The sequence below is a fragment of the Telmatherina bonti genome, assembly GCF_933228915.1.
Source record: "Telmatherina bonti genome assembly, chromosome: 15".
Classification (NCBI taxonomy): Eukaryota; Metazoa; Chordata; class Actinopteri; order Atheriniformes; family Telmatherinidae; genus Telmatherina; species Telmatherina bonti.
In genome coordinates this window covers 8,707,964-8,852,142 of record NC_136613.1, presented here as the reverse complement: position 1 = coordinate 8,852,142, position 144,179 = coordinate 8,707,964, and the positions used below count along the sequence as shown (strand labels likewise).

Below are 144,179 nucleotides of genomic sequence, written 5' to 3'. Positions count from 1 at the left end.
GCAAGAAATAAAATAAATTAAAAAAAACTATGCTGACTATGAATATCCCTTTTGAATGATGCAGCTTGATAAACATCAATCATACGTAAACACTTAACTTAGTTAAAGCTGATTAAGTAAACAGTGACATGGTTTATGCAACCAGCTGAATGAAAGAAATATTAATATAATATGCAAACAGAAGCATTTAGAGGTAGTTTTTTTTTTTTTTTTTTAAATGATAGGATTGATTTAAACCTTCACTTTTACATATGTGTGTTTTCCTGACTGATGAGCGCTCACCTTTAGGGTAATTCCAGCCAGATGTCTCACAGCAAGGCCCGTGCAGCTCCCGTCTCTTAGCCAGTCTGCTTTTTAAAATAATCGCATTTAAAGGATTTAATAATCCTTTTCTTCTGTCAGAGCCTCTCTCTCCATTTCTTTTGTCTGGCCTTCATTTTTCTCGTCCCCCCTGTGTGTGTTTTGCTTTTCTGTTCAATATTTCTTCTTCTGTTCCTCGCTGGCAGATGCAGCAAAACTCGCAGCCAGAAAAATGAACCTGGCATGACTCATTTTGGCTCCGGGGGAAAAAAAAAAAAGCTGTGAGCAAAACCAACCTCATGTGATTATGATGAATGTGCGGCACGGAGACGTGTAATTTACCTGTCGAGGTTATCGCAGACTGAGATTTAATGAGTTTTCCTAAGACCTGAAGAATCTCCAAATGCACCCTGGCTGCACATACTCAGATTTATGGTCCATTATCACTCCATGTGCCTTTTTATTTATATATATTTTTTATCTTTTTATCAGCCTGGAGGTTTCTCTGATAAGGTGTGTAGAAGCCTTTTTTTTCTTTTTCCCAAACAAAATGCTGCATTTGCAGCTCTTTAGCCTGCAGCGCAAAGTCTAATTTAATGCTAAATAAAACAAAAGATATGTTAGGAATTACTAGGGTTATGCAAAATAGTACTTACTTAAACATCGAATATTTCAGTGAAGTACTTGAACTGGAAAAGTGTTTTTAAAAATCCCAAACGCTCTAACCTTTTATCGAATAGATGAATGCAAATGCTTTAACACTTCCTCCATGGAGGCAGCGATCTTAACACGACAGCGAGTGGGGAGTGATGATACCTGAGGGGCCAATATAGTCCATCTGGACGGATTATCAGATGTTAAACAGCTTTGGAAAGCCACCATGTCTTTCCAAAAGTTGGAATTTATTTGCCAACTGTTTTTGTTACTTTTCTGTGAGCCTGAATCCTCACTCGTCTCCTCCTCTGAGGACCATAAATTCAAGGCCAGTGACTTTGAGAGATTTCAGCCTGAAACAAAAGCCTGGCTAAAGGTCACATTTTTATCCCATTAAACTCTGTAAATTGGAAGATAAAGTGGATTATGAGATTGTGGATGTTTTGTTATTTCCAGATGGTGCAGTTTTATCTGCTGAATGTCAAAAAAAAACAAAACTCAACATTACTGAATGAATTAACTGAAATGGAAATTGAATGTAAAACTACTTTTTTAAAATACCACCAGAGAAATTATAGTAATGTTTTCTTATTTATTAGAAATTATGAATAGTCAGAAAAATATGAGTCAGTTCTTGTGCCAAAGGGCTGCGACTGTTAGCCAGACTTTCTGCACCTTTTATTACAACAGCGGACCTGAAAAATCTTCTTCTTTGACCCTCCAAGGGTGTGAAGAATTCTCCATTATGTTTAACATTTGAGCTGTATTTTGCTTTGTCCAAGCAGCCTCAGAGGCTCTGATGCCTTGTTCTCAGATTTAGTTTCATTTTGACTCAATATTCTCTTTATGTCTCTGGATTAGCCCAAAACTGTTCGTCATTTCCTATATCACTTCATACTACTCAGGGTCATTGTGGGGCAGCATTATGGGCAGTTTGCGAGTCCATCACTGAGGCAGTTTGTGACAGACGCAAATAGATCACAAGTGCACAAGTCGAGTCCTAAAGAGCTTCTAACCTGCAACTTTTAGATCTGTTGCCTCTGCAGAACTGAATCAAATGCATATGAGAAAATTTTGCCTTTTGATGCAAACTGTAATGTGTGTCTGCAAAAATTGAAGGTATTAAAGGGAAGCAGTTCAGTAAGCTTGGATAAGCATTACTGCTGGAGACAAATCAGGTTCTCAAATCCATCTCTGAGTCAATCAGCAAGGGGATAAGCAGCAGCAGGTGCACTCAAGCCGCAAACAGTTAATTCGAGTTCTCCAAGAAGGGACAGAGACCATTGGACAGATCAAAACAGTCCATTTTGCATAATGGGTGATGGCAGTTGACCCAGAGAGGCAGCTCATATCACATAGACCTCACTAAGACCTGATGATCTTGGTCTCTGAGGCCTCAAGACAACTTTTTCTACTGGAACTATGTCTTGGGAAGGGTGAATGGAAGAGGGCAAAGTACCAGGAGCTTGTGGAGGACTGCTGTAGGAATGGCTGGAAGAGCAGTTGAATGCCAGTGGAGGTGGGCTGTCGGGGGTTTGCAGGTACACTCTCAGCAAGGCCTAGGCGTCTAAGTGTGAGAAGGAAAGGGGCCTTTAATAACAAAGTTGAGGCAGCAGAGAAGGCCTCTAGATGGCTGTGGGTGAGAAGGGGAGACCAGTAGCATCTGTAGCAGGGTCATACAAGGGCAAATGCAGAGGACTGATCCACCTTGGTCTGGCCAAAGCGTAAACCTTCTGCAGTAAAAAGTACAGCCTGTGCCGAAGTGCCTGCAGTTCACTCCTCATCCACTAGGGGTTCCAAAACAGAGCAAATACCCACAAAGTCCCATTTTAAAAAGACCAATACCACAGAAATAAACATGCTTACTGCAAGCGGCAACCTCCAGCGGTTAAAAGTGAAGTCTATGCAGAAGTGCATAAATCGGCAGTTCCCCCCGATGCACTAGGGGCTCCAAAAGAAAGGTAATCCCCATAGACTCCTATGTTAAAAAGACCAACTTCACAGCAGAAATAAACATGTTTACAGCCTGGTTCAAAAATTCATTTTCAGTTTATAGGTCAGGTTTACCTTCATGACAACTGTGGGGGGAGTGAATTTTTTTTCTAACTCGCCTGTTTAAAAGTAATTTAATCTCTAAATTTGGCATATTTAGGGGCGTGTCTTTTTGATTGACATGTACCTGATCTCCTGCTTCATGCAAGAGGAACATTGAACAATCAGTGTTTTTAGCCCGTTAACAACATGACTTAGCTTTAGCTCATTTACTTCCGTTAGCTGGTTAGCTCCTGCTATCTCTGGATTAGCTCGGTTAGCTCTTAGCAACAGGCAATTCAGAGTTTGTTCGATGGCAATCATCCATCATGACGCTCCCAGCCCCCCTCTCAGCCCCACCTCTTTGCCCATATTTGTATTTTCCGGGTGAGACGACACGCATGCCTCTGCCGAGATGGCGATGGTAGGAACCGCCCACCGAGCTTTAATTCAGCCCTTCAGAAACCTATGGGTGACGTCACAAAGTACCATTTTAAATTTAATATTCAGGTTTACCTTCATGACAACTGTGGCATAGTGAATTTCTTTAGAACCCATCCGTTTATAATCAATTTAATCTAAATATTCTGCATAATTAGGGGCTTGTCCATTTGATTGACAGGTACCCGATATTCCACTACACGAGGAGTGTAGCATTATTGAAGGTTTTAGCCAACAGTGTGAATTACCTTTAGCCTCAGTTCAGCCTACAAGTGACGTCACTGAGGCTCTATCCATCTTTTATATACAGTGCAGACTATAGTCAGGCCACTTGGTGGAGGGTGTAGGTTGTAAGATCTGAAACACCCATAGATACTAGGATACACACTCATGATGTGTTAAAGTTAGAGAAGATGTATGAAAAACAGATCAGTCCTCTGAAACTTTGGTGTTGTCATCTTCTTTTTGCCTCAAAACAAACAGAAATGTGAAACACCTTAATTCCTGTGTGGTGGTGATTGTTTCCTCCGACATGTACTCGGTGCCGACTGTTCAGGCCAGTGGAGGTGAGAGCCTTCACAGTGAATCAGTGCTGCATTCTGTCAGTCGTCCACACCAAGAAAAAGCTAAAAGCAAAAGAAACATTCGTTCCTTACAGATTACTACAAAGGACGTTTGTCATTTCCTCGTGTGACAGCTTCCCTCTGCTGCGATGTACGTCACTCCTGTGGAGTTGCAGCTGCATTATCCTGTATTGCACATTATCATCCTGTGCAATACAGGATGATAATTAAATAATTATCATCCTGTGCAATACAGGATGATAATGTGGGGACGTTTTGTTTCCTTTGCATCTCTGTTATGCAGTGTTGAAGGTGGGAGCTGATTTAGATTTAACTGTGCAAGAGAAGCATTTCTCCTGTCACCTCTGCTTTCTTGCTGTTTATCTCGCTTCTACTCTTTCACTTTTTCTGGAGAAAAGATGTAATCTTTTCCTCTTTTTCTCGTCTTGACAAGGTTCTCTTTTCCACCTTTTCCAAAAGCACATCTGAAGATATTTTCATTATCACAGATCTCAACCCGAGTTTTCCCTCTTTTATGCCTTTTTTCTTTCTCCCTTGACATTTTATGTTTAACTTCCCCTTTGGTTTTCTTGTTTTTGACGCATCACACAACAGTTTCTCAAGCTTTCCTTTATTTCCTATGACACTAAAACAGATGGAAAGGAGCTCTGAGCCCTGGTTTACAGATCCAAACATAAGCCATTATGACAAAAGCAAGACGTACAGTAACTAGATCAGATACATCTGGATGATTTCATAACATGCACATTTCATAAGTTTTAATCCCCACTCATATGCTTATATTCATAAAAATAAGTCTTGATAAATCTGTAACTTTAGGTAAAATATGCTATATATATATATATATATATATACACACATATATATATATATATATATATATATATATATATATATATATATATATATATATATATATATATATATATATATATGTGTATGTATGTATGTATGTATATGTGTATATATATATATATATATATATATATATTCATGTGTGAAGTAGAAAGGGAATCACCATTGGTGCTGACTTCTTGTTACTTTTTGTTCAAGTATACTACAACTGCTACCAGTGTTTTACCGTAACGGTAAAAATAATCTCCTGTGTGTCATCTTTTATCAGGTTTCATGTCTACATCTCATCCTCTCTTCCGGGATCATTTGTGTTTCCGCCGCCTTGTAACTTTGTGTGTGAGCAAAACAAAATCATTTTTGTTTGGAGATTTGATTTAATTTACATAATATAAAAACACTGATCATGCTTTATGCTGAGAGTGGATGGGCTTTGCAGGAAAAGGGTCAGGGGTGTCAGGATTTAAGGTTTGTTCATGTAAAATAATCCCAAAAGTATCCTGTCATAAATGAAAAATGCAGAAATGCTACAGAAAGATGGAGGAATCTGATGATTTGATTCAATCATGTTGCATATTTTCTGAGGAAGTGTATCATCCTGCCTTTTGCTTTTCAGTATTTATTAATATTAATTTATCTGCTTACTATTCTGCATTTTTAAAGTTCTCTCATGTCTTACAGTAAGTCACAGAATCCATCTACAGCTCATCTTGTTCACTTAAAATGCTTTATTTTTTAAATGGCCACCATTTTTCTACTGAAAAGTGAGTTTTTGTTGAAAATAGCCGGCATAGTTAAAAAGATACCTGAACCGACAGGCATTAAGTGGCCATTTAAAACTTCCTCGTCCCAGGATGAATGTGTTTTAGTCCACAGGGTTCTATAGAGCCATAATTCATTGGAATAAGCTCCTAGGCCCCACATGAACAACTGAAAAAGCTCTTAGTATTAAAATTCCTGCAGATGACCACATGAAAATATTGATTTAAAGTGAGACTTAATTCAGTGAGTCATTTTATCTTGTTAGAATAGCATATCAAAAGTTTAGGGTTTCATTTCAATGTAAATGGCATGAAATGCTACAGAAACCTGCAGAAATGTGTGCTAATAACAAACAACGTGATTGTACAAGCAGCACCTACAGCTATGAGAACAGGTGACCATGACTGCAGTCCAGTTCTGCTGCCTCCTTGTCATGTAATGTTGGTTAAAAGAACAAAAAATCTGAATCTTTGTGTTATCTGTTGTCGTTTTGTTCTACAGACTCTCTGTGTCTCCAGAGATTCGAACCAGGGTTGGGCCTCATCGCACCAATAAACCCCATGATGGCCGGCATCAGCCTGGTCCCACCTCCCCCCATTCCCCCTGATGTACCTCTCATCAAGGAGATTATCCACTGCAAGAGCTGCACTCTGTTCCCTCAGAACCCCAGTAAGACCTTAGGATTCGGATTAATACCAGTCATGATAAAACTCCTCGGCCTTTCTGATCACATCGTGTTTCAGATCTGCCCCCTCCCTCGACACGGGAGCGACCCCCTGGCTGTAAAACGGTGTTTGTTGGAGGTTTGCCAGAGAACGCTACAGAGGACATCATCAGGGAGGTGTTTGACCAGTGCGGGGAGATTGTCGCCCTCCGCAAGAGCAAGAAGAACTTCTGTCACATCCGCTTCTGCGAGGAGTTCATGGTAGACAAGGCTATGTACCTGTCAGGTGGGCAGGTTTAAGGCTTTCTTCATGCAGTCGTATGGGAGAAAAATCCCAACCGTTTCCTGGAAATCTTTTCTTTCTCTAATTAGAGGAAAGAAATGAGATGACTGGAGCATATTTCAGGTAGTCAGGCTGGAGACACACTGGTTGGGTTGTGAGTCCATCAGAAAACCTTGTGACAGGTTGAAATATTTGACATGCAGACGTCATCAGTGAGGTTGAACTTTGTTCACACAGCAGCTGATGAACCCGCTTGGCAGGATGGATTCTTGCTGCTTCCGTTAGTTTACAGCTGGATTGTAATCGGAACTAGTTGTTGGCCATGACATTGATTCAATATGTCCTCAATAAGATTTTTATGCTGTTTGCACTAATATTATCATCACAAAGCATATTATTGACTGATTGAAGTGAGGGTTTGTTAAATTCTAGATTACCTGGATAGGTTACTAATGCCATCTCCTCTGGTCCTTTACACAATTAGAACGGTTACCTGATGTTTTTTCATTCGTAATTAATCATTCGGAAATAAATTATTCAGAATTAACGTATTCTACTACGAGTTTACATGAAAATAATAATTCCGAATGAACGTTTACATGAAACACGTCCTCACTTAATTCCTTTTTAGAGCGGCGGGTTGCGAAGGGTTCTGATTGGACAGAGGGTGCAGGTGACGTATGACGTATACTGGAAATAAATAAAGCTCGCTCCCTGCTTCTCGTCTTTTCAGTCGTAACGTGTAAAAACTACATAATAAGTACCAGTTTCGTTGCTATTTTTGTAATAATTTTGAAGTAGCAGCTCAACACCAGCATACTACTTCACTTTTTGCAGCAACTAAGAAGGAGAATAAAGATAGACCACCGAACACGGAAGGCAAAACAACGCGCATCATCGGGACAGGACAAGGTAACGAGCATGCTCAGAACGACCAGAATTGACTTAGAGCGGAATGAAGGTTTACATGACAGAGGAATTAAAAAGTTCGGAATTAAAATGCGAATAAACCAGACACTTACATCAGAATTAAGTTTAATTCCGATTAGAAATCTGCATCAGGAATTGAGTGTTTACATGGTCGTTTTTCATCAGTTTGAAGCGAAATTAACTTTTATTGGGTATTAAACAGGAATTAAAACTCCGATGTTAACGTAGCAAACATCATTTCATCAAATAGTTTAGAAATTTGTCTGACAGTCAGACTGCTTCTGTTTGACTCTCTGTAGCCTTGATTATAATGACGATGTAAATTCTCATTCCTTCAGTAGATCTCTCAGATATGTCATAGACCAGCTTGGCAACCGGTGTAGGTACCAGGCCTCCTCAGGTGGTCAGATCTACTTGGGAAAGCACCTACCAATGACGTGACACTATGATGAGCTCCATAGGAGTGCAATAAGATGCTTGTGGTCTCTAATTTATCTATAGATATTCATATCCTACAAAAAAGAAGTACAATCCCACTTCACTGAAGAAAACAACTTCCGTAAGTTGTCCGGACCAACCACAATTGCATCCAGCTAATCATTTACTGTGACATCACATGGCCCTGAGCAGATCTGACCACCCAAGCAGATATGGGTCTCAAGAGTCTCATCAGTTTATCTGACTTTGTCTGTATGCATCTGTTGGTTCATTGGTTTGGTATATTGATTATTTTTGCTGTACTGAAGCTGTGTTAGGCCGGTAATAGACTGGCTGTCTATCCAGGTTCTACCCTCCCTCTCGCCTGGTAACTTCTGGGGTAGGCTCCAGTTTCCTGCGGCTCTGCACTGGAATAAACTGGGATAGATAATGGGTGGAAGGTCTCGTTGAATATTATTTGAACAAAAAAATTCTCTTGTTGGGACCATGTTTCTTCACTGTCAGTTGCACCAATATGGTAACTTGTTGAAGCAGACTAATTTGCATATCAAGACTTCTGGAGGTATTTGTTTTAGAAAAGCGACGAGTTTATGCAAAAAAATTTTCTTGATCTTGAAAACGTTGCATTTATTCACCCTTTTTTTTAAACGGAATGTTTACCAAGTTTTATTATTTGTTTTGTTTTAATACAAAAACATCTCTAACTGCTGCTGAAAAGTTCAGGAACTTGCCTGGAAAAATCCTGCCCAACACGATTCTTTTTCTTGGCTTCAGGATATCGGATGCGCATCGGATCCAGCACAGACAAGAAAGATTCTGGACGGATCCATGTAGACTTCGCCCAAGCTAGAGATGACTTGTATGAGTGGGAGTGTAAGCAGCGCTTAATGGCCAGAGAGGAAAGACACCGCCGCAAGATCCACGAAGACCGCCTGTGGCCGCCTTCTCCTCCCCCCATCGTTCACTACTCTGAGCACGAGGCGACGATGCTGGCAGAAAGACTGAAAGGTGAGAGGAACTCGGGTGACATCATACAGCTCATGGTCCTTGTTACAAAACAATTTATGATGTAGAGCACTTCTAATATGATTTACTATCCTGACTTTCCTCTTTGAAGATCTTTGCTCTCCACTTTTCTCCATTTTTTTGTTGCAACTCATAACATTAGCAACGTTGACATTTGTTGTAATCCGCGGTAACTGGTACAAACGTCGGGTGTGTTAAGCATCAAAAAGACAAAAGACAGCTTCAACAAGAGAACGTTCCTTTTTCCTTCTTTACTTCATTCTTCTTCTTTTTTCTTACAACACAGACAACAACTCGTCAACATCATGAATTGGTCTACAGTGCCACCTTGTGTTGTGGAGTAGCAACTGAAGACACAACAACATTGTTTTACTAAGAGGTTAGCGGGATAACGTTATTCCAAGCTGATGCTAGAACTCCCTCTGCAGGACCACAAAGCAAACTATTTCTAACAACCTGCTTGAAAGAAGCTAATGTTCAGAGATTTCCCATGGCAACCTTAGAAGTCTGAGAGCTTTCAGTTTGCAGAAATGGGAAGATATTAGACAGAAAAGCTGCAGCTTTCCAAAAGCAGCTACTCACATCTATCAAAGGATCTTTTTCCCGTTGAAACCAACTCCAAATTTTAAAAAATCTGAGCAATTTGAGCGTTTTTCTGCATTTGACAGTTGTTTACTTCAATCACAATGCTTCTCAACTGCAGAATGGTGTGTAGCATAACAACAGATTCAAATTGTTTTATATCATATGCACAGTAAGAAAGCAGGTTTCCCTGTATAATATAATTCTGACTTTGCCGTCCACATTGAATGCCATAAATTTTTAAGTAGTATAAAGACTAGATTAATGTAAGAAGAAAAGCATGCAAAGGAATAAATATAAAATATACCTATAAGTAAAAGTAATATATGTGCATAAAAGTGCACTGTGCCATAAACAGTTGTGCAACATTCAGCAGTGCATGACCATCATGAAGTATAAAGATACATTGCAATACTGAATAAAAAGTGCATAACGCAGTAAACCAGGGGTGTCCAGCTCTGGTTCTTAAGGGCCACAATCCTGGAGGTTTTCCATGGTTGTGTCCCAAATCAGGGTCTGCACACTTCAAAGTATGGGTTCGTTGGCTGCATACGTCATTGTGGTGCACCAAGTGCTGTCCCAATTAAAACGCTCCTTCAAATCCTCCCTTCAAATCTGCAATTTGTTTAGCTCCAGATTAGCTTAAAACAAAGGCTTCATGCGATGCATCCTTTATGGCCTCTTTTCTCCCAGAATTCACTGTGCACCCAATGGAAAAGAATGAGCAGCAGAGCACCGGTGTAGGTACCACACTGGTAAGGCCGTTTTTTTTTTTCCTTTTTCTTAAATGTATGTACACACACACATTTGTCCCAGCAGAGAAGCTGGGACGACAGCGGCATTGCGTCCAATAGCCACAAATGAATTTAATTACATGTGTCTAACAAAGATTATTTTTCACTGAAGTTAAAGTCAGCTTGACAGGATGAGCTGTTGTTAGAGGAGGAGAGCTCGTCTGGCCCGCCTCCTCCTCATGTTTGTAATTTAGACACACAGGTAAATGAAAGTAATTAAAATTAAAATTACTGGCACCATTTTCAGTCATTCTAAAAATCATTGTTGTGTTTTTTGTGGAACAATGGGATCAGTAAGCCGATAAACTTGGCATGTGTAGTTGCTAGGCAACTGAGAACTGGAGCACTATGGGTAATTCTCGTACACTTGGTAGGCCATCTCATTTCAGTAACAGTAAACTCACCTTGGAGTGTGCAGACAATGTAGAACACTTACTAGCCTACGCAGTCTTCATACTTTGAAGTGTGCAGACCCTGATTGGAAGAGAAGCTCGTGTATCCCTGCTCCAACACACCTGACTCAAACTAATCATTCATTGTGCAGAATTTCATTGGCTGTTGGATCCATTTAATGGAAGCTGGGTGTGTTGGAACAGGGATACATGGAAAAGCAGCAGCACCTCGAGGACCGACTCGACCGTGGTGTTGACAGTATACAGTCATTGTGTCCAAATGTGCTGTCCAGTGTTTCAGACTCCTGTCCACTGTGAGCTGTTAAGGAGGCTGATGGTAGAGCGAGTCAGAGTTTCTGAATCTGTCTGAATCAGATGTGATCTGAAGATTTTTTTTAAAGTGCTTTGAAATGATCATAATTAGATTTATTTCCCATATGCAAATAATTTGCTCATAGTAGAAGCCCCCTTTGAGTTTTTCTCCAGTAGTTAAAGATCCTTTTGATTTTCCAAGTTGAAAGCTCTGTGTCTGCTGTCTACTGCTGGAAAGCTCACCAGTCATAAGAACTAAACACAACCCCGCTTGTATTGTTTTTATGTGCAGTTTCTGTGTTTCATTTCCACAAGTCTTCTAAAATTTATAGTTTTAAAAAACGGAAGACACTAACACTAGGTGAGGGGTTTATGTTTCAGGAGGCAGAGAGAAACCTGCAGGTGTTCCCATGGAGACAACGATTTAATAAAATCACTTTTATAAAACATATTAGTCTAAAATCAGCTGTTTAAAGCAGGTATGAAGGCTCACCAAGTGATATGCGTGTGGGTCGTGCTGTTCAGATCACCCGCTACGATTTTTAATAACAACTGCAATTGAATCATTCTGGAAGCTGCATATTTACAGATGTTCATCATCTCCATTAGTGACCATGACTCATTCAAACAACTGTTTGTGTGAATCAGTGTGAATTATTCCAAACAGGACAAGCAGGATGGTTTAACAAGACATGTCCCAAAATGCCTCTAAACTTAATCTGTTCTGTCACATAAATCTCATTCAAATTTAATGTAAAGAAAACCTGTTTCAGATTTTAATGGTTGGTTATGATTTTGCTTTGGTTAGTTTTATACATAAATAAAAAAAACCATTTGTTTAGATTAAGGCAGCAATGACTGCACTAAAGATAACTCATCTTGGTGCCGTAGCGCCTGTCAAACGAAGCCACTACTGCAGTTTTAAAGCTCAGAGGTGTTCTCACTTCACACACACGCTTGTTTGTCCATTCAGACACTGCAGTAAAAGCATACGTTATTGTAGTAAAGACACTACATATCAATAGATATGCATGTTTTAATGAAACATGGACCTCTTCTGTCATTGTTTTTTGTGCACAAGCTGTGCCTTTAAAACATATATAGTCATGGTAAGAAAATCATGACAGACCTCTTAACACACCCCACTAAAATCTTTCTTTTCCAGCCGACTTGGTGACTAGTCCTGCCTCTGCAACAGGCTTTATATGACGTAAATGAAAGAAAAAAATCACATTGAAATACATTATTTTGTACTGAAAAAAGCACATTTCATGTAAAACAATAAGAATACAATTTTTATAGTTTCGTCAGTCTCTTCAATACTCCAGATTTTACACAGATAAAGGCTTGCATATTCAATTATCATTTTTCTGAAGCTTAATAGGAACTAAATTTAAATTCATTCCAATAAAATCAAATGTTAAATTCAAAATGTCATCACAATACTATGCAAGCTCTTCGGCTGTTATTCAACATTATAACTCAGGATCAGAAGTAAATAGTTGCAAAAAATAACTGCAGTTTTTGAGCTAAATGCTAAATGACAAGCTTAGCATAAGTAGGCACAAAGAGCACATCTTGGTTTAGCATATTAGCATCCCAATAATATAGAGCACAGGTGTCGAACTCCAGTCCTCAAGGGCCGGTATCCTGAAGGTTTTTGTTGTCTCCATGCTCCAACACACCTAACCAAAACTGAAAAACAGGTTGACAAGAAGCTGCTGGATCCATTTGATTCGGATCAGCTGCGTTGGTAGAGGGAAACAACAAAAATCTGCTACTAGAGTATGGAACATATGAAGTTGTTGGCCTGTCGATTAAAAGCCAGATGATTGCTAAAGTTATCAGCCCAGTATGGCTGCTACTGTTGCTGGCTGTCAGCAAGGTTTCAGGGATATATTCCATTTAGATTTGCTTGAACTTGTGAAAGATTTCCTTTGGCATTTTTCTTGTTTCGTACCCGAGTGAGAATGTTTTAGTGGGAAAAAAATGAGTCATGAGCATGAATAATTCAAGTGACATTTCAGGCAGGTAAGATCTTCTGTTTGTTCCAATAATTCTTTTTGCTCTCACCACACGTGCTTGATTTTACAGATCCTCGTGTGTCTGCTGTTTCATTTTCTTTCTTTAATTAAACACCGGGGTTTGTTTTCTTTCCTCTCCCTCCTGCTTTGAAGCTGCCTCCTCTCCACGTGAGGAGATTTGATGGAGGACAGAGAGTGGGAGTGAATTGGATGAGGTGTGGAGTGAGAAGCATGTGATGAGTGATGTTTGTGAGGAGGAGTGTGAAGGTCACTCCTCCTCCTCCTCCTTCGTGTGTCCTCCACTCCGCTGTGGCTGAATCTCATCTGGACTGAAAACGTTCCATGTTTACAGTAGAAAGCTGTTTGTGTTCACTGTTTTAAAGAAGGGAAACACACAAAAGGCTGGAATCAATTCAGTAATTTTGTACAATTTAATCCCAAACAGGACTTCTTACGAGGTTATTATGGTTATTATTATTTCCTTTGTACTTAAAGTCATCTGGAAAATTTCACATTACACGATGATGTTTTGCTGTCTTATTTTTTTTTTTTTGCTGGATTAAATGATGAATGCAGTTCTGTTCTTTGTCACCGAACAAATATCTTTAACATTTTCAGTGTTATAAAAGAGAGACAATCTATTCTCTTTTTTTTAAATCAGTTTACAAATCTATTTTCACAACAAACCTCAAACCTTGTTTAATTTTGTTATCTGATGATGGTGGAAAATGCAGTCATGTCTGATCCATTAAACATGAGCATTAGCCCAGACATTAATGCTCTCCATGAGTTAATTATAAGTCCAGTATTCTGATGTCTGAGGCACAGGCAGCCACTTTTTAAATTTTTTTTTTAATCTTTATTGCAGATTTTGTAAATAACACATTGACACTGACAGTGCCACAGAAGCCTATGACTGCCCTCTGTTTGCACGTTGCTCCTATTATTAAAGGAGCACAGTGCAGGTTATGGGACATCTAGTGGTGAAATTGTGAATTACAAGTAACTTGCTTCCCTTAAGATTTCCCTAAATGTAACACAGTGAAACCTTTAATCAAAAAGATATAATGGCTCTCATCGTCCAAAGACATGCATGTTAGGTTGATTGGTTAGCCTTATTGTCCCTATGAGTGAAAGTAAGTGTGAATGGTTGTTTGTCTCTTCGTGTGGCTCTGTGATGGTTGTACCCTCTATCTCGCCCAATGATTGCTGATAGGCTCCAGCTTCCCCGTGACCCTTAATCAGACTAAGTGGTTTGGAAAATGAATGAATAAAAGATATAACCTTAATTTGTATTTTTGGTTTATCTTTTGAATTGACATAAAGAACCAATTTAAGTTTGTGTCACATTTTAGAGCTTAAAAATAAGAAATAAACATCTCATTAATCATTTATATTTAGGGAAGGGGGTTGTGGTCCATTTAAAGAGTAACGACTTACTGAGCTAAGTCTTAATAATCTTTCAAACACCAACAAAACTGAGCTGCACAATATATTGTTTGAGCATCGTCATCACAGTGTATATATATCTACAATAGTCACATTGCAGATCTTGCAATGAAGAAAGCAAATTAACCAGTCATGTTAGTGTGTGCATCTGTCCATCTGTGACCTGCAGACATAGATCGGGAGCCGGTCATATTCATTTATCACTATTCAAATGTGGTTAACCGTAAATGAAACATGATAGAATCAAATCAAACTTTATTTATAAAGCACTTTTTCTACAATAAAATACAACACAAAGTGCTCTACATGATATAAAAACACAACAACCCTTCTCACACTCAAACGCATACACACTCATACACACACCCAAACAACATCAATTTCCAACACTACTCTTACCTACATTACACCTACCTAGTTATTTATTGCTGAGTACAGATGAGCCTGGTAAGGAACACCGTCGCAGGCGCCATCTGCACCAGGAGTCGACCAGACCACAGTACCAGGGGCACCGTTACGGTCACCAGTCAAAAGACCAAAGATATGAAAGGCGCCCCCGCAGCCATGGCCATTATGACACCCACAGAATGACAGAATGAAACATTTATTCAGGTCCAAGCACAATAAATGATACCAAGCAATAAGAGTAACTTTCAAACAGACACAAATCATACCTGTAACATTCACAAAAAGTAGTAAGATCAGTGCAGCTTCACTGTCAACAAGATGGCAGGAGTGTAGAATGATTTAAAGAGCTTTTCAAGTCATCTGCTGAAATTCCTGTATTTTTTTTAATGTAATATATATCACAATGTCATTTTTTTCCTAATATCAAGCAGCCCTGCAACAAAACCAGATTTCCCTCAAACACTGCCTCTTGTCTCTTCTTCTTGTAGAAAACCTGAGCTCCTTGCTTAGCTTCGATGTGACTGTAGCCTCGGTGCAGTTTTCCATCCATCTTTAATGCCTAACATAAACAAGCACGCTTTCTCTCTGAATAACCCTTTTCAATTCATTCTTCACCTCTAACAGCAGGGGAAATCATTTCCATTCTTCCCTCAGTCGTCCGCGTTCAGCAGCGTTTCATTGTGCTCACTGTAATGTGACTGTAATCTGCTGCTGTGCATGAATGGGGCTTTATCAGAGCTGGGGGGAAAGTGTCTTCTTACAGGTTGTGTTGCCGTGGGTATTGAGCTCATTAAATGCTCTCTAATTCACTCTGTTCTGCCGTCGTCAGCGGCTCCTTGGCACCGTTATTATTCAAATGGGTGAGAACGCGTTGAACAGAGGTCTGTGGAGACTCTCCACTTCACATGACTGAGACCAGCTCACTGTTTCACTTAGAAAGTTAAAAATCAAAAAAGGCCTTTTGTGATCCGCAGCCGTGGCGTGGCTCACAGAGCCGTGAACGTTGAGCACCCCTAGAGAAGAATTTAGTCCTCACTTGCCGTTCTGTTGTTTGTTTAGCCTGACTGAACGTTAAAGGTCCCATGAAACAGCTTTCATATCAGTCACAATTCGGTGTGATGTTGCATGAAACAGGATTTCTGGGTTGGAATTCGGCACCAGAAGGGATTTCGTTTGAGAGTTTATGAGGAATTATGCCAAATTAAAGTGGATTTAAACCAGCTATTGTGTGTCCCTTTGAAACAATATCAAAACAAGCTGATAATGAGGTTCCATGGGTTTAGTTTCGTCATGGGGTCCATTTGGTTTAAACACATATTGGAGGCTTGTACTGTTATCTGCTGTCATCAGCTGCAACGGCAGGACAAACATTTTAGAAAATACACAAAGTAAATGCAACAGAAATGGATCTTTTTTTCAATCAAATCAAACTTTATTTATAAATCACTTTTAATGCAACCTGCAACACAAAGTGCTTTACATAAAAACTATTTGTGCAAATTAAAATTTAGCCTTCACACACTGAAGTATTCATTTAAAAAGCCACATGATCCACGCCATGCCATATTTGTACGTTTAATGACTGAAGTTGGTAAGAGTTGATTCAGGAAATAAAAATTTTGTGGCTTTTTTCTGCTTTTTAGCTTTCAAGAAACAAAAAAAGATTCAATCAAAGTCTTTGGTTTGCTTTTAAATTAATATCTTTCTAAGCTTTGTTTTGTTTTTTGTTTTATTTTGCTTTGCTTTTGTTTTGTTTTAGTTTATTTTAGTCTATTTTGTAAAAACAAAAAGTGCATCAGTTCTAATTTAACTAAAATTACATTTCACATTTCAGATGGTTGGAAGCTTTATCTTAACTCTCCTGATGTTTTTATGTACGCCGACATTTACTTTTATTTAAGGAGTATTTATGAACCGACAGATGTTTCTTATTGACGATCCAACTTTCCTTCAATCCAACAGCTTCACTTTTATTTTCTAAGGAGAAATTAAATGATCTTTTACCTAAAAATTCACCTGAAGTTCATTTTTTTATCTGGAGGTAAAACTTGAGTTCATGTCTGTATGTCCTGAGTACTTTGGGAATGAATTGGCTGAAATACATTTCTGCCAGCCATAAAAACAACTTTTCATAACGGAGATGAGTTTGTCAGCAGTAAATCATTTAGAGGTCGTCATGTTGTGGGTGAGTTGTGCGACTTGAAAGAGATTTATAAAAGAATTAAATCAATCAGGTCGTGAAAATACCCAACACTCTGGTTTGACTGTTTGATCTTTTTCCTACAGATGACCATAAATTCTGTGAAGCCATTGCGGTGCTGTTCACCTGGATCGACCGGGGCGAGGTCAACCGCAGGACCGCCAATCACTTCTACTCCATGATCCAGTCAGCCAACAGCCACGTTCGCCGGCTGATGAGCGAGAAAGCTCAGCACGAGGACGAGATGGAGTACGCCAAAGAGCTCTTCAAGAATGCCCTACTGGCCATTTTAACACAGTGTAAGGATTTTATGTTTTAAGTACATACAGTCACATTGAGAGACCTCTTCAGACAGACGGAGACGTTGCATGTGGAAAACATGCACTGTAATAACTGTAAACTGTGCAGTTGTTCAGGTAAGTCGAGCTTCTGGCTTTCTGTTCACATGTTTAGTGATGTGAACGGGATGATTTAGCATGTTGGGATTTTTCTTAACAGCAAAAAACACAAAGTAGACAGTGAGATATTATTATTACTTGTAAAGAAATGAGTTATTCTGAATAAAACTTCCACTAGGAGAGTGATGTTTTGTTAAAACCACAGTTAATTTGATTTGGATGCAGCAGCTGCAAAATCAAAGATAATCAAGATATTAAACTTCATTTATTTGGATCTGATTCTGGAATTACTTTGAAATGGTGCAAAACCACATCAGACATTTAAACATCTATTCATTGTCCAAACTTCTGAGTCCAGTTCAGGTTGCCAGTCCACTGCAGAGCCAACACAGTGACACAACCAACCATTCACGCCCAGACTCACTCCTAGGGATAATTTAAAGTAACCCATTAACCTAGCATGCATGTCTTTGGATGGTGGGAGGAAGCTGGAGTACCCAGAGAGAACCCACACATACACTGTGAGAACATGTAAACTCCACACAGACAGACCACTGTTCAAACCTCCCCCACATGGGGCTTGAACCCACGACCTTCTGGCTATAAGGCCACAGTGCTGACCACTACTTCAGCCCAGTATTTAAACCAAGCCAGAGTAATTATTGCCACCCAAAAACCTGCAGATACAGAGGATAGCTGCAAATACACGGACTGTTAAACGATGAATAAACACATCAGGGATAATTTCACGTTATTTTTAATTCATGAACAATCCCATAATTTCCCCACCAAATACGTCAACATTTACAGTAGATGTTCCTAATTAACTGACCACAGAGTCTGTATTGGAATTTATTGAAGTTATTTAGTTAGTTTTTGCAGCAAAATGAAAAGTAATCTCTTACATACAGGTGGTCCTGGGTTTGCGAATGAGTTTCATTCCTATGCCGCACCATAACCTGAAATTCCGTGTATGTCCAATTTTTACCCTGTAAATACTCCCTTAATCGCTAAATAACTATCTAAATACACGTATTATACATCATATTAATGAGAAACATTAAGGCAATTAAAATAGACATTTCATAGAATAGACATTTTCCGCCTCACACGTTGTGAGACTTTATACAGAACCTCATAACTTCAAAACTTTCTCTAATTTTTTATTTACATTTATTTAATGAGTGTTTAAACAGTCAGAAGGATGTAAGTCGAGAACTGCGTGACCCGAGGACCACCTGTAAGTTGTTTTTCTGTTACATGATGAATTTATATACACACAGATCTGAGCTACAAATTAGAATGATGAAAGACTACATCAATACCGTGTGGTGAGATGGAATATAAACCTATAATAGAAAAATCCAGAATGTGACATAAAACCTGTGGTCGAGCTTTGAACGCTGGTAATGACAAGCAGCAGTGTCACCAGGTTCATCCTTTCTAAACCGATACTTACAGTCGAAAAATCCAAACACTTTCAGTCCATTTCCTTTATAATATTAAGTTATAGTTTAAAATCTGATCAATATTCATGAATAAACTCATAATTCTCTCTGTCACATCTTCATGCGGTGTGTGTGCACTCCTGATTCGTCGCTCTCGCTGCTGCAGGGTGTGGTGCAGCAGCAGATAGCTGAGGTGCAGACCATCACATCCACTTTAAAACCAGCCTCGATGCAACTCAATTACTCTGTGAGCATCTCGGCTCAGTCTCCATGACAACGCTCTCTCGTCCGTCTCACCATCAATTCCGTTATCTTCAGCTCGGTGTGCTGTGGCGATTAGGTCAGTTTCAGAGACAGTGGCGTGACAACGTCTTGACCTTTTTCTGCAAGCTGAATGCAGAAAACACAGACTCAGCTACAATACATCTCTCCTTCTGTGTAAGCGCTAACTTTCTGCATTGTTTAGCAGGAAAACAGCATCAACTACACATGTAAATAAATTCCTTTTATTGTTTGGCATCGAGACAAAATTTCACACTTTCTATGATTGTGTTTTATGGATTTTAAGACCCAAGAATTTCCTTTAAGCTTGCATTATTTTCCAACAGGGCATGTGATTTTGTCGGTTTCTAAGGCTGTTGTTGCCACTAACAACTGAAACAAACGTTCACCATTAACATCTCTGGTATGATCACTAGCTAGAGCTTTAAATCCCTTCAAAGTCTAATTCAAAATTTATTCATGAAGCCTTTTTCATTCTAAATGTGACACAAAGTGCTTTACACAATAATAACAATGTACACCAAAGTATTCAGCTGCTGTTTCTTCCCAACTCCTTCCTAACAACACCGTTAAAGAACCAAAACTAGGACCCTAAACCTCAGAACCATTTTAATGTATAACAATGACACTTGACAATGAAGAATTCACAATATTTCGTACATGACAACATGTTTGCAAGTTGTATGAGGTAAAGTGCAGGAGGGTAAGTATGGTGCAGTCATGGGTATTTCTGTTTATCAGCATATTGCATTGATTTTATTATTTGCTTATTGTTTGTGTGAAAGTCTTAATTCAGTTGATTTCCACCAGAAAGTCCTGAGCTCAGTGGCAGATGTTGAGTAAAAGCAAATGAAATATCACAGCAAGACACTGAAAGGCTTCATTTTGACACAGAATTGAAGTACAGCTTCAAACCACCTGGGAAATATTTCTATTTAGTCTTGTTGTATTTGGAGCAGACAATATAATTAAATGCCAGTTTCCAGTCACTTTAAAGCAGAACTTGGTAACAAAAAGTTATTATGTTGTACGTGTCTGAGTGAAAACAATCAATCTCTTCTCCTCTAGCATTTATATGTGTGTGTGTGTGTGTGTGTGTGTGTGTGTGTGTGTGTTTGGGATTAGGAATATACCTTTAAACTATATTTCTTAAACCTTTCAAGGTAACTTCTTCTGTCTCAAGCTTGCCAAGTTCTGTTTCTGGTACGTGACATGGAACAATTACACCTTTATTCTGTATAAATATTCTAAAAGTCACCTTCCATTCTGGAGAAATGTTGCCTTTGTCAGTCATGAAGGAAGTGAAGCTGCAGGGTATGTAAGTACAAAACACTGGCCAGGAGAGAGACCCAGTTATCACATACTGAACATCACATCTGTCCTCCTCAAAGGACCAATTTGGTTTATTTTAACCAGCTGTGTTTGACTATAAAAGACTTTTTATGTGGGTTATGTTGGCTTTGCACTTTCCACCTCTGTGTTAAAGATTTGAGGAACGGACGGAGATGTATCAGAACAAGCAGGTTTTTTCACACTGAAACTTGTTTGTTAGCATGTGTGAATGCAAATGTAATACACCGAAACATCTAAAAAACATCCTCAGCAAAAAACACAAAACATCCCACTGAAAAATACTGCACGTCCATGCCCACCAGCGATAGACTCCATTTGTAATTAGCTCTTCTGGAAACTGGCTGAAACACTTTCTCTTTATGTGTTTAATATTCAGCACGGATGTGAGTATTTATCGCTTGTGGGGCTAAAATATAATCCTGTTTTTTAATCTCTCGAAGAAATCATCACCTGATTTGGGGGAATAATAAATGGTTGCATTTGATAGTAGGATGCTACTTACATTTTTTTAGGAAATAGTTTAATCCAAGTCATTTTTTTTTCCTATTATAAGTAGATTTGGGGCCTCAAGATAATAAAACATAATCTTGTTTGACTTGTAACTCCGCTGCATTTGTCACCTTTAAATATAAAGATTGGATGTTTTATTTGTCAAAGCTAATGCTTTGTGGAAACAAATGGAAAATTCCAGACACTCAAAGTACTAAGATATGATAAAAATGCAGCTTTGATATTTAAACATATCACCAAAGTTTATCACCTTAAGTATCTTGACATTCTTGCCGGTTGTAGCTTTCATTCATGACTTTTCTCCAGACAGTTTCCTTTTAAACAAACCAGTCCAATTGGAGAGAATGATGACTGTGCTGCTTGATCTAATGTCCATTTTGTACCCAAGTTTTTCTCAAGCAGCAACCTTCAGCAGTTAAAAGTAAAGCCTGTGCAGATGTGCCAAAAAAGTACTTTTCCCTCATCAGCCACTAGGGGCTCCAAAACAGAGCTACTTCATGTTTACAGCCTTGTACAAAAAACATTTTAGGTTTAGAAGGTCAGGTTTACTTTCAGGACAACTGTGGGAGAAGTAGAGTTTTTAATTTTTGTTTATAACTAACTGTAAGCATAAGGTCTTCTGCAAGAAAGCAGAGTGTACTACTACTAGTGATTTTAGCCGGCTAACAGCGTCACTTAGCTTTAACCTACCTACCTTTGTTAGCTGGTTAGCTCCTGTTAGCTTCTGTTAGCTCCAGATTAGCTCAGTTAGCTCACAACTAAGAGTTAATATCTTTAAAAAAGGTATTAACTTTTTTTTTAGTAGTTTCTGCCGCTGAATTTGAACAGATTTTAACACATTTCCAAGTTCATGACCAGTTTTAGAGATGGGTGCATGTTAGAATACTGATTCCTTGTGTGTATTTAAAACATGAAATAGGATGAAAACAGACCAATAATGGCAGCGTATACAAATAGAACAACATTTTTAGTCACAAATAGGACAAAGCCAACCAGCCAGCATCAGCATACAATGTACAAAGCTGAATTAGGCCTGTGATAGACCTCCATGGAGGACATATTAAAAAATATTAATGCATTGTAAATATGCATCTGGAATCTAAAAGTAGCCGCAATAAATTTCTGGACTGAAATACGAGACTTGACTAAAAGAAAACAAAAGTTTGCAGTGAAAGTGGAAAATGCTCAGTCAGCTGAGACACAACTCAGCCAGGAAAGATCAGGAACCTTCTGAGTTATCAACTCAGAGCATTCACCTTCAAGCACAGCTCTCTACCAATGAGTTTCTCTGCAGTTAAACTGAATTTTTCCCGGCAACAACTAAATTACCATTATGTTTATTCACAAAAATAAGCTCGCATCTCTTCTTTAGAGAAGTATTTTTCTCTTTTTTTATTCTTGTCATCATCTGCTCAGAGAATATGAACTCTGCAAAAGTTGGAAGTTCATGAAATTTTGCTTGTATACAAGACAAAATGACCAAAAGTGATGTGATGAGTCATTTAATATGCTGCATTAAGCACCCTGTGATCAGTGCATGTCCACGGTCTCTCCTCTGTCTGCTGTTGGAGCCTCCAGTCAGTGCTACAACACTACATAAATGGCTTGTTTTGTCTTGACCCTCCCTCCTCCTCCTCCTCCTCCTCCTCCTCTTCCTCCTCCCTGTTCACCTCAAAGTCGAGCAGATCACCGCCGTTTTCACCGCAGCCACCAGACAAAAGGCATGGGACCATTTCTCAAAAGCACAGCGCAAGAACATAGACATTTGGCGCAAGCAGTGCGAGGTTGGTATACCTTCTTTTTTCTAACTGCTCTCTCCTCCCACCCCATCCTTCTGCTTTCTTCTCTGCCAGCATCTCTGAGTCCCCAGGAGAAAGCGAGACAGACAGCCCCGTATGATCTGCCGAATTCAGTGGCCCTGCTGTTGTTTTGCTGGATGCTTTGCCTTCACAGACATACAGACAGACAGACAGACAGCATTCTCTGATCTGGGCCTCCCCTTTTCCCTGCAGCCCAAACGCAAAAGATCTGACGTCTCCTCAAAAGTGTGAGGCGCTGCTATGGCAACAGTGACTTCTAGGGTTAAGTCTCTGATTAAATATTCATCCAGAGCGAAATCAAGATAACAAGTACGAACATGAGAACGCTGCATGTAAAGGAGGGAGATTTGTCCGTTTTCAGCACAGTCAGCACTCAGGGGTGGATTCAGCAGCCTGATGATGTGAAGGGCAGCTTGTTCTTATTTGTTTTTGTTTTTTATTATCATTCTGCCGGGGTGGAATGCATAAAAAAAAATAGTAGGATACAAAGTTAAAAACAAGACACTGATAGATTTAATTTCACACAAAATGCAAAACAAGAAGGTGCACACTGCAGATGACATAGTTTATTTATATATATATATATGTATATATATATTTATATATATTTATATATATATATATGTATATATATATTTATATATATATATATATATATATATATATATATATATATATATATATATATATATATGTATATATATATGTATATATATATGTATATATATATATATATATATATGTATATATATACATATATATATATATATATATATATATATATATATATGTATATATATATGTATATATATATGTATATATATATATATATATATATATGTATATATATACATATATATATATATATATATATATATATATATATATATATATATGTATATATAGATATAGATATAGATAGAGATATTTATATATATATATTTATATATATATATATATATATATATATATATATATATAGATAATATAGATATAGATATATATAGATAATATAGATATATATAGAGATATAGATATATATCTCTATATATATATAGATATAGATATATAGATTATATATATATATATATATATATATATATATATATATATATATATATATATATATATATATATATATATATATATATATATATATATATATATATATATATATATAAATAAGTTTATAGCTCTGTTGCATTACAACATTTATCACTCACTTAACTACATGTATGTTCAGCAGCCGTGACCTTTTGATTTGCTTACAGCATGAGAGCAGCCTGGTCTCATGGTAATGTGTAAAATGACCACACTTCTGATCAATACTACATGATGGAGGAACATAACATGTTGGAAGTACTTGTCTATACCACAGAAAGCAACAGGGTTCTTCTTCAGATAAATAGCACAAGGCAGATATATTGACATCTGACATGCACTTCATGCACGACCACAAAACTTAACCACAGTAGCGGCTTTTACTTAGTTAACCAAACGTGACGTGTTCTCTGTGTAGTTATGGAACCAAAATGCTACTAAAGAATGAAGTTTTGATGCAGCACTAAAATCACAAAAGTTTTTATCAGGATGTAAAAAAACAACACCTGCAATCTGCGCAGTCTATCAACCACAACAAAAACATGAATTACAGCTGGTGTTACCTTGAAGGCAGCTGCTTTCTTCCAAGCAGTGTTTCTCAAATGGGGGTAAATGTGAGAAAATGAAAGAAAAAATGGAAATAAATTCGATATTTAATATTTGTCTCCTTAAACAGATCTTGACAGGGAGTCAGGATTACTACACAGATGTGGAAGTATGCTCATACATGTAGATATAAAATAACTTTAAAAAGTTATGCTAAACAAGATTTGAAAAAGTGTTTGTTTCTGATTTCTGATGCATTGAGATCTGTTCATTATATATATATATATATATATATATATATATATATATATATATATATATATATATATATATATATATATATATATATATATATATATATATATATATATATATATATATATGGCAGCTAGCAGGCAGCTAGCGGGCAACTAGTGGGCAGCTAGCTCCGCGTCACTGTTTTCAAAAGCTCCTGCTTTCCCTCTGCTGTTTTGTAGAGGATTACAGAGAAGGTTTTGTGCAAACAACTCTAAAAAAAATCAGATTTATTCGATGTGCCAGTGTTTTATGTGACCTTTTAACTTGATCTCACAACAGAATGTGTCTCCAGTGTCAAACACTGCAGTTTTACAGGGACTATATTATCATAATTTTGGTTTTCCAGATGAGCCCTGCTGCATTTTGAATACCACACACTGTATGAAGTCAGCAGTCTCTGTGGTAAACAGCATAGAAATTCCTCAGTCAACGGTTGGACAACTTCCACATGAAGCCCTGCAGAAACCTCTGCTGGCACCACGACTTCCACATAACTCAAATAACACAAACACACACTTTTCCCTCCACTGCCTTAACTTGAAACCAGTTGGTTTTTTGTTTTTCTGTTCTTGGGATGATTGCGTCTGCTTGTTGTGATATTTCAGGAGCTGAGAAACGCCCACAGCGAGGAGATCATGGGCATCAGACGGGAGGAGGAGATGGAGATGTCAGACGAGGATGCAGATGAAATCCCTTGCAAAAGGATGCGAACTGAAGAAAATGGTATGATAAATAGAATATAATAAATGGTATGTAGAAGTTAACAATGAACAATTAATCCATTCTACAGAAACAGGTAGTCTAGAATATTCCTCATGTTGGGTTCCTAGAATCCGCACCTAATCTGTTTATTCAGTCAGAACTGTTAAAAAATGGACAATCTTGTAAAGTATAACGCATCTATAGTTATTTTTAAAGCAGGCAATAAATCACTACCCAGAAACATACAAAGAAATGTTCACATTTGGGGGAAATTCTCATCATTTTAGAGGATATTTCAAACTACCTACATTTTGAACCACCCGTAGGCGTTTTGTGTGTGTGTGTGTGTGTGTGTGTGTGTGTGTGTGTGTGTGTGTGTGTGTGTGTGTGTGTGTGTGTGTGTGTGTGTGTGTGTGTGTGTGTGTGTGTAGTGTGAAACACTGAAACAGTCTGGATATCCAACACAGACAATGCTCAAATATCAGATTTAAACTGCGACATAAACAAATTTTCTGGTTGTTTATTGTTAGTTGTTGTAGTATTTGTAGCTGGCATATAGTTATTGTTTCTATTTTTCATCTGTTTTGGTTAGTAGTGTGTATACTGTTGAGTCGATATGTGTGATCATCCATTTGTTCATTGTCCTGTTTTGAGGATTTGGGAACCAGAGTATGTTAGAATTTCATAACGTTTAATAATTGATGAGGTGGGGAATAAATACTTTTTCCTCTTCCCTTTTTTTCTAGCATTAATGATGCTTTTTTTTTTATTTTTTATTTTATTTTATTTATTTTTTTTATTGTGCCTGAATTTTTGTTGTCAGGTAATGTTGTACATTATTGTTATATCTGCTCAAAATAAAAAAAAAAAGGAAAAAAACATGCTTGTATCTTTTCAGATTCCTTTTTATTTCAGTACTTAAACTTCACTAATAAGTTGTTTTCTTTTTTTTTACTTGTAAACGCTTCTTTTTGTTTTTCTGTTATCGTTTTTAACCCTGCTCTTTGCAGCATTTTGAGGTTTCAAATGTAAAGTGCATTACAGATAAAATGCATAATTTTTATTGTAAATATCTTAACATGAAAGAAGCTTCTCCTCTCTTGCAGGAGTGTGTGACCAGACTCAGTCCTCTCTGAGGGAGGAGAACGACTCCTTGCGATGGCAGCTGGACGCCTACAGGAATGAAGTGGATCTCCTGCGGAAGGAGCAGAGCAGAGGCAACCGTCCAGATGATGATCACACACAAACACATATGCACAGTCCGGAGGCTCAGATCCAGCTGCTGCAGCAGAGCATGCACAGCATGCAGCAGGTAGGCTTTCCTGCCAGTTTATCCTCTGGACTGAAACTCACTCCGGCCCTTTTGATGAATTCCTCTAGTGCAAAAAACATCACACATCTGCACTAATGTCTGAGTGGTGTTTAAGCTGGAAGGCAGAGGTATCATGAAAGGTATCCCCATAAGTACCACTAAATAAACTGCTACTTGGATCTAGATTTAAGTGAAAACGCCAATAGTTCTACCTGTTGAAAGAAAAAATGTTGCCCCACTGTAGTGACTTTTTAAAACTCCAGAAAGACCATTTCCAGCTTCACATCAGCAGGATGAAACTGAACAACCAAACAGACTGCTGGTGAAAAGTTTCTCTGTTCCCATCATTTGACCTAAGCGTGATTCTAAAATCTGTAGCACAAGTTGACGTCTTTACTTCTGCTCAATCAGAAACTGTAGTTCGAAAGCAAATAGGCCTATCAACAAAAACTGACAAATACGATAAGAAAGAATTTAGCAGCCAAAATAGCTCAAGTTGGCTTCTTGATGAATATGCCATGCTGCGCAACCGTCAAAGACAGACGTCCAGAGCAGGAGGCTGTAATTACACACTGCTTGTGCTTTTATTTGATATTTTTAAGCAAAGAACTGGAAACTTTTTGAGACCTCAAAACTTTTTGAAACCTCAAAATGCTGCAAAGAGCAGGGTTAAAAACGACAACAAAAAGAGGAAAAAGAAGCGTTAACAAACACTTAATGTGGATCTTCCTGCTATGATAAACTATGGGTTTAAAATATATCTTTAAGAGATGTTTATGCTTCATGTGGTTACCTGTAGTTTTCAGTGAGCAAGACTCTGCTTTGATTCATGCAAACATTCATTCATTCAGCAACTTGTGAATTCCTGTAGATAAAGACACCTGGAAATGAATTATGGCTACAATATATTCCAGTACACAGAGTGCAGTTCGACCAGGTAAAAACTATACGATGTGTTGCTTTACAGGTGTTGGCACAGGAAGTAAACGTCCTTAAATTGGGGTCCTTAAAGGAAGTGATCTGACATGTTACATGGACTTTCCTGGCTAAATCAAGGGCAAATATCCATAGACTGTATGTAAAAAGATGGACGGAGCCTCTGTGACGTCATCCATTCCAATTCAATCTGTTGGTTTACTTATATAGGCTATTATGAATTGGCTTTCATTATGGTTTTTTTTTCTCTGTCGTCATGGCAATGCCGTCTTGAGATGGCATTGCCGTGATTTGACGCTATATAAATAAAGTTGAATTGAATTGAACCCGTAGGTTTCTGAAGAGCTGAACTGACTCTCAAAGAGCAGTTCCTACCATCACCATCTTGGCAGGGGCATGTGTGTCGTCTCGCCCGTAAAATACAAATATGGGCAAAGAGGTGGAGCTTAGAGGGGGGCTGTGAGCGTAATGATGGATAATTGATATCTAGCGAACTCTGTAGCTTTCTGTAGCTAAGAGCTAACTGAGCTAACATGGAGATAACGGAAGCTAACCAGCTAACGGAGGTAAGCAGGCTAAAGCTAAGTCACGTTATTTGCCGGCTAAAAACCGCGGTTGTTCTAAGTTCTTCTTACTTGAAGCGGGAGATCGGGTACCTCTCAATCAAATGGACATACCCCTAAATATGCCGAATTTTGAGATTAAATTACTTTAAAACAGGTGAGTTAGAAAAAAAATTCACTCCCCCACAGTTGTCATGAAGGTAAACCTGACCTATTAAACCTAAAATGGATTTTTGAACCAGGCTGTAAACATGTTTATTTCTACTATAAAGTTGGTCTTTTTAACATGGGGGTCTATGGGGATTCACTCTGTTTTGCAGCCCCTAGTAGATGAAGGGGGAACTGCAGTTTTATGCACTTCCACATAGGGTTCACTTTTAACCACCGGAGGTTGCCGCTTGGCAAATACGTAAATATTTACTTGCAATTTTTTTTTTTTTTTTTTTTTTTGGTGCTGAGTTCAATGTGCAGTTCCCGTATTGCAGACAAAACATAAAGGAGATGCTTCCTCCATTATTCCCAGAACTATAAAAAAGATCTATAAAGGTCCGAGCACGAGTACAGGCAGTCTTCGGGTCACATGCTTCTCGATTTTACAATGCTAATGAAATAAATGTAAAAACAAAAAAAAAAAATGGAGGAAGTTTCAAAGTTATCAGGGTCCACAAAAGCTCTTTTGATGTGTGACACTGAGAAAACGCCTCATTGCGTATTTTAATTGCCTGTACTGTTTTTCTATTAATATGATGTATAATACATGTATTTAGATAGATATTTAGTGGGCAATATGGGTTATTTAAGAATAAAAATCTGACTTATGTGGACTTATTTTGGGTTACATCGTAGCGGTAGGAACAGAACTTGTTCATAAACCGAGGATTGCCTGTTATAGTGTCGTGGTCCAGTGATGGTAGGGGATCCCCCGTGTCAAATTTAGCTTCGGGACCCAAAAAAGGTTTGCGCCAGCCCTGCTGAAAGGACAGTGGAACATAAAAACAAACTTGAAGGTGCTTAAATGACTCCACAGTTGTTTAAGGCCTCAAACAAGTTGTATAACAAAATGGGCAGCTTTATTCACTCAAACAAAAAATAAAAAACACAGTACTGCTGACTGGTGATTCAAAAGTTTCCCATATTCCCTCACTGCACTCGTTTCATAAAGCAGCTCAGAAAGCTTGTTTGGACGACAGCACTTGTTCGGCTAATTTACTTCAACTTCCTGTCTCTTTCTATCTGAAGTGACAGCACTGATAAAACGAGGGACATTAGAGACAACCTCCCACACACACTCGCTCACACACATCCTGCCTCGCTGGCTTGTTGTAAACTTGACGTCTAACCGTGTGAGCGAAAGTCACCCAGCTGTCGCATCTCATTAGTCACTTACTGCTGCTTTGCTTCCCTCCATCTAAGCGGGCTGCTGCAACAGAAAGAGAAACCTTTGCTGAAAGAAACGTTTCCTTGTCAACATTTTATGTGAAAAGTGAAGCATATTGTAAGACTGACATGACTATGTAGGACTATGTTATAAAACATATGATGTATGAAAAGATGTGTACATTCAGGACGTGCCACTGTATCTGCTGAATGAACACACCTTCTCTGGCCCATTCCACCTCACAGTGTGTGCCTCATCAGTTATTAGGTCATGTATTAAAACCGAAATGAAAATGTTTAGATGTCCTCTGTTGCCTTACCAGTTGCTGAAGGGCAGAAATCAGAAGGCTTCTGGTCTGAGTGAAAGCTGGCATGACTTATAGCTGCTGCTTTTCAGCTTTTTATGAAGTCCTTTTAACAGCAGTTTCTGCTACAGTGACATCATCCTGCTCTTTGGTGTATCCTCCATCCTGGCATCATGTTATATCAGATTATTTTACATTGATGTTGCTTCATCAGCCCACCGGTGGTCTCCTGGCTCTCAGTCCTGCACCGGGTGCCCCGGCTCTCTCTGGATCTGTCCGCTGAGCCAGAATGTGGATCAACACGTTGGCTTTATGATCCATGTTCTTCTGGACTTTGCCTGTAAAAATGTCTGCAACAAGATATGAAACATTCAGCTGTCTTCACACTGAGATGCTGGAATTCTGTTATTTCTTAATATTTATCCTCATAAAAAGATTGAAAAGTGCCGTGTTTTACTAAATCAAAGGTCAATGATAAAAAAGATGTAATACACTAAATTATATTTCTATCTAAACAATTCACTAGAATAGCTCTATTGTTTTTATTCCTATAAAATTAACCACTTACATCTTCTTGCTGTCAGTCTAGGTACACAGTAGCAGCCATGATATTGCCACTATTTTTACTACAATGTTTCTGAATGGAAAAACAACTCTGTGTGTGAAGTAGGAACTCTGAGTTTTAAAACATTGATTTGTTTGATGAGAGCTAAAGCACCATTTGGGATAAATCATGTCTTAACAGGCACATTAAAGAAGACAGTATACATGTACACAATTCTGTAATATTTACTTGTAGTGCAAGTTTCGCTGCACCTAAGGCCACTTGATCAACTCTGTGGTGAAAAATGTTTGTTTGGAACAACTTTGTCCACTCTCAGCCACCGTACATTTGTAACTTGGCGTCTTAAATGGTTGCTATACCCATCGTTACCACTAGATGTCAGTAATTCTTACAGACTGCACCTTTAAAAAGTAAATTATTACGTTTTTTTTTTTTGTTTTTTTTTTGCTGATGACTGGATTAACAACCAATGTGAGATGTATGATGTGTTTTTTCTGAAGAGTGATTTAATGCAGCCAACTAGACTTCATTACCTTGTTTTAACCCTTTCATTATTGGACTGAAATTGCAGTTCTGAACGCTTTTACTGAACTTTCACCTGTGAAAAGTAAGGGTTAGTATTTAAGAATTTGGCATGGTTTTATTTGTGTTACAATACCTCTGAAATCAGGTTGACTGAAGACAACATCCTGACCATCTCACAGTTTATAAGCCCTGCCTTGCAAGTGGAAGTGGACATTTATTTGTATTAAATGTTTTGGAGTGAGATAAATATTCAATTTGAATTCACATAACTAATAGTCTGTCTTCAAGCTAAAATTTACACTCATTTTTGTCTTTTAGCAACTCCTAAGTCTGCAGGAGAAGCTTTCAAATAAAGAAGTTGAGCTGGAGCAGGCAAGAGAGGAGCATCGCTACCTGGAGGGGGAGGTGCTGTCACTCCGAGACAAGGTGCGCAGCCTCAATCACTTTCTTTGTCTTTGGTTGTTCATAGTAACAAAAAGGCCAGAGAACCAGGTTTCTCTGTGTTTTTTGTTTGTTTTGAACAAGAGTAAACAGAATGTGTTTCAGCAAATGGTTGAGATGTTAAAAAAGAAGAAGTTAATAATAATAATGTAACAACAGTGAAATGGTTCAAATTTGAAACTGCAGTGTTAAAGCAAACACTCAGTTTTGGTTTTACATACCCAAACCAGTTGGTAGAGACGCTCAGGCAGGTTTATTTTTATAGCTTTTGAAAGAAATTCATCAAAGTCTCTGGGAATTTACCTCTGCCAAATGGTTGATCAGGACTTTAAAAGCGTTAAGGGGATATAGTGTAAGAATTAGTCCCATCTAACGTTAAACTCGTTAAACATATTGGCTTATAAACTTTGCAGTCATAAATTCCTGTGTTATTTACACCTAAAACGGCCTCACAACTTTTCAGGAATTCAGGTTGTGAAGTTAATCATCTATTTATTTTTAAAAAATGAGTAAAAGAAAATCATGTTCTTGTTATTTTCTAAACATTTTAAGCATGTTGACAAAAACTCTGAAGGCTACTTTCAGATTGTCTTTATTTTCTGCTTGTATTGTTTCTAGTAATTGTTGTGTCAGCAAGTTCCCTTTCTGGTCTGATTACACAATCATGGATGAAGAGCATCAACAGGGTGGAGATGGGAGAGGATGTGGTGTGACCGCCAGTCTGAACTGTTACAAACTCGCAGCTCACAAGAGAAATAGGGGGAGGGGCCATGCAACATTAAAGTCTACTATTAAATCTTTAGGTAAAAGGTGTTTATTTGCAGGAAAGTTTGACCGTGACTAACAGGCAGAGGGAATTCACAAACACCCAAACTTCCACAAAAACCACCCCTGTTGGGCTTACAACATATGGTTAAAGTGTTCAACCCCAGCAAACAACATTTTCTAGGTTGGCAACCAAAGCAAAGTGTGGCAAACCGAGCGATTAACACCCAGCCTGCTCCTTAAAAAGGGCTGACAAGCTGGGAAGGATGAAGTCAGCCAATCCTGTCCAGGGGATAAAACAGCCAGCCAATCACAGGAAGGAGCAGTGCAGCCAATCACAAGATGAAGTTAAAGCAGCCAGCCAATGGTCTACTGGAGATCACACAGTCAATTTGCATAGAGTGGCAACTGTCTGAATTTCGGACAATCTGTTCTCTCTGCATGATACAATCCAGCTGTGTGGATCAAAAACCATCTTATTACATTTCACATGTTTTATAAAAACTTTCTGCCAAAGCAAAGTTGCAAACATGTTCGTCAACCTGCTCCACTGTGGGGTTCAACCCCACTTTGCTCCACTCTGCAATAAGAAATATGTACAGGTGTCTCTGCTAGAGGCAGTCTCCTTTATAAAGCTTGTGTCTCCTCAAGAATCTATGACAAAAACAGCAGTTAACTTCAGTATTATCTTTCCAGCCAGTGTTTTCTCTGTAATGTTAAACAGATGCTGCTTAAAAGCCCAAACTCTGCTTTCAATCGGTGCCGATCTTTGTGTTCTTTCTCGTTTTTACTGTGTTTCTTACGCCTTCAATTGGCTCTAATAGGCAGCTGCTAATCAGAATCACTGCTGCTATTTGAAAGCTTGTGGATGAGATCATTTTCTCCCAAAGTGTGAAAACGTTTGCTTTCAGGTCCGTAATGCATCACTGACTGAAAAGCAGATTGTTTTTGTTTATCGCTTCCTTTACACTCAAGATCCAAAAACTGTTGGTGTATTTGTTTTAAAACCCCGTTGTGCTCCTTGGAGTGCATGTGAAATTTTTCTCCACATGTTAGTTTAGTGTGGTAGGTACCTAGCCAGCAGGGGATGCATGTTGGTTCAAGGCACAAAAACAAAACAAAACAAAGGTTCTTCCATTTTCTGGACTCAGAAAACATGAAAAACAGATATTTACCTTTGGAGATTGTAATATCTCCATGTATGCAACATGCTAAACTGCGTTTTATTACACAACTTGCCAACATAAAACAAGCTAAAAGGAGTAGCTTAAGAGTTTGTAATTGAAAATGTGAATTGTGGAAATGTGGTTGATGCTGGGTGATAAAAAGTAGATGGTTTCGTGCACCATGATGTTGTTTCTTCATGCAGTGAGGAGGAATATCAGTCTCACTAATCTCAGGGCCTCAACGTATTTAAGCCATGCGGACAAATTTTGCTCCATTTTTAGACATTTTGAGAAAATAAAAGCTGGAGTAGCTCACATGGATCAATAACGACACTTCTGACAGAGCTGACGGGTTTTTCAGTCTTTCTGGTTTTCTAGTTGGTAAAATAAATGAAAAAAGGGGTGGAAACACAAACACACACAGCTTTATGACGGCTGCTATGGCAACAACAGACGTGCCAGCATCTTTCTTTATTCTCCTGCTGAGAGGTGAGTTGTGTCACCTAGACAACCATATACTGGCTAGTAAAACTAATCAATTTCTCATTAGAAAGTATATTTATGATCAGAAAAAGTAAGTTTTACATAACCGGATATTCAGTCCGGGGTCTTAATGAAAAACACCATATATTTTTAGGAAAGAACTTTGAGTATTACAGTTTTCTCCTTCATCTGTTCAGTCATGGAAAAAACAAAAGTTTTACAGGATAAAATCTTTTCTATAAATGTAAAGACTTCAGTTTCACATGGTGGCAAAACTTTATTTACACGTACAAACTTCTACATACAAACACTTTAAATGTTCATAGTAGTAAAGTTAGGAAATGGGAGCAGCTAAAGCAGGGGTGTTCAGCATCTGTCCTGGACGGCCGCTGTCCTGCAGGCTTTGATGTTTTCCTGCTCCAACACACCTGACTTACATTAATTGGATCCAGGAGCCTTTGAAGTTTTCCAAAAGGACTCATTAATTTGAGTTAGGTGCGTTGGAGCAGGGATACATGGAACAACTGCAGGACCTGAGCACCCCTGAGCAATAGGTTCAAATGATTTGGCCTAAGCTCTTATCTGCTCTTCCTTCACTTTATGGGTCGATCGCTTCACTCGCAGCAACGTTTGATGCTTTGATTACAAGACAGTGAAGGTAAATATGGTCTAATCCCATTCCCGTTCACATTCTCAGACTATGTCTGCCCCATCACGATTGAAGATTAGTCTGTTTTAAATCTAAATCATAGTATTTAAATTTAATAAAGTAAACATATCAGCAAGCGATTCCTTATGGAAATCGATGTTCAGACTGTTTAGCCCATTTAAAAAGAAGTTTATATTTATAAAGAAAAAAATCACAGATGTGACTTATTTCAAACAGCTGAGTTTCCTGGATTCACATAAGATACTTTTTCATTTTATGAGGTTTTTTCTAATAAATTTAAGCGGATGGAGTTATTGTATTATGAAATATGTGACATTTGGAGAAAATTATGGAATCATGAGTCAACATAACCAGCAGAGCTGTTTTGCATCTCCAGTGGTTTTTGTAACAGCTTTAGTTGTTAGAGGTTTTGATTTCCCTAAAGAAAACCGCATTTTTCATCAGGCCAGTTCCACCTGTCTCGCATGGCAGCTTGATCAGATAAATGGATCATTTTTATCCAAATCCCACCAGGTTTTCAGCTGGACTGAGATCCAAACACTTTTGCTGATCATGTCATATTTCTAACTCTTTGGCCAGATCCAGTATCATCCTGCCAAATATTCTTTCTATTAAAATCAGAAAAGAAACATCCAAACTGTCAATGACTGCTGAACCCCCCCCTCCAGTCCTTTACCTTATACAAACCCCATGTCATCAGAGATGAGGGAAATAGCTTCTGAATAATTGTTTTCTTCGGGCGCTCATCTCCATATTCTGTTGTTCACTTGAAATATGAAGATAGACATGTTGCTGCTCATTAGTTTTTCATCTCTTCTTGTTCATTTTTCATTTTCAAAGCATGTTACTATCTCTTCTTTTTTGTGCTGCTGCTTTCCTTGGTTGAGCTGTATTTTCCTTTTACAACATTCCCATTTTGTTTGCACTTTGCTCCAAGTTGTAGATGAATTTGACTGGGAGAAATGGAGCCGGATTATCTTTTTAAAGGAGTTTAATAATCATTGTTTCAAGCAGCAGCTGTGCTGTTGGGGCCATGTTTCCTGTCAGACAGCCAGATGTAACGGCTCACTGAGCTCTGAAAGTACTCTCCTTTAACAATGCAGAGTTAGGCCCTGTTTACACCACAACACAAAGACTGAAAAGCGCAAAACTTTGGTAGTCTTCTGGCATCTTATTTACATGGTAACAGAGTTTTAGGTAGACAAAAGTGCAAAGATTTGAGTGAAATTTCCCTGCAATGCAAGGCGGGTTCTGTCTGTGTAAACTGGAATGGGAATCTCTGAGCGATGGTCACGTCTTGCACTTGTTCACTCAGACCCCATTGAACCAGCGAAAAGCACATCAACAATGGCGGAATTCCATATCATGTTTGTGGAGCTGCATGTTTTTAATTTATTTGGTCTGTTGAAGTAAAACCTGGTTGAACATTTATGCAAAGATGCAGAGGTTACATGCGCAACAAGACAGGATTGTTTAGCTTTCTGTGAAAGCCTCCTGCATTCTTTAAAGCGAGCGGGTCATGTGTGCCAGCTCACAATCAAATGGTATTTTAGATGCATATATCCAATCACTTAATCAGTCAGACAACCAAATTTTAATTATAAAGCACTTTTCATTCATAGGAGCTTTACATAATAAAATTCACAAAAAAAAAACAACAAATTTTGCAAATTAAAAAGAATATAAAATAACAATTAAAGAATAACACATCTTCTATTTTTGAATGTTTCTTTGTTCACTTCTTAAGCAAAGAAACATTTGTCTATCTCTTTTTACAGATTTTTTCTCTCATCAAATGTCCTGGGGTTTTTTTCTGTCTTTGCAGCTGCTGAGCAGTGATGGTGAAGCTGCAGAGGGAAGCAACGGAGAGCTTCATGAAAAGGTAAAAAATTGAGACAGAAGCTAAAGTTAAAGTTATTCCTCCTAAATGTTTTACCGTTCAGACAGACAGCTTATCAAAGGACTGAATTTATTCATCTTCTGTTGCACAGTTGTAGTTTTTTGGAGCTGAATGAAATATTGTCCAGAACCTGAACAAAGAAGTAATCCTTCCAAAGCAAACACTTGTACACATTTTTATTATTAGTGGTAGAATGTACACATTTAGTCTGAGGAAAAGTTGGTTGAATTGCTTATCTTTAGCACAAAACTAATTAAGCTGTCTTTTTAAATTATTATTTGTGAATTAATTTAGATTAAATCTGGATTTTTAATATTTGTAAAGACATGAATAAATGTGTGAAAAAAAATCTTTCAGTATTTAGACATGGAACTTTAAATGTTTTTTTTTTTTTTTTTTTTAAAACTTGTTTCGATTACAGCTATAAAAATACTTGAGCTTTTAAATAGAAATAGACTTTTTGAGAATTGACCAACTGAATTTTATTTTTTCAGATCAATTGGATTAATAAAATAAAATAACAAGGATTAAATGCTAAAATCAAGGACATCTAAATCTGATTTTTTTTTTTCAGTCGGTAACACATTTATTACTGTCGCTTATAATATTCATTCATTTTCTGTCACCCACCGGATTTCATGACCTTCCAAAAGTCAGATCTGTGATGCAACAGATATTTTAGGAAACTATATATATCTCTGAAATTATATATATATATATATATATATATATATATATATATATATATATATATATACAGCAATTTATTTATTTGTCCGGTGTTTCAACCTATTTTATCCTCCCATTTTGTCTGTTTGCCTTCATATACCACATAAAACACGTTTATCATACACATCGTTATTTTTGGGGGGGGTTTGCCAGCAAAACTTCTTTGCTTTGATTTCATCATAATTTTTTAAACTTTATTCAATCTAATTAAAATATAGGGCTCTGTAATTTAAAAAAAAAAAAAAAAAAAAAAAATGTTAAAAGTAATTATTTGACTACTTTTTCTAGTGACAAATACTGAAAAAATATTCATGTATTGAGAGAAATTTTCATCCCAGCCGACTTCAATATTTGGATACATTAAATGTTTTTGTTTTCCAAAATTAAACATATAATTTGTCCAATTATTTGTTCAGTTGAATGTCCCTTTCCAACAAATACAAGACGAGACTTTCAACCTTGGAGTATTTTGTTGTGTTGCTTTGAAAAGTAAAAGTGATCTGATCACTAGAGTGATCGTAGACATTTAAGGGTTAAATTAAAGTCCAATAAAGTGGAGTCATAGAAAGACAGATGGAAGGGCCTGTGATCTGTGACCAACCATTCTGAGCTTTACAGCCATTAAAATTCTGGCAAAACCTCCATGATTTCCTCTCGTTTTAACAGAGCAGAGGGTGAAAGCTCCCTCTAACACAGCCATGCTTGCACAGTTGTACAGCTTCTTCCATTATCAAACCTTCGGCTTCTCTGTTATGTATTATTTAAAAATTTTAAGCAATCTCATCCCTGTAAACGTTTCACCTTTTGTGTGTAAAATATCTAAAGAATAAATCTTGTGACAAATTAAAGTAATAATCTTATATCCCAAAGAGGTAAAAATTCATGCAAACAGAAACTTTCAGAGTTTTTTCTATAATCTTTACGTTTCTTCTTGTTCTCTGTGTTTGGAATTACTCAAACTTCTATGTCTGCAGAAAAACTCAGTACAGTATTTTCTCTTGTGTTTGACTCAGTGTTTGTATTTTCACAGGGAAAAAATGGATGCGTTCCTTCCTTGTACCTAAGCAGAGACAGGAGGAATGAGTTTCTACGAGGAGGAGTCGCATCAGAAAAAGAAGCTCTGCTTCTGGGTAAATATAGTCAGAAACACTTCATAAGTTTAAATTTCTGTATTTTAAAATCATATTTCTTGTCAACTTGTAAAAGTATAGCTGTGACAGAAACATCTCAGACTCACAGCTCATCAGGAGAGTCTCTGCACGCGTTCCACAAAGTCTGCACAGCTTCATTGCTCTGGTCGAGCAGACAATGGCGTGAAATACCAATTTTCCAGCTAAACTGGTGCTGATTCTGGACCAGTTCAACACATCTTTTGCCTCTATCAGTTTACAAAGGTTCTTCCCTCCAGCTGTGACTACAGCAGCAGGAGGCCAGGAACGTTTGAGAGGTGAATGTTTTTGGAGAACTAGCAGAGGAAAAAACTACATTTCTCATCAGTTTGAGCTTCTCTTGGACATGTTGTTGTGATTTTAAATCATCCCCGTTCAGACTGGCAGCATGAAGAGGTGTTGCCCTTCACGAAACCTCATGCAGAGCCATCATGTTAACAATAACCTGCAGAGACAAACACTGTCGCTGTTTTCCATCACTAATAAAAAACAAGTCCACTTTTAGATTAAATTAAAGCTATTTATCATATTTTATATGCAACCCCTCTACTGACTGAGCTGCAGTGTGAACAGGCGGGGATGTGGGAATACACTGAGTGTTAGGGTTAGCATTTTTGTTTCCAGCTTCTGCTTCTAACAGCCTCTTCCAGTGCGCAGCTCCAGGTGGATTATGCACATACTGGGATTGTAAGTGAATTTGACTGGAGCTTACAACGTCTGAAGCATGCATGTAACTTGAGCAGCAGTGCTGCTACATATGAGGACATCAGTGCACCGATTGTTTTCTGAGTTCACTGCCCAGCTGTTTGGTAGCAGGCCGGCTCAACATCGCTGCCGAGGCACAGTTCTGGTCAGGCTGAATTCATTTCAGCAGGGCTGAATCCGATTCTGTAGTGCAGCAGCATCGAGAGCAGCGTGGAGTGATCTGTATTGTGCTGCTCTGTCCACAGCAAACAAAACAGCAGCGCATTTATCTCTCTTAGTGTTGCCAAGAAATTCCAGATATGAAGGAGAGAGGGGGAGAGCGCTCCGTCTTCCTCCCTGGCTGCCTGCAAGCTGCAAGCAGGAGGTTCTCATCACCCAGAAGCATTTTAGAAGCAACATGCCACAACAAACACATTATACATCTTAATTTGTCCGCAAAAGATAAACAGAAACCCCCCCAAGATGGGAAGTTTTATGATATTCTGCAAATGAATGAATAAAATGAATGGGAGACGATGAAAAGACACAGATGGTGGGAGTGGATTATAGATCCCACAATTTCACAAATGTGAGTTCTGTGTGGTTGTTTGACTGTGCTGGACAGTATTTGTCTCAAAGGCAGAACCTCCAGAATGAAATAAACTAGAAATGCAGCATTTTTGTCACAGTTGTCCCTTTAAGAATTTTGCTGGCTTTAAGTCCTAAACCCTGAGAAAAGGCTCCGGTCAATGTATATAAAGGAAAAGAAGGAAAATCCTAGAAAAATAAATCATGTCATGATCTTATGATGATTTTCTCCCTTTGCTTGTCTTGATTTCCAACTCGCCACACAAACTGCTGCTCTTTTCACTGTTACCAATGATTTCTGACTGAATCCAGCTGCGCAAAGAAAAAGTAAAAGAAGTTTGAACATAGAGAAAATCACAATTAACACTCTGGGGATGCCGGCATCGTCAGCGATGCCAGAGACCATGTTGTGTTTAACCGAGCATAGCTGTCGAACCATAAAAGATAAAAACTTCCTTTTTTTCCCCTCTTAACCGGGACACTCCGGGCTTTCAGACGGTTGTCCCGGCATCACTGTAGCCCATTCATAGGTGATACAATGTTGTGTCAAAATATATGTTCCAATCAGAGCCTTTGTCTTTGGCGCATGACACGTGTTTGTCCAATCAGAGCCGATGATGCCTCAGGAAACACCTCCAAACAGTGTCAATCACTCTGCATCGGTGTCATTAGCAGTCGGATAGCTGCCTTCTGTGTTTACAAGGCCGATAAATTATGCAAACAACAGCTTTTACGTACGCATACCATGCGTAATTGCTCAAACAAACATTTTAATTACTTAAGTAATTTATTTCAACATAAACGACACGACAGCGTCGTAACAGATGTATAACTTGGTAACAGATACAGTGTATGTAGCTGACAGTGATTTCAGAAACCTGCGGTGCTTTAGTTCCCTTAAGTACCTTTAGTCATGCTTCGAAATTATAATACTCTTTATTTCAAGCAAAGGAGCCTCATTTATATAGCAGTTTATGATATTTCAATTCAAAATAAAACAAACAAAACAAGGTTTAGGACATTATGGGGCATTGAAAGGTGGTGTTTATTAGCATTTCAACTAAAAGAAAAGTCAGGTTCATTTCTCTAAAATACCCTTGGTCCCCAGAGGGTTAAAAATGATGCATCTTTATCTTCTACTGAGAGGAAAATGGGTAAGCATAGCATAGCCTTCTTCACTGTGCAGGTTTGCAGCGAATTTGTTAGCATCAAAGCTAACAGCAATGCTAACCACAAGGTACTTAGCAGTTACACATGGCTGTTGGGTTCATGCATCTAGGTCTCAGTCCTTAAAGAGGTTTGCCGTATTAAACTAGACTAACTTATTCAAGCTGAAATCAAGGAGACAGATCTAGATGCTGACTGTTTATTTATCAATCCTGGTTGTCTGGAGCCACTTCTCTGCATGCTTCAGACGTTTTCCTACAGCAACACACCTGATTCAGATGAACAGACCTCCTCATTGTGTTCTTTCCAGGTGTGTTAATGTACAGAAACATCGAAGAATATCAAGATTTTGTGTCTTGAGGACCAGAATAGAGAAACACTGGGCGAGTCACACACCCAGTAGACTGAGTTAGATGAAATTAAAGACACTAGTTAATAGCAGCCCTCCTCTCATCATCAGTGCACGTGTTGGCTGCCAAGGATATGTTCAGGAGCTTGTAAAAAAAGCTCAAAGGATGAATTCATCTATTTGGCTACACTAACCCTTAGAAACCCGCAGTTTTGATGTCGTGATTTCATCTTAAAACCCTTCACTGTCTACGAGAGGCTTCAGCTTCAGCTTATAGCTTCAGCTTATAACTAACTTAAATTTGCGTAAATCAGATTTAAACGTCTGATGCATGAAATATTGAAAAATCAGCGCCACATTTTTTTTCCACATGCAATGTTTTACTCCTACAGACATGTAGGAGTAGACACTTTCTCTGTCTTTAATATTATTTGACTTTTTATTTTATTTGTTCATATTATATATTCTATGGTAATATGGTGTAATTTTTATATCCTTAAAATATTCTATAAAAATTGAGTAGCATCATTTTCTTGTCCTGTTTATACGGATGTGTTTATATGAATTTTATACTATGATTATTCTTCAGTGAGTGGCAGTGTGTTAGGTGACTCTATAGTGTCCACTGAAGTGGCAAAATTGCAAATAAATTAGAAAGTGACTTTTAAATAGGTGTCTACTGTTGTGGACATGATGCATCAAAGGGTTAAAAGTAAAATAGCAAGGAATCAGAAGCTGGAAGAAAATAATTCTGCTTAAATAAACACATTAGTTCTATTATATTATCAAACCACAGAAAGTTAATTGTTTACATTGATGCAATCTCCGTGTTATATGCAGCATCCTGCAGCATCATCAGCTCTGTTTGAACTGTCTTAGCTTGTTATGAACACTTTATGATCCTCCGTGCCTCTGTTTGACTGTTTTGCTCAATGACTTTCACCTTTTTGGACTTTGGTTTGTGATAGAGATAGCTTTGCCTGGCTGTCAGTGCAGAACAGACAAACCCGTCAGCTGGTCACCCTCACCCCCCTCCCCTCCTCCCCCAGCAGGTGATGGATGGAAGCATAGTCACCACAGATGCTGATTGGACACACTGAGGAAGGAGCTTCCTGTTTCTGTCAGAGGGCTCTCTCAGTGCTGCGGTTTCGAATGTAACTTTCTTTTTGAGAGAGCACACACTCAGCCCACCCCCCTCTCCCCCCTCCCTCACCCTGCAGCTCTCCTCTGGTGGCATCGTTCCATGTGAGCAGGCCTGGTGGAAGGAATTAAATTAGGTCCGTCTGTAATTGCCAGCGTTTCGCCACATAAATCAAGGAAATAAATATTGGCTGTGCCGGATCCTCCAGGGAATGCTGCTCTATTCCTCTCGCCAATCTCCCCCCTCTCCCCCCTGCATGACTGCCTTCTTCTGCAGGACCTCTCAGAAGTAATCAACTTGAGAGCTGTTTCTGCTCCAGCCAGCACTTTTTTTTTTTTTTTAATGGCACTTCTCTGCCATTTGTTTATCATGCAGATTGGCTCTTCTGGAGCTGAAAGTTTGCATCTAATATCCACTCAGGTTCATCATGCAGACCTCTCTCTTACTCCGCTGGCTTTATTAGCTTGTGTTCGTACGGCATACTGATGGTAAACTTTGCTTCTATGCAGTTAAGAGGAGCTTCATTGTGATGAACCGTCATCTTAACGATGTCTACTTGTAAAACATTTGAGAAAATAAACAGAAAAAGAAAAGAAGATCCATTCTGTCCTTGCAATGTTGCATTTTGCTTCTTTTTTTTTTTTTTTTTGTCTTGTCCAGCATTTAAGCAGGCAAAATGGATTTTCTGGATGCTGTGTTCTGCAGGGCAAATTTACTTTGGCAAGGGAAGCATCAAAGATATAATGCTGCCCTCGATATTCTAAATTCTTTTTTTATTTTTTATTTTATTTTGCATAATTGTTTGAATTACAAAGTTTGTACTGCTGGACCAGAGAGGACAGAAAAGGGACAGAAAGAGAATGGAGAAGAAGAGAAAACAGAAAATACCTCGTAGAGAGAGAAAGAGAGTTGCATTTTGCTTCTATCAATAAATTTTTGTTCACGTTAGCCAAATCAGATTAAGCTTTTCAGTCTTTTCAGTGACATATGCAAGCATTAAACATATGTTTGTTTGATTTTGTGAAACACCTCTCTGACAGACGTATTTGATCTCTTTTGACCTGACATCGTCTTCTTCTTCTTCTGCAGGCGTTATATCGACCTTCCTCCACGTCCATCCATTTGGTGCTAATCTCGAGTATTTGTGGTCGTACATCCAGAGACTGGACTCAAAGGTAAAGCTGGCAACACAGCTGTGCTCTTCTACAAGACAAATCATTAAAATGAAACAATGCTGAGTTAAACTTCATGATTTAGACATAAGATCTGATGAAGAGAGTCTATGAGATACTGGCTTTTGGGGGAATTTATATTTTGATCATTTTGTTTTACATTTATCTTCACATTAATGCAGTAATTCATATTTATGGTAGGAATAAGTGTCATGTGGGAGTAGGAGCAGACAGTTAGTCCTCATATTGCATGTTCATGAAGACTCTGCAGGAACCCAGTCTGACTCAAAGGTTAGTGTCGGCTTTAGTCTTAATGAGGTGAGAGTCAGTTTTTGACTACTTTGAACTGTTGTCATGCATGCAATGTCCACGTGTTCAACACTGGCTCTGATTGGCTGAGAGGGAGGTGGGCCGAGGCCTTGAGCAGAATAAAAACGCTCTTGATGGGGGAATAAGTTGTTGAACAACTTCTGCAGACTTCTGTTTTCCTGCTACGGCCTGATAAATGACATAAAAGACAACAGGAGCTAATTGGGATTTATTTCTCACTGTTGGGTTTCATGAAGAATTTCAACGACATGGCCTGTATGTGTGAACCCATTGGCTTATAACTCTGTCTGTTTGTGCCTATTTAGGTCTGTGGGTTTATTTCACACTGAGGGAGAAATGCACTTTCATTCTGCTGTTCCTTGTTATATTGTTGTTAAAGTCGCTTTGACTTTATATTGGTGCAGAAGTTCCAACACAGGGAAGCAGTTTCCTCTGTAAGACTCCGCCAGAAAGAAAAAGCCACAGAGAGGCACTCTGCCTTTTTACTAAGGACAGACTGCCTCCAAAATAGAGATCACAAAAACAAATGGTCATCAACTTCATGGACAAGGTGACTTTTTTTTTTTTCAGTCTTCCATATCAGGCTTTGCAAGTTGATTTTCTTACCTTAGAGGATAACTGCTATTTGTGTGAGCTGCCCACATGCACTAGTTAATAATTTACAGCACATGAAGTCTGTAGACTGTGGCTTAAATCCCAATCTGAGGAAGCCACTGAACCACATAGACTCACTGTGGAGGAGAAATGCCGTTACGGATTTCACTAGAAAAGAGGAAGAGCGATCGTCTCCGTCTTTATTGAAAATACTATTGTGGAAATCAAATCACATTGTTTTGGGGCAGATGAATAAACTCCAAGAGTTCAATCATTGCATAGGAAGGTTTCTATCTGAGTGAAATGAGCTGGAAGTGGAAGCAGCCGAGATGAGAGTCGTTTGAACTCCAAATACAGAGAGCAGCTTCAGTGCTTTTTTTATTATCTGCGTTGTCCTCTTCCGTTGTTGGAGCTTTTGGACCTTTATATGATTCACCCTTAGAGAAGAGAGGATTCTGCCTCACAACAAAAACAACAAATGATTATATTTATCCCGTTTATCTTACAGTGTTTATCTGGATAAATACAGACAGATGCAGTTAACAAGGTTTTCTGCATATTTTTAATTAAACTATTTTAACAACATGTGAAATAAATATATATTCCAAATAAGCAGCAATATTTCCATGTGCTTTTCTTCCATGTGACCTTATAATTGTCTTTATCGCCAGTTTTCCATCAAATGAGCAAAAAAGAAAAAAAAACTGATTTTAACCATTCTCTTGGTTTCACTTCAAGCGGATGAAATAAAACGGGAGGAATGTGTCATAAATTTTATTTTTAAAGGTCATCTAGTCTGATATTTGCAAGAAATGAAAAACTCTGAAAGTTGTATTTGGTTTTCCTTCTTCTTCTCTGGTGATGTCCGGCAGGTATCGGCCAGCGAGCTTGAGCGCCTCATGGTGCGTCTGCCCAGCATGTTCAAGCAGGAGCTGAGCGGCGTCGGCGCCACCCTGGAGAAGCGGTGGAAGTTCTGCGGCTTCAACAGCCTCAGCTCGGCATGACGCAGGAACAGCGCACGCACGCGTTGGAGAGGCGCTCCAACACCACCGGACTCTCTCAGCGCCTCGGACCTTTAATGACGTGCGTGCGCATGTTTGCTCGTCGAAAAAGACTGTGTGACGAACCTTCGGAAGTTCCTTCAGGATGGCGGGACCAGGTGAAAACCCCCTTTTTCTCTCTGAGGTTGATTATCACAGCAAGCAGCAGCAGGACTCGCCACGTTTCAGACCCAACGCTCAGCATCAGTCTGAAGACTCGACTTCTGCTTCAGAATGAATTCCTGGTGGTCTGAAACTTCCCAGCAGAAACTCAATCCATAGAGAGAGAGTAAATCAGTGATACCAAAGTGGCTCTTTTAGATGTTTCAGCTCAGTTAATCCCAGCAAAGTCATCTCAAAGCATTTTTACAGTCCAGTTTTCTGTAGTCTAGTCATAATCCAGTTTAAATAAATCTACCATATGATCCAGATTAGTTCAGTTTATAACTGGGTTCATGTAAAACCAGTTCATCGTTTCATGCAGCGTGCAGCAGTGGGAACGGGGAAACTCCAGACCTCACCTGGTAGAAGCCTTCATGTCCCGCGATGTGGAAAAGCTGACTGGTTGGGGGGGGGGGTCTGCTGAGCTTCTGTAGCATGAAGATGACCCCACAGGTCGATCAAAATCTTGCAACCTTGAAGGGGAATGTTGTTGTTCTTCCTTACTGTGTTGGTAAGATGTTCACATATCTGTAACTTCCTCTTCCTCTAAAGTTTTTATTCATCTTTTTTATTTGTCTAAACTGAGGATCCTCAATCCTGGTCCTCAATGTCTTGCAGGTTTTCCACGTGTCCCTGCTGGAACACACCTTTCTCAGGCTCAGACAAGCTCTGCACGTCTGCGGAATACACATGATGTGAATCAGGTGTGTTGCAGCAGGAAAACCTGCAGGGCACTGGCCCTCGAGGGCCAGGATTGAGGATCCCTGGTCTAAACGATGAAGGTGTTGCTCCCTGAGGTCCTCCTGCAGACTGTTCTAACCCCAAGCACTGGTACGTTTCTGCCAACATGCTCATGTTGACTTTAACGTTAAAGTCAGAGAAGAATAACATAAAATACCTTTAAGGTCTTATTAAGTGAAATTCTCAGACATATTGAGAGCTCCACAACTACTGAGGAGAAATAAAGAAGAGGAGAAGTGCTTGTTTCTGCAACTGACAGGCTGAGATCATAAAAGTATGTGAAAGTGTGCTCACAGAAAGACATGCTGTTGTGTCTGCATCACCGTGTTAAATCTGCATTTCTTGCAGCAGAAATGCAAAGTACTCAAAGCTGCAGCTCCTTGAATGGCAATCTGAAGCTGGTTTCAATGTTAAGTCAATATTTTATTCTTCCATATTCTACAGATCAGTAGCTGTACTGGTTTGGGGCCAAAACAGGCATTTTCAAGACCTCATCTGAACTATATCCTCCTGACTACCAGGAACAAAAATGTGTAACTACAAATGTCCACTATGGAGGACATTGCTTAAACTTTGAAATATTGTGGTAAAATATGGTTATATTTATCTAAGAAATGATTTAATGTGTTTATAAGATATTCAATGAAAATATAACTACAAAATTTCAAGTAAAAATCAGCACAAAGAAAAGTATTATGCACTTTTGCTCTTCCCATAAAACATGCTTGTTGCAATGGAGGCCATTTTTCTTGAAGAGAGAAAGAAAGTCCCCCCCCCCCCCCCCCCCCCACACACACACACACACACACACACACAAATGAGGTACCATTTAAAAGCACTAAATGTCCTCTTTAAAGACCAAAAGGTGTTAGTTCAGTAGCATTCAGGGAGATGAAAATATTTAGGTTTACAAAGGTCATCCACTGAGGAGAAATTTGAACTACTGGTAGTCAGGAGGATATTTACCAAAACATGTTGTTTTGCTTCACTTAATCAGAGTCAGGCCCTGCAGAGATAAAGTTCACATATTGTATTGAAGACAAACTACAAAACTTCTGCCATTTTCCCGTCACACGCCCCCTGTCGACGGCTGATTCAGCTTCCATCTTGCGTCCCACCTGACCTGTTAGCTCTCTCCAGCCAGCAGAAGATGATCTTATGATGACTCCTGTTTTGTCTCTTTCTCTCTTTTATTCTTGCATTTCTTTGCTGAATCAGCGACGTTGCGTGTTCAGAACAGCCAGTTATTTTACCTTGAAGCAAAACGTCACGTCGCATCCCGAAAGTAAAAGTGTAAAATAGTTTCTCTGCATCGGGACGCTGCAGGACGAGCTGCGACTCTAGAAATGCTCATGATGGATGTCACTGAATCATTTAATAAGTCCGGAACGCGGAGTCAAAATGTTACAGACTGCCTCTTTAAGACTTGATAAAGGTTTAGAGTCTCAGACGCATCATTCCAAAATAATACTTATGTTCATCCTAACAGTGTTTTTGAGGCAAACCTGAAATTTTTCTCTTTTTTTTTGTGTGTGATCTTCATTTATCCATCAGTAGTAATACATATGCAGATATTTCCAGATCCTAACAAAACAGCGAGCTTCCAGAGACCCAGAAGGGCTGGGATTGGTCGAGGTATTGTCACAAATGGCTTTATTTACTTCAGACCGACCCTCTCCATAGGCTGTCAGATCAGCCTGTGGGCAAAATGAGTGGATTGAGACTCTTCCGCATTAAGCCCCGCCTCCCACCACATATAAGTTGCCACTGATTGGTCAGCTGCCACTGCACTACATCGGGAGCGCGCACCGCACCTGCTTTCGCCGTCATTGTAACATCTCATAAACAGAAGGATTAGGCTGATATGAACTTAATAAAAAAAAACAAAATACAATGTCAACACATAGCATACAGCCCTACATGTTGGAACCTGAATCAGACCCTGAAAACGAAGTGGAAAACAGCAACCCACAGCAAGGAATGCAGCAGGATGTCTCTCTTTGGTAAACTCACCAGCCATCGTTGGAAATAACTTTATCCCACGTTTTCCACCCGCCTGATGTATTTGTACATGCCCTTGTTAACCAGTAGAAGGTAACCAATCACCGAACCTTATCCCCCGGGACGTCACAAGGATTTCCAAGAAGAAAAAACTCTAAAACGACGCGTTTTTCGTCGCCATGGAAACCGAACGGCGAGAGTGCTGGAACTCAAACTCAAACTCAAACATGCGTTTAGGTGATAAAAAACAGTGCCGTTCACATGTCTGATGAGGATTCAACACTGTAACACTGTAGAAAGCTCAGATGACTCCAAATACCAGAATAGGAATACCTCTTTAAGGAAAAACTGAGCTTCATAATAGACATGAACTACCTGCAGCAGCAAAAGCTTGTATACTCTCTCATTTTGCTTTCAATGTGTTTTAGTAGTTGGCATTTGTAGACACGACCCTGCTGCTCTGCTTATTCAAACTTGCCTTTTTCAACTTACTTCATAAGCAGTAAGAGTTACAAGCACTGTCCGGCATGCACTAACACCACCAATATTATGTAACTCTATTGTAAGCTCATATTTGTAAGCTGTTGTGTGCAGTGTGAGTGGCGCATTTAAAAATCAAGAAAAACTGGAGGAAAGAGTGTAAACAAGTCCCTCTCTGCACATCTGTATGAATCATCAAACCCCAAGAGGAGGCTTAAGAGCAGTGATTATTGTAAATCGTACATCAAGCTCCAATGAAATGATTGCGTAGGTCACGGCGAGGGTAATCAGACATCACGGTTTATTTTAGCAGTTATTGCCTAAGGCATTGAATGCTGCGCAGATTCATTTATTTGTGCATACCAGTAGTGAAATTGATAGCTTTACTTTTGTGAACCAGTGTATGAGGAAGAAAATGAAAGAAAAGGGAAAAGGGAAAAAACAGCTTTAACAGCTATTGGCTAATGCAATTACACACAGACGATCTGCAGCATTTTTCTGTTATTAAAACAGCATTTCTCTGCAGGGAAAACTGTGAGCACAGCGGCGAGTAAAATCCAGTGTGAAGACACAAGTGTGCACATCCATTTGTGGCACAACCAGCCAAAATAAAGCCACGCAGCAGCGGTCTAGACACTTTTTCCCCATTTTGTTTCTCAGCGTTGTGATGTTACTCTGCTCTTCCCCTGATGGCTCTTCCTGCTCTCACCCATGTTCACACTTTACACTTCCTGCAATAGGAACACTTCCCACGAGAGGTCACAGCAAGATTTTTCCTCCGGCAAGCCTTCGGTAGCAATCCTTAACGCGATGTTGTCAGACCTAACAGCCGGAGTCCATCAGCTGTAAATACAAGCACTTTCGCTCTGATTGGCCCATGTTGCTGCAATACTTGTGTTTAATATTCCTGCTCCGTGTGTGTCTGAACGTAAGGATTTGTTTTGAAAACCTAAATATAAAAGATGATAGATAAAGATCCCAAACCCGCATCAGTGATATAATGTTAATTTATTCTTCTTGATCCAATGCCAGAGGCACATAATATTTGCACAATCAAATGCTCAGCATCAGCATCAGGCACAAAAAGAAAAAGAAAACAAAAACTTTCCACTGGTGCATTTCTTCTTTAATCCCTCCAGAGCTTCTGAGGCCTCCACTGGATGTGAAACTGCAGGAAAACATCAGTGCTCCTGAACACCACCGCATCTAGGAGGAGCTATGCTATAGTTGGCGTATAAATTGGCATATAAATGCCAACTCCACAAAATAGGACTTATTTTATCTCCCGGATGTGCTTTTTGTTGGAGGAAGGAAGGAAACACTGATGCAGAACTGTGAGGCCTGTAAACTGGAGGTACAATGTTATGAATAATAATATTTGGGGATTTTGCATGAAGAGGATGGAAGCAGAAAGACGAGAGTTTTTTTTTTTTAAAGCTTGATACGAGGAAGAGGAGTCAGTCTTTTCATTCTGCTTTATTTATTTCTTTATACTGTAAGAAGAAGCTGTTCACTGAATGTGGCAGGCTGACGAGTCTCACTGCCATGAGTTGCATACTGTTATTAAATATTATAAAATGAGGAAAAAAAAGGTGAATGATGGTCCTGTCTATTTTCTTTTCTCACAATCTCATACCTGCACATCATAACAAATGACCGTTTCTACAGAGCAGATCAGAAGGAGATTATCAGAACTGATGTTTTATAAAGATGCTCTGTCTGATTAATAAACTGTATTGTATATTTTGCACATAAAGAGTTAAAAATATCATGTTTTCCTGTTAAAAAGACTCAGCACTTCAAGGAGCACTTTAACACTTAGTATAGCTGTATTTATTGGAAAGTTGGAGAACTTAGCCCAGTTGTTTGCAACAAACTTTATAGTATTAATTCTTTGTATAATAACATCAGTGATATTATGGGGTGGGAAAGGAGTAAACAACAATTTTTAAAAAAAGAAAAAACCCTGTAGCATTTCATTGAAGGACCTGCGTCCAACTGGACAGTCCACTAGCACCTTCCTACGATGTCCTCTACTGTTTGGTTTTGTGCTTGTGTTGTTCTCACTCATATGTAAGTCACTATGGATAAAAGTGTCTGCTAAATGACTGTAGAATAGAATAGAAAAAAAATCACTTGATGCAAACCTAATCTCTTTACCAGTTAATCACATACAGCTACAATCTGAGTGGAGTTTACGTGTTATTTTTTCTATACTGGCTTCTTGCTACAGTCCAGAAACATGCACTGTAGATCCTTCATCTCTACATCAGGTCTGGGATGAATTGGCACCTTATCCCGCTGTACCACGCCTCTCACCTGACAACAGCTGGGACAGGCTTTTGGCCATTCAGCAACCTGTAACTTTGAGTATAGTGAGTCTAGAAAATGTTTGGAGTTTTTTTATCAAAAGGGACCACGAATCGTTGCACATTGTTTAGAGAAAAAACAGAGTTGTCCCAGGTTTGTCATGGTTCCTGAGGGGTGGCTCAGGAGGTAGAGCCAGTACACTGGCCTGAAAGTGGGCGGTTCGAGTCTCACACGATGAGGGCCGGTTCTGAGTCCGTATAAATGCAGGAGTTGCATCAGGAAGGTCCATTTGGTGTAAAACGTTCCAATGAAACAGTACAAACACGGCTTCTGACCTGTACATCTTTTGTTTCCAGTCTGTTAAACATTAAGTATGTTTCCATCATTGTAGCTATGTGTTTTACTTAGAATAAATGTTGGCACACTGTATGTATGTATACAGATTAATGATAAATGATGACTCTGCAAACTCATATAAACTTATCAAATTCTGGAGAATCTGTGTGCAAGATCTCCAGATGTGGTGTTTTATGTCTGATGACATGAAAATGCATACTTAAAGTGGAACTATTATGTGCATTTCAGGCTAATTTATTTTTATTAGACCAGAAGGGCTGGGATTGATGGAGTTATTGCCACAAATCACTTTATTTACTTCAGGCCGACCCTCTCCGTAGGCTGTCAGATCAGCCTGTGGGCAAACGAGTGGATTGAGACTCTTCTGCATTAAGCCCCGCCTCCTGCCACTGCACTACATCGGGAGCGCGCACCGCAACTGCTTTCGCCGTCATTGTAACATCTCATAAACAGAAGGATTAGGCTGATATGAACTCAATAAAAAAAACAAAATACAATGTCAACACAGCATACAGCCCTACATGTTGGAACCTGAATCAGACCCTGAAAACGAAGTGGAAAACAGCAACCCACAGCAACGAATGCAGCAGGATGTCTCTCTTTGGTAAACTCACCAGTCGTCGTTGGAAATAACTTTATCCCACGTTTTCCACCTGCCTGATGTATTTGTACATGCCCTTGTTAACCAGTAGAAGGTAACCAATCACCGAACCTTATCCTCCGGGACGTCACAAGGATTTCCAAGTAGAAAAAACTCTAAAACGATGCGTTTTTTGTCGCCATGGAAACCGAATGGAGAGAGCGCTGGAACTCAAACTTAAACATGTATGATAAAAAACAGTGTCGTTCACATGTCTGATGAGGATTCAACACTGTAACACTGTAGAAAGCTCAGAAAACTCCAAATACCATAAAAGAAGTGGAGCTGGTCTTTTCAAGGTCTTAAAAACCAAAACCTAGATATTATCCAGTGTTTCCAGCTTAATTTAGGATTTTATCCCCTACTAAATATCCAGTGCTACTGCTATAAATGACTGTTTTCAGCCATTACAGTGATGCTGCACATGCAGCTCAAAGGATGATGTAAAAGTAGTGAGCTACCTCTGATGCAACACAAACATAACACACACCTGCTGCACAAGCATACACAGAATATCTGATAAAAATGTAGGACAACTCCTCACTGTATCAAATACATTCTACAGTTAAATTAGACTGGATTCACAAATGCTCTCCTGCCTCCCCGTTACTTGCAAAACTTCTTCAGCAGGAGGAAGATTTAATTCCTCAGAGGATTCTCACGTAAGTTCCTGCAAAGAAATTCACACAAGCTTTCATGGAGACTGTGTTTTGCTCTGCCCTGCAGTTTTTCCTCTTTAGTTCTTCTCAAGTTGCAACCCTACTTGTGTTGTGAGAGAATCTGAAAGAACTGTTAAAAGTTAAGATGTAGCTGGGATTTCTATCAGTTAACCTTAAGAGATTCATTAAAAACCACATGATTCCTGGTGGAGATGCTTAGCAACGCTGCTGTTCGTCCATGAGTTTAAGCAGCAGCACGCTAGTTTTCACATGCTTACGTCTCTTTGCTTTGGGCCTGACAGAAGAACGAAACCAATTTCACAATTTAGGACAAAGCTTTACTATTTATACACCATCCTAAACAGGGAGCAGCACACATAATCACACAGTGGCCTGTGCAGGATAAGATGAAGAAAGGCTGGCTGCACCTTTGGTTTTGTGCACAACAGCTAGCAGCAGCATCGTTCATTGCTTTCCCATGGTGCAGTTGGTAGATAAGATAGTTAAGAAGAAGAACACAAGGATTTTGTTCGGATCTTTTTATGCAAAAATGTTTTCAGAAAACAAATCAGACATGATATTTGAAATTTATCTAACTGGGTGAAGGGCAAAAGGACTTGAGGATTTGTTGGTCTGATCTGACAAATGTTAAACATGTGTGAGTGACCGAGTATCCCATAAGGCTGCTTTTCATGTGACATCTCTGAATAAATTTCTCTTTCAGGTGTTGAATCCCAGATGCTGAGGCTTGGTTATGTGGAAGCTCATCTGAAACACCAGATAACTTGTCTGGAAACTGAACTGATGAGTATTTCTTCAATTCAAAGTTAAAAATCTTTGTTTGAAAACCGTCTATGTCATCACATAAGTCAACTTTTTTAAAGCCTTGTTATTGAATATTGGCAGATCTTTTTATTTTTGCGGCTCCAACTATAACAGACTTGCACCCTGTCTCTTCTCTGAGCTCCCTCCAGTCAGTAAAAGTCTGTCTCCTCCGACTGCAGTTTTCTAGTTTTCTTTTTTCCTCCTACAGCATTGTCCTGGGTTTCTTTGGTAAATTGACTATTGTGAGTTGGCAACCCCTATGCTGTTGAGTGTGTGTGGATATCTAGTTGCTGGTGTGTAATGCAGTGCCATAAAGCAAAACACGGCTGTTGCACAATAAGAAGCCTTGTTTTTCAGCCATAGAGCTGCAGGGCAACAAATACTCCAAAAATGGGCATTATGAATGTCTGTGCGCCAACAAAATGAGGTGTCAACATCATCAATCTCACTATTTTCAATAAGTTAACATCTACAATGCATTTTTATTTAGATAACAGTATTTTAAATAACACAATTGTTGTGTATCCATTTTATAGCTTTTCCACCTCCGACTCTTTGTGCTGTCTCTTTCTCACCATCCCTCCCCCACCATTTATCTTTCCGGCCTTCTGTCTCTGTTTCTATTGTGTCTGAAAGCAACATCAGAAACAAACCGAAAGCAGGGGATGCAGCCATCAGGCTTGGATGCTGGTGCCTCAGGCCAGTAATTACTCCCAGCTACCCTTTCTGTGCTGGATGAACAGACAATAGAATATGTAGCACACTTATGTAAACAGCACTGCAAACATTTTCCAGTAGGGGATAAAATGGAAGAGAAAAACAGGACATTATCATCTGCAGCCCGAAACATTTAGATTTGCCCCCAACCAGGACAGTTTTTTTTTTTTTTTCTGACAAAATGTTCTTGCAGCTGCAACTCATAAAACAAAGAAACAGACCTCAACCTTTGTAAAAAAAAAAAATAAAAAAAAAATAGATGTGACATGTATTTTTATTATTATTAAACTTTATTCTTTATTTTTCAGCAGAAAAAGACAAAATATTCCAGATACGTTCTGAGTAATGAGAATAGAAAAGCATCTTTTCTTTAAAAAAAAAAAAAAACCACATTTAGTATCTTTGTGGATGTGACCTTATCCACCGATTCCAGGTGGCAACTTCTCTGTATCCCCCTGGTGTATTATAAAAAAAAATACAGGTTTATTTAGTTTTTAAACCTAATCAAGCAGAAATGTAATAAAGAAGTGCAGTAAAATAAAAACAATTTGTCTAAATTTAATACAGAAAGTATAAATAATTTAACTATGAACCCTTTTCACCCTGCAAATTCAGACCTTTTTGTCATGTAAACACAATAATTCTATTTATATCTGTTTCATGAATCTTTTCATTGTAATATCACTGTATTTACACGTAATTCCAGGAAATTCATTTTTAGGCTCATGACAGTTTCATCAGTCACGTGCACGAGTGAATGTGCAATAAAGATCTTCCTTCAGGAACAAAGATGCCATTTAAACCGAAACCTGTGTGTTAAAGTGTGTGAATGTCTACAAAATAGACAAGTGTATATCTCTAATGCGTGTCTATACTTGCAGTTGATATAGATTTAATCAAAGATTCTACAATGGGCACAACCTGGAATTAAAAGCAGATTTTGTTGTTTGAAAATATTTTGGTTCCTTGTTTTAAATCATCATAATTTCAAAGATCAGCTCAGCAGCCAACAGTCCCCAGGCCAAACCAGTCTAATTGTTGAGTGGTGTGTAATGTTGGAGTGTGTGTGAGTGTGTGTCTGTTGCTGGTCTATAAATAATGTGTGCGGCAGCATTGTGAAAAGGCAGAGGGAGCAGGCGTCCATTAGCAGCGCTGTGTCTCCAGCGAAGCCTACTGACAGCAGCTGTAATTAGCAGAAGGCTTTTGTGTCTCCTTTGTCGAGCGCAGTGTTGAGACGTTCCTTCATATCCGCCACCGCTGTCGTGTCTCGTCATCTACGCCTGATGTCATTACACCTGGCAGCCACTTCTGTGCAAAATCTCTTGTGTGAAATTGTGTATAGCTCATTGTGTGGGTGCTTATAGCTGACAAGTGGTGTGTGACTGCAAATGATGGTTTCAGGTGCCGAGGCCAAAACGTGCGATCGTACTAAGCAAATATCCTGCAGGGTTTAAAGTGAGGCATTTACAGCCATGCATAACCCCCCCTAGTCATCTCTGATGTTTTGCACATATCAACACGCAATAAGAATGATCTGGTCTTTGCCCTACATTGATATAAAACAACACATGACACATTGCATCATGTCATTTGTTTATTGTGTGAAAGGTTCATCACAATGCAAAAGGTTGATTAAAAACTTGTGACATCAGAAAATTTGCTTAATGAAAAGTAATTAATCAAATTACACTTTATTAATTCCAATTTGATTCAAATGTAGATAGATATAAATACATAATGTGTCTTAAATATACTAATTTGTCAAATTTAATAGCTTAGAATGTTAAAGACCAAAGTTTTCAAGTCTGGTTGACAAACTGAACCAGCTAAAATGGAAAGAAAATATCCTAAGAATATTTTTACACAATACTGGATATGTAGATATTTGCCCCTGAACAACAAACAGTGAACCAGAAAGTAAACATGTGGCACCAATTTTGTAAGTATGCAAATTAATCCCATGAGATATTCCAGTGCATGGGTTGCCATCTCTGGTCCTGGTTATGGGTTGCAGACCTGCAAGTGTTAGAAGTTTCCCTGCTCCAACACACCTGACTCAAATATATAAATCTGTCTTGATCTGTTTTTCCTGTCGTCTCCACCCCAACCAGTCGATGCAGATGGCTGCCCTCCCTGAGCCTGGTTCTGCTGGAGGATTTAACTTCCTGTTAAAAGGGATTTTTCCTTCCCACTGTCGCCTCATGCATGCTCAGGATGGGGGATTGGATCAAAGTCAAAATCTGATGCAATCACTTGGGTTGTATTAGCTAGGCTATTTATGAATTGGCTTGAATTGATGTCTATGTCAAGTGCCCTAAGATGACATTGTTGTGAAGGTATACAAATGCACCAATCTACTTATTAGGTTTGGTGTGTTAGGTGTGTTGCAACAAGGAAACTCCTAACACTTGCAGGATTGCACTTCCCGAGGGCCGGAGCTGGTCTATTCCAGCGCAACATTCACTAACTTTATAGTGAGCAATTGAGCCGGCTGTCTGATAACAGGAAGATTGCTGATTCCCAATCCATGCATGTCCCATCATTGTGTCCAAGAGCAAGACTGTTCATGCACTTGGCCTCTAGTTGATTCAGCCATGACATTCAAATGATAAGGGGTCAGAATTTGGAAACAATGCCTTGGATTGGTGTTTCAGGCTGCTGGTGGTATAATGGTGTGAAGCATATTTTCTTGGCAGACTTTGATTCAATAAGAGTACAACTTAATGCAGGTTAATGTGTCACAAATCACGTCCAACTGCTTTCTTAAACGTGACAATGGCTACGTTTACATGGGAGTTTTTATCCCTCTTGAATTCCGAATAAAAGTTGATTCCGCTTTAAACTGACAAAAAGTGACCATGTAAACACTCAATTCCTAATACAAAAGTCTATTCAGAATTAAACCTAATTCCAAAGAGGGTACGGTTACATGATAATTTTAATTCGGAATTAAATAATTCGGAATTAACATATTCTCCTACGAGTTTACATGAAAATAATAATTCCAAATGAACGTTTACAGGAAACACATCCTCATTTAATTTCTCTTTAGAGCGGCGGGTTGGGAAGGGTCCTGATTGGACAGTGGGTGCACGTGACGTATACCGGAAATAAACAAAGTTGGCGCCCTGCTTCTCGTCTTTTTAGTCGTAACTTGTAAAAACTACATAAGTACCAGTTTCACCGCTATTTTGATTGTAATTTTGAATTACAAGCTCAACACGAGCGTACTACTTCACTTTTTGCAGTAACTTAGAAGAAGAAGAAAGATAGACCACCGAACACGGAAGGTAAAACAACGGGACAGGACAAGGTAACAAGCATGCTCAGAACGACCGGAATTAACTTAGAGTGGAATGAAGGTTTACATGACAGAGGAATTAAATAGTTCAGAATTAAAATGTGAATAAACCAGATGCTTACATCAGAATTTAGTTTAATTCTGTAAAGAAATTTGCATTAGGAATTAAGTCGTTTTTCATTAGTTTAAAGAAGGAATAAATTTTTATTCAGAATTAAACAGAAATTAAAACTCTCATGTAAATGTAGCAAGTAAGTGGCTGGATTATTCGCATTTTAATTCCGAACTATTTAATTCCTCTGTCATGTAAACTTTAATTCCACGCTAAGTTAATTCTGGTCGTTCTGTGCATGCTTGTTACCTTGTCTCGTTCCAATGACACACATATTTCGCGCATTATTTTGCCTCCCGTCTTTGGTGGTCTATCTTCCTTATCCTTCTCAGTTGCTGCAAAAAGTGAAATAGTATGCTCGTGTCAAGCTGGGGCTTCAAAATTATAATCAAAATAGCAGCAAAACTAGTACTTATGTAGTTTTTACAACTTACGACCGAAAAGACAATAAGTGCGGATCGAACTTAGTTTATTTCTGGTATACGTCACCCTCTGTCCAATCAGAACTCTTTCCAACTTTCTGTTCTAATGTGGAATTAAGTAAGGACGTGTTTCATGTAAACCTCCTTTTGGAATTATTATTTCCATGTGAACTCATTGGAGAATACTGTTGATTAGGATTTATTTAATTCAGGAATTATTTAATTCCAAATTAAAAAGTCTCATGAGCCAATGAGCTCACACTCACAGACATCAGATGTACATCCAGTAGAGGTGCTTTGCGATGTGGTGGAACTGGAGATTCTCATCATGGATGTGCTCCAACTGTGTGATGCTTCACGTGAATATGGAATCTCTGAGGAATATTTCCATCACTTTGTTGACTCTATGCCACCAGTTAAGATAGTTGTGAAGATAAAAGAGGGTCCAACCCAGTAAGAGCAACCTTGGAAGTGATCAGTGTCCAATACAGCTGTTTCATTTTTGGTGCAACTTCTTGGTTTGTCTATGTCATATATTACATACCTATGACACTAACTAATTATAACACTATTACTTCACTTAAAGGTATGAGGCTCAGTGGTTATCAGCCAATCATTTCATCCGGCAGTGTTAGAAGACATTGGCCCACCTCCACATGATCAGCTGCTTTGTGCTCGTCAACACTTGTCTTTCCTTTCTACAGCTTGATCAGGTTGAATATATTCTAATGAATTATTGTCCTCCTCGCTGCCAGATAAGTGAACACAGACCCTCACCAGTACGTTCATGCGGTTTGCTGGTGTGGACCCATAGTTTATATAGAATGGTTACTCTGACACCTGGAGGTCAGGAACTCAAACTGCATCTGTTTATAAAGTAAGCTTTATTTTATTTTCTCTGTAATTCTATTTTCAGTAATTATTTTATCATTGTTTTTTATTTTCTCAGCTAAATTAAAAATTTGATTTCAAGTTTTAAAACATAAATGAATATTCCTGCATTTAACTTCCCTTTTCTTTTGTGCACACACACACACACACACACACACACACACAAACACACAAACACACACAGACTCTTTCTAAGGCAAGTCCTGTTTAAATAAAAATCACATTTGGTTAATAACTACATAACTACATATATATATATATATATATATATATATATATATATATATATATATATATATATATATATATATATATATATATTTATACATATCTCGATAGATATCTATATGTGTACATCTAAAATATAGATATATATACAATGATAAATATGTAGAATATGATGAGAAAATCTAGATGGCTCACATCTGCTGTTTAGGCTGCTACTGCTGAGTCATTTTAGCTCAGTAACGTGCCCAACCATGTCATTTATGCATTACAGTGTTTTCCTTGAAAAATATTTCCATGTGAGCTCTAACAATTACTCCACTGGGACTCTCTAAACAGTCAGAGGAAAACTTATTTCAAGATAAAACAATAAGTAAATAACATCAAAGCATGTCTGGTCATTTATTAAATATATCAGGTTGTATTTATTCATCAGTTAATTTTAGACTTCAGAAATACAAGTTTAGGACAAAATTTGTTTCAGCATGTTCTTTTACAAAAAAAAAAACTGTACATGTCGGACACACATATCTTTAGCTGCTGAGCTCGCGACACTTGGTGTGGACATTATGGGTGTGTATTAGCCCTTCTGTCTTTCTCAGGTTAATCCTCTGCAAGGCAGATGTAGCTCAACCGATTTAACAGGAGGATTAGTGTCTTCTCTCTGTATCATTCAGCCTGACTGTCATCCACACAAACACTCAGTGGAACACAATAGAACTGATAAGACGAGCTAGCAAGGGGGTGATAAATAGTTGTAGCTGCAGCGTATCTGGTGATCTAACAGCTAACAGCTGGATTTCTTGGACCAATGTCCTGCAGGTTTAAGATGTTTCCTTACTGCAACTCACCTGACTCAAATCAATGGGGCATTAAAGGGCTTGTGCAGAACTAAACAAGCTGTTTAAGACCGATTTCCATCCAGGACACCGGCCGAAAGGGGTTCGGAGTTAGACCTGTTAGACCAGTGTCTTGGCCCAAACCTGTCATTGTGGATTTAAAGGAAATATACAGTTTATATTAAAAGTGTACACACGCTTGTTTGAAACAAAGAAATCTGTCTGAGGGGAAAATGTAAAAAACTGATCTATAAGCTGATTGCATAAGTGAGAACTAATCACAGCATTCAGTCTTCTTGGCTTCACACCAGTCGTCAATTAAAGAGGCTCTGATTAACCCCCATAAAGTTCAGTTGTCCTTGTAGGACTTTCCTGACTTTTGCTCAGTTGCCTTTGTCAGCAAAACATTCCTTACAAACCCTTACAAAGTATAAAGCTTGTTTTATTATTCATAAGTTAGGAGAAGGGTAGAAGGAGGGTGGCAGTGGTTCAGGAGGTGGAGCCGGTTGTCCACTCGTCTGAGAATCAACTCTCCCACAATACAGCCCTGAGAGAGGGCACAAGCCAGTGTTCTCTGAGAGAAAAAATGGAGGGGTTGCTTCCGGGATAAAACAAGTGCCAAAGGCAACGTGTTATTACAGCTTCTGTACCGGATCGGTAGGTGGGAGCGGATGATTCACTGTGGCGACCAGAGAGGGGCAAAGCCAAACAGGGAGGAGGAAGAGGAGAAGGGTACAAAGAAAATATAACCTCAGCACTGGATGAACTGCCTGACGTCAGAGTACAAGTTTTAGATGCTCCAACACACCTGACTCAAGTTAAATGGCTCTGATAAACACTTGTTAAGTTCTGCACAAACCTGCTGAACTGAATCAGGGGTGCTGCTGTGGGAAAGCATCCAAAACCTGCAGGACGGTAGCCTTGTAGCAGGGATTCCAGGTTTTCCAAGTGATCCTGCTGGAACACACCTGACTCAGACCCAGACAAGCTCTGCACATGTCTGCTAAATACACATAGATTTGAATCAGGTGTGTTTCAGGAGGGACTCTTGGAAAACCTGCAGGACACCGGTCCTCAAAGACCAGGGTCGAGGATCCCTGCCTTGGAGGAAAGACTTTATACACTCCTGGAGTACAGTGAAGATAGTGGTCAGAGAAAGTGTGGGAATACACACATGATCTTGCAAAGAACTGCCCATGATAAGACCTGCAGAAAACTGGTCCAGAGACATCCAGCGACGCTGGAGGAGCTGCAGGAATTTCTGGAATTTTCTGACAATCTCCTACATTTTCCTTCTGGCTGGACTCTGGGGGGGAAAACATCCAAACCTGGCTGTGATTTGCAAAAAAATTAAGTCTCCCAAAGGCATGTGTCCTGGTCTGATGAGAACAAGGTTTAGTTTGTGAGTAAACCATGGTGGTGGGCAGCGCTTTTTTTTCCAGTCCAGGTGGAGGAATAATTACCAGTTCCAGACGGCAGTCTTTTAATTTTATTTTATTGAACTTATTCTAATGTACTTATTTGTTTTCGTACATCCTTGATAAATTGTGTTACAACGTATTTTTCATACTCTTTCTCTCCATTTGCATCTAGATTTGTATATTTATTATTCTGTTGGGATATCTTTATGTTTTGTTTGCTGTTTTATTTGGTTGGTTTATTTAGTCATTGTTTGCCTCAGTTCTTGCTGCTGCAGTTATGGGATCCGTTTTTTCTCAGTTTTGGGATCAATAAAAAGTACCTACCCACCTGCCCAAAACCTTTAGGAGTCCACTAACACGCCGAAGCTGAATTTCACATTTCAGCATGACATTGACCCTAATCAGCTCAGCCAGACCTAAACCCAACAGAACATGTAAAAGTCTAACAGGGCTGCTCTTGCAATCCGAAAGAATTGGAGCGTATTTGCAAAGAAGAGTGGGTAAACATTGTCAAATCAAGGTTCCCAAGAAGACTGAATGCTGTGATCAGGGCTGGAATTACTCAGGGGGCTTGTGGGGGCGGAGCCTTTTTCAGGTGTGCACCGTGACAACTCAACTCAACTCAGCTCAACTTTATTCATAAAGCCCTTCAACAACAACTCCAGTTGAATCAAAGTGCTGTTCATAATCAGCTAAAGACAGATAAACAATACAATAAAATAATTAATCATACTTCTAACCGTTTTCAAACAATAAATAATTCTAAGGAACAAGAAATTAAAACATTAAAGACAAATAAATAGTAAATAAAACCAATAAGCTTCCGTTTGGACCAGGAGCAGCAGGTCCTGGAGAAGTAAGGACAAAGAGCAGAAAATCAAGCAGTGGGCGGCTCACAGGACACAACAAACAAACACTGTCATCCAAACCCTGTGATTAAATCAAAAGGTGCTTTTTACAAAGTATTAGTTAAACTTACTGTATGTTCTCATGCAAGCAGCTTTGTGTACTTTTTTTTTATTTGTTAGTACTTTTCACACAACAGATGTTCATTCTTCCACTGACTAGCACAGGTCAGAGGTCGCATTAAAGGTAGGAAATGTTTCATTTAGTCAACAACCCTGTTATTCTTACCAAACCCAGTGGTCTTTTTCATAATCTGACATTTATCTGGAGGCATTTCATCTTCGTGTGCAAAGTCAGTGCTCGTGTGTATGTGTGTGTGTGTTGGTGTAATTGGATTTATTCTACTGACCTGCTTTCGTGGGTTTAAACACTGGGATGTCCTGCTCACCTGATCAGGTTTTGCAGTTGTGTGTCATTTAAAGTTTTTTTCAATAAAACTCAGTGGGATTCATCCTCTTTGGACCAGTAAATGATACTTGCTTCCTCACTCCCCTTTTACAGCGCCCCTGTGATGGACTGGTGACCAGTCCAGGATGCGCCTCGTCTCTCATCAGCTGGTAGCTGGGATAGACTCCAGCCTCGCTGCAACCATAAATATGGAACCAATTAATCCCTACACCAGGAATTACCATTTCTACACCTTTTTTTTTCCAATGTACTGCAGGTTTTAGATGTTTCCCTGCTACAAGACACTTGACTTAAGAGTCTTGACTTGTGGGAGAACCATCTTATTATTACTGAAATTAATTTCCCTCTTCTGTACCAAAGCAACAAATGTTTGGTATTTTTTCACCTGATTGTGCTTGAACTACACAGTAACCAGTGATTGGAGCTGCTGGTAAAAGAGCACTTTGTAGCACTCCCAGCAGGTGACATCACATCTGATCGACCAACCACAAAGCTCCTCTCAGGCTGCCACAGCTCAGCACGTGATCCACCTGCCACTTTAAACCCTGACAGGCGTCTTAAAGCCGCATACGTTCCTCCTCTGTAAGCTTTCTACTTCTCTTTACCTCCTCATCTCTTGTTTATCTTTTATTTTGTTCACTTTTAAGAGTCAGGAAAACAGCTTTAAGGCAGTTTTGGGATCAAACACAGTCAAAATAGAGTAAAGAAGAAGGACAAGTCTTCATATTCAGGCTAAACTTTAGGACAAAGCAGCTTGATGAGATCAGACACACAGAAGGACCATCTGTAAGGTTTCATCTCCAGACACAGGTAAGACTAAACACTGCTTCCCTGCATTACATTCCCTCTAAGTACCTTTTCTAAAATGTGATCTGAACAGAAATAGCATGTTCTTATGGAACATTGAACATTAAAAGAGCTCCTTTACATGTGTCAGGTAAAAGTAAAGTTCGTTTTTGTTTTTTTGCATTATTAGATGCAAACAGCCAAGTAAATCTTTTTATGGTGGTCTTTTTATGGTGCAAAATTAGTGTATTTACTGTGTTATATTCAGTTTTTGCGTGTTAGAAAACTGGGAAAAGATGCATTACCTTTAAATTAGTTGACTTAAACCTTCTGTGTGTTTGTAAGTTGGATATAAATCTATTTTTTTTAGCCAGTTTCTTTTTCAGGTAATTTAATGAATATTCTAGCTCACTCCAAACAGCAGATGTCCATACGCTGGTGCTGCGGTTACCATTCTGACAAGATGCAATGCATAGAAACTACAGTAAAGTGTGTATATTTGAAGTATTCAGCCTTGTACATGAGGGATTGAACATTAGATGTCAAGATTAATTCATAAAGTCATATTTAAGGGGTGTTTAACTTATGCAATCCACTTGATGTGTACTGCTTGCAAAGCAAATGTCATATGTTTATAATGGTCAGCAACATGCAAACCTCTTGCTATCATATATCATTGTTAACATAACACAATCAGCTGTTTCTGAGGCTGCTCTGGGTGTTTTTCTGTCCCGAAAAATACTGTTTGTTGAGATAGTCTCTTGTCGTCTTTAAGCTCATTAGATCAGGAAACTGTTTGGTAAAATGCAGAATGAAAATATTCAGATTCAGCATAATATTCCTGAACATTAACTGTGTATTACAGGTAATATCATTAATACTTCAGTCGCACAGAAAGCGCTGCATAGCACTAAAGCATACTCGTATCGTGTAAACGTGTTGAAGGAAATTTAGCTTTTTCTGTCCTGATCTCCTTGTTGAGAGCAACGTGTGTGGCATGAGGCATACGTGCAGCCGTGTGTTTTTAAATATGTAAACATGATCTCCATTGCTAAGCATGAACAGTAAAGTTTAAAAGTAAAAAAATAGTCTGTGTTGTGACACTTTGGATCTTTCTTATTAGCAGAATGATCCTGCTGTCCTTTTATGAGCCATCTAGGTGCATTCTCAGCCAAACCAACTAAAATCAAGAGAAAAAGTTGAATACAAGCCAAGAAACGTTAACTTTATTGTATCTGTAGGAAGTAAACTTTGGATAAAAGGCTCAAAAGTGTCCGACAAATCTCCAGTAATGTAAGGTACTGGTTGTATCGCAGAAAAAAAAGATCAAAGAAGAGTGTAGTTTATGCAGAGAACTGTGCTTTCAGCATGTTTCCTGAAGATATTCTCCACCACCTGTCCTCAGAGCTCAGGATAATCCAGTTATCTCAACAAGCATCACCACCCGGCCACCTTAAGATCCCTGTTAAACAGCAGTTTACTGACCTAAATTGTTCTCATAGGGAAGGCAGCCTGGTGCACTGTCAGAGATCTTTGTGACTGACTTTAATTGCATGACAGTCACTCTGAACTTCTGGTTTTCTCTCAGAAAGACATCAACATGCCAACCGTTAAGAGCAAGAAGAAGAAAGTAAAAAAGGAAGTCAATGAAGCAGAGCAGCAGGGAGAAGGTGAGCCAGTGCCTCTTGCAGCTCCTGCAGCTCTTGCAGCTCTACGCCGTCCTCCGCTGTCTTGCATGTTTACTCGGTTCTGCTCTGCTCCGTTGCAGTTGGCCTTGAGGTGGAGATGGAGAACGTGGCTAACAGAAGCAGCTCTGATAGCAGAGACCCTCTCACGCCCGATCTGCAGGATCCAGCACCACACAAGAAAAAGAAAAAGAAGAAGGCATCTACTATTGGTAGCAAAACTTTCAGTTGCTTTTAATTAAAGATGGCACAATTATAACAAGAAAATCAATTTTAAAATTGTGAAGCAAAAAATCCAGATGCCAGATTTTTTTTATTCAATTTCCCACCCTACTTAGCATGTTGATGTTTTATAACCAATTTTCAATTTCATATGATGCAACACAATTCATGGCCAAGGTTGACCTGAATATCAGTTATGACGGTGTTGCACTGTATCTGCAAAAATACTCAACAGTCAAATATAAAGCAGATGGTGGCAAAATACTTCATTCAAATGGTTTTTTTTTATTACATTTTATTCCAGCATCAACTTTTTGGAGGAACCAACTGTATGAAAAATAGGAAAGTAAATAAAATTGAACTAAAATGCATATTTATTTATATTGGTTTCGTTTCAGTCTGCTAAAACTGAAGCATCAACTAGTGTACTGATGTTTAATTTGATAATAAATGTATACTTTATAACTTTTAGCAAATTATAAAGTTTTCTAAAACATATTGTGTCATTTTACAGTTTAATGGACCAAATCACTTGCCTTTTACACAAGGGCTGACTGCAAAACAGTTTTATCTAGCCTGTGTTTGACTATGTGAGTGTTTGCTCTTTGCTCTAGTGATGTAGGGGTACATTATTTATCCTATAAACATTCAGCACAAATCTGATCAGACAGGTCTTTCTCTGGAAGGCGCTAAAGTTAGAGTACAAAATCTCATTTCTTTCTCTGTTTTTATTTTTTTAAAAGAAATATAATAAAGGGTTAAGTCTGCACTGACTTTATAAATGACACAGTACTCTAGCTACAGTATAGGATCAAGCTGTGAACTATGAGAAAAGGTTTTGGTCTTTAAAAAAAAAAACCTTTTGTCTTGTTTTTGTACTTCAGACCAGGAAACAGAACATGTTGACGTCCCAAACGGCAACGCTGCTGAGCAAGTCCTGGACAGCGAGGAAACAACCGTGGCTGTCACCAGAAGGACGAAAAAGAAAAAGTGAGAACCAGCATCAACGCAGCTGATGCTGTCAAACCAACAAGTAGTAACTGAGGTGACATTTTGACCTCATGTTGGCACTCATGGCAAAGTCAGATGATCAAAATGAACCTGTCAGATCCAAACTGTTACACTTAAAGAGGAGAATATTGTCATTGCCAAGCAAACAACATAATTATTTTGAGCTAATTTAGAGTAAAAGGAAAAACTCCAACAAATATGTGAGAAAAAGGAATTAAAATTCAGTTGTGGATCTTAAAGCAGTTTTTAACAAACTGCAATAAAGGATCAATCAAAACATCAAGGTCTGCATAGAAGTTCCCAAAGCTGGATCAACCAACACCGTCTGACTCAGTGAATTCAGAAACTGTGGATCCTTTTCATCATTAGGCTCGACATGCAAAGTTGGATCTATATGCAAATCTTCAAACCATCACTAAACAATCCAAATATCACTCCAAATGCGTAGTAAAGCTGCTCTGATCCAATCAGAAGTGATGCTGAAAGAATGACAAGTTGGATTCATAGTTTTCAGGAATTATTTCTTTTTAAATTAATTTATTTAAATAAACGTACCCACTGACTTACCATGCTGCGTGCAGAAGCAGGCTTAAGCCAGGCCAAAGCCCCTTTCAGCACCTGCAGCCTCCCCGTGAGAAAACAGCTCCCCGGGGTTTTCCTCATATGTAAAGAGGCCATGAAGTTTTCACTCCTCCGACTTGTAATAGTCTTTATACTGTTTGCATGACTTTCTTTGTATTGTTTCTACCTGGAATCTTCTTTGCTTGCCTCTAATTTTCCTAAATCACCTGGCAGGAAGGCCAAGGCAACAGAACACTACAGCAATGAATTAGGAGCTGAAGATGATGACATTGTGAGCGAATCCCAGTCGCCCATCCCTCAGCATTCCCTGTTCTCCACTCCACAAGGACTCAGCCAGCCAGTCGGCAAAGTCTTCGTGGAGAGGAACCGTGAGTGTGGATCACTTTTAATCCATCAAAAACAGGGAAAACTGGAGTTTGTAGCTTCTACAGAATACTGACATCAATGTTCATCTTCCAACTATGTGCCTGTCATCCAACCACTGTCCCAGGGGTGTCAAACTCCAGTCCTCGAGAGACAGTATCCAACAGGTATTTGTTGTTTCCCTACACCAACACAGCTGATTCAAATCAGATGGATCCAGCAGCATCTTGTCAACCTATTTATGAATTTCAGTCAGGTTTGTTGGAGCAGGGAGACAACAAAAACCTGCAGGATACCGGCCCTCGAGGACTGGACTTTGACACCTGTGCACTATCCTGTATACATTTTGAAAACAGGACCCGTAGAATTGAAATCTGTAGCGAAAAGGTCCGAAACTCCACTGAAATCCTTTAAAGATACTGGAAACTCTGGAAAAGTTTGGATGAAACTTTTGTTTTTTGGTTCCTTCCAAGAACCACAGGTAAACGAAGATCAATGTGAAACACATCTCGTCGGGAATTTTGAATGTTTTAGGCAAAACTTGCAACATTTCTGTTTGCATCAGCAGACTCTTTAATCCGTCATTAGAAGAACTGCTGCGTACTGTATGTGGGTCACGGGCCGCACGCCTCAGCTGACCCAACAAATCTCCTCAGACTCTCTGGGTTTTCACAAGCCCAGATGAACCAATGGAGAGTCAAAGGTCATGGCTGAGTTCACATGTAGCACACTCACACTTCCAGTAAGTTTTTGCTACACTTTTACACACAGAGAGGATGCTCATTTTTAGTTTCAGGTGATGTTTAAGGTTTGATTAAGTCTCTGGGAACTTCAGAACACGTTGTGTCTTTGGTGTTTGCATGCAGGACGTTTTCACGCTGATCGAGTGGAGCAGCTTCGACACTCGGAGCTGATAGATGACTACATGGATCCCAGACAGATCTGGACCACCAGAGACGTCGCCTTGAGGGTTCACAATGGCTTCAGGTGGGCATTCACACATATAATATACCAAACAGCACACACACATGCACACACACACACACACACGCACACACACATGCACAAGGTGTTTTTAACCCTTTAAGACTGAGAGCAGCATCACTGTTCCTGATGTTGTGCAATGCCTCGAACGCCCAATGTTGGGCGGAACTTTAAGACCATCAGTCTTTATTTTACTTATTTTTTTTCATGCTGGGAAAGTCCTTCTCTGCTTTTAATACATCCCAGTTAAACCAGGACCAGTGAGCTGATTCTGGCACCTGGGGTTTACTTTCATTGTGGTTTACTTGCATTTCCAGTCCAGCTTTGTGTCCTCCAGACCCCAGTCCACCTTTCTAACTAATACGCCACCAGTTCCTCCTCAAAATTAGGAAAAGGATCCTTAAGGGTGCCACATTCCAGGACGTCAAAGCTTACAAGAAGGTCTGATACTTTCTATCACGCTTAGTCCAATCGAGGCTGGCAGGAAGCTGGAGCCTATCCCAGCAATCATTGGGTGATATGCAGGGAACACCCTGGACAGGTCAGAGGGCTGTAGGGCACATCCAGGTGCTGGTGTGTGGTGTGATGTCCTAAAGCTAAAGGCAGCTAAAGGCAGCTGTCATGATGTTGCTGGAACACAAAGGTATGAAATGTGGTGTCTTAACCTCAGGATGCTACAGGTCAATAATAACCTCATGAATATGTATGATGAGTATCAGTGTATCATCATGGTATGGGTCAGAATCACAGAGTTTTAGGGTCATAAAGTTTTGTAATGTCCCTTTAAAATTCACTTTATTCATGAAACGTTGAGTATTAAGTTAAAATGACTCATATATCATATTTTTAGGGTGTGAGATTTGGATAAGTTAAATCTAACAGGCTTTTTTTTTTATTACTGCACAGACTAAACAGGCAAGTTTTGTCACTTTTTTCTGTTTACAAGACACTAAGCTGGTATTTTCTGAAATGACATAAAGGCTTATCACTGATTTTTCTTGTGAATTTCTCAAGTGACATATTGTTTAGTTGAAGAGCTTCTGAATTATTTTTCATCTTTTTTACTAATATGCACCCTACTCGAGTCAATAGTGAGCTAAACAGTGGAAAAACTTGATCACCACAGATCATGGTAACTAATTCAGGTCCTATGAGAGCTGCAATCCAGCAGGTTTTCCATGTTTCCTGCTCCATTGAGCAGAACTTGATAGGCGGGGTGTTCCATTTAATTATGTTCAGGTGTGTTGCAGCAGGAAAACATGGAAAACATGGACAACCTGCCTGACTGCGGTTCTCGTAGGACCCGAACAAGTAACCCTGCCATATATGCATTCACATCCTGATGCATACTGTAAATATAGTGGACAATATAATGTAATATAATAATAATAATAAATACATATAATATATAATGTAATATCATATGTAATGTAATGTAATAATAATATATACATATAATATATAAGGTAATATAATATAATGTGGGCATCTATAACAATAGAAGCTGGTTACCCTGGCAACCAGCTTGTAAAACAATGAAAACACATCATGCTTCTAACAAATATGGTCTCCCAGAATAAAGCAAGCATATTTGGTTGTGTGCGGTTCTCCATCTGCAGGGTGATCGGCCTGTTCTCTCACGGATTCCTGGCCGGCTACGCCGTGTGGAACATCATTGTTGTGTATGTGTTGGCGGGTGAACAGATGACCACACTGTCCAACCTGCTGCAACAGTACCACCCTCTGGCCTACCCAGCTCAGTCTCTCCTCTACTTGCTCCTAGCCATCAGCACCGTGTCTGCATTCGACAGGTATGTGTGTGTGTGTGTGTGTGTGTGTGTGTGTGTGTGTGTGGGTGTGTGTGTGCAAAAACAGTTCAGTCAAACAGGAACCAATTGAAATAAGACGTTTGGTGTGGCTTGCAGAGTGAACCTGGCCAAGGCTTCCATGGCATTAAGAGGCTTCCTCACTCTTGACCCAGTTGCTCTGGCTTCATTCAGTAAGTGAGACAAAACAAAGAGGCAGAGGTGATGATGACGAAGGGTTTTAACTATAATTCTGTGTCTTCAGTGTATTTCATAGCTCTGATCCTGTCACTAAGCCAGCAGATGACCAGCGATCGCATCCACCTTTATCCCACCGCCAATGAGACTCTGTGGTGAGAAATATATCTAAATGAATATATATCTGAATTTCCCCTCGGGGATGAATAAAGTATCTTTGACTTGATTGGATATATATATACATATACATATATATATATATATATATATATATATATATATATATATATATATATATATATATATATATATATATATATATATATATATATATATGTATATATATATATATATGTATATATATATATATATATATATATATATATATATATATATATATATATATATATATATATATATATATATACACACGTGTTTGTATGTGTGTATGTATCAATGTGACTTTTTGTGCCATTCCTTTAAAAGGTCTATGAAGAAATAATAAAAATATGACTAATATTTTAAAATCATGAAATATTATGAATTTGCTTACTATATAGTACCTGGTAGAATTTCTTTAATTTTAAACAAATGGTCAGTAAAATATCAAGATCCTGTAAGAATGTGTACCTACCTATATGGATGTTGATTTTATTTCAGTTTAAAAGGGACAACATGAGAAAAAAAAAGTTAAGGAAACAGTTGAGGAGTGTGTCCCCAACTGTGGAAAAGTGCTTTTAAGCTTTTTTATTTTTTGGATCAGATTTACTCAGTTGGAGAAGTATTAATGTTTTTAATCTTCAAATAAACTGACTTATTTAATTGTGTTATAGTTGCAATGCTTCTGGCAATAATAAGTTTTAGTTCTTTGAAAGCATCACATTAAAGTAGCGCTGTTAGTGAGTTATCCAATATGTTTCCACTCACTAGATAATAAATATATTATATGATAATACATTAAATAATTATGCAAGCCTTTTGCAATAAATAGAAAAAGAAAATGATACAGCGATATTTTATAGAAAATTGAAAACAATATAATTATTTCTATATATATTTTATAAATATTTTATAGAATACATTAAAATAAATCATGAATCATGATAAATTCTAAATATCACTGATTAACAAAAAAAGTGTCATTGCATATGTCTGTAGAGGTAAAATACTGTATAGGAAAAAAATGTGTTTTTTTTAAATTTTTTTTTATTAATTCCTGCATGAAAAGGTTAACATCAGATTTGTTTAAGGAACTTTTAACATGTCAGTCATGTGAGAACCAATGTAACAATAACACAGTTAAATCAGTCACATTTTTAAGGATCCTTCCTGACTAACTCAACTGTTCTCTTTTTTGTTACTACAAGTTAATAATCAAAGTAAACTTCAAGTAGAAATCCTTAAAATATCACAAAGATATGTCAAGTTAAACCAAAACAAGAGACTAGTGAAACTCTAAATTAGTTCTGATGAGACCAATAAATGCAAACAAAACAAACAAAACAAACTTATATTGAATAAATAATCATAACTTGATGCTACCCCCTTCCCGTCAGGCCTCCAGGTTCAGAGCAGCAGATCCTGCGACCGTGGATCGTAGTCAACCTGGTGGTGGCGTTGCTGGTGGGGGTGGCCTGGGCTGTGGTGTCCACCAGGCCGGACACTGACTACACAGAAGGTAGTTTGGTTATCTCTTGTTTAGGCGACTACATTAACACAAACTTTATTTCATAGGGAAAGACTTATTATCTGTATTCTTACCTGCAAACTTTAATGATCATACCTAAAGCACTGCTTTCCATGAACTTTACCACCCACTGCTTTATAAAATACTTATTTTTGCTCCATCGCAGCCTCATTTAAATGTGCAGACTGGTTCTGATCATATGCAGTGTTTCACATGTAGTTTTATTTGTTTCTTCTTTTCTATAATTATTACAATATTCAAGTTTGTGATTATCTGTCTTTACTTGTTTCTGAGTTTCTCACAATCTGAGACCGATTAATGTGTTCAGATGTCTCAATATTCATGTAAAAGTGCTCCAGGTTTAATGCTGGTTTCTTAAAATTACAAGAGCACCTCTTTCCAGTTTCTGAAGAATGCAAAGTTAATATTTACTCTCTTTTTTTATACTCTTTTTTTTTTTTTTAAACTTTCACTTGTGATAATAGTCTATCAATTACTTTTGATTTGTCATAGTTTTGAATGCAAATTTATCTTACACAATGTATTTTCCAAAAAAAAACAAAAAAACAAAACACTTGAAACACATTTTTTTGTAAAAGTATTTTTAAAGTATGTATAAGTATTTTTTAAAAAATGTGATTTAATTTTTAAATTATGTAGCAGAATGATCAAATCAAGTTATGATGATGTTTAAGTTTTTAATTTGAGTTAAATTAAAAAGATCCAAACGAATTAGCCTTTTTGGGCTTTGAAAACCAGTTATTCAAAGGTTAATTTGTTGACAGGGATACAGAATATATTTACATTAAATAAAGAGAATATATAGGATTGTTTTGTGGTTGTTTATGCAGTCTTTTGGGGTTTTTTTTAAATATCATCTTCAATAAATCAAGGCTGATTTCTGTTGTATTTCTTAGCCTGTCCTCACTGTACCATTTTCATACTCCCACTAGATGACACCAAAGTAAAGCAGATACACCATAATAACGCAGTGATTTTTCTTGTGTTGCTTTTGCAGAGTTTTTAATGACAATGGAGGTGGAAGGATACCCAAGAGGAGATGAAAATCTGGACATCCCTGCCTAAAAATCTTGTGTTTTGTCTACCTGTCTGTCTTATTCTGACCCTAAATCTGTTTTGTTGCTTGTGTATGTTTTTGTACAATTAACCTCCTACCACTTGTTTACTGAATGTAATTTTGTAAATAAATAAAGAAATACAGTGTATGGACAGTAACATTTGCCAGTTGTTTTGTACTTAGAGATTGTTGAACAGCAGAAAAATAATTCTCTGCTTTAATGCTTTGAAGTATTTTCTGTAGTTTTGTTTCCAAGCCAAAGTAAAAACACAAATTGCAAATGAAGAAACAAATGCCTTTTTAATTATTCACTCAATGGATATATATAAATGTATGTGTATATATATATATATATATATATATATATATATATATATATATATATATATATATATATATATATATATATATATACACAGTTGTGCTCAAATTTATCCATACCCTTTCATTAAAGAAGAAAAAAAAAACCCAGCTCAGAATAATAATAAATTAAAAATTTATGAAAATAATTACATTACTTTCTAATTCTGGTTCAATAGATTTTTTTTTTTTTTTTAAAAAGCAAACAAATAAGATAATTTATTACATATTACATCACTCATAAATTGATATTTTGTTGAACAATCCTTTAATATTTCCGCTACAGTCAGGTGTTTTCTGTTCCTCTCAGTCAGACTTCTGCACCTGTTGACAGGTATTTTGTCCCACTGTTCAACAGAAAAGTGCTCTAACTTGTCCAGGATCAATAGGTTTGTTAGTTTTTCTTTTCTTTCTTCAACTCAATTAAATGAAAAAACAGTGTCTTATATTACTAAATCATATTTTTGCAAATTTTTAGTTATTGTTACTTTTTATTGTTCCTTTTTTAAGGATATTATTTGAGTAACTGTTGTAAATTCAGCCTTTTCTTTAATGAAAGTGGATGAATACATATGAGCACAACTATATATATATATATATATATATATATATATATATATATATATATATATATATTTTTTTTTGCTCTCTCTCTCTCTCTCTCTCTCTCTCTCTCTCTCTCTCTCTCTCTCTATATATATATATATATATATATATATATATATATATATATATATATATATTTAGAGAGCGAGAGAGTTAGATTTAGTTCAGCTATAATTGCATCTCAGTGTTTTCATGTTCATTAAGTTTCTATTTTCTTTTTGCGATTTTAAAGTTTTGTCTTTACTTGTAAATCTTTTTTAATTAATGTGCGATGAGTATTTCTATTTCTTCTGAAGTAGTTATCTGTGTCTTATTTCAGATTGATTTAGTGGCTGTTTGATTGGCTTCCCAACTAAATTTCTCGATTAATCGTCTTGCGATCTGATAATAGACCCTGGGAAACTGACATTTATGAAGTTCAGTCTGTAAATGGAAGTAACCCTTAATTTCCATGTTCCTCCAAGCAAAACAAACAAGCAAACAAACAAAACTCTTAACTCCCCCCACATCTTGCTCAGCGGACCACAGTCATGACATTTCCCACAGCCCCTGAAGGCAGCATCCAGTCCAACCGCCAAGCCGCAGCATGTAAAGATGGCGGAGCTGCAGATGCTGCTGGAGGAAGAAATTCCAGCGGGACGGAGAGCATTACTGGACAGTTTTACCAACCTGGAAAGAGTTGCAGAATACTGCGAGAGCAATTATGTCCAGGTATGCACCAGATTATTCTTTAAAAAGAGAGAGAAAAAAACTCGTAAAATGCAATTGAGAGAACACGTTGAGGGAATACCAGCAGGGAGTGGGCGGTATGGAGAAAGGAGTGATGGGATGACTGTACCACAACCCGTTATGTTACATGTTACAGAGTTTGTTTGTTTTTTTTTGTTTTTTTTTAATAAGAAATACAAGTATTAGAAACTCAACTCTTACATGACGTGAAAGTACGAATCTCAGTTGAACTGTCAACCAAACACTGTTGGTGTGAAAAGTTAACTTTTTCAAGTGGTTAACGCAGGTCTGTGTGGAGAAACGTAGCTGGGAAGGTCATGGATCAAAGTTGATTTTTAAAGTCGGAAATTTTAATTTATGCATGCCGAATTAATTAGAGACATGTACATTTTCCTATAAAGTCTTCAAACTTAATAATGTTGTGTGACATTTGCAGATGAACTGGGGATTGTTTAAACAGACATTTGTTGACTGTGGTCCGGCGTACTGCTTGATTCCTCGTAGCCAGCTATGAGAGGATCTCATTCAAGTTTCTGTTTTTCCTCTTAATTTCATTATATTATTCTTTGTTAACTACCGTTTATAACGAAAAATACTTCATATAAACCTTGGCGAACAAAGTAGTTACAGTTTTGGAGATAATATTAACAAGGTTTATGCTAAAAATTCAAGGGGTAGTTCCTAGAAATGAATTATTGAATCAGTATATCTCACTGGCAAATAAAGAGTTTAGGTGTAAATAATAAAAGTTTATGATGAGGCGGTGTATTGTGGTTGTTTTTGCTTCAACAAACACAATTTTCTTACTGTACATGCTCCCGAATACTTTTATTTTCCAAATCCAGAAGGAAAAGTTAAGAGCAGTTTTTTTTTCTTCTTTAGATTACTTTAATTATCAAGTATTTATTCCATTAAATGCTGTCGAAAAGGAAAAATAGTCATCACAGTGTTAGAGTACTGTCTGATTGGTGGTCCTTATTCAGATATACCGGAATAATAATTATCATTAATTACAACTTATCTTTTTGTTATTGCTAGTTTGACTAAATTGGCAATGCAAAGTTTGCTATTATAAAAAATAAGTCACAACTATAATTAATCAGATGAATTAATCATTAATCATTCTAACTGTAGGGCTGTGACGATATGCTTTTGTCCTGATTCGATTCGATTCCAATTTTTGAACCATCATTGGAGCCAGACCATCATTCTGCTGCTATAATGCCCAAGAAGACAAGTAAAAAGATCAATAAAAATAACTAGAATTTCATTACGGATTTTTTTTTTTTTAAATCAATTTCTTAAAAAAGAAATTGATTTTAAAATTGTGAAGCAAAAAAATCCCAATTACGATTTCCCCACCCCATCTAACTGTTAAATTATTTTATAGAAAAATGCTCAGTTGGCTCCATTTTCACCTTTAAGTGTGCAGATTAGCTGATTTGTTCTCTCTCTTACAGAAAGACTAAATGTTTTTTGGTGTTGCTAAGACTAAATTTTTCAAAATGCGCTTGACTGATTCTTATATTTTATTTTGAACCTTTTTATGGCAATTTGCTGACTTTAAATGTAGAAGCGGTAAAAAAAATCTACCTGTTAATGGGCTGTCAAGGAGGTAGAGTTTATTGTGAAATTACATGTGAACTAAGCTGGTTCTTTTTATCTGATTTTTTGCTTCACAATTTTAAAATTGATTTTTTTTTGTTTAAAAAAAACATATTTTTTTCCCCAAATAATTAAAAATAATCCATTATAAAAGTTTTGTAAATTATATTGTTTCTATTTATCTTTTTACTTGTAGCAGCAGAATGATGGTCTGGCTACTGTTGTTTTTTTCCAAACTGAAATCAAGAAAAATGACGAGCAAAATCAAAGTTTTATAAAAAAAAAAATTGTTGTTTTTAATCTACTAATAACAGCAATATCGAAGAATTGTGAGAATCGCAATTTAAATCGAATCGGCACCTAAAGAAATCGTAATCAAATCGAATCGGGACAAAAACATATTGTCACAGCCCTTGTTCATATATAATTGCGTTGATCTTAAAGGGTGTAACAGATTGCTTTAATCACTTATTGATCTGTATATTTTTATCATGACTCAGGTATGCGTTCTTAAAACCAACCCTTAAAACTGTATTTTCTTGTTTCACTTCAGAACATTTCCGGTACAAAAGACATAAAATGTAGTTATTAAGAATTTTCCAAACTAGGATCGGCAGCTTTTTGTACTGAAAGCACTTTTTTTGTGCTGAATGTTATGTGTGTCATGTCGTTTATGATCAACTTCAGCAAATTTCATCTTAAGATGGCTGCATGCCGGGCTGCCATCCTCCACCTGTGCTTGGCATGACTGAAGTGTGAGTGTGTGTGTGAGTGTTCGAGTGTATGTGGGCTGTTATGAACAACTGTTTATTCTCTGTTGGTTCTAAATAGACACCTGTTCATCGCCTCATTTTATAATCATCACATTGGTACATCTGTGGGTGTATATTTCACTGTCAGTTCAGAGAAACTTCATGAACATCACTCTCAGGCAGCACCTTATGTGTCGCTTTGAATTGACAAATTAAAATCTAACTGCGATTAACTTCTATGATTTTTTTCCTTATTCACTATCCTCACAACAAACAATTCATAATGCTGTTTTATTTTTAATGCATGAAGTGACTCTTGAATGTTTATCTTAAAATAACACCCTCCTTTGAATTTCTGTACATTTATTATAAAGAATTTATAATTATCTGACTCTTTCCCCACATAGTTCATACAGTGTGTTGTTCTCTACGAGTGTTATGTGTTTAAAGTTTGTGGTGAGTCAGTGAACCAGTTTTTATACACAATGTTGCGCTCCTCTGAGAGCAGCAGGTTACATATTACATAACGATTCTTTCTATGGCATGTACTCTGAGAAATCACCTTCTGCTTCCTTGTTTTATTCTCATCAGAAACTTTAGATTCGTCTGAATTATCTGCTGAACTGATGTTAAAGGTGCAGGCCACAGCCCTTCAGTTTGAGTGGGTATGGGCAGATCGCCCACTCAGAAATGTCTCCACACGTGTTGTTTTGAGAACATGTGAGAATGCAAATATACACTGCATTTTTTCTAGACCTTTTGCAGATATTATCAGCTTATCTTTATGGCAAATCCTACCAAACATCAGAATGCAAGAAGATGTCCAAGTGTAGCAGTGATTACTTTGGAGCATTTGCTCCATTGAGTGGGCTGAGTTCGTGTGTGTCCTGCTTTATTTCCAGCTCTTCTGGCTTGTTGCTTTCTTCCACTCGCTCTCTGCTGTTGTGTGCATGTTCATATACATATCATATGGATAGGAACACGGGGATGGACATCACAGAGACTATTTCTGACATGTAAAGGAAACAGGGATTACCACACATCACGTTTCCCGTCCTCTGCACTCTGAAGCTCGCCCACAGTCCCTCCCTTCCAGTCCCCAGCTGTAAGAGCACTTCTCCAGCAGACAGTCTGCTGTTATGAAATACTTTCATGAACAGCTGTGAGAAAAATGCAAGACCAAATTATCTGCGAGTTCTCCTGAACATCTCCATGTTCATGTGTAAGAAAAAGAAAACCATCTTAACATTGGATCAGACTGTTCGTACAGAATGACCAAGTCATTTGTTGCTTTCCTGATGGAAACTCCATGGTTCTTCTGGTTCAAATTGTGACAGTGTTTCAGGGAGCATTAAAAATCTTTATCACACATGAAATGACCCAAACCCCCTTGAGCCTAGATTTCAGTCTTTCTAAGAACCTTTTGGAAATGTGAGGGAAGCCTTTTGCAGTGTTTGGCATGCCATCAGTACAAAAGCAAGGTTAAATTAAATGCAACTCTGGATGGAAATTCAGATAGGGGCATTGCATGAGGTCATTAATGATAACAACAATTAATAATTGAAAAGTTAAAATCTAGCAATTTTGATCAGGACTGTGTGTATATATGTGTGTATATATATTTATCTATCTATCTATCTATCTATCTATCTATCTATCTATCTATCTATCTATCCATCTATATATATATATATATATATACATATATATATATATATATATATATATATATATATATTTTGTACTTTTTTTAAAAATATATTATATGTATACAGATAGATAATATATCATTAGGGATTTGAATCTAACAACTCACGTTTCAATTTGATTCTGATTTTTGGGATGATGATTCCATTCAGAACCAATTTTCAATTCAAACAAATTTTTGATTCATTATCATTACACATAGGTCACAAAAGGTGCTAATTTCCCAAATAATTTCATCCTTCTATAAGCTAGAAAGAACTGAGAAATTATTCGGGCCGATTTGATTTAAATTGCGACATTTACTAAACTTTGAAAAGAAAAATTTCATCATGGATTATTTTCATGTATTTGAAGGAAAAAAAAAGATTTTTTTTCACAAAAAAATATCGATTTTAAAGTTGTGAAGCAAAATATCCCGATTTTTTTATTTTTCTGATTCAATTCCCCAGCCTTAATATGTGTGCTCAAATCATGAACCGCCTGTAAGTCACAGAGGTCATTAAGTAAATGCATAATAATTAAGGAATAAGCGTTACTAGTTTCCACAATACAATTAGTCGTTTTCTGTGTTGCACTCTTTCATCCTCACTTCATTTTCAAGAAATATGTTGAAACGGCTCACAACACTCTCATCTGCCTGAGCAATAACTTCCTGCTCACCCATCACATTGCATCTTCTCAAACAAAAGAAGAAAAATGTCTTCTAGCTCATTAAATTGTTCATATATCTGAAGGCCCCTTACAGGATTAACTCAGTATCCACTGGCCTACTTATCTGCTGGAAGCTGACGATACGATCTGTTACATAACCCAATTCTGTTGTTTATCCTATTTTAAAGGCTAAATATTTTTGTTTGGAACTGAGCCATGTTAAGCCCTACTTGATGCTGCGTGGCTACTTCCAGTATTATGTACACGCAGCATTTTAATCTGGCTTGAATAATTTATAATAAGTCATCTGCCTTTCACCGTGCCGATGGATGTATATCAGTATTAGACACTTACTTGATGACTGGAAGCCTTGTAAAGCCATACATTTATTGTTTTTTTTCTTTTTTTTCTCACAATCAAATATGAAAATCAAGTTCTTTTAAATATGTACTAAAGACTATTTTGAAGTGAAAAAGTAAGAAAAGTCGACTGACAGTAAAAAAAGGGTTGGGAACCATTAATCCTGTAAACTATATTTTTGAAACATTATCCAGAAATGTCTATATATCTTGTAAAATATAAAAGTAAAGCTTGGATTGAGCTTTGATTTTTTTTCTTAAAGTAAACAAACCACAGACTTAATAATAGAATAGATTAATGAAATTCGGATCCTTTCAAATTCTTTATTCAGTCTAAAACAAAATACAATATAGGTAAATAAAACTTAAGAAGAAGAAGAAGAAGCACAAGATATATGACAATATATCATTAACAAACAGTAACCCAACAGAGCCAGCCAGTATATTACCGTCCCTTCATTTCATCGCAGCGTCATGCCAGCATGTGGCGTGGAATTTTATGGTACAGCTGCACAACTAATCGTTGAAAAATTGCAATCTTTATTCATACTTGTATACAATCTCATTTTCCAATAACAACAATTTAAAAGAAAAAAAGATCACCAATGTACTACATTTCGAACTGGGACATCACCTGCATAAAAGCAAGCGCTCCCTCTTTCTCCCTCAACAAATGACAACAGTGGGTCCTTACACCACGTGACGCAGATGCCGACTGGTAGGAAAAAACTTGGCGACTTTCTCGCTACATCTGATGACTTTCCAAACGCCCTACGCGACTTTTTTTTTTTTTTTAAAGCGACAAATCTAGCAACTTTTACTGTAGTTATTGGAGACGTTTCTGGTGTTTTGGCGATTGACTTAAAAGTCAATCGCCAAAACAGTAGATACAGTAGAAACAGTAGATACTGTCCCGAAAGAGCTGCTGGAGCCCCTCCCTGTTTTAAGAAACACATCTACCTCTTATCACCTTATGCACAGAAAAATTATTGTTGAAAAATGTTATGATTAAAATTATTCAATGGTTGTGTGTGTAAGAGAAGACAAGAGAGAGATTTATTGTTTTTTTGTTCAGTTTGAGCTGTTGCAAAGTTGATGTGCCGGTAATACGTCCAATAAATATTTATATTGTAAAAAAATCGTAACAGAACCATGATCTCAATTCTGAGCAAAATAATTGTGATTCTCTTTTAATCCAGAATCGTGCAGCCATATTTTATTGTATATTGAACTAACTCTGAATTAGTTGAAACCATAAGTATGCCATCAGTGGCATCATTCACTTGCGCTATTGTTTTTTTTTTTAAATGTGATTTAAAAACCTGTTTTAATTGATATTTGCTGCAAAAATGACATTAGAGAGCTGTGCATGAACAAATGCTTCCAAATGTCATTTTTACAGAACCAATCATTAAAAAAAAGTGGGCCAAGAGACTGATGATGTCATATAGAAAAATTATACTTCACATTCTTGTTGCTGAAGGGGATTCTACAAACCAATCAGCCATGGAAACATGCACGCACTGCTCATGCATGTAGTAACATGAATAATTATGCACTGTAATATGTTCCGTTGCTGATCTGAATCTGTATAACAATTTAAGATTAGACAGATTTGTTTTAGGTCATTCATTCATTCATTCATTTTCTAAACCGCTTAATCCACTCAGGGTCGCGGGGAAGCTGGAGCCTATCCCAACTGTCTATGGGCGAAGGCAGGGTACACCCTGGACAGCTCGCCAGTCCACCTTTTTTGTTTGTTTGTTTGTTTCTTTTTCTTTCTTTATTTTGTAATTTATATACGTAATTTATATATCTCAATTTATACATCTCATTGTTCCATATATATATATATATATATATATATATATATATATATATATATATATATAAATTTTAAAAATAAATTAAAAAAAAGAACCTGTGAATGGAACCCAAACCAAGTTATGGCTAAGACGACAAAAAGGTCTGCATCCTGACTATTGTTTATGTTATGTAATGGTAGTAATGGAGGCCTATGGCGTTGCTTTCATCGTGCTTCTACCTGTTAAGTCAATAATAACTGTGTGCAGATATCAGCCTGGTGTCAGGAAACGCAAGTGGCAGGAGATTACCGCTGAAACTGATGATTATGGTGGATTTGAAGTCATCTGGTTTTGACTGTGTAGAGGGCTTTTTGTTGTTTCTAAGGTGCATAACTAACAGTTTTGTGAGTGAGCCAGGTCCCTTTATTAATGCTGAAAAATATTTCCCTCAAATACTCCAGAAGCCTTTCTACCTCCATTTTCTAAAGAAATAAAATCCAGTCTTTTAGCAGGAGACCTGGTTGTCCAGTTTACAACCCAAATCTCAACTGGACGCTCTTAGCTTGGCAACTGAAAGACAACATAAGGCTACATTTTATACAGAGCCTTGCATAGCTTGAAATATGTGAGCAATTTATTAGATTATCTAGTTTAAAAAGAGAGTGGAATTTAAGATTCTACAGCAGAGAAGTAGGATGTAAAACAGGAAATTAAAGCAAGAAAGCCCAACAGAACTCTGCATCTATTAATCAGCATTTGTTTTTCTTAAGTCCCAATGTGGGATTCAGCATTTTTGTGCTCACTATAAGCCTTCGTCTTATGCTCCTGCTATGTTTTGTACCTTCTTGGTCCTCAGCTGGTACCGGTTAGCTTTCAGCAGAAGTAGCTGCAATACAACTCAACCTCCTGCTCATTGAAAACAGATGGCGATGTTGCGGGAGGCTGGATGTGGACTCAGAGTGTGAGCAAGTGTGTATTTTGGGTTGGAAACCATGGAGATTCGTTTTCTAGTTGAAGGAGTAACAGCCTCCACTTTCAGAGCCGGTGCCAAGAACAGATCCTTGCGGAGGCAAAACGGGCTGTACATTTGGAAAGATGGGTTTGTGGTCAGAACTCTGGCAGACCTGAGCTGATGGTGAGTTTCAAGCTGACACTTTTCTGCTGAAGCAAGACTGTCATTCTGTTTCATGACAGTCAGCCAGTGCTGTCAGTGCAGTTGCAATCTGAAGTGTTATGTTGCGCAGTAACAGAACTTCTACAAGGTAGCAGTTTTGACAAACGTGCCACATGCCGGCATAAAATGACCACCTGTTCTCTGGCTGAGTTTGATCTGCTTCCCCATGCTCACCGTAAGGAGATGACCCATCAGTGTCTTTCTAAGCAGCTGAACGCTGTCTGTGCATGATTTATTATTAGATTGTTGGTAATTTCTTGCCTGTTTCACACCTGAATCTAAACCCTTCATGTTTTCATCCATCAAATGTTTTATTAAAGACCATATATTGTAGAATAGTTTATGAAGTTTAATGCAGTCCATGATGGAAATGCAGCATTATTTAGTGAACAGCAAAAGTTAATTTTGGGAAAGACAGTTTTTTTCCTCTCAGTGGAAATAAAGTTTTTTCCTCTCAGTGGAAATAAAATGAGAAATAAAATATCACAATAAGCAATAACCTAGGGCTACTCTTGTTAGATATTCAAGTGGGACAAATTTTCAAAGAGCCAGAAAATAAAGTGAGGGGAAATCAGTAAATATAAATAAATAAAAAAAAGACACATACATTTTGAAAAATAAGTAGTTTATTAATTTTTTCTATTTTAAATTCAGTCCCACATGACAAGGGCAAATGATCAGTCAGAGCCTATTTTTCTCCTAACTTAACATAAAAAGGTCATATCAAACTAAACTTCTCGATGTGGCGCCTCCTCACATTATAATCTTTAATCACTCATTGCATATTAAACACATCGGTTTGGTGTTCCAATGTGACGGCAAAATAAACAAATAATTATCAGTCCAGGCGGGGTTAAATCGGCGGTTTTTGTTGTTAATTTTGCGTTTTGGGACAGAGAGCGACATGCTTGCTAGCGCTACTCTTACAGCTTCAAAACACAACAGCACGAGTTAGGGTTAATATCGCTAAGCAACCAAGTGTTGCATTCAGGATCTGCACAACTGTAGGATTGTAGGTTGCTTAATCAGCGTAGGAATGACCAAAGGTTCTTGATTAATACCTTTATCCTTTTACATAAGCTGGGTCACAAAGAAGTTGGTTCTGGGCCGCATGTGGCCCGCGGGCCTCCATTTGAAAAGGCCTACTATAACATTTAGCAGATTGCAATTAAGACCTGTATATATTTTTTAATGATCACCAGTCTTTGTAAATGACAGCAGCTGTGCTGTTAGCTTGACAGATTACTGGCATTTGAGAATATGATTATGGAGTAAATTAGATCATAATAAATCAGAAGATGGTTAGAAAACAGAATTATTTAATATGAGTTTTGTTTGTGCGACGCTTTGCATGAATTAAGCTCACAAGTGGAGCAAAATTTGAATGCAAATGGTCTCTACTGTGTTTGTAAAAACTTTGCATTGCACTGGTAGTGTGTTGTTGGAGCCTGTGTTAATGTAACACACACACATACACACACACACACACACACACACACACATCCAGGAGACTTTCCAAAAAGCAGAGTGGCAGTTCGCTGTTAGCGGCTTTGCTGTGGGACGAATATATGTGTAGTAGCTGGTCGTTTCAGACCTGGAATTCTAATTGTGCTGATTTTCTGGTCTGGTTGAAACTCTCACAGCCAACAACCCAGCCTTTCTATTCTTCAGATTGTAGGATTATACCTTTTATTTAACATCTGTAAGGAGACAGAAAGCAAAGATAAAATATTTGACATCCAAAACTTTACCCGGCCAAATATTGCACCTTGACACTAATGTGCAATTTGCTTTTTGCCACTGGAGGCCCCTTTTTGAACCAAATATATCTAAATTATTCTAGTCGAGGAAAGATTCAGAAAGGCTTGGTGCTTTTTGAAAGCACAAATACTGTTGCTGTTTTTATTTTATTCTATTTATTTTATCTTTAATGGAAATATTTGTGATGATATGAAATGACAAATACTTTATTATACAGAATTTTGCAAGTCCAGCAGACTACCAAGTGTGAATGCACCTTCTTGCATCTGTCTGCCTGTGTGTGTCCTCGTCCACTAAATTACAGATGCTCCACCTGATAACATAGAAAGAATCTGCCAGGTTGTAAATTATAGCTTCTGGTTGTGACTGACAGTTTCTGGGTCTGGATCTAGACAACGGTCTGTCAATTACTGATATCTCCCTAAGGGAACAATTGGCTTAAGTTTTAGCAGCGTTGAAAATTGTTGATTGCTTTATAGATTTCTAAAAAAACACACAGTTTCCAGGACTTGTTATGCTGATTTTTATACTTTACAAGAAGTAGTTTTCTGTACATTCAGACTGTCAGTGTCATATTTATTAATTCACAATTACTTCATGATGTTGCTATGAGGGAGCTGAAAGGTCTGTGTCATACACTGCAGGATATCTATGATTTCCTGTTAAATTAAATATTGTGCCACATGAGATGAGTGTGAGCCTTAGGCGATGCTGGTGATATTCTTCTTCAACGATTACAATGAAAACATTTGCAACAGAATTTGTTGCTACAGCTTTTATGTGTAAGAAAGCCTTTTTATTTGCATTAGTGTTACAGTAGATAAAATAAATAACAGGATGAGACTGATGGAGTCTGTCTTAATTAACAAAAAGAGGTCAGAGTAATCAGAGCATGCATATGATTCCATGTAGATCTAATATGCTGAATGTACTCTAAATGAATTTAGCTGGAAATGAAAAAAGACAAACAAAAAAATAAAACATTACCATCTGTGTGTTGCTCTGCCCTCGCCTTAGGCCAGAAAAGGCAGCCCTTCAACTAGGTCAATGCAGACAGGGCATCAGAGGGCTGATGAAAGAGAGGATAATAAAAAGAGGAAGGAGTGGAAAGAGTTTGTAGAGAAAAAGAGGAGCGAGAGAAGAACAAGATGGGCAGATATGGCAGAGAAGGAGAATCAAAATGTAAATGTGAAGATGGGTTTTGTAAAGATGAATAAGGGCAAAGAAGAGCAGAAAGGGGATATGACTAAACTGAGGATATGCTTTCATTGAGATGTTTCTGTATCCAAACACAACAACAAACTGGCTTAAAAAAAAATTATTCTAAATCATTAATAACTGATTTACAAAGATCCAGAAAGCAGACCAAATACCTAATGTTGACCATCACATACTGCAATTAGCTCTGAAAAAACCAAGAAGACTGTATATAAAAGATGGGCAGAGCCTCCGTGACATCACCCATAGGTTTCTGAAGAGCTGAAGTGAAGCTCGGTGGGTGGTTCCTACCATCGCCATTTTGGCATGGGCATGTGTGTCGTCTCGCACGGAAAATAAAAATATGGGCAAAGAGGTGGAGCTGAGAGGGGGGCTGTGAGCGTCATGGTGGATGCTTGATATCGAGCGAACTCTGAGCTGCCTGTAGCTAAGAGCTAACCGAGCTAACCCGGAGATAACAGGAGATAACCAGCTAACGGAGGTAAGCGGGCTAACGCTAAGTCACAATGCTAACTGGCTAAAAACAACTGTTCTACATTCTTCTGACTTGAAGCGGGAGATCAGGTACCTGTCAATCAAAAGGACACGCCCCTAAATATGCCGAACTTTGAGATTAAATTACTTTTAAACGGCCAAGATAGGAAAAAATTCACTCCCCCCACAGTTGTCATGAAGGTAAACCTGACCTATTAAATCGAAAACGGATTTTTGAACCAGGCTGTAAACATGTTCATTTCTGCTGTGAAGTTGGTCTTTTTAACATGGTACTCTATGGGGATTTGCTCTGTTTTGGAGCCCCTAGTGGATGAAGGGGGAACTGCAGTTTTTCACACTTCAGCATAGGCTTCACTTTTAACCGCTGGAGGCTCTGTCCATCTTTCATCGGTGGAAAGAACCTATTCAAATAAAACTTGCTGCAATGATTGCAGATAGCAGAGTGCCTGCTCTTTACAGAGCATCTGAGAAGCTGTTTTTCTAATAACCCTATTTCTACTTCGTGTTTAGTAACCAAATGTTTAGAGAATCTGAGCATCTGATTGCTGTTTTACTAATGACATGAATGGAAATTCCACTCTGTTTCAATTTTACACGATGTGTAATATGAATTATGGGTGATTTACCTGAAAAAATAAACTTTGACAAGTTTTAAGATATTTCTTCCAGCCAAACATAAAAGAGAAAAACTGGGTTGTTTTTTTTTTAAAAAAAAAAAAGAAAAACGGTGAAACATATTATTTAATTGCCTAGTAAGTTTTGTTGTTAGAACATGAAGCAGTGTATAAAGAGTGCACTGTTGGGACGCAGGAAGAAAAGCCTCAACTATGTTAGTGGAGTATTCCACTTACTTGTAGAGCAGCTTTAGTGGAGTCTGCATTTGTTGGAAAATTGCAAATGTTACAGTAACAAATTCAAAATTATAAATTTACTCAAGAATTCGCAGAAGTAGAAAAGCAGGTTTTTTTCCTAAATGTGAAATGATTTATTCACCCAAATTTCTTGCTCTAAAGTAATTTCATTGTTTCTAGTGATTTATTATTGTAAACACAGCAGATAAAAATATGTAATTATTTAGTCTAACATTCCTAAAACAATTAAACTATCAAATTATAATTTTATACAAATGTAATTTTTTTATAACAAACTTTTAGGTTTTTATTATGAATTGACAATAATGAGATAGGATCCTTTTTTTCTTCTTCTTTGGATGCAACAACACACTACTGTAAAATGTGACCGATCCATTCCTTTTTGTTTGTGACTGCACTTCTCTTCTTTCATATTTTAAATACAAAACTATTAATGAAATATGACCCTTATTTTGAAACTAATCTGAACTTTTTAAGCACACAAACATACTCAACACAAGCACAACAAAAACTCCACAGCAGTAACAGTATCATAAACACTGGTAGTGGGCGATAAACTGACTTTCATATCAGATCATTTTGTCAATGATGTAATCTAATGAATCAGTTACTAATATAATGATGGTTGTGCCCCCTGTATTGTTGCCTATGTGCATTACTACAGGTAGCAGAGCTTCTCCCCACTTTCCCTCTGTGTTTCTCAGCAATATGCTGCGCTACAGATGCTTATATCTTCTCATTGTTACCAACTGTTGCAGAAATGTTGTAGAGAATCATGCATACATGGCATTACTGTGCACATGTCTTGTACATCTACCTTTAGGGAATCTTGTGCAATTAGCCTTTTTTGTTTTATTGCTTACAAACAATGGTGGTTTTGCAGGGTGAAAGGTCAGTAGGTATTCTTAGCTCCAAGCAAACATCTGGAATAAAGAAGTGGCTGTACGCTTAGTTTTCCCAAAATGCAGCCCATACAAAAGTTAAACATGAAGGCATATTAAATATAATCACAAATACTGAACAATGTGGAGCATTCAATTTTAGCCACTTTAAAACAATAAAAGAATATTTTTGTGCAGCTCTACAGCTGCTGTTGCGTCATTGCGGACCCAGTTAAAACTTCCTGCTGGCATTTTGCTCTTGTGAGCATGAGGTTTGCTGATACTAATTCAAGCCAATCAGAACTTTATTATTAACTTTATTATTAACCATTAAGCAATTCAAGAAATTTAATAGATTTTGAGCTCAGACTGTGAATGTAGGGCTCTAGGTCATCCAAATCTATGAACGAACTGTGTGTGCATGCTTGTGGTGTCTGTAGTAATTTTTTTCATGTGTGTTTGACAGAGACACACACACTCACACACACTTGGGTGTCAGTGTGTTTCTTGTCAACGTCAGGCATGAATGAGTTTGCACTGACCTACATTGTGCTTCAGCAGACACACATGTACGTTGGTCTTTTCATACTTGTGAGGACTGCTGTTGGTGCAACGCGTCGCCTAACCTCTGACTGCGGTATTTATCAGCCAGGCTGAATGCCTCACTGTCGTCCAAATCTGATTAGAGCTCGAACGCTCAAGTATACAATTAAAGGTCCATCTTAAAGGAAATGTCAGTCAAATTACTTTTGCCTTAACACAAATCTCCTAAATCTTAAAATCTTGGTCCTCGCAATAGTAGATGTGCTGGCACACACACATACGCACACACCCTTCACAGCCTTGCTGCATTATATATTAACACAGTATGCATGTGCACACATAATATGAATTTACTTGCATGTAGTCGCATGCTGATGCTCACTGACACACTCATTCATGCAAACACACATGCACAATCTTCCCCATTGTAAAATGCTGACTGTGACAGTCCAGCACAAATCATAGGAGTATGCATATGTCTCTCTGAGGACCCATTTGGGCTTAAAGAAATGCTTTTCATCACTTTTTCTTATTATTTAGCATTAAATTAAACAACCTGCAAGTGTCACTTTGATTAATATGACAACTATGGATGTGACGATGTGCTTTTTTATTTTATTTTACTCGATTCCGATTTTTTTTGGATGGCGATTCGATTTAAATTGCGATTCTCACGATTCTTCGATATTGCTAATTTTTGTAGATTAAAAACAAACTAAATGAATAAAAACTTTTTCATTTTTCTTTATTCCAATTAGGAAAAAACAACACAGTAGCCAGACCATCATTCTGCTGTTATAATGCCCAATAAGACAAGTAAAAAGATCAATAAAAACAATAAAAATGACAAAAATTTTACAATGGATTATTTTTGTTTATTAAAAGAAAAATCAATTGTTTTTTTTTTTTTTTTAACAAAAAATCAATTTTTAAAATTGTGAAGCAAAAAAATCCTGATTTTCGATTTTCCCTCCCCCTAATGACAACTATACAGGCGTAGCGTAATCAGTCAACTGACTTGAAACTATCTCTTAGATCGGTTGTTAAAAGCTCATTTTGGCAAAGAAAATACGAGAGATAAAAACTCAACAACACAAATGGTCAAAAAGTAATGACTTAGAGATAAAGAGTGAAGGGGGTGACGGCTGCAACACTTTAAAGGAACTCTACAGCTGAAGTGAACAATCAAACCAACAACTTTCCCAACAGGTCGTTGGCTAAAAGTTGTAGTAGAAATGGGCTCAAATAAAACCTGATTTGTGCCAATTTTGCATTCTGCTACTGCTGTTTTATGTACATATATTTTTTACTTCCAGCTTACTTTTCTATAAATAAAGTGGTACACTTACTAAATCTGTTTCCTCTTTCCCTGCAGTCTGCAGACAAGCAGCGAGCGCTGGAGGAGACAAAGAGCTACACCACCCAGTCTCTGGCTAGTGTTGCCTACCTCATCAACACGCTGGCCAACAATGTGTTGCAGATGTTAGACATCCAGGCATCCCAGCTCCGTCGAATGGAAAGCTCCGTCAACCACATTTCACAGGTCTGGTGACCTTTTAATGTTTTCACTTTGAATACTCATGATAATACTAAATATCCACATAGAGGATAAAACAAATAAATAAAATAAACAAATGAAAGAACGTACTCGTCCAAGCCATGTGTGACATGTCAGGACACTGGGGAAAATGTGAAAACGCTTAAATCAGTCAAAATACTGGTGCATGAAATCACACGTGGTTCTATTCAACATATGAAAGGTCTCATGGGTGAAAGCCCTCAATATGTGATCAAGTATGCATGCAAGCTCATTGATGTTAGCTGCTCTGGATGTTGTTCTCCTCACTGCGTAATGCCAAGTGCAGCAGCCCAGAATTTATTTCAGGACTTTGCATTTACTAAGAGGTTAAAAAAAGAAAGCTAAAAAAAAAAAACTGTTTCACAGATAAGGTCAATTCTCAACTCAAAGCACCTAGAGTGCAGAAACATGTCTCCTTTTTCTGTAATTCTTTTAAGTTTGTCGTTAATATTCTGTCAGCAGGCCAGAGCTGAAGCTGACATCACATCTTCTCCTTTTAAAAGAGGTTTTGTTAATATTTTACAACATTTGTTTGACTTGACCATGTAGAAATTATATTTAGTTTTACACATGTGTCTGGAAACACTTGATCTTTAGAGGTTTTTATCTCATTGTTCCACCTCCTGGCTGCAACAAACTTTTTTTTTGATCAGATATTTGCTGCTTTCTAGCATTATTAGTATTAGGAAGTTGTTTCAGATTGTTGTCATCCAATAAAAAAAAAATATAAAACCGCGTTTAAGTGTGAATACATCCAGCAGTCAAAGAAATGAAGGAATTCTTAGCAATCCCAGACACACGCTGTACATGTCCACATTTCACATTTTATTCTTTTTTCTAGGCAAACTTTGTCAGCTCCAGGAGGAAGCTGACACGTTTCTAAGTGATGAAAAAATGCTTTTGTAGGAAAAGAAATGTTAATTCATTGAGCCTGAAATCTTCAACAGTGTTTTTACACAGTTCGAGGAATACAGTTGTAGGTTTTAGTAGTACAGAGGGTCTATTCTCCTCTTCAGACCACTCAATAAACAGTATAATCAGAATTCTCTGCATGCAGCTATAATGAGACACTTCTCTCTGTGTTATGTTAGCCTGGGCTGTTGGTGAACGTCATAATTACCACTTTCTGTTCAGGGAGACACAGTCACAGTCTGTTATGTAGGCAAGTGCTCTATGCAGCGAGGCTTCCTCACATAAGAAATGACACAACGATGATCTTATATAATGCATTTTGCCTTTCATGCTGCAGTAATTAGCCGAAGGAGGATATGTGTAACATGAAGGAAAAAGGGCCAAACACACTCAGGGCACAGACCAGATGCTCTGTCTTTGAGCGGAAAATGTTTCTTGGGTTTAATATAAGTCATCTAAAACAGAAGGGAATCTGCCTTTCAGATTTTAACATTTTTGTATAGTGGAGCGTCTCTTATTGCATAAATACTTCAAATACTGCGAATCTTTAAAAAAAAAAAAAAAAAGTCATAATCAAGGTTAACCCTTGATCAGACACTCACTGAAACATGGAAATTTCCATTTACAATAATAGAAAGACATTGTTTTTTTTTTAAATGTTGTAGGCAATTACAAGACTTTAAAACCGAAATGTTTTTCTAAAATAACAAGTTATACAGTTGTAGAGTTTTTTTTTTTATTGAATGCTGAAGGCAGATCTCAGTCGAGTAGCTGGGATGTAATCGATGCTTGATGACTGGTGTGGAGATTTGGGTGTAATTCTGAAATTTCATGGACAATCACATATGTGCAGTGAAGTAGGGATGCACCGATACCGGTATCAGTATTGGTATCGGCTCAATACCATGTGTGTACCCGTACTCTGTATTAATAAAAGTGTTCCAATACCACAACCGATACCCGATACCACACTAGTCAAGCCAGCGCAGATGTGTTTGATGACATGCTTCGGACATGTTTTAAAAGAAAAAAATGCCTTGAATGTTAAAATGTCACAATGTTTTACACTAAAATGCAGATCTTTGTTTCAAAACCACACATTTATAGTTGTATTTAGGTAAAATGTGCCAAATCAAAATAAAACTTGAAATTGTTACATTTGTAAAGTTATTATATTTGTATTGGTCAGGTACCTTAAGAAAAGATGGGTAATTTGTTATAAGCTAATGAAATCTTGCACAGTTATAACGGCAATAAAAACCACAGTCACAATAATGTTCACAGATACAGATTTGGTATCGGCAAATATCGGTATCTGCAGATATTCAAATTTCAGATATCGGTATCGGATTGGAACTCCTCATAAGTGAATCTGTGCATCCCTGCAGTAAAGTGATCAAGTATGCTAATTTGCCCAATAAAGGGTTAGGAGGTGAATTCTTAATTTATAACTGATATAAAATATTGCTAGACTGAGTGTTGTTTGACTATCTGACCATGATGTTGATGTTTTAAAACCAAACTAGGGGGACAATCACATCAGGATAGTCTGGGGGGCTCCATTTCGACTGAGCGGGGAATAAACCAAACTACTCTAACTTTACAGCACATTCATACCAGCCTTTTTTATTAGAATCCTCCTCCATTTGCTGGGAAAGTCCTCTTCATTTGGGGTTGTGAGAATGTGCAAACAAATTCTGATTTGGGTCAAAGGAGCAGGCTTAGTCCACCTACAAAGGTCTTGGTCCATTTCAAGCGGACCAAATACGAGAAGCAGACTACAAACACAGAGCATTGTGGGTTCAGCACACGGCATCTCAGGTAATTAGAAGCAAAACATATGTGTCTGGGGCAGTAGGGAAAGAGAAATAACTCAGTCAGACGTGGAGGAATTGTAAGAAGAAATATGATCAAACACAAGATAAAAAGAAAAGAAAAGAAATATGATGAACCAGACCAGTAGGATCTGATGCAGTGCCATATTTTCTTTCCTGTAGTGGAGAGTGAAACACGTGTTATAGGGCCAATTTGTTTGACAACTGTTACAAGAATGCGGTCTCTAAGAACGCGGTTAACCTAGTAAGGATTAAACAGCAAGGCGCCATGCGTTATACAGTTATAATGAATGGATCCGAGTTTTTTAATCCTCTCATACTGTAAACATTTTATAACAAATTTGTATTTCTTCTTTAAAAGGGAGGAACTATTTCATGTTAGCTTGGATGTACGTTTTATGCCAAACAACCGCTGTCAAGCGCATTTCTCTAATTCACCTGTTAAAAGACAGCTGAATCTTAACCAGCTGATTAACGCGTTGCTACGGTGATGACACATAATGGAGGGGCGGCTCACCACTCCTCCTCTTCCCATTCATCAAATGTTTTATTTCGGCCAAAAATATTGAAATTCACCTCAAAATCCATGCCACAGCGCGTTTCTCTCGTACACCATTTAAAAAACCAGCTTGTCTGAATCAGCTGATTAACGTGTTGCTACGGTGACGCCACGTGACGGAGGGATATTACAGTGATTTAACTCTCCAAACTTTATGCGTTTATACAAAAATAATACACACCAGTTGTCATTAGATTTCTCACTGACCATAGTATAACCTCTGTTATGATACTCCATATCTCTGATTCGGTTGTCAGGTTTTGTTGAGTCAGGTAGTGCAAAGAAAACCTAGTTGTGGTGAAATTTCTTCCTATGCAAGTACAGCCCTGGGGTCACTAGGTCATGGTCTGTCCTTCTTTGGATTACTGCTTGATTTAACTCAGCAGTGAGCTGTGACCAAGCCCTACACCCTGAAGATTCAGTCTTCTCCTTGTCTCCCTGATTTTCTTTTTTAGTTCGTTTTTTTTTTTTTTTGTATCAGTCACAGTTTATCCATTTAAAAAAAAGGCAGAAGCAAAGCTTGTATGCCTAATAATGTACACTCACAAGTAGTTACCTTAAATTATACAAATACCAACAAAAACAAATGCACTACATACACAATGTGTGACTTTTATAAAGAAAAATATATGCATATCTCTCAAAAATAAACTGATGAATCATCTTTTTAAATAGAAATAAAGAATTCAAATTTTTTTACCTCATTTCTGAGTTTATTCCACAGTTGAACACCCCGAAAAGTCAAACATCTTTGTTTCACCCCTTTCCTAGATTTTGGAACAATAAATGTTAACTATAAGATCTGTCACTCAACATTAGGTCCTAGCAACCACCGCTGCTTTAATATGAACATAAAATCTTAATGTTTTGTCTCGTCTGTGTGATGTGTGGCACAGAGAAACCAAATCTCGCTTTCTGTGTGGAAAGATGTCAGTTTCAGGAAACTTGTTGTTTTTTCACTTTCTAAGAAAAGATCAGTTGTACCAGCTGTTGTTGGGATCGATTTATATTGATACTTTACTTTGATTACTGCTTTTTAAGTTAACATATTAGGAGGGAGGGGTGTCGTTTCTTTTTGTGTTCCTACAAGTGTTTTGTTTAAATCAATCTCTTGATGTTCGAGCTTTCTGCAGCCTTAATATAGCTGGTACAGATCAAACATGCTAATATTTCTGCTTACTTACAACATGTATGTTCTAAGTATTGGACTTCATGTGGACCCCATGCTTCAGATCTTTTGCCATACAGTGATGCAGAGAAATACAGCAATTACTATTGGTTTTAATCAATGAATCTCAGTGTTATACATTAATTAAGCAATGAATAATTCTCCCTCTGATTCCAGACTTCAAGAACAGGTTGTCATCCATTTTTTAATTTCTCTCCAAATCTCCAGTGTGAGAACAGAGCAGTGTGAACTTGACAGTCACACTGCATACTGGCTGAGATTTTGTAGTGTTAGTGAAGAAATGAAGGAGAAACATCATTATTAAGCCTTTAAAGCGGCATGGAGAGTTATTGCATGTGCACATCAAACAAACAGATATCAGGGAGTGAAATCATTTTGTTCGTTGCGTTTTTATTTTAAATGCAGCTTTGTTTTTCTGTGCGAAACTACTGTTAAGCTAAAGCTGACAACAATGGCTTAACAGTCTCTGAGAAGATTTGTGGCTCTGTAACTTGTGCAATTATAACACATATTATAACACATATTGTGAAATATTTCCACTAAATGAAAGGAGATCACTTTAGATCTTGTATTTAAACTTTATGAGCAAGTACTTGAAACATAATATCAGCTATAGTTTATATTAGTAAATGGCAATAATCCTGTTGAAATGGTGATTAGGATCAACAGAAACAAAGCCTTGCAGGGCTGCTCAGATTTCTCTAATTATCTTACTGATGATTATTAACATTCTTTTACATTGTGTAATTATGATTTTCTGGCTTAACTAGTTAGCCAGTACTTGTGTATTTACATGTATTTAAAAAAATAGCTGATCATATTGACCTTGAGTTAGCTTGACGTACAGTGGTTTAACTTCAGACTTTGCTGTTGGAGTCCCAGAAATAACGGCGCAGAAATGATAGTTTTCTACTGTGAACTATTATCCGTTAGTTATAATATCCATCTATCTCCATGTTTTTCCTTTCAGACTGTTGACATTCACAAGGAGAAGGTAGCGAGGCGGGAGATCGGCATCCTGACCACCAACAAAAACACATCTCGTACACATAAGATCATTGCTCCGTCCAATCCCGAGAGGCCTGTGCGCTACATCAGGAAGACCATCGACTACAGCATGCTGGATGACATTGGACATGGAGTCAAGGTAGGTTAAATCAATGGAAATAATATTGATTATCTATTAAAATGAAAGTCATTTTTTAACTTTAATGTCTGGCAAGTTTCAAAACAGTGTTTTAGAAAAAAGCAAAAGATAAAAACAGTTTTAAAGAACGTAAACAGATTTACTAAATGTTCAATAAAATTGGATGGAAATCCCACAGAGAAATAATTAAAATAATAAGAAATTATAGCACGAAGTGCAACATTTCTCTTTAGTATGATTAACTAAAGAAAAGTTAAAAGGCCAAGTTGGTTCCTTGAATTGACAAGCAAAAGGAATGAATATAACTCTTTTCTGTAAAGTGAGATTAAACTGCCAAAGCACTGTACTTGTAACCACAGGGATTATTTATGTTTTTGAGTCGATGGAATGATCATTTCTGTGTTAATATGTAAAGTATGCATTTGGAATGGTGTAGAACATGTAGCATTAATTATCTATCATTTCATTTTCACAATGATTTATTTAGGAGCACTCGTCTCTATTCCTTCATCATGTCCTTTACTCTTGAAACCTTCTCATTTTGACTACCTCTATCTCAGCCAGACTTTAGCTACATCTCCTGTTCTGTACTTTCTGTCCTGTGTGTCTAATGGTGTATGATGTTTGCATGATGCTGTCTGACTGTCACTAACCTTTAGACAAAATGTTCTCCTGTTTCTTCTTTCTCCTGTTTCATCTGCTGTCCTAAGTGGTTGATGAGGTTCAAGGTAAGAAAACAACACACTGCATCAGCAGCTTAGTGTTTTCCTTGTTGTTTTCCATATTGATTTGATAGCTGTATGGTTTTAGTCTACATTAATGGTTGCTTTACTCCTACCAAACCCTACATGTTGCTGCCATCAACCTTTTTTTATTCTTTTACAGCTCTTGCTAAATTTTCCTAAGTGTGCTTTCTGTAGTTGCCATGATCAGAGCGAGCTGTGATAACGACCTATAAAAAAATCCACCCACTATTAATCCCTTTTTTTTACAGCAGGAGTCTTTTTATTTTTTTAAAAATATCCAATAATTACCAAATAAGCTCTCATTTAAACGTCTAAAGACCACAGTTAGTGGCCTAAACTGAGGAAAACTAAAACAATCAGTTGACTTAAAAAGATATTTGTATGGACATCTTTGAGGTTGTGGTTGATTTTCAGTTTGACATTTGCATTTCTCTAAACCCTCATGTTGTCAAATGAAGTATAAAAATGGGGTAAAATAGGTCATTCTCAGACCGATTAAGGAAAAATAAAAGCATTTTGAAGAATGAATGCCTCCAAGTCAAAGCTTTCCACCAGTTTAAAAATAAAAGGTGTGTCATCAAAAGAAGACAAATTGTTGAGCCGAAGCGTGATGATGATTCAGACGGTGTAGTAATCCTTCCTGTTAGTCTGTGGGATATATTTGTGAAGGAACAGTCGGGTTTCTAGTCAGTGTTGGATGAGGAAGAAATGGACAAGTTTAAAGACTTGACCTACTTTGAGAACTTAATCCAGAGCCAAAAGACTGGGTCAGAACATATCTAAAACAGCAGGGTCAGCTGAGGTACTCCACAGTGTACGACGTGCCTGATGAGTCAGAATAACAACTGCTTCAACTCGCAGTTTTTAGGATGAAAGGGTCTTCTGCTGGCATGATGGCGCCCCGTCCACTAGCTAGTTAAAGTCACTGCAGATTAGAGTTATATTAGAACATAGAAAGGCAGAAACACATGAGTCAGGGATGGTCATCTTGGCTCATCAGTAAATAATCATATTAAGACTTTTTAATCTGTGGTTTGTTTTAGGGCTGGGCGATTAATCGGATTTTAATCTCAGTTACAATCTGGGTTTTCAACGATCATAAAAATAAAAGGGTGTGATTATTTTTCTCTCTTTGCAGTTTCCTCTCCTGCTGTCTTCAGCTGCTAATCGAGCGTCTCTGGCGTTGCAGCGCTGTGCTGTAAACTCCTCCCACAGCCGCTTTGCTTTCATTCAGACTCTGTTGCCAACTTGGCAACTTTCTCGCTAAATCTGGAGACTTTTTTGTTAAAAGCGACAAATCTAGCAGCTTTTACTGGAGTTATTGGAGACTTTTCTGGTGTTTTGGCGACTGACTTGAAGGCACATATTGTTCTGCAGTTACTGTAAGGAAGGAGCAGCGGGAGCCTCTCCCGTCCTAAAGCACTCCCAGGCGGCCAGTCTCAGTCGGCTCCGGCTGCAGGTCAATGTAGAATAACTGCAGTAGGTTGTGGAAGTTCACCTAAACATAGTTTATACCATTGTCAGTGACATCTGGCCGCATTATTTTCCTATATATAGTTCGGCCAGTTAAACACTGTAATATCCCTCCGTTACGGGGCGTTACCATAACAACGCGTTAATCAGCTGGTTCAGATCAGCCGTCATTTAACAGGTGAACGAGAGAAACGCGCTGCAGCCTGACAGCGGTTGTTTGGCATAAAACGTGCATCGAGGCCAACGTAAAATAGTTCCTATATAAGCGGTAAAAGCGGATTAAACAACTCGGAACCGTCCATTAGACGGTTATAATGCACGACACGGAGTCTAGAACACTACGATGCGTAGCGTTGTTTATAAATACTGGATAATTGTGTTAAATAATCGAGATCTCAATTTCAGTCAAACAATCGTGATTATAATTTTTGTCATAATCAAGCAGCCCTAGTTTGTTTTTTGTTTTTTTTTCTTTAGATCTAAGCCAAGTTTTGACATCGTATTTGTTTCTGTAGGTGAACGGCCAGCAAAACATGAAGCTTGGAGGGGGTCTCTCACGGTCCAACCCTCCAACCCAGAAGCCACCCAGTCCTCCCAGGGCCGGCAAGGGGATCTTGGGGTGCGTATGAAGCTTTGGCACTACCTTAACTTGTACGTGAATGTCTGTATTCTGATGTTTTCATAGTTTTATGTTGTGAAATTTACTCCCTGGTGTCATTTGTCCTGGCTGCTGTTTTGATTTTGTGCCCTGAAAGTGATGAAGACGTCTAAGCAGCACGTCAAGTTGATTATAGTTGATGTATAACTGATTTTGTAACGATTTGCAGTTTGCGTGTGCTTGTCTCTTGTGGAAGGACGGGGTATCCTGCAGCGGGCTTATTACAGATTTGACCCAGCAGTGGGGAATCTCACACACACATACTCTGAAACTCAGTGCTCTGAGGAATAACGTCATTCGCTGTGAAAGCTTGTTGTATTCTCTCCCTTCACACATGTAGGTCACCCAGCTGTTTCTCTGCAGCCTCCCTCATTATTTCCCTCCTTCTGCTGTCTTATTGTCTCTTTTTTGTTGTTTTTACTCTCTTCCTTTATTCATTCTGTCTCTCTGTAACTCTGTCACTCTCATGTCTCTTCTAATCCTCCTAACTCCTGCTCTGTTTTCTTGCTCATCATTCTTACCTTCACTCTTTCTCTGCATACTTTATATCAACATCAGCCAGATGCATTTAGATTCAAATGGTTTGTTTCTTAAAATTAATAGTTCAAACGATAAAAATAAGGAAATAGATGCTAATTTTGTGTACAGTTTCAGATTCTGCTACCTGTTCATGTCTACTCCTTCACCGTGACTTGTATCTGACCTCAGTTTAGGCTTTGAGACAATTTCTAAATGACACTTTTTCATATTGAGGGCATGCAAAATAAGCTTTATGTAATAAACTAATAGATGTACTGTTTTCCTGTATGTTTTTATTCAATTAATGTGAGGTTACCTTGTCTCTAAATTTTGAACACTTTAAAGAGATTTTCTTTTGATGACAAAGAAGATATCCAGAGAGTTGTAACCATAGTGAGTCTTAAACTGTGCTTATTCGTGTTTTTGTGACTGTAAAGTTAACATTTTATTATAAACTGGAGTATATCCTCCTCTAGGTATCACAGTTGCCACAACTATTTATCAGCAGCTATCCTACAGAATTAACTTGCCTTTGTTTTCAGAGAGAGGTTAATTTAATCTCATTCTCTCATCTCATTCTTTATCTTTGTTCTTTTTACTCTTCTTTCTTTCTGCTCCTGTTTTCTAGTTTAAAAGCAGCGACTGTGTGTTAAGGCTTGTACATTACTCAAGATGTTTCATCTGAATAATTCGCATGGTAATATTTTTTATCGAGTTGATGTCAAATCTAGGTGACAAAATTCTGTACAGCGGTTTGCATCTAACAGATATATAATCAACCAATCAGAGAAGGCGTGTCGACGGAAAGGCCTTCCCACTGTGATAGATGTCACATATTAAAAGGAAGTAACCTGATAGTTTAGCGTAAAGACAGATAACAGGAGGTTCTTACAGTTTCTTCCTCCTGTTTACTTATTAGGGCTGTGACAATATGCTTTTGTCCCGATTTGATTTAAATTGCAATTCTCACAATTCTTTGATATTCCTGATTTTTGTAGATTAAAAACAAAATAAATATATAAAGAACCTTTTTTTTTCTTTTTTTTCTTTTTTTGCTCGTCATTTTTGTTTATTTCAGTGAGAAAAAAATAACACAGAAGCCAGATCATCATTCTGCTGCTATAATGCCCCAGAAGACACATAGAAAGATCAATATAAACAATAAAAATAACCCAAAAAAATTATAATAGCTTATTTTTGTTTATTTAAAAAAAAATCTATTTTAAAATTGTGAACCAAAAAAAATCCCGATTTTTGATTTTTTGATTTGATTTTCCCACCCCTATTACTTGTGATTTCATTTTTTTTGGGGGGGGGGGTTTGCTGTTAGGTTTTTTTTTATTACAGATGAAATAGAAATTCAGCATATTCTATTCTATTTGTATTGTATGATATATTTCCTGTCGTTTTTATAAAACATAATGTTGCAGAAAGCCAGAGTTGCCTTTTAGAGTTGTTATGCTAAGCTAACAGGCGCTATCTGTAGCATAATGTTTAACACAAAGACATTCAAGGTATTTAGCAATTATTAAAGCACCTTTCCTAAATCTGAAAGCCCCCATGTCAGAGCTCAGGGTTTACTGTATGACAGCACATAAGTCCTCCTGTATATTTATACACTAACCAGAGCCAGTCGGCTGAAGGCCAAAACTTATGCGTCAGTGTTCCTGGAACCTGCTGATCAACCGGCTGTTGTTCCCTGAATTAACAGCGTGAGAGGATCCTTTTCATGCTGATTAAGCCATAGAGAGTTCCTAACATGACAATATAATGACACATACCCCATAATGCAATACTGATATGTAAATGGATGTGTTACACTGGTTATAATATGTATAAGAGGGGTGGATATTATGACCATGCAATAGTTTTGGTGTTCTGCTCCTAGATGACGACCAGTTTTTTAAAGATAAAGTCCAAATCAATGAGTCAAAGTGTGTCTTTGCAGGAAAGAATGAACAGAAGCGGCTTAGCAGCTGGTTGGAACTAAACTGCGGTAGCAAGCCAAGTGTGCTGTCTTCACAAACACACAAACACAAATGTTCATGGAGGAACAAGGAACAAATACACGGCAGTGAGTTGGCTGCAGACAGCAAGCCCTGTGACAACACACAAACGCATTATACACGTCAGCTACAGCTCAAACATGCAGTTTTCTCATTCAGAATCCATTCTGCACCTGTACAAAGCTCTTTTCAGAAGGATTTGCAGTGTGTTCAGCTTAGTAAATATATTCAATAATAAAGATAAAAATGTCCGTAAATCTGATTAGAAACTGTAGAATATAAATACATCCTGCCCTGCGTGGGAGTCCTCTCATTCCTTCATTAGGAAATTTACCTTTTCATGCAAAAGTGAAATTTGTCTGCTTTACCTTAAAAGATACTTTTGTATTTTAGGAGAAAATCCAGATAATTTGGAAATAATTCTGCTTTTCTTTACAACAAGCTGATAGACAACAAGGTGAGACTCCCTTTTTGTGTTAATATGAGTATTACAACATCAGAGTGGAAAGCATCATACAGATTGTCAGCAAACAGAAGCTGTGAGCAGCACACACACACACACACACACACACACACACACACACACACACACACACACACACACACACACACACACGTGCATGACAGCAGCAATATCCAGACAATAGTTGTTGACACTTGGCTGGATCATCTCTCCATCTGACAAGCAGGAGATTTACTTCAGGGTGGAAAATCTCTCCTGAAGTGTTGTGGACATTTGTGTTCTCACATGCCTACACATCTTTAGAGATGTAACTCTATGTGAAAGCAGCGAAATGGAAGCTAGTTCTAAACATAAAAACTACACAAATGTTTAAAATTTGAACAACAATTTACATTGAGGTATTAAAATGGCCTTTATCAAGACATATTTATTATGTTTATGCTTCAAAAACAGATTTGTCTTCTGTTCATTTTCGAAAAAATCATCTCTTTTCTTTGTTAGCTCTCATTTAGGTGTTTATTTCTTTAAAGGTGCTTTTTTTTGTCCTATATTTCTCCAGCTGTTCTGATGCAGCATGAGTTGAAATTTTCTTAAAATACATCCTGACCTTTAAACATGACTTTCAACAGATTTTTCCTAAAGCAAGAAGGAGGCAAACCCTCTTCATTCCTGATGCAGATAGAATAAAGATTTACAAATTGGTCATGATGAAACTATTATGCCCATTAATTTGTCAAATTGTATTTAGTTAAACTTAGCAATAGAGGTGGTTAATAATTGTAATTGTAATCTGCAACACCTTTATGTATCCTGAACAGCTTAAATTCATGTTTGAAAAAAGAGAAAGGAACTAAAATCTGAAAACGTACCATCAAATGTTAAAGTAAAAAGATGAACACATTTTATTCATTTCAGGTTAAGTAGCATCATAAACTGGAAGAAGTGTGCAAATGTTTAAATAGCAACCGGTAAAGGCTGGAGCGGTTCATTTTCTACACTATAGGATGGACAGTGCCTGTTAGATTTGTCATTTAGCATTAAGTTCAATATTGTTTGTTTTGCATCTTTGTTCCTCTGGTCGTTGATAGAAAGTGACAGTTTTGTCTTTACAGCGTAGAAAACGTGAAGTTTAACGTGCTGAATGGGATGACCGGACATCCAAAAGGAAATCACATTAAGCAGATTCATGTTTTCCAAAGCGTCTCTGTGTAAAAATCTGGCTTCACCACAGATAAATGAAAGCTCAGAGGCAGCTGTAGGTCTAAAGCACGATGCGACTAGTTCTTCTCATCAGGATCCAGTGTAGAAATGTAAAGAAAAACAACTGCATGTTCAAAAGAGTGAGTGTGTGTTGAAAAAGACCACCAGAACCATGTTTGCCACCCTGTGTTAACCCTGTCCTCACCCTTACCTCCTGCATGAACAGGAAGAACTCCCCTTACAGGACACTGGAGCCAGTGCGCCCCCCAGTGGTGCCCAACGACTATGTCTCCAGCCCAACCAGAAATAATATGGCTGCCGGACAGCTGCCGAGTCCGGGCCGCACTGCCACTCTCAACCATCGACCCCGAACATACAGGTAGCCGGGTCGTCGTGTGAACATGGCTGCCACGGCAGGATTTCAGAGCTCCTGCTTCTGCTCGAACCAGCTGACTCGGCTCAAAACTCAATATTCAGCACATCTTTACGTCCAGATTTAGTCGCATCTTTCTGGTTTTTATTCTGATTTTAAGTCAAATGACTCAGCTATGTAATGAATGATGCTCAGGTATGTTTCATTCCCTAAATAAACACACAGATGTGTTGAATATCAAGTTTTTGATCATTCATAACCGACATCTTAAAGTTTTTAATACACGCTTCCTTCTCAGCATGTCTGCCTCGCTGCTTCTTCCATTCCCAGCTGATCTAACCAGCTTGCATCGTCTCTGAACATGGGCAATGGTTTTGGATCTGCTGTAGGTTTGCTTCTTTATACGAGGCAACAGATTTGTTTGGTTTTTATGCAAGTTATAAAAATAAAAACAGATGCCAGTAAATTTATTTTCTGACCCTACATTTCACACTTGGATATTTATTAACAAAGCAATTCAAAGTGTAAAGAAAAGACTTCTATGTTTAAAAAACAGAAAAGTGAACATTTTTTGTCTTTTTTTTTTCTCCCCAAAACCTTTGCTCATGAGTCACTCCTTTTCTCCAGACTTCATTGTTTACTTGACTTGACTCTGCTTTGGCTTCTGCTGTCCAGTGTTTCCTTTGTGGTTCTGCTAAGCAGATATTCAGTGGGATTTATTTAATTCTGCTTGATTTACAGAAGAATTTTAATGCAGTTTTTACAGTAAAGCATGAATTTATGAACATGTTAGAAAAACTAAGCCATTTCTTTAGTTCTGAAAAGGCCAGACTAAAAATATGTTAACTCACAAATAAGTGAACTTTATTACTAGTTTATATATTCCATAATATCCCATTGACCATCATATTTTGGCAAATTTGTGAATTTGTACATTTAGAAATGTTTTATTATCTGCTAGAGTGGCAGCAGAACACAGAGGACTCACAGTGCAAAGCTGCATGCTTTTAGTTCAGCAGACTTCAGAAGAACTAAAACTGTTTTACATTAAATTAACTTTGGAAGCAGAGTCAGATTTTAAAGTCTATTATATAGAACATTTTCCTGATATTCAGTGGGAATCACTGTTATCCATTATTTGGAGGCTTTTAATAATATTTTTCAATAATAACACCTATTTCTGCCTTTCATCGTTTCTTTGGTGGCATTAACCAGACCTGATGCTGCCATTCGCTTCGCCGTCTCTCTGCAGGCATCCTGTTATGTGTGTTGTCTTTTCTACCCTGAGCCGTCCCCTTCCCTCCTGTCCAGATGTTATCTGTTTCTGTCAGTGCTCGGTCGTGTGAGTTTTTGTTTAGTGAAATGATTTATTAAAGTTGTGAAATTGTATCAGTAACGTTTCTAAGCCAACAGTCCCAAAACCTAAAATCATTGACTACAAATCCTCCCATCAGAAAAAAGATTATTATTATTTTATGACATGTTGAATCCAGCTCCAAGTTGTCCAGGTGAGGCTCTTCTTATCAGATCTTATGTTTTACCCCACTAAAGCTTGTTCCCTCCTCTGACTGACTGACATTAGCGCCATTAGTAACTTGCTGGGCTGGAGGGAAGGTTCAGGACTGTAAAGGTTGGATCTGAATAAGTCATTTAAAATGTATTTACAAGAAAAGTTTAAGACAAACAAAAATGACCATTTTTAAGGGGGGGGTATTTTAAGTTGTTTATGTTTATATTGTTCCCTTTAATTTTAAAATCTGTGATTTGCGCATGTAAAATGTGTAGGAGACAAGATAAAAGCTCTGGTCTCGGTGTGTGTGTGTGTGTGTGTGTGTGTGCGCGCACCGTAGCACCGTAGCTGTTTTGTGAGTGTGTTTAGAGGATTTATCATCTGTTATATCAAAGGAGCCTTAATTGCATGGTTGTGTGCAGAACTGAGTCCCGGTCATTCAAAACAGCAGGTTGACTCAGTGTCCTTCACAAACTAGTATTTATAGTCACACAAACGTAGATCTGTAATTAAGCAACAACAAGATTATTTTGTTTTTTATACACTTATATCACATTTTATAGAAATATTATACTTCTCATAGTCATATGCATAACACATTAATTTATTTAAATGTGAACAACAGGGAACAACTAGCAGACACACACAACAGGAGCTGCAACAGAAAGCCTATCCCAGCTGAATAAAGCCGTTCTGTCATGCTGAAAGGTTGCACATACTTTAACATGAGTCAGCGACCTGACTGGCTTTTTCTTTCCTACTGGAGAAAACATTTTTACTCCTCACTGAATGACTGAGCTGCGTCTGCAGAAGGAATCAAAAGAGAAAGAAAAACACCTAAAAAAAAACATTTACATTCCATGTATTTATTATGTATTGAAGAAACCATTGATGATTTGTGTGTGTGATGCACGTGACCTCAGTTAGATGAAGGTCACATGAGGGGTAAGTGTGTAACCCTACTGGTAGGCTGAAATTGATCAAACATACAAAGTCTTACTTTCGTAAGGTTTTACAGGACATATTTTAACATAGCAAGTACCCTGTTGTTTATTTGATGCTTCAGAAGTTCTTTTGATTTATTAAAAAATATTTATATTTTGATGATTTTCCTCCTGAAAGACTGAAGAGAGAACACAAGTGAAGTTTTTAAGTCACAATACTGAAGAATTTCCAGCGTTTTGCATTCTGAAACTGGATCCAACCAGGAATGCACCTTTATTGGGTATATTATTTGGCTTTTGTGTGTGTGTGTGTGTGTGTGTGTGTGTGTGTGTGTGTGTGTGTGTGTGTGTAGTGGGAGCAGTGGAGGCAGCCATCCCAGCAGCAGCAGTCGAAGCAGCAGCAGAGAAAACAGTGGCAGCGGTAGTGTGGGGGTTCCCATTGCCGTTCCCACGCCCTCCCCACCTTCCACTTTTCCAGGTAACATAATCTAGCACCTGGACAGGACACACACACACACACACACACACATTCAGACTGTACATCTGTCCATCTTGCACTGAGCTGTTTTCCTGTGATAACAGGATGTGTCTGTCATACAGATCTGTCAATCCAGCCATGACTGGAAATTAGTGGTCTGTGTTGTTGTTTTTTTTGTTTTTTTTTTTACATGTATTTGTTGGAACTCATCTGATTTATGTTTTAATTGGAGTTTAGGTGTGTTTGACTTAAAATTGTTAATTAAGTAAAAATTAGCCATCTTTTAAGACAAAACGGTCCACCGTTTTACGGGAACCCAGCTGCGTCGACACGTTCAGGTTTCTCACTACTACAGAAACATCAGGAAGGCAATGAGCTTTCAGAGTGACACTAAAACAGCACTAATCACTCATTTAGAGCACTACAAGCTGCAAAACGACAAATCAAGCTCCGGTTTAGCTGGGTTGACACCGTTTTCAGTGTCAGACGTTGTTTACCTTGTGTTTGGTGGAAGTTCCTACAACCATTTAGCATTTCAGTGTCTCACAGAACCTGCAGGGTTCCAGGAATGCTGAGGGGTTCATAAATCAATTTGTTCTGATTTTTATGAAAGGAAAATAGAGATTTCTAAATAAACAGGATTAAATAAGCGAAAGGATTTGTAAAATATGAAAGCAAGCTGAAAATGCGGAACTGTATTTATTCCAAGGACAATAAAAGATACCAAAACGTTTAACTGGATCAGATGACGGTTCCATTATGAAACATGGAACAGTAAACAGTCCTGAATCTTGTGACTGAATGTGACAGAAACACGGTAATCAAAAAGCAACAAATGATCACAATCTTGTTGAGGAAAGTGAAGTTCTCATCTGCACATGGGAGTGTCACCCAGAGCAGCAGGGCTTCGTTTCAGACCCCATTGTTGCGTTTGCAGCATAGACTGTATATAAAGATGGACGTAGCTTCTGTGACGTCACCTGTAGGTTTCTGAAGAGCTGAATTGAAGCTCGGTGGGCGGTTCCTACCATCGCCATGTTGGCAGCGTCATGTGCGTCGTCTCACCCGGAAAATACAAATATGGGCAAAGAGGTGGAGCTGAGAGGGAGGCTGTGAGCGTCATGGTGGATGATTGACATCAAGCGAACTCTGAGCTTTCCGTAGCTAAGAGCTAACTGAGCTAACAGGAGGTAACCAGCTAACGGAGGTAAGCAGGCTAAAGCTAAGTGATGTTGTTAACCGGCTAAAAACTGCGGTTGTTCTGCGTTTTTCTTGCCTGAAGCAGGAGATTGGTACCTGTCAATCAAAAGGACACGCCCCTAAATATGCCGAACTTCGAGATTAAATTACTTTTAAACGGCCGAGTTAGAAAAAAATTCACTCCCCCCCACAGTTGTCATGAAGGTAAACCTGACCTATTAAACATAAAATGGATTTTTGAACCAGGCTGTAAACATGTTTATTTCTGCTGTGAAGTTGGTCTTTTTAACATGGGACTCTATGGGGATTTGCTCTGATTTGCAGCCCCTAGTGGATGAAGGGGGAACTGCAGTTTTATGCACTTCTGCATAGGCTTCACTTTTAACCGCTGGAGGCTACGTCCATCTTTCATATACGGTTTATGGTTTGTAGCCAGTAAACCTTTCCACACGAGTTCTCAGGAATGGCAACTCATCCAGTTCACCGAGCTGATATGTTGGGAATGTGATGATCTTTACTCGTGTCCACATGAAGCCCAAACTGTCCCACATATCCAGACTATGGTCATCCACAACTTCAGCATCTGTAAAGCGTTTCAGCAGAAGCCCACTGTGATGTAATGAAAACCTGGGTAAATGTAGGGAACAACTCAGAGAAAAGATGAAACACTCGTCAGAATATTCTAAAGGAGATGGAGATGAAGACCAGAGATTTCTGGTTCCCCCACACTGCAAAAACTCAGCCTTAAAAAACAAGAAAAAAAATATACACAAATTAGGTAAATGTTGCTTAAAATAAGATAAATTATCTGCCAGCAGAACAAGAAAATTTGTCAAGACTTCCCAAAACAGGTAAAATATACTCTTAAAACAGGAGGAATTCTCTGGCATAAAAACTAAGAATTATCTTTAGAAAAATAAGCATATGTGTAATTTAAGATTTTAATCCTACTTAGATTTCAGTTTTTGTAGTGCAGAGGTGGATCGGTCCCACATGGTGAAGGTGTTGTTCATCATGTTCTTTTATCTGTGATTATTATGATGTTTTATTTTCAAAGCTGCAAATTTCACCAGAGTAAAAGAGATGATGTTCATTTTCAACTCAACCTGAGAATAAAACATCATCAGAGGTTTCTGTTGTCGCTCGCTCCCTTGTCTAACCCGCCTTCTTAACTCCTTCCTTTCCTCCTTCCTGAAGTCTCCCCGACTGCTGGACCAGCTAGCTCTTCCTCCACTGCTCCTAACTCTTCTCCTTCTCCCTCCCCAACACCTTCCTCCTTCTCCTCCTCTTCCTCCACCGCAACCTTGACCCAACCCAGTGCACCTCTGCCACCAAACTCACCTTCACACAACACCGACTCATCTCCTCCAACAAGCTCACAGTCTCATGCACCAAACACCTCCTCACCTTCTAACTCCTCCCCCGGCCCTTCCAAGGTCCAATCAGAGGCGTCTCCTCTCCCTCCTCCTCCTGCCCCTCCTCCTCCACTCTCCTCCTCCTCATCACCTGCTGAAGGTGAGTTTTTCCTATAATGTCACCCAAATGTCACCATATGCCCCTCTCTCTTGCTTTCTCTCTGTGGTTCTGTCTCTTCCATCCTTTTCTTACTAATCAGGAGAGAAGTAAAGAGGATGTCTCCTGTTTTGCTGACTCAGCTTTAGAAATTTAAAGAATGAGTCGTCAATTTGAGTTGTTTATGTTGGATTTCTAGCCAGAAGTAGTTGGAAAAATAAGTAAATTCACTCTTAAATATGCAAGTGAAGCAGAAGTCAGCCTCCTTGGGGTGTCGAACTCCAGTCCTCGAGGGCCGGTATCCTGCAGGTTTTTGTTGTCTCCATGCTCCAACACACCTGACTGAAATCCATAAATATGTTGACAAGAAGCAGCTGGATCCATTTGATTGGAATCAGCTGTGTTGGTAGATGGAAACAACAAAAACCTGCTGGATACCGGCCCTTTAGGAATGGAGTTTGACAGCCCTGCTTTAACCTAATCTGGCTCCTCCTTACGTCTCTGAGCTCCTCCACCCCCACACTCCTGCTCGGTGCCTCATGTCAGCTGACCTGCTGCTTCTGAACGTACTGAGGTCCAAACAGAAGCTCAGAGGGGACGGAGCTTTTTCTATTGCAGGTCCAAAACTGTGGAATGAGCCCCCCCCCTCCACATTAGACAAGCATCCTCACTGTCCATTTTTAAAACTTATCCTAAGACCCATTTTTATTCCTTGGCCTTTAACCCAGCGTGAGTCTGCTCCTGGTCACGGTGCTATATGTTGGTTTTATTTACTATTTATTCATTTTGTTTTATTATTTTTGTTTTTTAATTCCTTGTATGATCTTTTGTTTTATTGTGTTATTTATTTATCTTGTAATTTTTGGCTGATTCACAGCACTTTGTGCCATTTTTGGTTGTTTTAAAGGGCTTTATAAAGAAAGTTGAGTTGAGTAATCCACTAGTAGCTCTGAAGAAATCACCTGATTTCATTCCTATTTGTTCCCAGTCGTTATGTGGCCAGTTAATACCTGAATCTAAGCTTACATTGTCATTATTTCACCATTTGTTAGAAACTTAAATGTGAGGCTGCAGCTGTAGTGATGGAGACGAGATGGACTGCAGCCAGGAGAAGCTGGAGCCAGTGGAGGAGCATCAGAGTGGAGCTTTAGATAGAATAAACAGTTTCTCTGCATTCAGAAGGTTTTAAGAATAACAAAATAACCTGCTGAACACGTCTTCAGTCTGTCTGTTGTTTGTCATCAGACCCACGTGGTGTAAGAGCTCTCCCTGCCAGGAGAGGGAGACATACTCCTCCTCCTCCAACTCGGACACAATTCCAGCGTGAACATGTGAATGTTCACCTGTTGCTACTGAAGCCTGAAGTTGTTCAAAGTGGATGAATTAAAAATAATACAAAATATGACGTTAGAATCAGAAAACAGACAGGATTTGAACATCTGACCTGAAACAAGACGCTTCGTAACCCCCCCCCCCCCCCCCCCCCCCCCCCCCCCTCCCCCGAAATGCCAGCTGTGTCTAGATTCCAAGTTTCCATTTCTAATGTTGGATTTCTGCTGGCTGCAACTTTTTCTGCACAGTTTCCCTGAATATTAAGAAGTGTTGTTGTCTTCTTTGTTCATAAATAACATTAATGTGATGAAAAAGAAGATGGCAGGTGTGCTGCAGGTATCCCTCAAACCACTGGTGCTCATGGAAGTTTGGTTTGCATGAAGAAAAGGACTAAATCCAAAAAATGGAAACAATCCATGTCCAGGCCTCACCCTGAGGAAGGCATACGCCGATACACGTTGGTGTATTTTTATGATTCTTGCCCATTTTTAATAACAGCTTTTTATTCGATCCACTTTGAGAGCCTGGACCTGGAATTTTTTTTCCATCTTTTGGATTCAGTCCTTCCTTCAACATTAATGTGATGTTCCTATTTAAAACCAACATGTCAGGAAATCCTAGATTTCTAATGTGACCCCTCTCTGCTGCATCAGGCCCCATCGTCCCTCAGTTCTACAGCATGAACCGTCCTCAGCCTCGACAACAGACCCCTCAGGTAGGGGGGTCACTTCCGTACCGCCGTCCCCCTTCCGTAACCGGTCAGCCAATCGTAACGCAGAACCACGTAAACGGTGGTCCCTACTACAACCAGAGCCCAGGTATGTACAACCTGGCCGTGTTCCGGTGAGCAGCCAGTGGTTCGTTATACAGATGTGAGATTATAGTAAAGATCTGTAATTATTTTAATTAAGTTTGATGTTGTATTTGTTTCCAGCTTCCCCTCCACCTCCCTCCCTCCTCCAGTTCACCCCTCAGCTCCCTCTGATGGGCTTTGTTGCTCGAGTTCAGGAGTCCAGTAAGTACAACTTTGCTCCTTGTTGGTAAAATATAATGTTGACCACACATGTTGTAGTAAAAAGTTCTTCTGTTTGTAAAACTTGCCTCCACTTGAAGTTTCAGACACCCCTCCTCCCCCTCACCCATCTACTGAAAGCCAAGCGGGGCCGGAGGAACCCGTTACCACCCCAAAGCCGTTGGAGGATGGACATGTAGAGGAAGACTCTGCAGTTGTGGAATACAACGATCCCTATGCAGAGGAAGACCCCCCATGGGCCCCCAGAAGCTACCTGGAGAAAGGTGAGAAATACTTAGAACAACAAATTTACCTCAAAGTTTTTCATCCATGTTCTAAAGGCAACATTTAACCGTGTGTGTGTGTGTGTGTGTGTGTGTCAGTGTGCATAGGATCTCCCTGCTATGTGTGTTTATTCATAATAAATCCACATAGTTTTCATGCATCTTTATTTTATGTTTTTTGCTTTTCCTGCTGCTACACCCAGCATTTTGGTTTTACACAGAATATAAAGTTGTCATCATCATCTGTACAACCGGATAATATTCTTAGAGGTCAAAAGATACGTTTAGTCTGTTTCATGCAAATTTATGGGGAGTGACTGGATAAGAGATGCTTTCTAGTGACGGTGAAAAACGTGAGACACTAGATCGTCTGTTTCTCATCGGTTGGACAGTTCTGTCCTCTACAAGGATTATTTTTCTTATTTGGCTGCAGTTAATTTAAGCCTGTTCCATCCTCCACGAGAAGCCAGAAATTTTTTCTTGTTCTCGAAGCTCCGGGAAGAAAATGACTTCATTTTGTTCTCGTGGACGTGTTTGAAGACAGTTCTTGACACACCGGGCTGGCAGAACTTTTTTCTTGTGGGGCTCCGAGAAGTATCGTGTGATTGGTTGGACATGTGAGGTGGGCGTGGTTAACATGGAGAAAGCAGGAAGTTGCTGCTTCCGCGTTTTTACTGTTGCAGGTAAAACAGATTGTTTTAATAAAACAGCTGATTGAGGTGGTGAGAAAGTACCAACTCTTTTACATGTGGCGTTAAAACACTCTTGAAGTTTTTATAAAAATCCTTCTGTAAACTTTTAAGTTATCTTAAACACAAAGACGGCGGGAAAAACATCACCTCCTTGGCAGAGGTAACAACCAGGTGACCCCTCCCCGCTACGGAAGTGCTTCTCCTGGAGGATGTATGGACCTGATGAAAAATAACTTTTTTCTTGTTCTTGCAGCCACGAGAACAAGAACTCAGTTCTTTCTACTCGTGGAGGATGGAACAAGCTTTAGGAAAAACATAGCAGAACTTTGCCATGACTTCCTCCTCAGCGCTACTAATACTTGGGTGTGTTTGTCCTCTTCCAGTGGTGGCCATCTATGACTACACAGCAGACAAAGAGGACGAGTTGTCATTTCAAGAAGGAGCAATCATTTATGTCATCAAGAAGAATGAAGACGGCTGGTTTGAAGGAGTGATGAATGCCACCACGGGCCTGTTTCCTGGAAACTACGTTGAGTCCATCATGCACTACACCGACTGAGACTGGGGTTCAGTCACAGCCGCTGTTCTGTTCGTTGAATCTGACAAGTGGAATTGATTCCACTTCAGCATTTTGCTGGCAGATTAGATCAGCACTAACAACTCATAAATGAGTGATCCATCCCTTTTGGAAGGATGTAGGGGGAATATATTGGACAAGCTTTCTGTTGTTTTTCCTGCAAGTTTTTTTACATTTGGGTTTCTTTTATTTCCCAGATTGCACCTTCAAACCAGTTCTGTGCATATCACTGTTGTTAATGGAAGACTAGGAGGTGTTTTAGGTTAAATTAGCTGCATGCATGGAGGCAGAAATGCACATTCCTATTGTTTTTTCCAGGTTTAAAAGCAGTGCAGGCGCATCATTCACTGCCTGTGGAAGTTTTCAGGGTATGAGGCAGTTCTGTGCCAGAATATTACAGCAATCTGTAAATAAGCTACTTGCTTCCTTTTTAAAGCCTGATGAGCATGATCTGCCTCTGCAGTTATGTTCTACTGTGACGTATGACTGCATTTATTTCTATCCTTGACAATGAAATTTGATTATATGATAGGAAATGACCGATAGCAAAGAAAATGAAGTGGGACAAAAATGAATATCCTCATTAAGCTCAGTAAAATTTTCCCTTTTGTCAAATTATATTAAACCTTTTATCATTTCAGCCTCATATTAGGGTTAAATTGGTCTAAAAAACATATTTTTTCTGACTGGCCGTTAGCGAGTAAGAAAACAAACACACAGGTGGTTTCTGTATGTGCACATCTGACCGAGCTGTTTACCACCAGGAAACGCTGTTTGTGCCTCTTCCTAGTTTAATTCAGTACTATGATAAAATGTGTGGCTATTGCCAGTATGTTTTATTAGTGTTATTACTAATGCTGCATGTTTTACTAACATGCTGTTTCTCCTGCACACACTACGACACACTAAGAGCTCGGTTTGGAGGGGAGGAAGCCAGACGTTTATCATTCAGCACCGCCACGCATGCTGATGTATAACAGGGATTTCTTTTCAATTTTAACTTTTTTTTTTTTTTTTTATCTTCTCTGTATTTTAGATTGGTCAGAAGTCAGTTTATGATAAACAGTTTTACAACAGATAACATTTCTCCAGTTAGAAGACTTAAAACCAGACCACTCTGACTAAACCAGAATAAACACAACGACTTCCAGCAGGGACAAGCAGACCACAAAGCAACACAGTTCATCCGTTAAGACGTCCATCATGCCTGACATGCTGCAGAGGGTCAGAGAAGATGGGAACATAGAATAATCCTCATTTAATTTATAGTTAATAGTAATAATTTCAAGATAGTTTAGCAGAGTTTGCATTAAAACTAATGGCACTCCTTTTTCTAAAACCATCCAATATGTCCAGAGCGCTCAAAGTCTCATAAATGTACTTAGAAATGATAGAAAAAAGGTCTTAATATGACTGCCAGACTTTCCTGAGAATGTGATCCGTATGCGTCCCTAAGTGATGGAGGAATCCAGTGATGAACGTTTTCTCAGGAACATTTAGAAGAGACGCTGCATTGAGTTCATTCTGCATGATGCAACCTCTCAGTTTCATTAAAATGTAAATGTATATCAGATAAAATGTCTTTCAAACAGATAAAACACTGCAGGAAAAATAAGTGATAAAGGTTGGGATTACTCCAAATAAATCTTATATATTATAATATAACCATTTGATTCTTGTTGCAACAAACTGACTGAGAGCAGATAAAGTAAAACATGTATGGAGGTTGATTTTAATACTGAGTAATCTGAGGTTTTCTAATATTTAAATATGCATCATGCATTTACAGTATGTCTCTGCTGGAAGCTTGTAATGGATGAAACATTAACAAAGACATGTAAACTATGGTTTGTCTTCATCTTGGCAGGAAAAAGTCGTTAAAAAGGAATTTCTCACAATCTGTTGCACTTTCGATCAGAGTAATAGAAAATATCAAAAAGGAAAAATATGTTATTGTTGTTTTTTTTGAGGAACTGGTGCAGTAGAAGTAATTCCTTCAGCTCCGACTTCTTTTGCCTTAAAAACTTGCTTTCATTTTCTTGGTTTTTCAGCCTTATTGTTTTCTTATCAGTGAAATTAACTCCAAAAAGAGGAAAAAAATCATGACACACACACACATTCCAACACAATACGCAGCAGTAATTTATTCCACACAAACACCAGATGTTTCCCTCTCTAATGCTGCGCACACACACACACACACGGGCAACACTACAATCATTACAGACACATTTAGTCTGTTTCAGCTTCAGCTTTTATTCTTCCAGAGTAGTTTTACATGATGGTAGTGATGGGATTAGGAAGACGACCCATGCACAGAACCAGAGGTGGCAATTCCTGGTCCATAAAGTAAAAGTCCTGTCCGGCAGTCACCAAGCCAGCTGAATTTAATGAGCAGAGTTTATTTTCCAGGTAAACAAGCCTGTTAGTGAAAATACCTGTTCTAAATGTACAGGTAGATCCAGAAACATGGCAGGACTTTTACTGTCTGGACCAGGAACTACCAGCTCTGCACAGAAGCCGTTCTCAGGTGTTAAATCAGATTAACAGATCAGTGACATGAACATGTGACCCTTTAACCTTTGTCTCACATGCTGGTCAAGCTTTTTGAAACATTTTTTAGGCGGATCTGATCTACAAATATCAGACCAGTGAATTATTAAACATTTTACCGGAAACTACAGCAGGAAACTAAACATTTGCTCTTGAATTCCCAGTTTTTACTGCACCCCCATCTGACCTCTGAGCCTTGTTTTATTGTGGTTTGTTGTAGTGTAGTAGAACGGACCCCAACACATCGCCAGGTGGAGATTCTGGACCTGTTTACATTGTGTTTGCCTGCATGCCTCATATATAACTGACATGTTTATACACCATGTTTTGTTTTTTATTATATGTGTTTATATCTTTATGATTGTTTGACCTACTTGCTTTACTCTGTCTGATCAGCTAGAGGTGGTGATGTTCGTATGCAGTTTTTGGTTGTAATGGCCCTTTAACAGAAGTCACGTGCACTTGGACTTTATTCTGTCTCAGAGATGGACATGGATCTATTTTGTGCCAAATGTGTGGAAGTTTGTTGTGATGTGAGTGCAGATATGTGTGTGAATCGATATAAACCAAACCTTCCCTCCAAGTGAGTATGGACCTGAAAACAAGGTGTCCTCCTTTCAGTGTTTTTAACAGCGTTTTACAACAGTAACCAGAGTATCCCGTAGTTTTAAAGAAGGAGAAAATCAATATGTTCAGGGACATTGTAAACATTTCCCAGAGGTTCATTTTATTATGATAATGATGCATACCAGGATTTATGGCATTTGTCCTTTTTTATAAGAATTCATAAAATTATTCCAAATAACCAAGTAGACAGATTTTTTGTTTGTTTCTACAGAAGGAGAATAAATACATGGAATGGCATTCAAGTATTTTGATAAAATTATTACTGAATCAGAAACTTACTTCTCAGTATGTGAATCTAAAAAAATGGCTGATGTTTAAACTGAACCCCGATCCTTTAAAACAATCAGGGATTCATGAGGTCTTGATTGAACTTATGACGGGACGTGCTGAGTTCCTGATCTGTTAGTTTCTCCATGTTTTGGTATAATCTGGTTTTTGTTTTGCCTGCAATATCCCTTTAAAATGTGTGGCCTGCGAGGTGAGCTGTGAAACGACAGACGGCTTCTCCGAGGCTGATGTTCACCCAGAATCTGCTTCATTGTCAAACGTCCTTTCTTTTTTCTCTAAGCTGAACTCATCTGTTCAGATTATGTGTTTTTTATTGGGAAACTTTTTATTGTTTTGTATTTAAAAAAATAAAAACAAGAAATTTTATATCTTCCCTTTTAGATGAATTGAACAAGTAGAAAATTTGTAGACCTCTTTAATCATCTTTATTCCTCTCAGTTTGCAGCACTTTCCTGGTGGAACATGTCCGGAGAAGCTTTCTGTTTTTCTAAAGGAATCACGACTGAAAGCACATCGCTCTTTTGTAAGAAAGAATTACAGTAAAAATACTAAAATAAATGTTTTAACAGCTGTATGTCTGGATGTTGCTTATTTATGGGCTGCAGAGTTATTTTACAAATGTTTACTGAGAAGTTGAGAGAAAAGAAAGTTGGACAGAACAGAGAAAAGTTTCAAATGTACAGATTGAATCAAACAATCTTTACATTTGTTTTAAATGTAGTATAGGCTAGGTCAATAAAGATGACACAATCCATAAAATATTTCAAATTATATACACAATTAGAAAAAAATAAGGGAAAAAGTCTTCACCCAAACTAACAAGATTTAATTATTATGTAAGGAGAAAATAAATACAAAAGTTAAATTATTTTAAACATGACAGCAAACGCTATAAAACATTATGATCAACAGGTAAGTTTTGCATTTACGAGTATATATACATACATACATATATAAATACACATATATACGCTTATAATGTGTAAACCTCTACAGTACACAATAAATAACAGCAGTATGCAAAAAAAAAAAAAAAAATTAAATACTTGGACTCCTTCGGTTTATATGGTTTGTTTATTTATTTGATTTTGCACTTCAAAAGAAACAGTAGAACATTCAGAGAGAAAAAAAAAGTAAGAGGGAAGTTTCAAATGATAGACCATACACGTAAAAATAATATAAATACAGTGCTGGGGAGGTTGCAAACCCTATAAGGGGTTACTGAGAACCTCGCCATAATCTAAATACAAGAATAAATTAAGTAATTACATACAACGAAGCATTTTTTTAAAAAAATGTTTGTGTTTATTAATCATTTTTAGGGTTTATGCTTGCTGTTTTAAGTCATCAATCATCCTTTTTATTACAATGAATAAAAAATAGATTTTACACAGAGTGGAATTCAGCTCTCTAACGTCTTTAATATCTGTGATATATTTGAACTATAATTAAATATACACGTTGTGATATCTGGTTTTAATTGTTTTTATTATATTTTGCCTTATTTTGGGGGAACAATTTTTTTCTTAGCTCAGTTTGAGCTTAATTTAGGAGTAGTAAGCCTTGGGCTTCCTTCTGCTCCTTCTCAAACAAGGTATAATGTTACACAAATGTGCGTCCTTGTTTTGTACTGTATATGTGGTCTGTATATATATATATATATATATATATATATATATATATATATATATATATATATACATATATTTATTTTATTTTTTTAGATTTAGTTTCTTTTAGTTAATATATGTGCAAACCTTTCCCGTTTTGAACATCTTCCACAGAAGTTTCTCTTACTAAAATACAGGGGGAAAAATATCGCAATTGCTTTTGGGGTAAACAGACTTTAAGTTAAGCTGCTGTAACTATGCTCAATTATAACCTCAAGGTTGTTAGTTAATTATCCAGATACGTGAAAGCTAATAATTTTAAACTTTATTTAAGAATAGTCTGGAAAAAGTTGGGGAAAGTTTTTTATTGTAAGCCATGCTTCCTACTTCAAACGGAAGTAGAAGAAGAACTGCATTACCCATGATGCACATCGCCGGAAGGGTCAAATCTGAAATTCAAACGGCTACAGCGCTATGCTAAGACCCCGTCAAACAGTCGTCAAAATTTTTATATGGATTTGGAAATTTCATTCAGTTTAGATAAGCTGTATTATTAAATAATATTTAATAGTCAATGAATCGATATTTGTGGGTGTTTTAGGCAGAGCGGTGAGTTTTTTAAATGACTTTGCCGCTTTCTGTCAGTTAGCCTCGTATGCTAGCTAAGCTAACTCGTTGGATGCCACACTCGCGATGACTTTCAGTCTAGTTTTTCCCAAGTTTATTTATCCAAAGATGAATTAACCGTAGACAGTCACGGGTACAGGAGATTTAATGTATTGACGTAAATTTACGCTGTTTATAAAACAGCTACGAACTCCTATCAAGTTGAATCTGGATGTGGAAACCATGACCCTCGCTCCCAAGGAACTTTCCAACCTGCTGAGCATCATCTCGGAGGAAGCCTGCACCAACACCTTCGAGAGCCTCTCCACTCACTTCCATCATTACTTTGGGAAAGCTGAACACTTTAGGGTAGGCTCGGTGCTGGTCATGCTCCTCCAGCAGCCGGACCTGCTGCCCAGCTCCCCGCAGCGGCTCACCGCCCTCTACCTGCTCTGGGAGATGTACCGGACCGAGCCGCTGGCTGCCAACCCGTTCGCCGCCGTGTTTGCCCACCTTCTGAACCCCGCACCTGCGGGAGAGGAGCAGGAGAAAGTCCTATCAGGTGGGTGGGCTTCTTAAACAGCCAGGGCTGGATTAAACGTGCCCAGGCCCCTGGGCTCAGAGTGTTCCAGGGGCCCCCCTTCCCCATCAGAACATCATAAAAAAAAAATTGTGAATGAAACACTGTGAAACGACATTTCTAACATCTCCCAGCCAATGGTACCAACAGCAATACACTATTGGTAGTGGTGTGACTATCTGGGTTTTATGTACATTTTGTTTTGTTTCATGTCCAAACTGCTGGTGTTTGCCCCACATGGGCCCCAAGTAGGAGTGGCCCCCTAATTCCCATTGGATAATTTGGCATTGTAAACAGCACATCATAATACAAAAGAATAACTTGAAGCATCAATGTTGGTACTAAAACTTTCCTCAGATTTTAGAAAGAAAAATAAATAAATAAGGCTGGATTATCCAATAGGCATTATGGGCACAGGCCCAGGGGCCCACATAGGGTAAACACCAGCAGTTTGGACATAAAACAAAATGTACATAAAAGCCAGATAGTTACAAAAGTGTCTAGTGTCTTGCTATTAGTACCACTGGGTGAGAGATGTTAGAAATGTCATTTCATTTTGTATCATATACAATTTTCACAATGTGGTGGTGGGGAGGGGGGCCCCATGGAGCACTCTGGGTCCAGGGGCCTGTGTACTTTTAATCCAGCCCTGAATAAGGCTCTTTTACCAACAAACTAAAGCATAAAAATTAGGGGTGGGAAAATCAGGATTTTTTTTGCCTCACAATTTTAAAATCGATTATAAAAGGAAAAAAAAAGATCAAATAAATAAGAATAATCCATTATGAAATTTTAGTCATTTTCATTGTTTTTATTGATCTTTTTACTTGTCTTCTTGGGTAATATAGCAGCAAAATGATGGAATAGCTCAGTGTTTTTTAACCACTGTGCCGTGAGAGATCATCAGGTGTGCCCTGAGAAATTATCCAAATTTAATCAAATCAAAGCTTTATTTGTAGAGCACCTTCACATACCTCAAAGTAACCAAAGTGCTGTACAGGTAAAATAAAATAAATCAACATTAAAAGCACTAAAATAAAGACAAAATCGAAGAATTGAGAGAATCGCAGTTTAAATGGAATCGGCACCAAAAAAAATCAGAATCAAATCGGGACAAAAGCATCACAGCCCTAACGAAAATGTATCCCTACATTGTGAATTTGTTCTAACTATATCTATGATTTCTTCCTCCCTGCTTGTCTGCCTGTGTTCAGGATTCCTACCTCCCATCACCCAGCCTGAGAAATTCTTCCTGTCCCAGCTGATGTTGGCACCCCCAAGAGATCTCTTCAAGAAGACGCCCAGACAGGTGTCCTGCATGGACGTAGGCAACATGCCCCAGTCTATAGACATTAGCGGCCTTCAGCTAGCCTTGGCAGGTCAGTAGGCACCCACTGGACAGGTTTACACCGACTGCTTTTAATCAGATTAATTAATTTAAATCAGCATGAGTGTAATCAGATCGGATTAGCGTGATCAGATCAATTTGAATGAATTTTTTTCGCGTTTGTGTGTCTTCTTGGCAACCGTTTAGTCTTCAAAAGAAATTTGTCGGCATATTTCCTGACAGAAAAAGCCAGGTGAGGCATTTCTTTGCTCTGAGGTTGGTCGTCCAACCTTCTCGGTTAGGTTGGTATCCTTCTGAAAAGATTCATCGTGAATATATGTAACCGGTCCACTTCTTTGTGCTGGTTAACAAATTGTGGTGACATAACGTGATCTTTGGAGGAAGCCTCCTTCGTTTCTGAAGGCTGAAGGAAACCAAATAAAACTAGAAAAGCACTCGGAGAGCGCAAACCTCCACCAATCACAAATGTTAAAGAATCCTTTTAAACAAAATTCCTGGATCCAGACGGTGATCCAGGTCACCACCAAAAATAAATCACCTCTTCCTTTTCACATTTCCAACAACTCCTGAGCATTTAATGAAAATCCAACCATATCTTTTTGAGTTATCTTGAACACAAACAGATAAATGTCGGTAAAAACATAACCTCCTTGGCAGAGGCGATAAACCCAGTCCACGGCAGGGTCGGGGGGGTTGTCAGATGAAATGTATTTGGGAGACAGTAAAGGTGAATGTTGAGCAGAGACGATTCATCCGTCTGGTTTGTAGATCAGCTTAATCTCATTCGGGTTTGCAGGTTGGGGTTGTTGGAGCTTAGTTCAGAACCAAAACTAATAACAAATTGTCTGATTTTCTTTTTTTACGTTGTACTTTATCCAGTTTGAGACTTTTATGGCTTCTGGGTTGACCCGTTTGTAACTTATTTATCTTAGACAGAATAATAAATAAATAGACATGATTTCAGTTTGGAATGTAATAAAAGCATAAAATGACCTGATCTGGCAACCCGCCGGGGAGACTGTCTTTTAAATATTAAAAATCTGCATTGGGAGAACTGGAGATGTGATCTTTTAGTTTCTTCTTATACTGGTTTAATTGCTTTTTTCCTGATTCTCTTGTTTGTGTTTATTAAACTGGTTTTAATATTGATGTGTTTAGTAATTGATCATTTAGTGTATGTATGTAGTTTGTTTTAAATCATTTATGTCATATTTATCGGTTTGGTTACATGTACCTGCTGAGCTGAAGTACTTTTTTCTTTTTTAACGCCTTTATTCATGTTTTTTTTTCTGCATCTTCGTCTTGCAGAGCGTCAGTCAGAGCTGCCCACTCAGAGTAAAGCCAGTTTTCCCAGCATCCTGAATGACCCAGATCCAGACTCGTCCAACTCAGGATTTGACAGCTCCGTGGCCAATCAGATCATCGAGTCTCTGGCCACAGGTCCTCGCCCTCCACTAGAGAGTAAGTGTCGTTTGATTTTTATTTTTCAGTGTATATTTTTTTGGAAAGTAAAAAAATTAGAAACCAATTTCTAAGAAGCTGTTCCTTCCAGACTCAGTCTGCACAACAAACAGCAGCAGCCTACAAACAGTCTGTGTCAGAACGTCCACCCTATTCCCTAACCGCTCGTTTACCACACAGGGTGACACTATAAAGCACTGTAAGGCACTCATCTTGTTGCCGATTCAGACACAAAGCCGGCTTTTTTTTTTATTCAACAAATAAGGATAGAAAACAGGGGTGGGAAATTGAATCAAAAAATTGAATATTGGGACTTTTTGTTTCACAATTTTAAAATCGGTTATTTTGTTTAAAAAAAATCGATTTATTTTTCTAAATAAATAAAAATAATCCACTATAAAAATGTTGTCATTTTTATTGTTTTTACTGATTCTTTTTACTTGTGTTCCTGGCCTTTATAGCAGCAGAATGATGGTCTGGCTACTAGTTTGTTTTCTGGGCGGCTTTTGCTCGTTGACTCTGTTCTTTATTCTGTATTCTTTATCCTGATTCCTGCGCAGGTGATAAAATGAGTTATTTGTGTTTGAGTCTGTTGTTGGGACTGTGAGCTAGTCTTGTTGGTTCCACGTCGGTCTTTTTATATCCAAACTGCATCCACAAGATGCGGTTCGGTCTCAGCAGGTCTCCCTGGCCGGGAGTAGCAGTTCCTGTTGTCTGTTGTCTTTCTGTCCTCTTCCCCCCACACAGCAGAGGCAGATGGCTGCCTGTCCTGAGCCGGGTTCTGCTGGAGGTTTCCTTCCTGTTAAAAGGGAGTTTTTTCCTTCCCACTGTTGCCAGTGTGCTTGCTCAGGATGGGGAATTGAGTTGGACTCAACTCAATCTGTTGGTTTCCTTATATAGGCTATTATGAACTGGCCTTCATTATGTTTTCCCCTCTGTCTGTAAAGCGTCTTGAGATGGCATTGCCGTGATTTGACGCTATATAAATAAAGTTGAATTGAATTGAGACAGAAATTTCCCCTCTTTTAGGAACAAGCTCATCAGTTTGGGTTGGCTGGTCACCTTTTAGTGAATTATCCTCTGAAACACGTCTGCTACCGTCTTCCTCCATGTTTGTTTTTATATTGCAACATGTAAAGTGCAGATTGACATAAAATACTGCAGTAAAGCACCTTATCATGGCGTAAATAATAGAACCTCATATGAAATGATAGACATTTTCTATTGTCCAAACGATATATACCGTCATATCGCCCAGCCCTACTTAAAATCAATCATCAGCATGACGGAGTGCCCGTGTACAGAAGCAAGGATCGAGGCGATGTGCTCCAACGTAGGCGTGTCTGTTAAAAGACAAACTTCTCTCCGTCTCGGCTCTGCAGCTGTGTGATCCTGCAACGCGTCACCAGAACAGCTGCATCCCTTTCATCTTTCTGGTCATTTTATGTAAATAAACAACAGAAACAAGTGATGTGGGAGGTACATGCTGGATGTGTTGACCTCTACCTGCGCGTCATCCTGTGATTATGATTGATTGCTGTTCACATCCTGACTGATGGTGCTGACTCGGTGAATATGAGGACGTCTTTGTGTTGCTATTGGTAACCATGATGGAGATCAAGACTTTGTCGCTGGATCATCGCTTCACACTAAGATTCTTTCACTTCGTTTTGTCCTCAGGTCACTTTCGCCCCGAGTTCATCCGACCGCCGCCTCCTCTGCACGTGTGCGAAGACGAGTTGGCATGGCTGAACCCCACGGAGCCTGATCACAGCGTCCAGTGGGATCGCTCCATGTGTGTGAAGAACAGCACCGGTCTGGAGATCAAACGGATCATGTCCAAGGCTTTCAAGAGCCCGCTGTCTGCCCAGCAGCAGTCTCAGGTGGGTCAACTTCCTCCTCCTAGTGTCGACTAGAGACGCCGCCGTCAGCTGATTACACAGCGTGCTGTGCTGTTTGAGCTCCGTTCAGCTTTACTGTTTACTCTGTCGTCATCTCAGAACATAAACAAGCAAAACAAAACGTCCTGTTTTGGTTTTACCACAACAAATAATAAATTAAGCATCATGTTACAGAAAAAAGCATGAAATCTTCACACTTAAGAGGTTAAAACTTACATTTTTCTAGTTTTCTTCTTTTATAAATTCCTTAAAAATTTAGATTAAATAATCAAAGTTGACAAATAAAGAAGTTGTCCCACATTTTCAGCTCATTGCTGCAGCTGCTTCCATCATTTTAGTCCCATGTTGTTGCTGCTGAACGTGGAGAATAACTTGTAACATGAAAGCAGTTTGTCTGTAAGCGTCTCATCTGTCCCATCAGCTCCTGGCTGAGCTGGAGAAAGACCCAAAGCTGGTTTATCACATCGGCCTGTCGCCGGCTAAGCTGCCTGACCTGGTGGAGAACAACCCGCTGGTGGCCATCGAGATGCTGCTGAAGCTGATGCAGAGCAGCCAGATCACAGAGTATTTTTCTGTGCTGGTCAACATGGACATGTCGCTGCACTCCATGGAGGTCGTCAATAGGTGCGTGAAGGGCCGTCTGAGTCTGCACATTTCACCATCTCCGTGCACCGGTATCAGCACCTGTTGTAAAGCTCCTAAGTTTTTATGTGACTGCAGTAATAAAGCAGTCCTCAGTGGCTCCTAAAGAAATCCATTGTGCTTCTCTGTCAGCTCTGATTTCATGTAATTAATAAACTAAACGGAAGAGTTTGATTGGAGTTAATCCTGATTAATCCTTCTAATTGTGTGAATGCTTTTAAGCAATTTGAAACAGCTCATGCAGGTTTATTTCCATCATTTTATGAAGAAATTCATCATAGTCACTGCAAATTTACCTCTACCTAGCAGTCCACCAGGACCTTAAAGGGTTAACTGTATTTCTCTGTCATACCACAACAGCTCAGGTCAGTTGCAGCTGCAGTTCTTCTCATGTCTTCTAACTCATCTTTATGCTTCGTTTCTCCTCCACGGCTCAGGTTGACCACAGCTGTAGACCTGCCTCCTGAGTTCATCCACCTCTACATCTCCAACTGCATCTCCACATGCGAGCAGATCAAAGACAAGTACATGCAGGTACAGAGCAACGTGTTCGTGTGGAAATAACTAGTCATAGGTGATGATGATGCAGAACTCTTCATCCTGCAGGGAGAAATCCACCCATAAAACTGCTTCTGTCTTCCAGAACCGCCTGGTCCGCCTGGTCTGCGTCTTCCTTCAGTCGCTGATCCGAAACAAGATCATCAACGTTCAGGACCTCTTCATCGAGGTCCAGGCCTTCTGCATCGAGTTCAGCCGCATCCGCGAAGCCGCCGGCCTCTTCCGCCTCCTCAAGACTCTGGACACTGGAGAAAACCCTGCTGAGGCCAAACCTGCTAAATAAAGCCAGGATGAGCCGTTGGAGCGGCGTCTTTCCATGAAATATTCAAGTCTCTGTTCATCAGAACACAAACTGGACTCTGAGAGGAAACTTTGTAAATATGTAGTGATTTTTTTTCCTCCTCAGATTGAACTCGACTCGCTGCTCGGCTTCTGCAGCTCTGTCTGAACCTTGTCGCCATTTTCTCCTCTAACCAAAGTAAACCTGCGATTCAGCTTCGTTTTTCTCATCATTCTTCCTTTTGGAAGTTAAACCGTCAAAGTTTTAATTAAACTGATTGTTTAATTGAGTCTTTTGGGTTGTATTTTCTACTTTCAGTCGTTCTTTTCTTCATGTGAGTTTTGTCCACATACTGTATCCAGCAGCTCCAGAGGTAACGGCGTACATGAGGACTCCCTCAGACAGCCGTGAAGACAAAACTCTGCAGCTTGCACCTATACATCATCATCATCATCTACAGTGGAGGTAAGTTACTAAAGCAGAAGTTATTTCAACTGTTCCAGATCATTCTGATATTTAATGTTTTATATTAAATCCTCTCATGAGTCAATGAAGCAGCCATCCTGCTTTCATATCAGGAGTTACTGTACCAGAAATATCTTAAATTTATCAAAACATCAGGTGAACGTAGCAAAATGTTCACTGATGGGGCATCTTGTTATGTGCCGGATAAGAGAGGCTGCGTTCACCACGTGTGATGGGAGTAGAGATGGTGGATGTTCAGTCGCTGAGGTGGTGGCGTCATGATTCTGCAGCATTTGTCTTTGTGTTGTAACTCAACGTTACGGATTGATTGGATTAAATTAACAGGAAATCTCACAAACTGCAAAAAGGAGGGATCAGAATAAGAAGTCTGCGCTCTTTAGTGCTTCTAGTTTAAACAGCCAAGTTTTATAAGTTGGAGTTAAACTGCATTAAATGACACATTTATAGTCTGAAGGACGACCCCCCCCCCCCACGTTGTTTTAAGATAGATTTTGTTGCGCTGAACAGGGACGGGACAACAGCTTCCACTAGAGATGGGTGGATGAAGCTTTTGAGGCTTCTATTTGATTGTACTAAAAAAAAAAAAAAAAAAAGTCAAAGCTTCAAAGCCTTAGAAAATAGACCATAGCAGTGACATCTGGTGGTCACGTGGAGGTATTACAGGCACAGATCTGATCATTTCTCCAACTTGATTTAACTTCTAATACAAACATCAGTCTTGCAGCTGTCTTTATTCTGAAGGGTCGTTGTCTATATAAGCGTAACATTCTGTCTTCTCAGCGTGTTAGTTATGGCTCAATGTGTTCTCCTGTTATTCATTAGATTTTCTCACATGAGATGCAGCGTGTGTGCTGGGAAACAAGATGACAATGTCAACATTAGTTTATTGGGATATATGATGGTTTGGGAGAAGTGCTCATGCATCTCTGTGGGAATTTCTTAGAACAATCTTAAATTTCATTGTTGTGCTTTTTCCTGATTTCTGAATGATAGAACAGTCTCGTCAGTCAACAACACCCTTAACATGAAATTTTATATTTTAATATGAACTAACCTTCTGCTGTCAGCAGCCAATGTTACAGAGAGATATGCAAGTACTATGTAATCTAATACTATTTGATCTTTTGCCAAATTATCCTCCTCGTGTGGAAGACACAAGGTGGAAGTTTTCCCGTACACCTGATTGTTTTCTTCCACTAGAAGTCTCCATACTTAAAGCTTTCTCTCTTAATCTTAATGCTCTCTTAGCCTGTAAAGCCGGGCGTTTCTCGCGGCACCAGTACCGCCAGCGCTTCGAACCAGTTACGTCATTTCCGGTGTTTCATTGGGGCGTATAAAGAGTCACGTCATCGGTCATCTGACGGCAGAGCTTTCACATCGGCTTCAATGCAGCACTTCAACCAAGTCCGTCTCGTTTGAAGGAAACGGGCTTCGGTGCCTCCGTTTAAAATGTCCCATCTCTGGTTTCCCCTGGTCGAGGTCTTTGTAACAGGCTGAGAAGTCGAGCTTCACATTAACAAAAAGCTGCGGCGATCTGAACACATGATGGTAAAAAAAAAAACAACTTGTCAGACTTCAGCTTTTATATTTTTGGATGTGCATGCGACTGATGGTAGGGAAAGAAAAAGATGTTGCATAAAGATCCTGAACATGAAACATTTTAGATGATGGCCCTCCAGGGCCACCGTACCGCAGACTGTCGCTGTTTCCCTGCTTAAACATATGTGACTAAAAACAAATGGATCATTGTGGGAAAAACTTAAGCTGTGGGATGCATGTAATGTAGATCAGGTTTGTTGGAGCAGAAATGCTTGTAAACCTGGAATCCTGTGGCCCTGGAGGAGCAGAGGGTGAGCGCCTTGCTCCAGATGCTGCACCAGAGCTGAATTAGTCAGTCAGGTGATGAAGCGTTGGGTTAGAAAAGCAGACGTCAGTGCAGTGATGCCGAGCTGATCTCTTCCTAGCATCATAATGACACATTTTAATACAAAAAATTTATTGTTTACATCAGAAGTGATTTTACCTGAAATTCTCATCGTGTACCAAAGAGAAAACGTGTCAAGTCTGCAGACAAACTGAGGAAATCCTTCATTTGTAGCCTGCAGTTCTGCTGCTCCGTGTTTAAAGAAAAATAAAACCGGTTCTAAGAATCTGATGGAGCCTGAAACGAAGCCGGCAGCCTTCAGAGAACAAAGTCTGAGTTAAAACCAGTCGCTGTGACAGACATACTTAGTTTAATCAGCCAAATTGTCCATTTCTGCCTCACATCTTGTTTCTACGTTTAAAACTTTGAGTATAAAAATGTAAGACGTTACTCCCGAGTCTCTGGATTAACTGCTGATGTCCTCAGCCATTAATCCGGTTCTGTCGGCCCACTCTGGTGGTCTTTAGGCCCTCTTCATGCCACGTGCCATGAGGCAGGCGAACACGGTCATGACCATCTTAGGTTTGACCTCCACCAGGTCCTCCGGCAGCGCATACACCCGGGCGCCGATCTTCCTGGCCATGGAGATGGCGTACCTGAACAGACACGACAAAGTAGCTCTGAATGGCGTCAAAGTGGTACTGACAGGAACTGAAACTGGTGCCTGAGTAAATGTTTCATACTTGTTAGAAACACTGAAACATCCAGACAAGCTGAAGTTCTACGTTTCGGGACATCTGTACGTACTTTGCATTGTTGAGTTTTTCCTCCTCCGTCAGGTCTTCTGTCTTCAGCAGGTCGTATCTGATGGATCCGGGCTGGATGGCATCAATCAGGTCCAGAACCGGCATACTGCTGCTGATGGACATATCCTACACACACAAACACACACGCACTTATACAAAGTTTAAATAGTACTGAAATGCACTAAATCCCTTCAGGAAAAGAGGGAAAAACCTTTAACAAACTATTCCTGCCAAAGCTCCCCCCCCCGCAGTCTAACGGGTTACAGTTTCTCTCTCTTCCCTCCTCCCCTACTTAGCTGAATTAGCCACAGTGTGCGTTCATAACGGCAGCTTGCGAGCGTGTATAGAGTGAAACTCGGCTGTAACATCCCACAGCGTTAGACCGTATATGAAAGAAGGACGAAGCCTCCTGCGGTACAAAGTGAAGCCTATGTGCATAATGCTGCACTTCATCCACTAGGGGCTGCAAAACAGAGCGAATCCACATAGACTCCCAGCTTAAAAAGACCAACTTCACAGCAGAAATAAACATGTTTACAGGCTGGTTCAAAAATCCATTTTAGGTTTAATAGGTCAGGTTTACCTTCAAGACAACTGTGGGGGGAGTGAATTTTTCTCTAACTCGTCCATTTAAAAGTAATTTAATCTTGAAGTTCGGCATATTTAGGGGCGTGTCCTTTTGATTGACAGGTACCCGATATCCCGCTTCAAGTAAGAAGAACGTAGAACCGTGGTTTTTAGCGGGTTAATAACGGGACTTAGCTTTAGCCCGGTTACCTCCGTTAGATGGTTAGCTCCCGTTATCTCGGGGTTAGCTCGGTTAGCTCTTAGCTACAGAAAGCTCAGAGTTCGCTCGATGTCAGTTATCCACCATGACGCTCACAGCCCCCCTCTAAGCTCCACCTCTTTGCCCATATTTGTATTTTCTGGGCGAGATGGTGATGGTAGAGAACCGCCCACTGAGCTTCAATTCGGCTCTTCATAACCTATGGGTGACGTCACGGAGGCTCCGTCCATCTTTTCATATCCAGTCTATGGTTGGGACGCAGCGACGGCTCCAGGAATGTGCGTAACAAGTTTTTTTTTTTTTTCCATCTGAGGCTGAAACGTGAGACGATCTCAGCTACAAGTTCTATATCGTTACCTTAAAGCTGGAGATGGTGCCTTTTCCAGCCTGTGTGAGCGTATCGTTCACCCAGGACACGATAGTATCATCCGTCACTTTTTGTCCATCCCCAAGGTCCTCCAGGATGTTTAGGGTGTACCTGCGAACGTGGCATCAAACATTTCAGGTTGGTGTTTGCAGACTAACGGTCACAAGATGGCGGATTTGACCTTTTCTATGAATACAAGTTAGAATGAAGTCGACGCACGTTTCAGTTTTGTGCTAAATATAAATCATTAGAGCTGGGACCGTATGCTTTTCTCATGATGCGACTCTTAAGTGTTGCTGATTTTTTACTTTGCTTTTAAACACGAGTTTACAGACTTTTCTCCCACGCCTGAAAAACATTCAGATGGTGTTTTTTTTATAATGAATATAAATGCACTTGGTCTACATGACTAAAAATATCTTAAACAAGTCGGGATCGGTTCAGTTCAGGCGGCAGGGGGTCGGCAACGCCCGTCCTCGAGGACTACAGTCCTGCAACTGTTCGTAGTTTCCCTGCTGCAACACACCTGACTCACATCAATGGCTCATTAACAGACTGCTGCAGTTAAATGTCAAACTCTGCACCAGTCTGCTTATTAGCCATTGATGTGAGTCAGGTGTGTTGCAGCAGGGAAACTACTAACCCTTGCAGGACCTCCCCTAGTTTAGGACATGGAACTCTACAGTTTTGCTGCAGGTCAGGTTGACAAGTTTCTGCAGGATTAAATGAAACTTTCAGACATAAGAACTCTGTAGGTAGACGACTAGCATGTATCCCATAATATTTACATTTAACGTGTATTTTGTTAACCGGATGTTTCTCCTGCGATAACTCGGTTCATTTTGTTGTTACAACGTTTGGATCTTCACCTCCCTGCTGCTGCTGCAGCATCACCAACATTTCATTCATCTCCTGCAGAGCTGTTACCTCCTCATGAGCTGCCACAGCAGAGCGAGGGTGAGGGTTCGATTCCCTGCGTTCAGGTCCTGACCGGCGATGCCAACTAGAGAGAACTTGGCTTCTTTTTTGCCGAGCTCCACGGCGTAGTTACAGTTCTCCAGCTGGAACGCAGAACGGCGGACAGTCCAGTAAATCCCAACATGGTCACAGTTTTACTACAACATCAGCAGACTTCGTACCTTCTTCATGTTGCTGCCGAGTTTAGGGTAGGGAGGCTTGTTGACGCGGTCCCAGTCTACGGGGACTTTGATCTTCTCGTACAGCTGGAAGATGACCAGGGCGTCGTCGATGTCTCTGTAACACAGACACACATGAACCGCATGTCCTCGCTGGTATGAAGAAACAGCTCAGATCTTTCTTACGCGTAGAGGTGGTTGACCCGAGGGTTGACCCCCAGCGAGTTCATCCAGTTCCTGAAGGTCCTCTCCTCCCTGGTTTCACCTGCAGAGACGTCAGCGATCGAGTAAACGTTGTAACAAACATCAGACGATGCAACAAGAACTAAAGTCACCTTCGATGGAGCTCCAGTCGATGTCCTGGTTCTCCGGTTTCTTCAGAGCCGGATACTTGTTGAACAGATTAGCAATGAAAGCCAAGTTGAGCTTCGGGTTGCCACGGACGACGTCAGCCGGCATGACGAACTGCCTGCAGCTGAGCCGGTCGGCCTGGTCCAGCATGCACTCGGCCCGCTTCAGGTCCTCCTTCTCCTGCAGCAGGAAGACCAGGTCAAGAAAATAACTGGTACCAAGAACAGTTTATTCACAGGGTTACTGCTCGCTCTCTCTCTCTCTCTCTTTCTCACACACACACACACACACACACACACACACACACACACACACACACACACACACACACACACACACACACACACACACACACACACACACACACACACACACTTCTAAAAGGCTGCAGGAGGATTGTCAGACTTCATTTTTCCTTAGAAACAGGAAACCAAGTTTCTCACCCTGATTCCCGACATGTCGATGGCGATGGGGGGGATTCCTTCTTCATCTCCTTTGGGCGCCACCTGGTTCAGGATGTTGTAGTACGCCTTGGAGTCCTGGAACAAACATCCCGTCAAAATAAAAAATCAACTTCCACGTTTTCATCTCGTATTGATTTAATATGAATCAAACTGATGTGGATCACATGATGGATTTGTCATAATCGGATCGTTGTTGAACTTTATCTGTTCAGTGACGGTCGGCAGCAAACAGCTGAACTGAATTTAGTTTTCTTACAAAACATCTACAAGAAATCAAAACGTTTTAACTTGTGCAAAGAAAATAGATGAACATTGCGAGGAGAGGTCAACCCGCACAACCGTTACAGATACGTCTTGTTTTGGTTTTTTTTATAAAGCAAAACAACTAAAAGTTGCTTCCATGTGAAATTGAACATGTGAACGGCTCGTGTCTCTGCACACGGCTCTGATAGATGTGCGTTCCTACATTTGATAATCATAAAAACGTATAAAGGAACGGATCAGATTGAGCCTCGTGCTTGTGATCACCTTGATGTCGGAGCTGAAGTTGTTGATCTTGCTGCAGCCGGCCTCCTCCAGGTGATAGTTGGCCCAGCGCAGCAGCAGCTCCTCGGGGGAAAGCTTCATCAGATCCTCCAGACTCTCTCCGTCACGCAGCAGAGCGATCAGAGCTACACACACGTACACACACATCTTAACTCATCACTGCGACTCTAAGCTTTCATACACACACACAACTCTGATCCAGATGTACAGTAAATATAAAACTAAAGCCAGCATTAATCTGTCCAGATCCTCAGAAGTTTACTGATCAGCAGTGAAGTGGAAAAAACTTCAGATTGTACCTGATTTAAAAAAAGAGCAAAAAAAAAAAAAAAAAAAAAAAAAGCTTCAATATACGTCCATCACAAGTAGACGTCTGAACCAACGCTCCACAACCGATCGATACATCATACAGAACTATTTATTCTAGTCCCAAATGAGTTAATCTGATGTAACGTCTGTCTGTCCACGCTGATGGACTGGCGACCTGTCCAGGGTGTTCGCCGTCTCTCCCGGTGATTACTGGGATAGACCGCGACGTTCTGCAGGCCTTAAATGGACGAAGTGGTTGAGAAAATGGATGGATTATTTTAAAACAATCAGAAAAGTGCCAAATCCTTCCCCCCACAAGCTTCATCACCAGTTCCTCCAACACCATCATGCATCGTTAGCAAAACTTACAGCGAGTGTTCAGACTAGAATAAATAAACCGAGATGTTCGTCCTCCATCTGCGCTGAACTAAACATTAAAATTCATGGCTGCAGTTTGTCAAATTTCTCCATCTTTTGCAGGAAACATCTTGTCTGCTTCTTGTTGCAAACTGAGTTTATCTTTAGTTCATTTTATATTCACACAAAGGATATTCCATATTAGCTTTTTCTTTTTTTTATATATACAGATATACTGTTTTTGTCCAACTCTTAATTTAGATATCAATATCAAACAAACAAACAAAAATATAAAGAAAACTATACGTGACATCTCATATATATTATCATTGAGTTAGAGGAGGTGTAGCTGAACAGTTTCACACAATTTTACACATATTCTACATAAACTTTGGTCATTAACAAAGTAAAAACCAATCATTAGTGATTGTACATGTTAATGCCAGTATCTGGCTGATGATATGACACACGTCTTATTCACACTAATGAGCTACGGAGGTTTATGCCGGTGGAGTTTGCTGCTTTCTGTCAGCCTGTTGTCAGACTTACAAGCTGTGTGTTGTAGTTTCCTGCAGCGTTAACGGCAGAGCTTGCAACCTTCAGCTACAACGCAAATAAAGACATTTCCAAAACGGCAGATGTTTGGTCAAACTGGAGGAAATCTGAGAGACCAGATGGTCCAGATCTGATTCTAGCCTGAAACTAATTCCAACTTAAAGCCTCCAACAACGGGTCTGGACTAAAAACTCTCCACACATCCACGACGACACGCACCTTCATTCCTGCTCAGCTCAATGTCAGCAAACAGTCCGATCTTTATGACCTGCCACAGCAGACCCAGGACCAGGTGCTGCCTGCCCTCCTTCAGGTCCTCAGCTCCGATGTTCACCACGTGGCATCCGATGGCCGATGCAGAGTTCAGAGCCAAGTTCAGGTTCTCCTGTTAGAGCCGAAGGGAGGACGTTTAGTTTGTTGTCAAAGCAAAGACGAGCCTGATTCTGCGGAGACACTTCCTGCTTCACCTGGATGGTGAAGGGTGTGAGCTTCTTCTTGTTGATGGTTCTCTCGTCGATGGTGTCGGGGACGGAAAGGTTGATCATTTTACTGCAGACAGAGACGATGCAGAGTTTAAACACTTCAGCTCCTCTCCATCTGATCTGCACTTAAACTGAAACAGGGTTTTTTTTTCCCACCATTTCTGGAACGTTTGGCTTTACTGAGCTTGTGTGTGTGTGTGTGTGTGTGTGTGTGTGTGTGTGTGTGTGTGTGTGTGTGTGTGTGTTTTTATTCTTTCAGCTAAACTAACCCGTTTCCTCTGCATCAACACACACAGCTACCTTTGGGAGCAGGAGTGTGATGCAAGACAAGGCTAAAATGGGATTTTTTGGTGAATAAAAAGCTAAAAGAAGAGAAGAAAGAGAGAAAAGTCTCTTTAGTCCTGTTAAACCTGGAACAGGTTGTTTAAGTGTGGTTTGACCGTACCAGAGGACGATCCCGTCTCCCATCGCGGTGAACAGGTCGTTGCTGTCGGGGTCCATCGGAAGAACGTGTTTGCAGTCTGCATCTTTCTCCAGAGCTTTATTGATCCAGTTCACAAAGGCAACCTTCTCCTCCTCTGCAGGCAGAAGAAATCTCTCGTCAGATCAAACAGCAGCTGTGTTATTGTCTTCATAATTTATCATTTACTTCCTTCAGTCTAAAAACAGATCAACTCTTTCTCCTACAGCCTGTTTAACAGTTTTCATTTAAGAAAATCTGGGATTTTCTAAATAAAATGATCACTTATCTCTACAGCTGTTCAGTACAGATGTTGATTTGTGTTGGAAGTTATTTCTAAGGGTCTGAAAAAGTCTCCATTTACATCTTTAGTCTTAAATTTTACATGGCAGCTCTGAAATGATGGCGGCGTGAAGTTCTACACTGTACTGTGTTGAAGTGTGTAGGAACCTGCAAAGCGACAGTAGTGGACTTCCTCCCGTTCCAACCTCAACATTATACTGAAATTAGGAACCATTTATCCCCGACTTTGCTGGGAGAAAGGAGTGGGGAACATTTAACCCAACGCACACATGAAGCCTTTATTTATGTGTAAAACACAGCTACATGGCAGTGACTTGAGAGTTGGATTCGGTGAGTAAAACGGGAAAATGCTAACTGAACATTACATGGCTGGACAACAGGTCTTCCTCAGCCTGGTGACACGGGTGGAGAACCCATTCGTAGGTCAAATCACATCAAACTAGGAACGTTGAGGATCAAGGCTTTGGAGTTTCTCAACCTGAAGATGTTCCAGGTGTTAAACACCGTCACCAAACTTTTCTGACTTCATCTACCTGTAGAAGGATCTGTGTTGCCGTCGCGTGTCTCTGTGATCAGGCGGTTCCACTTTTACACTTTCAGGTCAGTGTGACAATCAGTCACTGCTGATGTAAACATCTGTTTAATCACATGTTGTTTGCCGCCACCTTACCCATCACTAGTCCCACCATTACCTGTTACCAAACAGGAACCGCCAGGACTAGGGCCGGATTAAATGTACACAGGCCCCTGGGCCCAGAGTGTTCCAGGGCCCCCCTTCCCCACCGCAACATTGTGAAAACTGAATAATTCACTGTGAAACGACATTTCTAACATCTCTCAGCCAGGGGGACCAGTAGCAACACACTGGACACTGTGGTGGAACTATCTGGCTTTTACATACATTTTGTTTTATGTCCAAACTGCTGGTGTTTTCCCTACGTGGCCCCAAGTGGGCGTGGGCCCCTGGGTCTGTGCCCATTGGATAATCCGACCTTGACCAGGACCCTTTAGATCAGCCCAGTCTTTCCCTCTAAAATCCTGAGCACAAAGGAACCAGTTGAGTATTCCATGTCCTGACGACCATACCCAACCCAACTGAGTGGACGCATTGATGAAACTAAACCCCCCCACCAAGTCCTCCTCCCTGGAATCGTGTCTAAATGTGAAAACCCCGTAAGATGTTCAACGAACCAGAAGTTGAGTAGGTTTTACCGCGGTCGTGGCCGTGGGATGGGCTTTACATTCTGTCCTAAAAGGTCTTAAACTTGTAAAAACCTGTAGGAATCCTGGATGTTTGTAAAACCAGAGAAATAGAAAATAATTTTAAGCTACGTCTGATGTTTAAATAAAAAGTTCTTGTTACCTGCGTACGAGTGCTGGGTCCCGGACTGCTCTGAAGTTCCCGCCACGTTACAGATCCCCTCCTTCTTATTGATGGCTTTCCGGAAGGTCTTTGCGACCTCTGCGCTCTTCAGTCCCTGAACAATCTGGAAGTGGGTTCAAACAGATGAAACCTACAGTTTGTTCAAGCTCTTGGACAAACCTTCAGCTCTTGGTTCGGTGTGATCATGAACTCACCTGAGTGAAGTCGTCAAAGCTGAGCTGGTCGCCGGTCTTGGTCCGCTCCTGGACGATCTCACGCACTCTGTATCCCGGCAGAGCCAGGTTGGCGGCTTTGAAGAGGTCGTTGAGATCATCTTTGCTGACGTGTCCTTGGTTGTTAACATCTGGACAACAGAATGAAGGGGTCAGAGGTCACAGAAACAAGGACTAGTTGGAATTTCCAAAGAAAAACATCTGGTGGGACGTCAGCTAGCGTAACAAACCTGCTGCTGGATGACAAGTTAGACACGTTTACAGTAAACAACTTGTGTAAATAATGAAACCTTGGTCTGAATGGAACACCGTGTGTTCGTCTGAAGCTCGCAGGCATCGTGTTTGTCATCCAAAGAAATAGTTTGTTATGTCATCGTCTTAAAGAGAAAAGTAGTGAAGAGTCATCGGAAGCTCTTTGGGATTTTCGGCTCATTTCTTTGTTCCTGCCGTGTCTTTCCTGGTCCAGGAAGTAAAAGTCCTGCCATGTTTATGGATCTACCTGTACATGTAGAACAGGTTTTCACTAACAGGCTCGTTTACCTGGAAAATAAACTCTGCTCATTAAATCCAGCTGGTTTGGTGACTGGTGGGAACAGCTGACGGACTGGACTTTTACTTTCTGGACCAGGAATTACCACCTCTACTTATAGGATTAATTCTTCATGAGCCAACTCAAGGAGGGAAAACTGCTTTGGTTTTGTCGTTCTCGTGACGCGTGAGCAACTTTCCCTCCTGGATGACTGACAGGTGCTGATGACTCGCTGTCACAGTTAAATCCATGTCAGACAAAGTTCTGATGTTCAGGATTTGTTTGAAGAAATGAGCGATGGGAACTTTTCCAGCTCAGAAAAAGGAATATTCTGGTCTTCTGAGCTTCTTTTATGTCATGAGAACAATCATCACACGTCATCAGTGTGTGTGTGGATGGAAAAACACACACGCTGTACACACACATTAATATTTTATTATTGTGTAAATGCAGGAATAATGAGAAAATCCCATTTTGCCTTTTTTTAAACCATAAATGCAGCTTTTCAGTTTGTTTATGTGAAGAAAGTTTTTATGTTTTAAACGTGCAAATTTAAAAATATGCAACATGTTTCTAAAGTTGTCGGTTCAGGAGTTCCTCTTTGGTCCTTCCTCTATAAAAAGCCACAAGAGGAAATGACTGAAACGCCGCTGTTCTCTCACCGATCTTGGCGAAAGCTTCTCTCAAGTCCTCCAGCTCCTCCGGGGAGATGGTTGTGGCGGCCATGTTGGGAGCTTTGAATCAGCAGTGGAACCTGAAACTGAGACAAAAAGGAGAAAGAAAAAAAAAAACTAAATTTCTTATTAAATGAAATTCTAAACGGTCTGGGAAGCGAGATCGGCAGAGCAGAAAAGGAGGAACCTCAGCAATAAGACCTCCTGATTCTGTAAAGTGACGCAAACTTCGCAGTTCTCACTTCTGCCCTCCAGAAACTTCCTGCTTCTGCTCAACTTCCTGCTCGACAGACGAGCGCTTCTCTCTTTATTACTGCTGTCCAACGCCAGATCTGACACAGGCCAACACCTGCTGCACAAGCGTTTGATTTTTCACCTGAAAAGGTTCAGTAATCCGTTATGCTGTCAGGAAAGAATACTTTGGTTTTAGTGCACGAACTTGAAGAACTCATCTCCTCTATAAGTCGTTTCAACTCAAGTCCTAAAAGCCAAAATAAATGGTTAGTGTGACTGTTTAATAAATGTTTTGCTGCTGGAAGACAGATTTAACCCTTTTCTTTAATTCTTGGACATTTATTCCATGAAACTAAAGTCTATCCTTGTGCAGACCTGCAGAAGGTTCTGCTGCAGCAAATGCAGCTGCAGGATTTCACTTGATGTTTTGTGTTTTACTCAAACTCATATAAATGTATAGAAAAGAAACTTTATAATCCTAATCTGCTATGATGCTCTTCGCACCATCTACACACACCTGTAAACAAAGGAGCCATCTGATGTACCTTATGGTTGCCAGTTCAGTTTGTGATGCTGCTGAAATCTGTGAACGGGTGGATGAGTTGAACTTAATGATCATATGTGGCTGACCTGGATGGGGTCAGTCTGTGAAAGTCAGCCCAACACAGACACTCACTGATCTGGTTTGGTTTAATCCGCCATCGTCTGTCTATCTGTGCAAGTAAGTCTTACAAGTATTTCTAAATGTACTCAAATTTGGAGGGAAACAAAGTTGGTCGGCATGGTTACAGTGTTGTGAACTTTGTGTGGAGATAATGCGGATACAATATTATAGGTAGAAGTAAGTGGGATATATTCTGGTCATATGTGCAGATGAGATGCTAAGAAGTGTTTGGGTTGCCAGATCTTGAGAGAAAGATGCCAGCTAGAAGCCTGGCTTGTGTAATATCGATCCTAAAACTATCTCTGATGAAAGAATTTATTACCATCTGTGCTCATGATCATGTCTCCCATGCTGATTTATAGACTCAGGACCTGGCATCCCAAAGTAGGATGAGGGAAAACCATGTGCTTTCTGAACCGTCTCCGGGTTTGCTATTGATCTGGCGAGGAAGAATCTGTATTTTAGGAAATATTCAAGGTTTTCTCGGCTCATTGAAGGAGGAAGCAGCGCGACAGAATCATCATCGTCTGCAGCTCTGTGACGGGGAAGAGACTCTCTCATGTGACTATATTTACATTAAACTGTCCTTATGTTGCATCATTTAAGATCAGATGCTATCAGTCTGTGGTTACCGCCGCGTCCAACGCTGAACAGAACCTGAACATCCACAGATTCATTGTGGAGCTTGACAACATGGATCACAGCTGGTAAATTAAGCTCATTTTCTTTTTTTCCTTTCTTTAGATATGGAAACTCAGCAGAGGAGGAAGAGTCCAGCAGTTCTGCAGCAGTTCTGAGAGAGATGATCACATGACACGCAGAACATTTTATTTCAGATGAGTGGTGATTCACTGAGTGTCTGTGTGTGTCCACACATCCTTTTTTGGCAGTTCAGAAGACACTAAAGCTTGAGAAACACCATTAGATAAGCGATTCATCTTCTTCGCACCAGAGACTGGAAAGCTGATGGTGACGGGACAAACTACTGGTTTATGTCATGACCCACATAAAACCAGTCTAACCCACCTATAAACATCGACAGAACAAGTCAATCCGCCTGTTAAATGGACAATAAATCCCATAATGTTGAACAACATGGAGGAAATGTGGCTGTAACCTTTAAATGGTGGCTTGTTTAATGGTTTGTAACTACAAGAGCTCCAATTTTATTCAACCAGCTGAGTTTGAAACCAGTTTTTCAGATGTGTATGTATATGTGTGTATAGGCGGGTGTGTATGTGTGCTCATGTACATGCATATGTATGTAGGTTGTTCTCTGTCTCATTCTTTCTGTCCTCTCTGGTCCAGCAGTACAAACTTTGTAATACAAAAAATTATGCAAAATAAATAGAAAAATACAATAAGAATCCAGAAGATTAAGGGGAGCATTATATCTATGATGCTTCCCTTGGCAAAGTAAATTTTCCCAGCAGAACAAAGCTTCCAGAAAATCATTCTGCCTGCTGAAATGCTGGATAAGACAAAAAAAGAAACTAGTTTTTCAAACAAACCTGACCAGGAAACCTGGGCGATATCACCCCAAATTAATATCACTATTAACTAAACAGGTTACCTCGATTACAATTTATTAGCAATTATTTTATTAACTATTGCAAATGTTTTCATAATGGAAGAGCAGATTTTGTGAATTAAGTGAAACTAAACACACAGTTTAAATGTAAATGGTGATTTAGTTACAACTTTTTATTTTATTTAAGAGAAATAACATTTTCCAAACATCTTAGATAATTGATGTAAGCACATAAAATCAGTTATTGGTTCTGAATGTCGCTTTAGATTCATTATGGATGAACGGCCGAGCCCTGGGCGAGTGTGTGTTTGTGTGAAGATGTGATTAGCACATAAATCTAAAAATGCAAAGATCAAGTTTCAGACCTCCAAACTGTGGAGTTGATTCCTGAAAAGGAATCCTGTGAAATGGAGCGAATCAGAAACAACTACAGGTTTATGATGCGACAGACTTGGTGCTGCAGGAGGAACATGTATGATAAACTGTAATTTACATTATTTACTGTCTCTGCAGGTATTATGTTCACATTATGATGACATATGTGATACAAAAAAAACTAAATGCATTTATACACAAACATTATTAACAGGAGGTCGGCCTGGACAACTTCTCTGTTTGCCGTCCCCTTTTTTTTCTTGGAAATCTTAATCGTAATGTTTTTGTTTTTTCTCATTGAGTATCAACTTTTATTTCATTTATTGCAATTTCCTCTTTTTTCCCCTCATTTCCTTTTTTTTTTTTTTTTTTTTTTTTTTTAGAAAATGGATGGTCTAAAATGTTATCAGATTCTTCAAGACTTCAGCATCAGCAGTTCGAGCTACTGAAGCTAAATGCAAACGTGGATTCTCCACATGAACGCGGTGACGTTTCAACACATCCCGTTTCCCTTTTAGATGCAAGCAGCTTTCTCTGATAGAAGAGTTCACAGCAAGCGTAGATCCAGACGCATTGTACCTGACCTGGTTTTCTTTAGCATGAAGACAAACAGACTGATCTCAGACCTCTTACAGGAAGTCCTCTGTGTTCAAATTACATCCTTAAAAAGCTCAAAAGCAAACTTCAGCTTTCTCTCTGCCTGTCAGAAAGTTTATTTAACTTTTTTTATACTCAAACTAAGATATTATTCAGCTAAAATAAAAAGGACATTTCTTCTCTGCAGCACAACTTGGTGCAACGACAGTGACTACGATGCAAACGAAAAGAAAGACTAAACCTGCAAAGCTACAAATATACACACATATATATATACACACATATATATATATATATATATATACATACACACACACACACACACACACACACACACACATTATATATATATATATATATATATATAATATATAATATATATATATATATATAATATATAATATATATATATATATATATGCCCTCTACAACACACTGAAATGACCCATGTCTCTCCATAAAGACCATGAATAAACAACTTTATGAGGGAAAAAAAAAACTTTTAAAAATAGAAAAACTTCTTTAAATTTAAATTCTTTTAAAAAAATAATAATACAGACATACATGTATGTAAACTATTTTTAAAGTTTTTTTTCTTTATTAAGTTGTTTATTCCTGGATTTCTGGTCTATATGGAGAGACATGGGTCATTTCAGTGTGTTGTAGGGGACATTTGTCTTCACATCTCTAAAATCTAAAGTGAAACAGAGAAGTTGTTGCAGATCAGAAGCAGAAATGAAACAAACTGGAATCCTGAAAACATTCTGAATGTTTGCTTCTCGCCAGCTAAACAGGAAAAAGATGTGTGTTATTAAAGGTGTGACATTTGTGCAGATAACTTGTTGCTGCCCTGCTGCTGCAGCAGAATGCACGTTCTTTTCCTGTCTTTCTTAAGCGCTCGCCTGCTTCTGCTGCAGTCACTTAACTTTGCAAAGCGTTCGTTGCCACTTCATCAAGTCTCACGACACTCCGTCTCCAGAAATTATGTCTAAACACGAACTGGAGAAACGGCAAGAAAAGGATGAATGGAATAAATGGCATCTATCTGAAAAAGCTACAGAAGGAACTCTGGAAGAGTTTTTGCTCATTTGATCTACTTAGAGACCCTCAGACCTGCAGATATTCTAGTTTCGGCCAGTTGATCAAAATCAAACTAAAATCATCAACTAAACTAATCATCAGTCTGACAGTTTAAAAAGGTATTTTCTTATGATGCTACTGTGTTTCTCAAACATTTCTAACTTTCTATATAACAACCACCGCTGTGAGAACTGGTCCACAGCAGAGGTGTGTTTTCCAGTTAACCAGCAGCAGAAACCAACTGTGTGGAAAAGTCCACTCACTCACACTCATTACTCTGAATAGAATTTAAACTACATGATCAGAAGTTCATAGGATCAAACCCTGTTTGCAAGCACTCTTCACAGACACCATTTAACTTCCTCCCTGAAAATTCCCTCTGTGCTCCTGGCGAGTGTCATCCTCATCCTCAGAGGGCAGGATGATGAAGATGTCAGAAAGCAGCTCAAACTCAACCTGACATTAAGCTGCATGTTGTGTAACCATAATTAAATAATTGATAATCAAAATGCAATTCTACTTATCAAAGAAAGCTAATTTAGCATTTCCAAACACATGCAATCCAAGAAAAAGCTCAAAATAAAGAAAACATGTCAGAGATTTTAAAGAGAACCGTACATTAAAAACTCATTTTAGAGATACTGAGAGATATTTTACTCTGCAAGCAGTACTGATTCATCTGAAGTGACCCGGAGGACTGCAAATTTCTGATTACACAGGTTGGTTTGACTGCTCTGATCACTGCCAGCTCAACCCTCCAGCAAAGAGACGTTTCACACTTCAGTAAAGCTAATCAGCTCAATAAACCTCAAACCTTTGGCCTCAGCACAAACACAAGCTCATTAAAAATAGTCCCAGGATGTTTAAGATCCTGTTGCTGCAGGGCAAAATGCACCTTTGCTAAAATCTATGCTACATTCATAACAAAATGTTGTAGAATCTCAGATTTATTCTGTTTAAAAGGGTAAATATCATTCTTCATGCTGGGTCTGCACGTTTATACATTAACTGGGTATTTCTACTCGAGTAAACAATTTATCTACTTCTACTGCATCTAGAATTAATATCCAGTAACTAAACAGTCGGGTCAGAAAAGTATTTACAAATAATTTAGCAAAGGTGTTCATTTTTTTCCACCATTATGTAAAAAAATTATATCAGTTTCTAAACTGTAAACATTTTCTGCTTTTCTTGACATCAAGATAAACTAAAGTCACGAATTAGGCAGCATGACACTGGAGGATGCCTCAACGGGCCTTATTGGGATGTAAATCATAACTTTTCAGTCAGTTTATGCAATATCAAGGTTTTACGAGCATCTCAGTTTTGCGCTGTAAACATACAGCCAGCAGGGGGCGCTAATGAGCTCCTTTATGTCCTTAAAGTACCACAGAAGAAGAAGAAGAAGAGGACCAGGAGGAAGAAGAAGAGACATTACAATGATGTCATTAGGAGCTTCTGTCACAACTGAGATGACAGGAAATCATGTGCAAATAATTCTGCAAAAATTTACATTTCTGTTACAATAATTAAATCAGAATCAAATTTCCTCATTAGTGTCCAGATTTAATCTTTTTGTTTTGTTGACGTTTGGAAAAACGCTTCAAGTAAATCACATTTTTAACCTAAACACCTGTAAAAGAACACTTCACAACCTCTACACACACATTTGCTTTTTCCTACAAGTGTTTTTTTGTTTTTAAGTAAATGAAAAAATTAAAATGCCCCCACAGAACAGAATGATGCCTTCAATGTCCTGAGATCCTGTATTGTCAGATTTACTGCAGGACTTAATGCCTACATGTCTGAATTTGGTGCAGTTCTGTATATTTGAGGTATAAAGTTAAACGGAACGAATGTAAAACATGCTGCAAAGAGGAAAAACTTGAAGTACAAGTACTCTCAGCGGGGCTTCCTTGGCCTCGCTGAGAGTACTTGCAAGCATGTCGATGTAAAAGCATGTCCCACATGTGCTCCAGATTCCTCAGCTGAATCCATGACCGTTGCAATTTATCCTTTTTGACAGAAAATATTCATCACAAATCATATGTTGCGTCCTGAGCTGCTATTTCTGCCAAAAGA

The 144,179-nt window shown here is 38.7% G+C and overlaps 5 protein-coding genes across 5 annotated transcripts in view; 4 read left to right on the top strand and 1 right to left on the bottom strand.

Moving 5' to 3' along the window:
- Positions 1-45,518, top strand: part of enox1 (ecto-NOX disulfide-thiol exchanger 1) — a gene marked incomplete at its 3' end in the record, with an annotated part of 49,798 nt that extends 4,280 nt beyond the window's left edge. The window contains exons 3-14 of the mRNA XM_079254405.1: positions 6,126-6,293; positions 6,368-6,574; positions 8,714-8,947; positions 17,213-17,425; positions 22,795-22,901; positions 25,487-25,604; positions 26,690-26,895; positions 31,485-31,592; positions 36,517-36,573; positions 38,351-38,450; positions 43,508-43,593; positions 45,387-45,518. Of these exons, the coding sequence (XP_079110531.1) occupies positions 6,126-6,293; positions 6,368-6,574; positions 8,714-8,947; positions 17,213-17,425; positions 22,795-22,901; positions 25,487-25,604; positions 26,690-26,895; positions 31,485-31,592; positions 36,517-36,573; positions 38,351-38,450; positions 43,508-43,593; positions 45,387-45,518 (1,736 nt within the window). The remainder of the gene's footprint in view (positions 1-6,125; positions 6,294-6,367; positions 6,575-8,713; positions 8,948-17,212; positions 17,426-22,794; positions 22,902-25,486; positions 25,605-26,689; positions 26,896-31,484; positions 31,593-36,516; positions 36,574-38,350; positions 38,451-43,507; positions 43,594-45,386) is intronic.
- A 19,839-nt stretch (positions 45,519-65,357) lies between these two features.
- LOC306766408 (transmembrane protein 237A-like) lies at positions 65,358-73,380 on the top strand (the record flags this gene model as incomplete). The annotated part of the gene is made up of 10 exons (XM_079254163.1): positions 65,358-65,427; positions 65,526-65,654; positions 66,549-66,654; positions 67,471-67,625; positions 68,487-68,607; positions 70,224-70,415; positions 70,530-70,603; positions 70,675-70,762; positions 72,164-72,285; positions 73,313-73,380. 10 exons carry the CDS (start codon positions 65,358-65,360, stop codon positions 73,378-73,380), a joined length of 1,125 nt encoding a protein of 374 aa, XP_079110289.1.
- Positions 73,381-74,922: 1,542 nt separating this feature from the next.
- On the top strand, positions 74,923-117,060 carry LOC306766136 (abl interactor 2-like). Its single transcript, XM_079253746.1, has 10 exons — positions 74,923-75,049; positions 90,266-90,433; positions 95,935-96,111; positions 98,846-98,949; positions 103,403-103,555; positions 106,357-106,481; positions 111,179-111,343; positions 111,460-111,540; positions 111,639-111,821; positions 112,897-117,060. Exons 1-10 carry the CDS (start codon positions 74,933-74,935, stop codon positions 113,070-113,072), a joined length of 1,449 nt encoding a protein of 482 aa, XP_079109872.1. The 5' UTR covers positions 74,923-74,932; the 3' UTR covers positions 113,073-117,060.
- Positions 117,061-118,637: 1,577 nt separating this feature from the next.
- On the top strand, positions 118,638-125,822 carry cnot11 (CCR4-NOT transcription complex, subunit 11). Its single transcript, XM_079254021.1, has 7 exons — positions 118,638-119,336; positions 120,569-120,733; positions 122,011-122,163; positions 123,844-124,046; positions 124,486-124,688; positions 125,144-125,240; positions 125,350-125,822. Exons 1-7 carry the CDS (start codon positions 119,018-119,020, stop codon positions 125,545-125,547), a joined length of 1,338 nt encoding a protein of 445 aa, XP_079110147.1. The 5' UTR covers positions 118,638-119,017; the 3' UTR covers positions 125,548-125,822.
- A 2,141-nt stretch (positions 125,823-127,963) lies between these two features.
- lcp1 (lymphocyte cytosolic protein 1 (L-plastin)) overlaps positions 127,964-144,179 on the bottom strand; it is a 16,759-nt gene continuing 543 nt past the window's right edge. The window contains exons 2-16 of the mRNA XM_079254795.1: positions 137,605-137,702; positions 136,396-136,544; positions 136,181-136,304; positions 134,500-134,632; positions 134,040-134,121; positions 133,792-133,957; positions 132,334-132,476; positions 131,785-131,880; positions 131,326-131,521; positions 131,177-131,255; positions 130,994-131,108; positions 130,782-130,915; positions 129,845-129,965; positions 128,702-128,826; positions 127,964-128,550 (exon numbers count right to left, since the gene is read on the bottom strand). Of these exons, the coding sequence (XP_079110921.1) occupies positions 128,418-128,550; positions 128,702-128,826; positions 129,845-129,965; positions 130,782-130,915; positions 130,994-131,108; positions 131,177-131,255; positions 131,326-131,521; positions 131,785-131,880; positions 132,334-132,476; positions 133,792-133,957; positions 134,040-134,121; positions 134,500-134,632; positions 136,181-136,304; positions 136,396-136,544; positions 137,605-137,668 (1,860 nt within the window). The 5' untranslated portion in view covers positions 137,669-137,702 and the 3' untranslated portion in view covers positions 127,964-128,417. The remainder of the gene's footprint in view (positions 128,551-128,701; positions 128,827-129,844; positions 129,966-130,781; positions 130,916-130,993; positions 131,109-131,176; positions 131,256-131,325; positions 131,522-131,784; positions 131,881-132,333; positions 132,477-133,791; positions 133,958-134,039; positions 134,122-134,499; positions 134,633-136,180; positions 136,305-136,395; positions 136,545-137,604; positions 137,703-144,179) is intronic.

Excerpts from the sequence above, each read along its gene's own strand:
- LOC306766136 (XM_079253746.1), top strand. The coding sequence starts at position 74,933 with ATGGCGGAGCTGCAGATGCTGCTGGAGGAAGAAATTCCAGCGGGACGG. Across the intron at positions 90,434-95,934 it reads CCGTCAACCACATTTCACAG|ACTGTTGACATTCACAAGGA; the intron begins GTCTGGTGACCT and ends TTTTCCTTTCAG. Across the intron at positions 111,822-112,896 it reads CAGAAGCTACCTGGAGAAAG|TGGTGGCCATCTATGACTAC; the intron begins GTGAGAAATACT and ends GTCCTCTTCCAG.
- cnot11 (XM_079254021.1), top strand. The coding sequence starts at position 119,018 with ATGACCCTCGCTCCCAAGGAACTTTCCAACCTGCTGAGCATCATCTCG. Across the intron at positions 120,734-122,010 it reads CCTTCAGCTAGCCTTGGCAG|AGCGTCAGTCAGAGCTGCCC; the intron begins GTCAGTAGGCAC and ends TTCGTCTTGCAG. Across the intron at positions 124,689-125,143 it reads TCCATGGAGGTCGTCAATAG|GTTGACCACAGCTGTAGACC; the intron begins GTGCGTGAAGGG and ends TCCACGGCTCAG.